Genomic DNA, 136,125 nt, shown 5'->3' on the forward strand with positions numbered 1-136,125 from the left:
TACAGACCCATTTTTCAAAAGAATTCTGCATGCAACAGTTGCCATGTAGGTTTCTATGGCATCGAAACAACATTCTCTCTTTGCCTAACCAAACCCCGGAATTTCACAGTTTTTACTGCTCTTGTATCTCATCAGTGCTGCTTGGAAAGGGCAGATGTCTACTAATAAGTGGAGACTGGGTTCTTTAATCCGCCTGGTTTTTTAAAGTGTTCACCTTTTTGTTCTCAAATGGGTACTATCAGGTGCGAAACTCTTCTCGAAATCTGGCACTGTCATGGGCGTTGAATACTTTTGCATATCAGTCCTGTAGGGTCTTGTTTTAACAATGTCCTTAAGCATGAGTCTAAATTTTAAGAGCAATGGGATTACTCATGTGTCTAAAGTTAGGTATGTACCTTTTTGAACTGGAGCCTTGGTCCCTCTGGCTAATCCTCTGCCTCTGAATGTCTATTGCTGGGCCTAAGTCATGTCTGGGTGACAGTGGGAGTTCTCTTTTCCCCTTTACACCATGCAGGATTGTGTAGGCTGCATGAACGGAAGGAGATTCAAGCAATGATTAGTTGAGGTTTCGTCACTGTGTTTGTACCAATGAAGAGGAAAAATAAATCACCAAGATAAATGAAAAAAAAACACAAAAAACCCTCCTGTGTCAGAAAGCAGCCTCCTTGAGGGGAAACCAAGTGAGTCACTTCCTGGCAGAGGTGTGACATGATAAATGAAAGATGTCACAGCGCAAGGTGACAAATGAACTCTGTTGTGTCCCCAGCCAGGCTGTCTGTGACAGTAGGAAAGCTTTGCTGACCTTGTTCATTTATAGTATTGGTGTTGTCCAATGGCTGCAATCCCGGCCCAGGTGTCAGGCGCTGTACGAACAGTGAAATGACAGTTCTTGTCCCAACAGGTGGACAAAGAGGCAGGGCTGGCTCTAGGCACCAGCAAACCAAGCACGTGCTTGGGGCGGCATTCTGGACACCTTTTTTTTTTTTTGCTTCGGCAGTTGCACTCCCGGAGGTTTTTTTTTTCTTTTTGCTTGGGGCAGCAAAAAACCTAGAGCCGGCCCTGCAAAGAGGGCCATGGCGTAGGAGAGTTGAAGGATGGGGACTAGCGTAGAATAAGCCGATCTCGGCACAGCGAGCAATGATCATGTCTCACCACCTGCCTTGCCGTTGGCAGCGGGCCATGTCTTGCAGGCGTCCCAGCCCGGGAGAGTTTTAAGGCGGGATCTGGCGGTGAATAAGGTGGTAGTTAGATGGATTTTGTCAGGAAGTTCTCCCCACTCATATGGCAGGCAGAGGAGAAAGCGCAAAGGGTTTGAGAGAGAACTCAGGAAGATAGGACATAGACTTGGAAAAAGCCTCCTGGATCATTGAGTCCAGTCCTCTGCTATTGCAGGCAACCTCATCATATCATCCTGTCAATAAATGTATCAAGCTCCATCTAGAAGAGTTTGTTGGTGGGTAGGGAAAGCTGGCAACATGTTGTCATTGCTGCCCTGTCTACACTAGGGCCCAGAGCCTCAAAGGTATTTAGACACCTAACTCCCATTGACTCTCCTCAAGGAGGTTCCAGTGGGAGTTAGGAGCCCATATATCATTGGGAATCTGGCCCTAGGAAGGAAACTGAACTGTTGCTGATAGTGGTTTTCAGTGATGGCTTCTCCTAACCATGTCCCTGGTCCACTGGGTCTCTGCGACCCTCCTTTTATATTGTGTTTTAGGCTAGATCTACACTACAGCGGGGGGTCGACCTAAGATACGCAACTTCAGCTACGTGAATAGCGTAACTGAAGTGGCGTATTTTAGGTCGACTTACCTGGCTGTGAGGACGGCGGCAAGTCGACCGCTGCCGCGCCGCCGTCGACTCCGCTACCGCCTCTTGCCGCGGTGGATTTCCGGAGTCGACGGCAGAGCCATCAGGGATCGATTTTATCGCGTCTTCACTAGACGCGATAAGTCGATCCCCGATAGACCGATTGCTACCCGCCGATCCGGCGGGTAGTGAAGACGTGCCCTAAGTTTTGATCTCTTGTTCTTTTCTCCTTTTGTATCTGACCCAGCTTTTCCTTTGCACTTGGCCCTGGTCTAATCAACATTCAGTAGGATACATGTGATTTTTAAAAGAAGAACCATGTCTGAGCTAAAGCAATAGTGGCCAAGGTCACTTCTGTGCAAGTAAGTGGTGGGTTAGTGCTGAGAGCAGGGAACAGTTCACTGTGCTAACAAGAAGCAGTGCTTTACAAAACTGTACCTATAAGGCCAGCTTCATGAGCCTATTTTGGGGGAACCTTCCCCAGTTTTTGGCCTCAGTCTGAAATCATGCAAACCTCAGCAGCTTCAGATGAGCTTTCCTTTAAGTGTTTGGGTTCATTCAAGCTCCAGACCAAAGGGGAATGAGAGTCCACGAGAAAAATATTTCACAACTCCCTGTGAAACAAAACTGCCGACTTGTGCACAGCTGCCCTGAAAAATGGGTCAAATGGTGATCCCATTGAAGTGTATGGAAATGTTTGAAATTGACGTCAAAGGGACTGGGATGTGACCTAGTGTCTTAATTAGGGTTGTAAACAAATGCATCAAGTATTCATGACTAAACAATGGAGATTAATATTTACAGGACTAACATGCAGGCTGTAAACGTGCCTGGATCTGAATTGTTCCTTTTACACTTGAAACCTGTTGATGCAAGCTACACACCTAAATAGGGCTGCATAGGGATTTATATAACATACCTCAATGGGGAGCATTACAAGACTTATCCTTCACCCCCTCAGGATGCCATCATGAAGTTCTAATCCAGGGAAGACTAGAATCAGGTCCTTGATAAATCTTGGGCTTGTTCTGAGGTCACCTGGAAATTGGAACACACGAAGCAACTTAAATCCACTGTCATTTATCATAACAAACCAGACTGGTCAAATGGTCAAATTGGAATTAGTACCTGATCCAAAGCTCTTTGAAATCAATGGAAGTCTTTCCACTGACATCAGTTTAGCCAACGCTGAGCACGTTTGAAGATCCACACTCGGAGCACAAGTGCTCACAGACCTATCACAGGTTTGCACAGTTCATGCGTTTGAGTTAGTGAACTTCCCTCCAGTAATTTATACCCCTGTTAGTTTCACATTTTTTTTTAAACTAACCTTTCACTCGCTAAAGGGAAGCCTATTCTATGTACTTTAGAAGCTACTAAATAGTCCGTACTTGTCAACTCCTACTTCACTGTTTCCTCGAGAGCTGGACAAATGCTGCCAAAAAGTATTGGTGAATTTTGCTGAGCTCACAGCCATGAATTAGGTTCAGCAGCATGAGTGACCCTTTTTAGTTGCAGAAAGGGTTGCAAATACTCATTCAAAAATGTATTCCCATGGAAATACCCGTGCAAATATATAACTGCATGAGTGTTTGTGCTGAAAGTGTTCACATGCCGTATTGAAAGCTGGGTGCGTTTGGGAGTGACCCAGTCAGTGAGCAGAAAGGAGAGCAAGTTACTGAGGATCTGTCTATACTGCAGTCGTTGGGTGTGATTGGAGCTTGGGAAGACATACCCGAGCTAGCCTTAATCTAGCTGGGTCAGGTACTGGAGCCATGAAGCTGCAGCCCCTCCCAAACCCTGGGTATTAATAATGCTGCTATGGCTTCACGGCTCTAGTACCTGAGCTAGCTAGATTAAAGCAAGCTGGGTATGTCTACCCAAGCTGCAATTGTACCCTGTGACAGCTGGGTAGACATACCCTCAGACAACCAATCATATGGCAAGAATAAGTGAATTACAAACAGGGAATAACAAAAGGACAGCTGTTGCAAAGAGTTTGCAAGGAAGCTAGAAGAGACGTTTTGTATAAACCATTCATTTCATGATGGGCCTTTCCTTTTGTCATTCTGTCCCTGCACATGTGTCTTGGTATTATTTGATGTTCTTTGTGTGTTTAGAGGTTATTTGTTTATAGGCATCACAATTTAACAAGATTACAAAAACACCGAATAAATACATTTAAATGAATCATTGACTGGAGTGACCTTGATGTCAATAACAATCCCCTTTGACTCTGTGCAAACATTTTAGCCTTTGCAAATCTGGTAATTCATTGCATCTGTTGAGGTTACAAGTGAGTTTTTGTTTATTTTAAATGACTGCCTAATAGCTGGAACCGACATTGTGTCTCTCCTGCTGACTCACTGGTTAGTAAAAGCACTATAATGAGCGTGACATCTTTAAACACTATTGAACATACTGTTTCCTTTCAACCAGATATAATTTGCAATCATTCAACTCTCATGTAAAAGAAGCATGTGATAAAGGGTGCAATTGAATATGCCCCTCCCTAGCCATTATAGGAGAGGGTGCAGAAAATGCTGAGAATTATTTACTATGATAATCCCCAGAGAATACATATTAGCTGATTGCCTTTGTTTAAAAAGGCATGTGGCTTTAGCTTCAGCAAAATCTTTTACATTCTTTAACAGGAGCAATCTTGACGCTCACTTCTATCATTAATAGACCATAATAATAGCAGTAGTTTTATTTATATGCCACCCTTTGCCAAATTACTTGGAGCACTAAAAACCAGAATAAAGCCATAGTTTAATATTCTAAAAGGATCATAAAACACAGCCCATTATAGTACATAAGCATTAGTGCTAACTGAAAGCAGAGAGACCTGTGCTGAATTCCTGGCTCTGCCACTGGCTCTCCGTGTGACCTTGGGCAAGTCACTTCATCTCTCTTGAGGTAGCTAGATTAATAGATTCCAAGGCCAGTAGGGATCACTGTGATCATCTAGTCTGACATCCCATATAACACAAGACATAGAACTTCCACGAAATAATTTCTATTTAATCTAGAGCAGCTCTTTTAGAAAAACACCCAATCTTGATTTAAAAATTGCCAGTGATGGAGAATCCACTACAACCCTTGGTAACTGTTGTTATCCTCATTCTATAGATGGGGAGTTGTGGCACAGAGAGACTAAGTGACATGCCTAAGGACGCATAGGAAGTCTGTAGCAGATGGATACTGAATCCAGATCTACTAAGCCCCATTTCAGTGCCTTGCTCATAAGACCACCAATGCTCACAGGGTTAATCTGGCTATGAGTCAGCGTGCTTGAGAATCCAGACTCTTTTCAGGCTCTCCAAAGCGTATGGAATGTATAACAAACTTCAACAGAAAGCAGCAGTACCCAGCGCACCTGCGGCTCAGCCCCTTTGATATCAGTATTCAAAAGGGCCCCAAATGTTTTAGGAACAAAGAATGAAGTCTCCTTTCCACTCCTAAGCCAGAGGGCAAACAAGGGAGGCAGTTGCCTGGTGGCACCCACATATGAAAACGGGATGCAAATGAGTGTATGAGGCCAAAAGGCAGAGTGGGGCTTAGAATATTCTGTCATGAGGGGACCCCCAGGGAAATTTTGATACCGCACACATTGAATCCTTGTTATGTTCAGTCAATTAGCATGGGGGAGATAAAGGCCCAATGATACATAGCCCTGTCAGGAGTGCAGGTACTGGACTAGATGACCTCTCGAGGTCCCTTCCAGGCCTATGGTTCTATGATCTCAGAATATTCTCCCTGCCACAGCAGAGATGAATAGTTATGAGAATAAACAGTCCTGTGGAGGCGGCACCTTTCCCGTCAGCCTCAGAGATTTCAGGGTGAGCACGCGTGCGCATTTGCAGGGACAGGTGTGTCTTCATGTGTATGTGTCTGCAAACCTTACAGAGCCAGCACTTGTGGGATGGCCGCCATCTTGGCTGACACACAGGGGATTCAACTGATGACGTTTAGAGCATGAGGGGTCACAGCTTGAGCTAAAACAAGTGAACATTTTGCAGCTGGGGGCTGTACCTACTCTGACTCTCCATGGATTGGCACAGAAGAGGATCTGCAACACACACACACACACACACACACCACTTTCATTTTTATTTATTGAACTGCCCCTCAAATAGCTCAACATAAAATTTGGAGAAAAAATAATGAAGGAAAAAACCAAACCCCTACGAATTACCCTGGATAATTTCAAAGAACGTCAAAAAGCCACTTTGTACAACCTTCTGTTTCTGAACACTTCACAATTGCCTGGTGCTTTTAAAACCCTCCCTGGACTTATTCCAACCTCTGGCTTATACTCTAGGCCCGATTCTGATCTGATTTACAGAGATGAAAATCAGGAGCTCAACACAGTCACACCAGTGAAAACCCATTGTGCTCCGGTAGTATGGTAATGCTAATGAGATAGAGAGATTCTGAACCCTGCCCTCACAGAGGTCCCAATTCAGCAGGGGACTTAAGCACATGCCTAATTTTAAGCATGTGAATAGTGCCGTTGAAATCAATGAGGCCAAATTTTGTGCTTGGATTTGTACTTCAGAGCCTCTCTCTGGCCCATAATCTGAACACCTCCTGCTTCCAGAGCAAGTCTGAATTTGGATCCCAGTATGAATCCCATGCTTTGTGGCTTGGGCCCATCACTACTCGTCCTACCAGAGCTTTCTCCTCTTCAGCTCCTGCCATCTTGCACCTCACCGCCTCATTGAGTCTCCAGCTCCCTTCGCACATCAGCGGCAAACCTCTCATTTGGATGTGATGTGCCAGCACAGGCTCATCTCTAGCTGTTCCAGACTGTTCATTCTATCAGCCCATATGTCAGCACTAACATAAGTAAAAAAGGCCATTGAGTTTCTTTGCCTTGCCAAAAAGCCACATAGATTTCTGACTGGATTATTGTTTGATTGGCTTCACTGGGTTTTAAAAGGGTTTGTACATGGAGTTGAAAATATTATTTACTTTTAACAAGCTATTTATGTCCTAGCCAGCCTCATCCGCTAATCAATACTGTTCTCCCATCTGTTCTCAGATACTGAGATCAGCACATTTCTAATCTCCACTCTGAATGAAAGGAAAGAAAACATTTGGTCAGAGAGAGAGAGAGAGAGAGAGAGAGAGATGGATCTGAACCAAGTCTCCACATCCACACATCTCCAAACGTTTGGGAACTTTGGATCCAAATCCCTGACCTTTGTAGGTTATGGACATCTTTAGAAGGAGATCCTTGTGTAACTTAGCCCTCAGTCTCTTGGGCTCTGATTAGTGTTATGTTCATGGCATACAAACAGAGAAATTATGTAAAATCATAAAATACTCTTTCTGGAAGGTTGCAACATAACACTTAAAATCCAGCACTCTAACACAGAGGAACCTAAAACAGAGAGAGACAAAGCAGGCTGCTCTGTAAAACAGAGACGCACAACTCATCCCACCTTACTATAAGATGACTCTGCAGACTGACTGCTGCTAGACCCAGATCGCACACTTCCCCACAAAGCCCCTTTGCCTGCAAGGAGGACCAGGAAAATCTCTGAAAATATACAGTGCTAGCTTACAATTTTAACACAGTTTTCAATACAGCACAATTAGAAGAATCATTTTCCTCCTTATCAGTCTCAGCAGTCATCAAAACTGTTTACATCAGGTTCATTTAAATAGAAGCAGTGTGTTGTGACAGCCAGCTGCTCTGTGGAATTACAATGAAAGGTGAGATTCTGTTGATATTATTATTTATTTGTATTGAAGTAGTGCCTCGAGACCCTAATCGTAGACCATGACCCCATTGTGCTAGGGGCTGTACAAACACAGAACAAAAAGACAATTCCTATCCTGAAGAGCTTACAAGTTAAGTATATGACAGGAGACAAAAGGTGGATACAGCAAACAGGCAAGGGAGCACTAGGAAACAATGAGATGAAACTGATCAACATAAAAAGCAGAGGTCACAGCAGACCTGCCACCCAACCACTGTTGAGTCTTCACTAGGCATCACGGCAGAGGATGAAGGAGATGAGGATGAGTGAGAGTAACACCAATGAAATTGTCGGATGAGCCTTGCTTCAGTGTCGTGTTGATGGCTCTTTAATCAGATCCTGCTGGCTCAGGGAGCAAGGCATCGGGACCAGAACTGAAACCTAGATCTCCCACATGGAAGCAGAGAAGTCCCCACTGGGCCATCTACCGCGACAAACCCTTTTTGGGTCAGCATCTGGCTAATAGTTGCTTACTTAAAAACATTAAAGTAGCAGTTATGAGCAAGAGGCTCGGTCTACCATCAAGACCTATATAGGCGTCTGATAGGCCTCTAGGTAAATCCTCATAACAAATGGGATCAATTAATGCTAGCTGCAGCTTGCCTGATGTGGATACGTCTCATCTCTAATCCTTACCATTAAAAGCCACCATCGCTGCTCTCATTCTCACAAACATGGAGGCTCTCATAGATATATTTCAAGCAGGGATGCTGCCGCCTCTCCACCCCCTTCTTCAATGTGGAGAGAAAGTAATCGGTAGCCCACACATCAGAAACTGTGGTATCTGGCTGTGCTCTCACCTGGCAGGTTAAGGAGGACAGAGCTGATCACAACGAGGGTTTCTTTACTGCTGGCAATCTGGGACAATAAGCCGTTTCTATTCATCTACCAAGGAAGAGAGTCGCACAAGGGACTAAGATCTATGTATCTATCTTATAGCCTCATAGATTTTAAGGCCAGAAGGAACCATCATGATCCATCTAATCTGACCTCCTGCACATTGCAGGCCACAGAACCTTGCTCACCCACTCCTGTAATAGGCCCATAACCTCTGGCTGAGTTACTGAAGTCCTCAAATCTTAATTTAAAGAATTCAAATGACAGAGAATTCACCAGTTAGTCTAATTCAAACCAGTAAGTGACCCATGCTTCAGAGGAAGGTGACCCCCTGTGACAATGCGGTTCTGGCGGAACCCAACTGAGAGTGCCAACTCAGGACAAATTGCTCAAATAGGGCAGTTACAGCCCTAGGCTGGGGTTTTTTTCCACCTCTAAGGGAAACCAAACCATCCAGACTAGGAGGACTTCGGTCTCACCCCACTGGCTAACCGCAAGTCTCACAAGCAATCTCCTTAGACGCTCCAGTTTCCCAGTATTACCACCAGTGCCACTCGTTATGGGGACAAATGGTTATGGAAACCAATACCCCAGTAAAAGAAAAAGGTTCTCCTGATCCCAAAGGACCAAGCCCCAGACCTATATAGACAGCATAATTATAACCAGTAAACCATAACCTTGTCTTAGACACCCCATTTGACCCCCTTTATACAAGATTTGGGTGCCACTAGAGGACCTTGGTTGCAACAATGATCTATACGGTCCCAGATTATATCAATAACGTCACACCCCACCCCCCGGGTCTCAGTCCATTTGACATGGGGGAAAATTCCTTCCTGACCCCAAATACAGTGATCACTCTTAGACCCTGAGCATGTTGGTGAGACCCACCAGCCAGAAATCCAAGAAAGAATTCTCTGTAATAACTCAGCCTTCAGCCACCTGCTCCTTTGGTATTGCAAAGGTTGGGCACCCAGGTTTTAACATTCGTCACAAGCCTCCATATGCTAAAGCACAAGGCAGTTTCTAAACCAAGCCTGTTAGATTCAGTGGCATCAGACAGGGTTTCTTTTCCCCCCTCATAAGCGCCATGCTATCTTTTGCAGAACATCAGAACAATCAAGCTTTTCAGAGAACTGATTTGCATTCTGTCTCGCTGCATTGCCAGGGTCACTCCGGGTATGTCTACACTGCAATTAAACAGCCTGGCAGTAATTAACTGTTGGCACGGGACAGCCCACGGGTGTCTAATTGCATAGTAGCCCTTGCCTCTGTGCTGGCTGCCTCAGTGAAAGGAGAAGCCTGGCTTTCATTGGGGGAGGAGGGCTCTTATTTAAGTCACATCAAAGGAAGAGCAAAATCTTTGGGTCCAACTCGCCTTTCAGTTATAAATCAGGAGTCACTCCTTGGAAGCCAATGGAGTTACACCAGCAAGAAACTGGTCAGAGAGAATTAGATCCTTGGAGTGCACCGTCCTTTCTTCTGAAGGCGGTAAGTGCTAGGTTATAGCTTTGCCACAAGCCGTGCTTTTGGGTCAGTGTTTGGTGCTGCACTGGGAAGAAATGTATCTCAGAGAGGTACAAAGAGGGGTAGAAATTGGCTAGTGATCCCTGCCAGAAGCAAGTGTTTATTATTCCTTCTGCAATTTCTCGTTGGAGTCTCATCAACTTCTGCACCCCCCTGCTTGAGGACTGACCAATCACCTTACCTTGCATGTCTCAGGCCAAAATCTGAGTAGAATTTGCACGTGTGTAGGGGCGCAGCCTGCCTCACAGTCTAGTCCTATATGCTTAGTTTCCAGCTGGTTAGATTAGTGATGACTAATGAATAAGAATTATACCCGAGGGCAATTATGCCTAACAAACTTGGAGGGAGCAGTGAGCCTTTGTGATCCGTGCAGTTATATAGGCTCTGATCCATCACCACAGCCAGCCCCAGACAGTGTGATGTAGCTATCTGTTTTTTGTGCACTGCCCCTTTAAAGTTTCCAAGGAATCCACCTGCCTGTCTCCTTTGAAGACAGGGTCTGAAGAGCCAAGCTAGTTCAAGATGGCAGCTGCTACGGAGTGATCGGCATAACCCACACTAGGGGACGTGCGGGTCTTTGTCTTCCCCTGCTCGTCGGAGCATTTAGGCAGTTTGCGTCTGTTATGGCTTCCAGCTAAACAAGCATTTAAGCCTTTAGTTCAAATGATAACAGCTCATATTATTAACTCTGCAGATTCAAACCCAGATTTGGGCCCAAGCAGCGTCAGTTACCATCACACCCATGGCGATCTTTCAGAGAGATTTTACATTTGTTCTTTCTTGTTTTGTCTGGCCGAAATAAGTTACTCGAGACCAAAAGCGTCCAGTTGCATTTTGTGTATGAGGAAAATAAAGCACAGCGCAGCAGCTCATATTCCTCCTCCTCCCAGTCTGAATCCTGGCGCCAGTGAGCTACTACAGAATTAAAATGCATTATTAAGTTTAAACATCTTTTCAGAAAGGTCATTTCCCAGTCTCTGCCGGTTCCTACCTTGCTATCTCAGAAACTCCACGGGGCTGGGATTTATTATCCTGATGATAATGGTGTGCTTCATTTTCTCCATTCTGTCAATTTTTTACTCTTTTCATTATTCCTAGTATGGCTAGAAGTGACTCGAGATGATGAGTTGATTGTTATGCCTTTTGAATGAAAGTCACTATGTGGTCCCTTTTCTCAACTGCCTTCGCCCCATGACATTATTTCTGGGGGGGAGATGAGATGTTACGTCTCAAAGAATTTCACCCTGGTGGAAAATGCCAGCAATTTTAAATAAATACATTCTCTGAGATGTTACATTACCCTGCAGAGCTAGTGCACAGCAGAGATAAAATGGCTTTCCAGAACTGATTTTGCTTCCCCGCAAGCCAAATGGAATATCAAAGCCCACATTTAAAAGGAACCATTAGGAAAAAGGTTATACAGAATGTTATCAACAGAAAGGTGTTGTAAATGAAATGGAAATGATTGCCTGAGAAATCGTTTTCTTTGCTACCGAGAGGCCAACAACAATAAATAATAGAGCTGAAAACTGAGATTCCTGCTCTGATGTCAGGATATTTTCTGTTTACATTATTTTAAAATAAAAGATCAAAGTATAAATCAAATATAACCTCCCACCTAAGTAATATGTTTGCTGTTAAGTCAATCATTAAAACAGTGGGTCTCACCTAAGCCGGTGTACGTTGGCGTTGTTCTCTTAAAGTCAATGAAGCTGCACATGTAACGCTAACAAACCCCGGTCATCGGCAGGCGGGATTGAACCTGGGACTTCTGGAGCTTAGTGCATGAGTCTCTACCACATGTGCTAAAAGCCAACGGGCTGTTAGCTAAGGCTAGAGAGCAAACTCATTAATTTCTCTCTCTAAGTGGTCTCGGTGCCACTAGATGGGACAGAACACCACACCCAGGAGGAGTGTGGGTTAATCACACATTTATACCGGCTGAGAATCTGGCCCCATACGTGTAAAGAGAAATACAGACCTAGGCAAACGTATAGAAACATAATAGAAACCTGCAATGATGATTACACTTTATTTGTATTACGGTAGTGCCTCGGATCCCCAGACAAGATCAGGACCTCATGGTGCTAGGTGCTGTACGGATACAGAGACAGCCCCTGCACTGAAGAGCTTATCTAGTCCTTTTGTAAATATTGGGGCTGCTCAATGCTGGAGTACACCAAACCCCCAGGTGCCAGTAGCATGCCAGGGGCACCAAGCCTTGGAGGCAAGAACTGCAGGTGCTCCTGCATCTAGGCCTCGTCGATGCTCGCCCGGGGAAGTCTCCATAACCACACCGACACACGGCTAAGGGAAAGGGTATTTTGCTAGGGCTGGCGGGAAAGGGGGAGGTTGCAGATACCCTAGGGGCAGAGGCTTACGCAGTTACAGTTCAAGGTGAGCCATAGCAGTAAATGTTCGGGTCCCTGGGGAGTCCAATTGAGAGTCAGGGCTCTTCAGGGCTACTGCTTGGGGTGTCCTCTCCAGCCCAGTCACTATTAGATTGAGCGTTTCCCAGCCCGGCTTAGTCAGGGTCTCTCATTGGGGCCCCTCTGCACTGGCTCCCTGCCCAGCTGCTTCTGCTCCTCCATACGTCTCACACAGAACTGGTCCCATCTGTAATATCCGGCAGCCACAGCATGTTCCACACGCAGCTCTGCACACGGTACCTAGGGAGTCTTCCTCCATCCAGCTTCCTGCAGCTCCGGGCTAGCCATCAGACTGCTTCCTAACAGAGACCAGCCGCTTCCTGGTCCAGGACCTTTCCTCTGGCCTGGCCAGGGAAAGGAGAGGGCAGTGGGGAAGGGACTGATGGCATTTGGGAGTCATAGGCCTCTGCTTAGCAAATCCATCACACTTTTCATCTGAGGTTGGCAGATAACACTATAAATAGGCTTGGAAGAATTAGATTTTTATCAGTAAATATAGATAAACGTTGATTTCACCAGACACATTGTGTAGCAGGAGAACCGGAAGCTCCCTAGAAGTGGGGGTCCACCGTTGCCTGGACCGTGGCCCCACCCCCTGCTGGGCTCCCCAGAAGCCCCACCTGTGCTCCGCCCCTGCTACCGAGACCCTGCTGTCACTTGGCCTCTTCCCCCTGAGGCTCCTCCAACTGCTTGCTCCTCTCTGCCTCTCCCCTGCATTGCTCGCCCTTAAGGCAGGTAAACAGTGATGTGGCCAGGGCCACCTGGCCCCCCGATGTGAGACTTTCTGGGGGTGTCCAGAACTATGGTTGTCCTTGTTAATCCTCTGCTGTAGCCAAAGAGATTTGTTTGGTGTTAAACTGAGTGACAGCTCTCGGTCACCCCTGCTTGCTAGCGCGTCCGACAAGCTCTTTAGGACTGCACCATTCCTTTGTGCCTTGCAGGTAACACTTGATACACCCTGGTCCCCAATCTCCCTGGAAGAGTGTTCATCTGCAGCACCCATCCCTGGTCACAGAAATGACCAAATTTGCTGTGCACACACCAGCCTGTTGGGCCTGCTGAGGTTTCACACATTTATTGGTCCTACAAAACCCGGTAACTCTTGGGCACCATCTACCGGCACGTTATCTATTACCTATTAATGGATATACAGCCGTAGGGCACGCTCAGAACAGTCGGCTGCACCCCCAGCTGTGGTTCTGAGCTATGCAGCGTAGGCTGTGAGCTGGCTGTTTCCTGGAACTTCTTGGGTTAACAGACTTTGTTATTCATACCACTAGACCCACCCAGGGCTGTTACTACAGAAAGGTTAAATGTTTCGACTTAGGTCACACAGTGATTCCATGACCGAGCTAGGAGCTAGTGTAACCTTTGGGGGAGCTAGTGTTCACTAAATTGCCCTTCTCCAGTTCCCATAAAAACCCTCAACTCCCGTAGAAAAGCAACTGGAGACTCAGAATTCAGTCTCTAAGGATTTTCAGCAAGGCTTGCACAGGGTCAACTTCCCCACATTCAAGTCCCAAAAGGAACGAAAATAATGAATTTACTTAAGTAACAACTTTAAAAAATCTTATGATAAAGACTGCTTAGACTGTCGGTCCTTCATCAGTTAAGACTGAGCCGATCACAACACGTCTTCCAATCTTCTCTCGCTCTGGCCATCCTTCGCCATGTTTGTCCATATCTCCTTATTAAGAAATCATCCCACCTCTTTGGAGGCCGACCGCGTGGCCGTTTCAGTTCTCGCGGATACCACTCAGATATAGCTGCAGTCCATCTGTTGTCACTGAGTTGGGCCACATGTCCCGCCCACCGCATTTTGCTGAGCCTGCTTTCGACAACAACATCTCGGACTCCAGACTGCTGCCTAATTATTTCATTGGGGATGCGATCGCGGAGCAAAATGCCCAAAAATGTTCGTTCCATTGCCCTCTGTGTGACAGACAGTTGATGTTCTTCAGTCTTCATCACGACCATGTTTCGCTGCCATATAGCATCGCTGGAAGCACGGTCGAGTTAAAAAGATTCGCACGAGTTGTTTTGCTGATCTTTCCTTGGAGGATGTCCCTGATGTTGTTGAATGTGCACCATCCAGCTTTTTTTCTGCGCGACAGTTCACCTTTCTGATCGTGGCGCATGTTGACTTCCTGGCCCAAATAAACGTATTTGTCGACCTCTTGGATCTGCTCTCCTCCAAGAGTTATTTGGGTTCTTGGCAGAACAGCCGATCTCATATATTTCATTTTCGACGGGTTCATTTTTAATCCGACTGGACTACTTTTCGCGTTCAGTTCTTTAAGCATTCTCTCAAGCTGGACTATGATAAAGAAACGTAATAAATTATAATAATTTAATGTTTACAACATGACATGGCTATTTTATAATCCATAGACATTGTCTTCACAGTTATACATAAACATAAATAAAGAAAACAAATTAAATCTAAACAGGTCAGTCCCCACAGAAACACCATGAGAAGAAACTCAGAGTTCCCCACAGCTCAGGCTGAGTTCACTTGAGTCTCATTTAGAGTCTTTGATCACCCAGTCTACAGTCTGCTGAGTCCCTGATCTACATTACAGAGTTTTGTCAACTAAAGTTATGTCGAACTCAAAAAGCTCTATAATAAAAATCAGCATTGCATGTTCACACTCGCTCCCTCTGTCGGCAGTGTGAGCAACGCACTGTGGGTACCTATCCCACAGTCCAGCTCGACACTTTCTGCCTCTAGGTCTTGTGGGAAGGCAGAGCAGATCGCAGCACATCTTGGCACTGGGTTCAATGTCCCATGATGCATTGCTTTCCGTCCCAGCATTCCATGGGCTTCCGGCTTTCTTTTGCGGCATTTTTCAACGGCCCTCGTTTGCTGTGCACCCCGGCATCTTTGTGTGAAGGGATGCAACATTTCCCCTCCACTTGCTTTTAAGAATCTTCAGTTGGAATCCATGCAGACTCGTCCTTTGCTGAAATCACTGTGAGCACCGATGCAAAGTTGTGTTAACATCACGGTGGTTAACCCAAACTATGTTCCAACCTGGCCCAATGTTCTACTGAAGCCCTGAGAGAGTCGATACAGTTTGCCAACCTTTTGAAGGAACCTGGGATGACTTAAGAGTTTGCACAGTGTGTGCTTTTGCAAGGTTTGATGCAAGAGCCGGGTGGAAAACATTTGAGAATGAGTATTGCTTTGAATTGTTTTACTCCCTCAAACCCCAAAACTCAAAGTGAAACTCAGTATCTCTGGGTGGATCAAAACCAAAGGCAATGCTCAAAGGAAGCATAAAGGAAGAGTTTTGGACAACTCTAGTTAGTGTTATGGTAATACTGGTGGCAGGTGGATGAGCTGAGATGGGAATGAAGTGAAACGGAGTCTCTATAACTCTTTTGAGTATGTGCTAGAAAAAGGGGTGGGCAAACTATGGCCCGGGGGCCGCATCCAGCCCTTCAGACGTTTTAATCCAGCCCTCAAACTCCCGCCACGGAGCGGGGTCTGGGGCTCTCCCTAGTCTGGCGCTCCAGCCGGGGAGAAGTGTCGAGGGCTTATCTCACTCTGTGCGGCTTTCAGACGCAGCGGCATGTCCCCCCTCCAACTCCTACATGTAGCGGCAGCCAGGGGGCTCCGCACGCTGCCCCTGCCCCAAGTGCTGCCCCTGCAGCTCCCATTGGCCAGAAACCGCAGCCAATGGGAGCTGCAGGGGCAGCGCCTGCGGATGGGGCAGTGCGCAGAGGTGACACGCCGCTGCTTCTGGGAGCTGCTTAAGTGCCGCCTGGAGCCTGTACCCCTGAACCCCGCCTGTGCCCCAACCCTCGCCCCAGCCCTGATCCCCCTCCCTCCCTCCCTCCGAACCCCTTTGTCCCAGCCCAGAGCACTTTCCTGCATCCCCAACCCCTCATTCCCAGCCCCACCCAGAGCCCTCACCCCCAGCCGGAGCCCTCACCCCCCCACACCCCAACCCCCAATTTCATGAGCATTCATGGACCGCCATACAATTTCCATACCCAGATGTGGTCCTCGGGCCAAAAAGTTTGCCCACCCCTGTGCTAGAAGGACTGGGAGTTGGATTCCAGAAACTTATCTGGGCCTGACTATAAACAACTTGGAGCCATGTTGGTCCCAGGATATTAGAGAGACAAGGTGGGTGAGGTAATGTCTTTTACTGGACCAACTTCCGTTGGTGAGAGAGACAAGCTTTTGAGCTACACAGAGCTTTTCTTCAGGTCTGGGAAACATATACAGAGTGTCACAGCTAAATACAAGGTGGACCAGATATAGGCAGTTGGCTGATGTATCACTTGTTTAATATCTCTTGCTGCTAGGGACTAGACACAGTAAGATGTCCAAGTTTTAGGTCATGTGGTTTCCAGAAGGTCAGTGCTCAGCAACATTCCCACACCCAGAATGCTACATTTCTGGAAATGGCTGCCCCAGACATGTAAATCAATTCTGTCTGTCTCGGGGCCCATATTCATCATTGGCGGTGATGGATAGTGCAGCATTAGATTTCCTTTAAACAAGTGATTGATAACAAGCATAAATGTGAGAGCTCTCGTTTCTCGTGCCGCTCAGGAAATGAGTCATCACCACTCTGCCGCGCATTTGCCTCACTATCAAGGAGTTGGTGTTTTAGCAATGGATGATATTGAAGGAAAATTTACATGTTGATTTGTGAGAGTCCTGCCATCACAGCTCCCTTTTAATCAACTTCCCCTTGTCATATCAACCTGTTGCATACCTGTCAATACTTTGGGGAGAAAATGAGTCTGCCAAAACTATCCTTAGCTGGTCATCGCTGAGGACAAGTGATGTGTCAACCCTTCCCTGCCAAAGCTGGGAACATTTTCAGTGATTTATTATGGGAGCGGCTAGAGGACTCAACCAAGATCAAACACAGAGACAGTCCCTGCCTCTAAATACTTCCCAACTGAATACACAAAACGTGTGACATCCAACACCGGGGAATTCTCTACACTTTCTACAGGACCTCGTCTTGACAAATAAAGAGGAACTGATCACAGAACTAAAAATTAATGGTAACTTAAGTGCAACATTTATAATGTTCAAACAGAATGAAGTCCAGACCAGTGATATATATACTTGGTGCTTTAAAAAGGGCTAATTTCACAAAGTGGAAAACAATTATGAGACAAATCAGATAATTTGGAATTGTTTAAGAACATTTTACTAGATGCCCCAAAAGCCACAATCCCACAATTGAGGAAGAAGGCCATGTTGGTTAAAAAACTGACCTGGTTTAGAGGAGTCACGAAGGAAGCTATATAACAAATTAAAGAAAGGGGAAATTGATAGTAATGAATATAAATCAGAAGCTAGGAACTATAGGAACTATAGAAAATTGATAAGAGAAGCAAAGAGACACAAGGAAAAATCTATGGCCATTATAGTTAAGAACAATAAGAAGGAGTTTTTTAAGTATATTTGGAACAAAAGAAATCCTAGCAATGGTATTACTAGTGGAAATGGTAGAATTATCAATAATAATGCAGAAAAGGCAGACTCATTCAACAAGTATTTCTGTTCTGTATTTGGGGAAAAATATGATATAGTAATATAATATGATAATACTCTTTCCATTGCACTCATGTCTCAAGAGGATGTTAAGCAGCAGCTAGTAAAGTTAGATATTTTAAAATTGGCAGGTCCAGATAACTTGCATCCAAGAGTTTTAAAAGAGCTGGCTGAGGCACTCAATGGACCATTAATGTTGATTTTCAGTAAGTTTTGGAACACCGGAGAAGTTTTAGAAGATCAGAAGAAAGCTAAAGTTTTGCCAATATTTAAAAAGGGAAAACAGGATGACCTGGTAATTATAGGCCAGTTAGTCTGATATCAATCTCTGGCAAGATAATGAAGCAGCTATTTAACCTTTTTTATTAATGACCTCGAAGGAGATCTAAAATCCTCACTGGGAGTTTTCATATGACATTATTCACCACATGTGGTAAATAATGGAGAGACCTGTCCTCTTCAGTATTCGATTTTTTCCCCTAAAAGATACACTCTAGGAATGCTTTTGGGGACGTTCTCTGGCCTGTGTTATGCAGGAGGTCAGACTAGATCAGGGGCAGGCAACCTATGGCATGCGTGCCAAAGGCGGCACACGAGCTGATTTTCAGTGGCACTCACACTGCCCAGGTCCTGGCCACCGATCCGAGGGGCTCTGCATTTTAATTTAATTTTAAATGAAGCTTCTTAAACATTTTAAAAACCTTATTTACTTTACATACAACAATAGTGCAGTTATATATTATAGACTTATAGAAAGAGACCTTCTAAAAACGTTAAAATGTATTACCGGCATGCGAAACCTTAAATCAGAGTGAATAAATGAAGACTCGGCACATCACTTCTGAAAGGGTGTCGACCTCTGGACTAGACGATCACCATGGTCCCTTCTAGCCTTGGAATCTATGAATCTCTGAAGCTGGAGAAAGGAAGATAGAAAACTGAGGCCCAGAGATGTTAAATGATTTTCCCAAGGTCACACAGAAATTCTGCAGCAGAACTAGGAACTGAACTCACATCTTTTGAGGCCCCAGCCTGTGTCTTAACCAGAAGACTCTCTTTCCTCTCTAAAGATGCTGGTGGCATCTAGGAACAACAATCAGACCATTGATTTAAAGTGTTGTATAAAGACAATGCTGTATAAAAATCATAACAACCTGCATTCCTTTCCTCTTGTCTTCTGTACCTGGTGCAGTTTTTCTTCAGTCTCTCTTTCCTACTATATGGTGTCCTTTTTCTGTGATGCCGGCAAACCAGGTGCTAGCTCTTGCCAAGGCTTTAGCTCTCAACCGAGCACTGACAAATTCATTGCTGGAAATCAGTCTGTTTCACCTGTGTGTTAGTAGGGTTAAGATGGGTATTGAACTTATAACAATGTGTTTAGTATTTAGACTTTATGACATGCTTGTAAATTGCAGCATGCATTAATCTCACTTATACTGTCTTTATTATGTGCTGTAAGGTAATATTTAAGTTCAGGAGGGATTATCTCCTGCTCCTCAAGAAGGCTATCAAAAGGAAAGGGGCCATGGAGAGACATCACAATACAAAGACTTTATTAACTGCTCCTTCACACCCATGAAGAGGCTACAGTGCAAAAGGGCTCATTCCATCAACTTGAATTCTGGAAGAAGGAAATAAAGATAGTGAAGAAGAAAATTTTTCATCTCTTTTGCTGTTTGGACTTTCATAGGGCTGAAGTCATGAAACAGCAGCAGAGATCCCCAGGGTCAACCTGGGTTAGCCCTAAAAGATATGCAGTGCTCACAGATTGCTACAACTCTGTCACCTTTTGGAACCATAGACTGTAACTCATTTGTGTATGTATGTTTGCCAGCTTTAACCTGTGAGTAACTCTCTCATTTCTTTTTCCTAGTTAATAAATCCTTAGTTAGTTTACTATAAGATTGGCTACAAGCATTGTCTTTGGTGTGAGATCTGAGGTACAAGACACTAAGCTGGGGGGAGAGGTAGACACGCTGGAGGGTAGGGATAGGGTCCAGAGTGACCTAGACAAATTGGAGGATTGGGCCAAAAGAAATCTGATGAGATTCCACAAGGACAAGTGCAGAGTCCTGCACTTAGGAAGGAAGAATCCCATGCACTGCTACAGGCTAGGGACCAACTGGCTAAGCAGCAGTTCTGCAGAAAAGGACCTGGGGATTATAGTGGATGAGAAGCTGGATATGAGTCAGCAGTGTGTCCTTGTTGCCAAGAAGGCCAACCACATACTGGGCTGTATTAGTAGGAGCACTGCCAGTAGATCAAGAGAAGTGATTATTCTCCTCTATTTGGCACTGGTGAGGCCACACCTGGAGTATTGTGTCCAGTTTTGGTCTCCCCACTACAGAAGGGATGTGGACAAATTGGAGAGAGTCCAGCGGAGGGCAACGAAAATGATTAGGGGGCTGGGGCACATGACTTACGAGGAGAGGCTGAGGGAACTGGGGTTATTTAGTCTGCAGAAGAGAAGAGTGAGGGGAGATTTGACAGCAGCCTTCAACTACCTGAAGGGGGTTCCAAAGAGGATGGAGCTTGTCTGTTCTCAGTGGTAGCAGACGACAGAATAAGAAGCAATGGTCTCAAGTTGCAGTGGGGGAGGTCTAGGTTGGATATTAGGAAACACTCGTTCACTAGGAGTGTGGTGAAGCACTGGAATGGGTTACCTAGGGAGGTGGTGGAATCTCCATCCTTAGAGGTTTTTAAGGCCTAGTTTGACAAAGCCCTGGCTGGGATGATTTAGTTGGTGTTGGTCCTGCTTTGAGCAGGGGATTGGACTAGATGACCTCCTGAGGTCTCTTCCAACCCTGATATTCTATGATTCTAAGTTGACCTAGGTAAGTGACTGATCTCTTGGGACTGGAAGCAACTGGAATCTTTTGTGATCTTTGGTGTATAGCAACCAACTAAGTCCAGCTTGCCCAGGTGGCAAAACAGAGGGGAATGCCCAAGGGGACTGTCTGTGACTTCGTGGTAAGACTGTTAGAGTGCTTCAGGAGTTGACATTTGTTACCGGGTTGGTGAAATCTAATTGTAGCACATACAACCAGTTTGAGGTCTCCACCCTGCTTCTTGACCCCCTGCCCTGAGGCTGGCACTCACAGTCGTGGGCCACTCCAGACAGCGTGACAATTTCTATTTATTGTTTCTTCCTTATTTTGCCTTTATCCCCATCTAGATTTTGCTGTCAGCATTTCCCTTCTCTCCTCCTTTCCTCTGAGTAGCCCGATCTCTACCCACCATTCCGTCTCCTCTTCTGTTTTCTACTAACCCTTAGTCCTCTTGCTCTCTCCCCACCCCCAAGTACTACCTCCCACCCTTTAGTCCTCTCCCCATCTTCTCTCCTGTCCTTTCAGGCCTGGGACTGGAGAGCAGGATCTGCTCAGAAGGACGCAGGTGGGGAGAACATTTCAGAGGGCGAGTGGGTGAATATGCAGGCATGGGTGAGTTGACCCAGCTTGCGTATCATGACCAAATCCCTTTGCTTTACAGCTCTACCTTCCAGTTGTAGCCAGAAAGTTTCCTTGGGTGGAGATTTCTAATTCACCCCACCCCCAAGCCAATCTGTACTTCATGAATATATAGATGGACACTCCCTGATCAATCAAACCATCCATCTATCAAGCGTCTGTCACCATGGTGTCTAAGGATCATTCAAGGTTTAAAACCAGTGGAGCACCATCCAAAGGGTGGTTTCATGGGGCAGGGGAGGTGGGAGTGAGGCATCTCTTGGGGGGAGGGATAGCTCAGTGGTTTGAGCATTGGCCTGCTAAACCCAGGGTTGTGAGTTCAATTCTTGAGGGGGCCATCTGGGGCATAAATCAGTACTTGGTCCTGCTAGTGAAGGCAGGGGGCTGGACTTGATGACCTTTCAAGGTCCCTTCCAGTTCTAGGAGATGGGATGGGATATATCTCATTTTCTGTCCTACTCTAGGTGCCTCCAGGGGTCCTAATTTGAGTGCAATGTTAGCTCTCCATCCTGCTTGAAGGTATAGTCCTAATTCCTTCTATTGTGCGTGGGCCTCATTTTTTCTGCTTGATCCCCTCCCCTTAAAGTGAGCAGCCATCATCAGTGCCTAGATAGGACAACAGTTGCTCTATAGCCACTTACATTAAATAGAGGCGTGCTGCTTTCAGTGGGGAGGGTGAACAGTGTTGGAGACCCTCAGAGTTGGGCTGGATGACCTGGTCCTTTTCTCCCTACATTATTTGCGGTGTTATTGCCTGCCAGGTTACTGCTACGGAACCACAAATAAACTGGTGGGGATGTTTTATATTGAACTCCCAGCATCCATTAGTCTGCAGTGATTTTACACACATGCCCATTGATCCTGCAAACCCCATCCTTGTGCGGTAAAGAAAACAGCCCCCTCACTAGCCGATCCCAGAGTGAGTTTTCAGCACATTCCTGAATCAAGCTACCCTGCTTTTCTTGTCTTTTCTGGCCTGGCCTCTCCCCTCTTTGAATTTCCCCATCAGTCTGACTGAGGAGGAAATGTCCAGATTTAAAGGATCTCTGACCCCACCCCTCACAACCTCCACCAATCACAGTGCTTAGTCTGCTTCCTACAAGCTCCCGTTGGCCCTGGGAAAGTGATCAGGCCTTTCTCCAGGTGCCTAGGATCAGGGTCCCTGATACACATAATGAGCATGTAGGTTCATTACTGAAGTGATTTAAAGGACGAAGCGTGAAGATTCCTGTCCAGATTCTGTCTCAGGTATTTCTAAGGTGCCTATGCAACTTGGGACAGAAGTGCCTTGATATGTGCCTAGCCATGTCACACCAGTGCGTACTTTGGCCTATCCACAGACTGACCCATGGCCTCCGTTCTGTGAATATCAGATTCAAAGTAGGATTCAAATCTTGCCCTTGCTGAAGGGAGAGAGGGCCAGGTAGTGCAGTCTCTGTGGCCCGGATCCACAAAGGAACTTGGGTGCTGTGACCCTGAGCATTGCAATGCCTAACTTTTTAGGCACCTAGAAAATCACAGGAACAACACTGTGACCCACTAAGCCCGTGCTAGGCGCCCAGACTCTCTATACAATGCATGGGGAGAAAGAGAGGTGCCTGAGAATGTGACCCACAAAAGACAGCACGATAGGAAGGGAACTGCCTAAGCTAGCCAACTGGAGAAGCCAAAGAGAGGGGTTTGTCCTAAGCCCTGCCCCACTCTCAGAGATAGGTGCTGAAGTCTGGGCTATGGGGATGTGCCTATCTCTGCTTATGATCCATGCATGGGAACCCCTCCTGCAGTCCGGTGGCTTAGGCACCTAGGCCGTGTCCATGAAAATGAATTAGGCACCTGCCTCACGCCCCACAGAACAGCTGGAGGGGGTCGCCTTGCAGCCTTTAGCCCAGTGGTTAGCGCAATCACCGGGGAGGTGGGAGAGCTGGGTTTAATTCCTCCCTCTGCCTGAGCGGGGAGAAAGGATTCAGACCCGGGTCTGCCACTTTTCAGGAGCGTGCTCTAACCACTGGGCTATGGGCACCCGGCCAGCAGCCACTGCTCTCCACTCTGCCTTCAGAGCTGGGTGGCAGTATATGTACTTGTGGGTGTGGGTGTAAATGACTACGGACACAAAGAATTGGGGTCCGATCAAATAAGTTTGAGAATCACTGCCTTAGAAGCTCTGGGCCCAAGTACCTGGCATCAGTGAACTGAACACCAGCTAAGGGTGCTATGAAAGTCACGCAGCCAGCAGCAGCTCTGCCTCAGACACATCTGCATGGCCGATCTCTTTCGGATGAGAAATGCTCTCGAGAGCGGCTCTAACCCCACCCCTGGGGCTGCCGCTCCACTTGCTGATGCTGCTGAGTGAGTCTGGCTCAAGAAAGCGGCAAAGCGACATTTTCTGTGTGTCTCCTGCCAGTGCAAGCAGCAAGAAAGAGCAGGGAGAGAGAGTGAGCGTGAAAGAGAGCTTTTTGAAAAGCTAATATACAGGCACAGCGCGAAGCAAAGTATTGTCTCTATCGCTGACACCAGTTTAGTTTCAGGAAAAGTGGCTTTTTGTCCAAATGGAGTTTGGGCCACAACATTTTCCATTTTTGTCAAAATAAATCCAAACTCAGACGTCTGTTGACTTTCAGTTGCTGTTAATAAAACCAAAACCAAACAAACAAATGTGCGTTTTATGTTTGATTTTTTTTTTTGGCTGAAAAATGCCAGGAAAAACATAGGAAAAAATGTAATGTTTTCTCATATTATTATATATTTTGCAGAATATAAAATACATTTTCCAACCAGCACTTGTGATCATGTAAAATCCCTGGGGCAACTACCCCAATTGCTTCTATGGAATAGTAACATTAGTTAGGAGAGTATTTAATGTCTTTCTGACTGTCTTCTGACGTGATGTAGTAGCTGAAAACCAAGAGGATCAGCCAGCACCATATGACCAGCAAGTCCTCCTCGGAACACCAGCAGATATGCTCCATGGCCCATAGCTGGGACCACTGATCCAGCATGATGTACACCACAAACTAATTTAGCCCACTCTGGATGTGCTGAAGGGGAGTCAGGGCCCCCGCACGCCAAAGCACCTGTGTAGAAGCTGTCCATGGTTTGGTTGTTAATACATCTGCAATTGATTTTGGTCCTGATTCTACCACCCTTACTCTCATTGAGCAGTACCTTAACTCAATGAGACAACTGACACAGGGCTAGGCTGTGAACCTCCTTCCTCCTCTTACTCATGTTGGTGAGCAATTACTCCCGTGAGTAGCTCCATTGACAAGAATGGGGCTGCTCATGTGAGTAACTGAGTGGGGGAATCACATTTTGGCCCCACTCAGCAGGGGTAAGATTAGTAGAATCTAGCTCCAAATCAATTGTGGGTGCAAATCTGGGTTCCTGCCCCTCTCACGACCTGAGCTGAGACCATAGTTGAATTGCGGGTGCAAAAACGTGGCTTACATTTAGACCTGACGCCTGGGAGGCCATCATTGTGGATATACACACGCCACTCCTTTCACCTGGAGCCAAAGGCAGGATTCGGCCCCCTAATGAAAGACCAACCAAGCCCTTGTAAGACCTGGATGAAACCGTTTGCAATAAAACATGCCCCTCTCCGAAGAAGATTTTGCACCTGCTTTGGAGGAGTTAGGTTTAGCTGAAAACATCAGCAAGGGGCTGAGTTTTTGTCAGCTTCCACACAGACGCTTCGCGTTCAGCCCAAGTTGGCTCCTATCTCACAGCAGATTTCACCACAGGAAAGCGAGTGTCGCTTCCCACGTCACTCTCTGTGCACCACAGACACCTCCTGGCAAGGAGAGACCAGCATTTCAGCCCATCGCTCTGGCGAGATGTGCAGCGTTCATGTTCTCGCAGCGTAGAGGGCCCCCATGCTTCGGGCCTTTGGTTTTCAAAATGATGACACTTGGGGCCAGACGCAGACCCCTCTTCTTGCAGTCAGAGTCAAAAGCACAGTGTGCAGTAAGTGAAATGGGGGGGGTGTTTTGGCAGTTATTCAAACGTATTTCCCTTGCGAATCACCCACCTCCTCTGCAGCTTGGCAGTCTGGGATGATGTCTAGGAGCAGTTCTGGCCAGCGGGGTGTTAAAAGCTTGTGGTGCTCAGCCACCAAACCACAGAGGATGATTCAGCAACTCAAATTATCTCACTTCCTTAGGCTGCTCCCTTTGGCTATGCTTGCGAGAGGGTGACACATGAACCTATGTCCTTGTATGGACGATAACCCAGCTGGATGTTAACAGATACTTAATTTAGCCTGCATTAATTACAGACAAATCCAGCCTGAGTAACTGGGCTGGACGTTGGGGATCTCTCCCTCCAGGCTGTGGAATGGGAACAAAACCATTCGAGGGGCATTACTGCAGCATCTCAGCTGGAGTAACCCCCCGCAGGCCTTGTGCACACCGCTGGGTAAGAGTTGCACTGTCAAAGATGGCCTGGCTGGACGAGCTGTCAGAACTTTTCAATTTGTATCTGCTACACCGGGCTTGATTCTGCTCTCACTTACGCCAGTGAAAACAGGGGGAATGCCACTGGAAACAAGGCGGTTACACTAGTGTAACTGGTTACGCTGGTGGAAGAACCAGGCTCTGTGATTTGTTGACTCTTTCCCTCAGATTAACGACAACGGAGCAGTGACCAGATCAGTCAGCTGGATGGGGGTAAATCTTCGGCCGTTTGCTCATTTCTCAGGACAAGTGGAAGGATATGTTTTTGGCCTCTGGCACCCCTTACCACTGACCTGGTTCCATTAGTACCATTGTCTATTGTGGGCTAACGTCGTAACAAAAGCCTCCAAAACGTCAGTGGCCCCCTGAAGGAAACTGGTTTCATCTCATATGTTTTGACTTCCTGCATTTTCTTGGTGAGCTTCTCGAGGAGGCCACCATATTACAACTTACCTAGGTATGCAGGATCCCTGGGTCTTCCCTCCCTTTGTGGTTCAGGAATCAGAGCTGGTGCACATCTCTTACATGTTTGGACATTTTCTCCTTTGTGAAAAATGTTTGCTATGTTTTGACCGGCTCTATCAGGGATTCCCGTTTGGCAAACAAAGGGCGGGCTCATGACATCAGTTCACAAAAGAGTGGAAAAGCTGGTTAGGCAGCGTCCATCCCATCCCAACTTTGGTTATAACCTCAGCCCCAGTGAACATGGCACTACTCTAGGGGCAAAGTGTCATCCGAATACCCAGCAACCCGGCTGGGGAAATCCATGCTTTGTGTTTGCCTCTCAGATCTCAACTCCAATATATTGCTCTTCTTCCCTACCTGGTTTCCCATGATGTCAGTCCAACTGTGCATGTAGGGAGAGCAGAACTAAAAATCTGAGCTGAATGGAGAAGAGTGATCACATTATAGCATGTCTAGCTATGTTTCTTACATAGGTGTCTGGCCCCTATTACTGTAGTATTTGAGCACCTCATAATCTTTCATATTTTTATCCTTGCAACATCCCTGTGCAGTAGAGACATGCTCTAATCCCCATTTTACAGATGGGGAACTCAGGCATGGCGGCCCAGATTCGTAAATGTATTTTAGGACCTAAAGATTCAGAGAGGCACCTAGAGGGGTTTCGAGAAGTGTCTGTGCAGGTGAGGCACCTAACTCCTCTGGGAGTTGGGCAACTGGGTCCCACATAGGCATAGGTCCCACATAGGCATAACATTGACTCCGTGGGGGAAAAAATAGTGGGGGCTCAGCACCCACCAGCCACAGCTGGGGCCCCGCTGATTAGCTCTTTGGCACCTCTTAGGGAGGGCAGAGAGTGGGCAGGGGCCTCAGTGGTGGAGCTGGGTCAAGAAGAGGTGGACTGAGGGCGGGGCCTCGGAGGAGAGGCCGGAGCGGGGGCAGGAAGGGGTGGAGTCAGCGTTTAAGCACCTATCTGCACTTTTAGGTGCCTGAATGTCTGTGAAACTCTGGCCTTAGGTACCTAAATCCTTTGCAAATCTGTCCCAGAGAGACTAGTCTAAGGTCATACAGGAAGCACATGGTGGAGCATGACCTTGAATCCAGGTCTCCCAAGTTCTAGGGAGGTGCCCAACAACTAAACCATCTGTCTTCTGTATGTAGTAATTGTTTGTGTTTGATCAGAGCTTCTGCACCAAAAGCTAAGGAAATACAGTACTTCCTCTGGCGTTCCGCTGAACCAGCTTAAAAATGTCAGTAGATAGTGTTACAGATGGGGAGAGGGAGTTTCTATATCTAGTGAGTGAAGATATTAGAGACACAAGGTGGGTGAGGTAATATCTTTTATTGGACCAGTTTCCGTTGGTGAGAGAGACAAGTGAGTCAGGATGGCTATTTGGGGATGGTTTGTGTGGGTTGGGGGAAGGAGAAATGGGAACCATTTAGGCAACAGTTCAGAACAATACCGTTCAGATTAGACTTTTCAAACCCAGCTCTGAATTTCTTGAAAGTCTTGGCTCTCAAAGGTTTTGTTCATCCCATTGGAGACAGGGGCTGAGCACAACGTTTAGATCCAAAGCTTCCTATAAGGTAGGCGTGTTGGTAAATCAGGTTTTGATTTGGGTTCATTTCTAATTTGGATGACAATGTTAATAATGAAACTTGTCTTAGTTCCTCAGTGTGGAACACCAGACAGGATTAGGTAATAGTAAGAAACCTCAGAGCCAAAATTCAGAAGAAAATCAAAGCAGGAGACAAGGAGCCAGTTCAGATATTAAATGTGATATGCCTTTAAAAGGCAATCCGTGATGTATCTATTTGGCAGTATTTCCACTTGATGGGGGGGGGGGGGCGCAAGTGAAATGGCAGAAATTGTATGTCTGCAATGCCAATCCACAGTACTATGAAGCTGAACCTGAGCCAAAAGACAGCTCAGTTCAACAGTTATTCTGGTATAACCCTGAGCATACTGTTGGTGCTCACTAAGGGATAGTGCTGAAATCGGGGACCTTGGGGACTTTACTGTACATGTGTGTGTCTGTATTGTTACAGACATACTTGCTGACAGGTATTTTGAAATAAATTACCAAAATAATTGAAACTGGCATGATTATATAGTGTTATTTTGACAAATAAAATTTGCAAAATTTTAAAATATCCTGTGCAGAATTTTTAATTTTTTTGGCACAGAATTTTTAATTTTTTAGCACAGAATTCCCCCAGAAGTAGAATAGGCTTGGCTGGAATTCAACAAGCAGGAAGTGACATGATTTAATTTCTATTGATGTAGATCTTTTTTTAAAACGTGCCCATCCATCACTCTAGGTTTAAGTACAGAAAGACCCACCCTTTCAAAGTTAGATGCCTACAAATGGGCTCCTAACTCCGAATGTAAGAATCTAATGGGAAGTTGCCTTATCATCAGCAGTGCTGAGCACTCCCAGCTCCCACTGACTTCACTGCAAGTGAGAACCAGGCCATCCTCTTTTACATGCCCAATTAAGGATTTAGGTGTGGGATTTTCAAAAGCACACCACATTGGCCTAACTCTGCTCCTGCTGGAGTCAATGGGAGTTTAACCATTGACTTCAATGGGAGCTAAGTTTAAGCCAGCGTTGAGTGCTTTTTAAAACAACACACTGGGTGCCTAAATCTAGGCCTTGTAAGCATATTTGGAACACTATGGTGGATGTTATACCTCTCTGTTATTCCCATGCAACTCCCTTTGTCACTAAGAGGAGAATTTGGCTCTTTACTTTGATCCCTTTTACCTTGTTATAATATGAATTTTTTCTCTTAGATACAAAAGGCCTGATTCTCAGCTGGTATAAACTGGCATAGCTCCGTTGACTTCAATGGAGCGAAACTGAGATACACCTGCTGAGAATCTGGCCCCACAATGCACAAGCAAATCCCGTTATTGACATTAGCAGGAGGGGCATGCTCCTACGTAAGGGCACAATTTGGTTTTACACTTGCTGTCATGCAGAAATAGACATTAGTCCATAGCACAGTTTTTAATATCCAAATGCGTCCTGACTTTGGTTCCTTACCACCTGGTTGAAATGCCCCTGAAGAACGCACAGCAACGCGACCATCACAATTTTAATGGCTTTTTGGAGCGGCTCCTTTCTTTGTTCCCCTTTAATCACATTTACACTGACTCACCAATCGTACGCAACGTTTTATTAAACTGTACAAACAGCACTGACATTTTAAAAATTCATGTTAACGGTTCTAATTAAACATGATGACTAGCGGCAAACAGTGTGCACAGATTTCGCCTACATTTCATACAGCACAAACAACGACTTCACAAGAGGCAGGAGACTCACATTACTGGGATATTCTTTTAACAGCACGGTGGTTTTCTTTTTTGTTTTAGATTTTCATACTGCTGCCCATCACCGTATTACGCTGAGTGCCCATTCCCTCACATGGGACCATGGCCACTGACACTGATATCCACAATGTGGTTGCACAGGTAGAAAGCCTAAGACAGTTTTAATTGTAATGAGTCACTAACATTACATTGCCCTTGGAAATCTCTAAATAGTCATACAGATCCTCAGCTGGAATAAACCAACATAGCTCCACTGAAGTCAACAGAGCTACACAGAGCAGAGAATCTGGCTCTTTATTTCTGCTTTGACATGATAACCAGGCTAAATATTTCCATAAGACTATCAGTGAAAAGCAGTAACTTAGAGGCATTAGATCTTTCCGTTTCTATCTCTTGAATGGCAACTGAATAAATAGGAGGATAGTTTTGCAAATCTCAGAAGACAGCGTACATTTATTGTAAAGGATTTCCACTACAATCTCATTACTGCTACGATATTTTTTGCCCGAAACAGAACATAATAGGTCAGCAACTTGTTGTCAACAGTTGAGAGAAAATAATTACCGTACCGTGCAATGTACTGTCTCATCTTTAGAGTGTTGTGTGCAGTTTTGTACCTTGATTCAGGTCCCTGCTGAAGACCAAAGAGCAGGGGCAGCATCATTTGTAGCAGTATTAAGTTGTTCAGGCTTTGAAAGTACTGAATACTATCTTTCAAGTTAATACCTGCAGGGCAATGACTGGAGGCCCAATCTTGAAATCCCTAAATAATGTTTTGGGGAGAGTCTCTCCATAATCCTGACCAGGTGTTAGGCAGGGGGAGGGATAGCTCAGTGAGTATTGACCTGCTAAACCCAGGCTTGTGAGTTCAATCCTTGAGGGGGCCATTTGGGGATCTGGGGCAAAAATCTGTCTGGGGATTGGTCCTGCTTTGAGCAGGGGGTTGGACTAGATGACCTCCTGAGGTCCCTTCCAACCCTGATGTTCTACGATTCTAAGAAGAGACTCAGCCCAGATCTTACCCTGATGCTGGGACAGGAGTTTAGAGCAGCATTTCCCAAACTTGGCCACCAGGGGCTTTTCTTGTGGCCACAGCCCCTGGGCTCTGTGTGTGGGGAGTAACAGCCCCTTCCTCTCCCTGTTGCTCCTGGATGCACCACCTTGGTCTTGGTTGCTGGGGCTGTCAGCAGGGGTTGGGCCCTGCCCCCCTTTGGAGACACCTGGGGCACAATGCTGGAGGAGCAGGCAGCCGGTGAGTTCCCCACCTTCCCAAGGGTGGTGGGGCTCAGGCTTTGGACTTCAGTCCTGGGGTGGTGGGCTGGCAGGCTCTGGCAGCAGGGTTTCAGGCTCTACCCCCCCTGCCTCTCCCTAGCCCCTCATCCAGGCCTTAATTTGTCCCCAGGCTTGGCAGGGCTGAGTAAGTCTGCTGTGAAAAGAGATATTTGTAGGTTAATATCACTTTTCACAACGGACTTACTAGCTAGCAATAAATAAATTATAACGATATGGACCTGCATATGTGCATATTTAATTGCTTTTCTTAAAGCTAATTAAGCATTTTAGGAAAAAGTGTGAGAGCGGCCACCAGCAAGAGTTGGTGGCCGCACTCTGAGGCCACCAAAAAATTTGTCCTGAGAAGCCCTGATTTAGAGAGTCCTGTGTGAACGAACACCCATAGGGTACGTCTACCTTTGGAGTTGGGGGTGTGATTCGCAGCTCAAGGAGACCCAGCCACACTAGCTTTGATGGAGCTGGCGGGCTAAAAATAGAGTGTAGATGCAGTGCTGTGAGCGACTGGAGGGGGGCTGGCCTACCTGAGTATGTACATGGCTGAGATGCTAGGCATGAACTTGGGGCAGCTTGATCCTCGCGCTGCTTGCGGTGCCACAGCCATGCTCTACGTTGAGCGCACTAGCTCAAGCAGAGCTAGCGTGGGTACGTCTCCTCGAGCTGCCAATCACACCCCCAGGTTGAAGCACAGCCACGCCCATACAATGCAAAGGCGATGAATAAAGCTCAGAGGTGAGCCTCAGTGCATTGACCTAGGGCGTGATGTTTAGTCTGTGGTTTGAAGATCACGTCTACATGTCCCCAGCCTGCGCAAGTGTAAATCCCTGCCTGCGCACCTAGGCAAATCTAACATTTCTGTGCATGCAAGGATTGGAATTTGCACCCGTAAAGCCCGTCTGTCCCAAGGCTATTTTGTGAGGGCAAATTCTAACTCTTGCCTAGATCAAGGCGTTTTTAAAGAATGCAGGGTTCGTCTTCGCCAAGTGCACGGAGGTGTACGTACAATTTTACAGGTGCACAGGTGGGGGCTGAAAAGAGACCTACCTGGAAAGGTAGCCTTCTAGGAGATCCAATTCTTGAACACACAACCCTTTACTCAATGGAAGTTTTGCCTCAATAAGAACGTCAGGACTGGACATTGGAGGAGCAAATCTGAGACGCACCGCTAGGGCCGAAATGCGGTTGTCTTACTCACACGAGGAGTCCCACCGGCTATGTGTGTGAATAAGGTGACAGTATTTTGTACCTACTCCTTTTCTATAGCCTTCAAATTCAAGAGCATCCAGAAAAGAGAGAGAGACCAGAAAGAGAGTTGGTCATTAGTGAAGTACGTTTGGCATCTGCTACAGGATACAACCAGGTGGAAACCCACAAACACGGTATCAGGTTTCACTGGTGAGTGCTTCTGTTCAGGTCCTCGTCCAAATGAACCATTCTTGGTTTTCAGTTGATAGAAGTGTTACTCAAATCAATTCACAGAATTCCTTTAGCAAGGAAAGTGCTGGGGAGGGCAGATCTCAGGATAACATCCTCTCCATTTTAGGGTTCACAAAGGAAAAGTTGCTGAACATATTCTGGTCCATGCTGTTAATCAGCGCTCTGTCTGCACACGACAGTCTAGGTTTTTCATTGAGAAACTCCTTGTCAAAGTTGCTACAGTCACTTGCGGATTTCTTCAAGAAGGAAGAAGAAAAGAACGAAAAAATCAGTTGTTTCATTTCACAGCATCTACCATTTATCCAAATCTAATCTAATGCTATATTTAAGGCACCCATATCTTTGGTATCTAAGGGCATGTCTACACTGTAGCACTGTAGTGTAGACACTTCTTACATTGATGGAAGGGTTTTTGCGTAGATGTAGTTAATCCACCACTCCAAGAGGTGGTAGTTAGCTCAACAGAAGAATCCTTCCCTTGATCTAGCCACGTCTACATTAGGGGTTAGGTCGACCTAACTATGGTGCTCAGGGTGCAAAATTTTTCACAGTCCTGAGCAATGTAGTTAGTTCGATCTATTTTTAAGCGTAGACCAGGCCTAAGTATCCATCATCCTGGGATTGGTTACCTTGGTATCAGTGTGGTATCAAAGTATCCAGTACCTTGGTGTCAATCACCTATCTATCACCGTGCTATCTAAGTACTGTAAATGGGAGTACAGATTATATGGGCAACAGTGTGACCCCGGTGAATTCTACCATGTAGGGATATTAGAAAATTGGTTTCTCTTTCTGTAAAACAGGGATAATTATGCTTATGTGTCAGTCTGTGAAGGCTAATTAACCTGTGTTTGGAAGGGACTTTGAAGGTAAAAGGCTCTACATAAATGCTGTGTTGTAAGTACTATATAAACGCTCTTGCTATTTTTGACAACATCAATGTTCTCCAGATTTCACAGAGAAGCTGATAGCTTGATTTGGTTTTGTACCTTAATTCTGTGTGTCCTAATGAAGGAAAATCCCATGGGACCAGTGCTTTATTTGTAATGAAAGATGTGCCGGGGCTCAAGCGATTAGGTGCTGGGCCTCAAACCATTTTTTTACATTCATAACTGATGCAGCAAGCCCAGAGGTGCCAAGGCTATGAACTGCCAAGCCTACAGGTGCCCTTGGCAAGCCCTGGCAGAAATTAAGCACTGCATGGGGTACCAGAAGTTAGGTTCAGCATTTTCACATTTGGATGTCTATGATTAGGTGCTTTGGTGTATACTAAGGCACTTAACCAAAGGCCAACATTGTCCACCCTGTGTGTCCAAAGTCAATCCACGTGGAGGGATCAGGGACTGATTTGCAGAAGCGAACTCCACACAACTCCGCATGAAGTCAATGGGTGCTGCAGGTGGGAAATCAGCACAACTAAAAACAAGGCCCTAGGTGCCTAAATGTGGGTTGAGGTCGCTGACATTACACCCCGGAGCTTGAAAATGTTGCCCAGTATGTCTGACCAGAGGAGACTACATTTGAAAGTGTTGGTCTGAATCCCGCTGGTGCTCTCCAGGCAGGCTGTTCTGATTGGCTGTTGGTGCCTGCTTCAGTGCTGGTACGGAGAACCAGTGGCATAGCTACAGGTGGGCCTGGGTGGGACATGGCCCACCCACTTAGCATCCAGGCCCACCCCCCAGCCCGGGCTCTGCTCTGGTCCCAGCGCTTGCCCTGCTCCGCCTGCCCGATGCTCCAGCCGGGGAGTGGGGTCAGGGTGCGGGGACTTGCTCCACTCTGCCTGCCTGGCGCTCCTGCTGGGGCCTGGCGGGTGGGAGCAGGAAAAGCCCCCGTGCCCCGGGCCCATTTCCCGGCTGGAGCACTGGTGGGGCGGGTGGAGTGGAGCAAGCCCCTGCGCAACCACCCCGATTTCCGGCAGGAGCACCGGGCAGGTAGAGTGGGTGGGGATGTGGGAGCACCCATTTTTCCGGGGCCCTGGGTTGGCCCAATGGCTAATCCACCATTGAGAGAAGGGCGAGCAAGTGGGTAGCCGGTGGCGGTAGAGGAGATCTTCAAAAAAGGTAGGCCCGCTGCCTGGGGGAGCCGGGCCCCTGCGTGGGGGAGTGGCACCTGGAAGAGAGCCGGGAGCCATGCGTGCTGGAGAGCAGCATCTCCTCCCAGAGCTTGGTGCATGCCCAGGGCCCCGGGGAGCCCCTGGGCAGAGGGTCCATCCGTTGCCCCCCCGCAAGGCTGGCTGCATGGGGTGGGGAGAGGCAGGCCCCCCATTCCTGCTGCCCTCCCAGCCCCCTCATAATTGCCCACCCACCCGAGGTCGGGGCCCACCCAAATATTCTATGCTGGTTATGCCACTGGGGCGAACGCACAGTTCAGGAACAAAAGAATGTGGTAAGAAAAGCGTTTTGATCTGAGGGACCTAAGAATAGTCCTTACCACTCTGGGTTTGAATGGTGGCTCCATCGCCCGCTCTTCTAGAACCTCCCAGTTTATCTCCTGGAAAAAGGCATGCTGGCGGATGTTCCCCTTTGCTCCGAGCCGCCTCTCAGGTTCTCTCACGAAAAGCTGGAAGTTAGCAGAGAGCAGAGCACCTTACTCTTCTGTGGATAGCACCGTCTGACTAGCACACACGTAGCCAGAGTACGTGTCACCCACGGTACCTCTTTACTCAGTGAAAACGTGAATCTTGCAGGCAAAGTGGTGCTGATTCCTAGGTTCACATGCCAAGCGGGAAGCTGAATCATCTTGTCCTGTCCTCATTATTTCAGTTTGATATTTGAGGCCAATGTTTCAATGTCAGCCATTAAGCTGTGCCCTCAAAACATGCTGGTGCACAAGCAAATGGTGAATTGTGTGAACAAAATAGGTGCTTAGATGCACAATTACTGCACCTGTTTGCCTGCACAAATGCCTTCACAATTACATGTGGTCCTGCTTTGAGCAGGGGGTTGGACTAGATACCTCCTGAGGTCCCTTCCAACCCTGATATTCTATGAATTACCTGTGTGAGGATGAATAGTTTGTAGATAAATCTGAGGCATCAGTGTTGGAAAAATTAGGCCTTGACGGCTGGAATATTCATAAGGAAAGTGTTGCCCACCTTCATTTTTACCAAGCATTCCAGTCATCTGGTCTTGCATTTTGTGGGGTTCTCTGAATCAGAAAGGCTGCTAAGATGTGGCAAAGCTACTTAAAAGTCACTCCTTGCACCCTGTGTGTTGTCTTCCCTTCTGTCGGCACTTTTACCATGACACCTTGGCCCAGAGGCACCGGAACAACGGGGGCTATGCCCTCTCACTTTTTACCGGCCTTAAGGATGAGCAACGGGGGAAAGGGATGGGGCCTCAGGGGAAGGGGCAGTGTGGGGGCGGGGCTTCAGGGGAAGGGGCGGCACGGGGGAGAGGGCTCAGGGGGAAGGGACAGCACAGGGGTGGGGCCACGGTTTGGGCGCCCAGGGCCCCCTACTGTTAGGAAGCTTCCACCATCCCTGCCACGGCCACAGGTTCCCTTGTTTATCATGATCAACTGAAAAGATAGAAGACTTTTCTAGCCCTAGAAGAAGACGGTTGTCTATGACACAGATTTTCAAAAGAGTTGAGCTCTCCTGCAGGCCCCTAAATGAAATGGCATGTAGAGTGGGTCAGGGATGTTTTGACAAAATGCGTTTTCACTAGAAAATGCCATTTGGACAAAAATGAGACTTTCTGTAGGTGAGCAATGTTGTAGTAGGCGTGCTGGACCCAAGGTATTAGAGAGACAAGGACATATCAGGTTTAATGAAAGTTTCATGGGGAAAGGTTGCTTAGGTCCAGGATGGAATTTCTGGATAGAGAGAGAGGGAGAAAGATTGTCCCCTCCCAACATCCAAAAAGACCAGTGACTACAGAATCTGTTGAGATGTTGGTAACCTAAGTTCAAGACCCATCTCTCCCTGACTCAGACCCGGGTCTCTCCACCTTAGCTAACCACCTTGGCTACAATGGCATGGGTCTCTGTGTGTGTGTTTTCATGAAAATCTTTCCAAGGTCTCTGTTCTCGTCCCAATACAGAACAGGACAATTTCTTTTTAAATCTCAGAAACTTTTGCGCGACAGGAAAACCATTTCCTGCCCAGCGCTAGTGGCCACATTTTCCAAAGTGCTCAGCGCCCAACAGCTCCCATTGTTCTCGACACAAGAAGCTGGCTGCTGAGCGCTTTGGGCAACCTGGCCCCCCAGTTGTAGGTACTGAGGTCTGCTGAAAATCTGGCCTTTTATCTGGGGCAGGACCATGTCTTTTATGTGCATGCTCCTTAGCAAGCAAACACACAGCTGCTGCTCAACAACTAATAAGCAATAAGATCTAGGGCCAAAGGTAGCCGCTGAAGAATCAGATGGAAGGAAATCCCAGCTACTCTTATTTGAAAAGAATGGAGTCTTCGGTTGTGTGCCAGCAAATCATAACCTGGCCGCAGTGTTGAAATAGACCAAAGGAGATTGATTGCGCAGCTATAATTCAGCTATGCAGAGTTCCCTCTGCTAAATTAAGTGCTTATGGTAATGGAGCTAAATATTGCAACATGTATAACTATATAAATTCAGTGCTAATGGGAAGTGGCCAATAACCAGGCTAATTGTCTCTTTCTCAGCAAGGGAGTTTAGTGTTTAGCAATAAGGATGATTTTTATTTCTGATACTACATTAAATAAAACTCACAAAGGCTCAGTCTGCTTGTGCAGAAAGATGGCATCGTATTCACCAAAGAGACACCTAGTCAGGCCTCCATAATCTCTGTCTCACACGTTGTGCTTTGTTTGAGCAAGCATGTTTGTACTTCATTATTGTTTATTATGCTTATTATGGTGGTTCCTAGAAGCCTGAGTCCTGCTGGCCTAGGTGCTGTTCATACATAGAACAGAGAATCCTTTTTCTCCATTATTATTATTGATGGAGCATTTATTGACACATAAATAACATGGTCCTTCCCCCGAGTCCAAACCAGAAAGACTAATATGAGACATGAGAGAACAAGGTGGGGGATGAAGACGATGTGGAGATCAATGTAGGCGTTAAGACTCAGGGGGCCTGGGATCAGGCCCATTGTGCTCTGAGATCCTCAGACAAACCACTGTATATAATTGTGTGTCCAGGTTTGGTCCCCCCACTACAGAAGGGATGTGGACAAATTGGTGAGAGTCCAGTGGAGGGCAACGAAAATGATTAGGGGGCTGGGGCACATGACTTACGAGGAGAGGCTGAGGGAACTGGGCTTATTTAGTCTGCAGAAGAGAAGAGTGAGGGAGGATTTGATAGCAGCCTTCAACTACCTGAAGGGGGGTTCCAAAGAGGATGGAACTCGGCTGTTCTCAGTGGTGGCAGATGACAGAACAAGAAGCATTGGTCTCAAGTTGCAGTGGAGGAGGTCTAGGTTGGATATTAGGAAACACTATTTCACTAGGAGGGTGGTGTAGCACTGGTGTGGGTTACCTAAGGAGGTGGTGGAATCTCCATCCTTAGAGGTTTTTAAGGTCAGGCTTGACAAAGCCCTGGCTGGGATGATTTAGTTGATGTTGGTCCTGCTTTGAGCAGGGGGTTGGACTAGATGACCTCCTGAGGTCTCTTCCAAGCTTAATATTCTATGATTCTATGTGATTATTTCTCACCATAGTACTAAGCCCATTTCTCTGCACACCAGTGAGAAGATGCAAATATCAAAGAGAGATGTTAGCATTTGGCAAAAAGTATTTGACCTGTAACAGTGGAAGTGCTGTGTCTTCTTACCTTCACTAGGATGTCTTTTGCATCCTTATTGAGCCAGCGAGGGTAGAATGGATTATCCATGCGGATGGACTGGAAAAGCTCCTCTTCATCTTGGCCATGGAAAGGAGACTGGCCAATGAGCATCTCATACAGAAGGACACCAAAGGACCACCAGTCAACTGCAGTGTTGTATTTCTGTCCCAGCAAAATCTATGTCAGAGGGAGATTGGCAGGGAGTGAGAAAGGCAGACACAAAATATTTGACATTAATAGTCTATTCTCTAGATGGTGTCCATTAGTGGACCCCTCTACAGCTGCTTTGTGCTGCTTAGGCAGAGCAAAACAGGCATGATGCTATTTTAAACAGCCATTGGACGATTTTCCTCAGCAACCTCCGGATGGCATAGACTTACCGGAGAACGCTGCCTCACAGTTGCCAGTGTGGGGTGTGTGTGGTCAGGGCAGCTCTAAATCACAGCAACCCCAGGCTTCCTGAACCCTCCCTTTGGGCCATAGACTGCTGGGTATAAGTCAGGGACCTCCCTGAGGCTTCTTTAACTGGTCCGTGGCCACTAATGGAATCAGGGACAGAAAGGTGATGTAAAGACCCTTTGGCCCCATGTCTTTTCCACAAGTTGCACCCAGAGCTGGGATGCAGCTGAGGATTTGGACCAAGGATTTGGAGAAAGCAATTAATTGGCATCGTCATCGGCATCATCAAGTGGATGGGGAACCAGCCTGTGGGTCAGAAGACCTGGGTTTGCCAACAAGCTACTGTGTGACCTTGGGCAAATCACTTAATCTATCTGTGCCTCAATTTCCTTAGTTACCAAAAACAGAGATAATAACAATATGTACCCACCTCTGAAATCTATGCCTGAAAAGCTGTCTATAGCAAGTATAATTTTACTACGCAGTTCGCTTTCCTGCAACAGTAGAAGACTAGTGCAATTTGCTGCAGCAAAAATAGACACATGGCTAGCAGTTAAAGGTGTGCTAAAGTTACGTTATAAACCCTGCTGTTTTTCTGCTTACAAACACGGAGCTAAACTGTTGCGCTGCAACATGGGAAGTAGTGCCAGACCCAGATTCTTTTGCAAAATTCATCAGAAAAAGAAAAATCAATTCAGACTTGTGAGTTCCGTCGTTTAAAGAAAAACCCAGTTTGTGAGGTGCATTGTGGGGCTTATTTAATTAATCAGAGCTGCATTTTAAAGAACTGAATTTGGAACTGATTAGTAGTCTATACCAGTGTTCCTCAGACTGTGGTCTGTGAATCACTTTCTGGTAGCCCACAGAGAGCAGGTCATATGATGTTAGTTACTAGCTTCTTCTACAGGCATCCATGCTCTTCATTATAAAGAAAAGCCCTGAGGCCTGGGGAAGCAGCTGAAGGTAAGAAGGAAGGAGCCAGCCTAGCTGCATGTAATGTAATTGCTGTAATTCCCACAGGGATGTTGTGCAATTGTGAATAGGATCTTTATTAGGAGGGGTGGCAGTCTGCTAATCACACATTGTTTGTGGGGGAGAGGTAACCAATAGATTATGGACCTACTTCTCTGTTACATCCAGTTAATAGTGGGTGAAGCAAAATGTATGTGTGTGTTGGCTAGTAGGGAACTTGTTATTCTGTTCCAATAGCCTGAGTCTTTGCCCTTGAATTGGACCAGTTTAGAGCAGCCATGGGGCTGCTCTAAAATGCACCAGTGTGTTATTCCCTAAGGACCATATGCCAGCTGACTTTGTGCTCTGCCAGTCCTCTTGCCCATCCTGACATCCCCCTCCCCAGCACTAGGGTCTGCAGGGAAGGAGTAACAGGTAGCAACTCTGCTGGCTCTATGCTGGGTGGGGATTCCCCCATGTTAGGAAATATCAATGCAAAGGTGGTGCAATAGGTCAGAGAAACTAGTCTGGCCTGGTTGTTAGGATGTGGTTCACTATGTGAACAAGTTTAAACCTCTGGTCTTCAACATGGTCCAATAGCATCTGACATTTTGAGAAATCAAAATCAAAACCACCAGAATAAAGTTTAAAAATAAAATAATGTGCTCAAGTGTCCACAATCATCCAGTCGTTTTTACAGAGTTTTGTTAGGTTTCTTGTTCTTTTCTCTTTTACCACTGACATCGCTTTTTCTAATTACGTTAATGTGCAACTGGCCAGAAAGTTGCCTATCCATGCACTATCTGTACTTCAGCCCTACACCAATGCATAAAGACTCTGTCAGCTGCACCTTAATGAACAAGGGTTTCATTTCACTCCACGGTTTATCGCTGTACTGGATAGATTTTTGATTCACAGAAGAGAATGCCTCTGACAGCTTGTTTGCAACGATGACTCAAAAACTTCTTGGTTCCCAAATCCCTGTTCAAACAGTGTTCAATTTCCACAGCAGGAGGTGCAAACATCATCGCGTAATAGTCGAGTGCGGTGTCTTGTAAGGTTTGCTGTAAGCAGCTACATGGGATCTTTAATGTGTTCACTAGACCCCAGTTGTAATTTTACAAGCTATCCTCTGGTGTGGTGAAATCACTCTAAGTCAGGGATTCTCAAACTGGGGGTCGGGACCCCTCAGGGGATCGCGAGGTTATTACATGGGGGGTCGCGAGCTGTCAGCCTCCACCTCAAACCCCGCTTTGCCTCCAGCATTTATAATGGTGTTAAATATATTAAAAAGTGTTTTTAATTTATAAGGGGGGCTGCACTCAGAGGCTTGCTGTGTGAAAGGGATCACCAGTACAAAAGTTTGAGAGCCACTGCTCTAAGTTACCCAGGAAAGGAATGGGACAGCACAGAGGGAATTTCACTCAGCTACTAATAGTGCATAAACTAAGCTTCATGTTACTGGCAATCACATGGCCATATTGAAGGCAATGAGTTTACAACGATGGAACTGAGAGCAGAATTTGGCCCGGCAAACCTACTGTGATTGGTCCAGATCTGCTCTCATTTACATCTGGAGTAACTCCCCTGTAGCCAGAATCTGGGTGATTGCATGGAGCCCAGAAATGACACTTTTCTAGAGATGAGCCAGAGCAAGAAGAATATAACCCCATGCCCAGTTGTGAGTGAGCAAGGCCAAGTTAGAATGCCCTTGAGTGTGAGCAATTTGGCAGGTGGCAAAAGACACAGGTGTGGGCTTGCCGGCATTCATTGTTTGAATTGTAAGGGCTCTATCCTGTAGACTTTACGAAGGTAAATCTCCCATTGAGGCCAGTGAGATAGGGCAACATGACAGCATTCCAATGCCAGAAGTGGGAGTCAGATTGCTGGGTTGAGCCTCAAATGCAATTGCACCGATATAGCATGGGCTACATTCAGTCTGCAGCGGCCATCCCGGAGCTGCCCCCTGCAAGGAACTCTGGGAGAGTCAGCCAGAATTCTTCCTGGGGGCTCTGAGGAAACGACATCACCTTTCAGGGGGTTCCCTCTAGGGCCCTAGTCCAGCCCTCACCTCTCCCCTTTCCACCGTTTTTCAGACAGCTACTGCCCACTGTAACTTGCCCATATTAAGGGGCTCAAAAATGGAGGGGAAGTTCATTGCGGCTCCTCCCCTATGCTCTTCAGCACAGGGGCTGATTACAATCTGACCCCGTATGTTAGAGTTGCTGTAGCTATAAACAGCTAACTGTGGAGATGATTAACACCACAGAAGACAATTATTCTTATAAGTGCAGACAGAGCCGCTGATGGCTGAAGCAGTGTGGTCCGGGGAACAGGGCACTGGTGTGGGAGTCAGGATACCTGGGCTCTATTCCTGGCTCTGCTACTGACCTGCTATGTGACCTTGGGCATGTCACTTTACCTTTGTGTCTGTTTCCCTTCCCACCCTCCATCTGTCTTTTCTACTTAGCTTGTAAGCTCTTTAGGACTAGGTAAGTACAGCACATAGAACAATGTGGCCCCAGTCTCAGTTAGAAACTCCAGGCACTACTGCAATACAAATAATAATAACTGGAATAGGCAGCTGTGCTGAAATGCTGGAAAAAGTCTGTTACTTGGCTTGAAAGATGATTAATCAACTCCACCAGCTCTTTCAGTTTGTAGGGAAAAGGTTTTTCTATGCACTGGCTGAAGTTCTAAAGTAAATGATGGTGCCGAGATAAAAGCTCCTGGCCTCTCCAGCTTGCATTAAGTGAAATCGCAGATAATGGATTATCTCTTGGAGACCGTGGCTCTGGTTTAGGATCAGAAAATTTTTTTTAAAAGAATGCTGAAGCTGAATAAAAGCCACTGGGGACTTGATTGTGATCTCATGCCCGCCGGCGTCGTTCCAATGACTTCAACAGCGCGGCTCCTGAATTGCACGGCTACCGCTGAGATCAGAATCAGGTCCCCGGAGTGCAGTAAAAGATTGACGAAATACAGCGTGGGGGAAAACAAAGCCTTTAAAAGCCATCTGGCAAGCACCGATATCCATCACGAAAACACTAAACTCGGGGAACGGGATCTTGAAAGGCAAAGAAATGGATTTCAGAGCGATGCCAGGCATGATGCATTGAGGGCTCTTGGGTTCTCTTCCTTCCTGAGAAACATTTGGCTTGCTGGTAAATTAGTCAAAGTCTCTCCCCAGTAAGATCTGTGTCTGCTTTCAGCTGGAGGCTGCACCCACTCAGATCAACCACAAGGCCAGGCGTGCTGGAACAGGGTGAGGGCAGGAGGAAGAGGCATTGTGGGGGCAGGGCCTGGGGAGAAGAGATGGAATAAGGACAGGGCCTCAGGGGAAGGGGCGGAGTGAGGGTGGGGCCTCAGAGGAAGGGGTGGAGCATGGCCTCAGGGGGAAGAGGCAGAGCGGGGTGGGGCCTCAGGGGAAGAGGCGGAGCAGGGGGCAGGGCCATGGTTTGGGCACCGGTGGGCCCCCCCCCCCCACTTCTAGAGAGCTTCCGGCACTCCTGTACCAGGCTACATCAGTCAGGGCACACTAAGACCAGATTCTGGTCTCTATACACAGCTCATTAGCTGATGCATCCTGGTGAAGGAGAAGAGGACAAGGAGGCGTGCAGGAACAGAGGGGACTTTAAGCCACCTTTGTGTCTCCCTTTATCCCAGCCCAATACACTTTAGAGCAGCCTCGGGGTAAATAATGTTACGTTTTCCCCAGTCCCATCTAGGAACCAAAGGCAACTGAAAACAGTGAAAGCACAGTGACCACTCCCCTGATATCCCCTCACTGCCCATGTCGTGCACCATACATAGAACAAGGTGGCTACTTATACTGGGGTATTTCCCAGGGGCTGTTTCTGCCCCCTTGGGACTATAAGGGAGAACTGGGCACACTGACTTCAGATTGACCCTGGTATAAGTGAGAGTCCCTATATATTTATATGAAAAAACAGTTGTGATTCATAAGCTTGTACTGTGCCTTATTTAGGGCCCTGTCACGTTAACACTACTACTCAGCAAAGACCCTGATTCAGGAAGCACTAAAGCATGTGTTAGTCCATCCCTATTTCGGAAAGCCCTTTCAATCCATGTTTAACTTTAAGCATGGGCTTAAATCCCGTTGAAATTAGGGAGTATTCAGTCAACTATTCAGGATTTTCTATTGAGTTTCGCGACCGGTCACTTTAGTCGCATGGCATTTCTGTCGCCTGATTGGATGACCTGCCTTTATAAACAGCTACTGCCTGAAATGAATTTCATTTAATCACAGATCAAATCTCATTTCTTGATTCAGCCACCCATGGAGTCAGCGCCTACGTTCACAGAGAGCAATAAAGGGACCAACAAGCCAAACTGAAATGCAGTTTCTAACTAGGGGAACCATTCGCAAGAACCTTATATACCAGGGGTGGCCAACCTGTGACTCCGGAGCCACATGCGGCTCTTCAGAAGTTAATATGAGGCTCCTTGTATAGTAGATGACCAGATGTCCCGATTTTATAGGGACAGTCCTGATTTTTGGGTCTTTTTCTTATATAGGCTCCTATTACCCCCCATCCCCTGTCTCAATTTTTCACATTTGCTGTCTGGTCATCCTATTGTATAGGCACCAACTCCGGGGCTGGAGCTACAGGTGCCAACTTTCCAATGTGCCGGGGGGTGCTCACTGCGCAACCCCTGGCTCTGCCACAGGCCCTGCCGCCACTCCAATCCTTGCCCTCCCCTGAGCTTGCCGTGCCCTCGCTCCTCCCCCCCAGCCTCCTGCATGCCACAAAACAGCTGATCAGGAGGTGCGGGAAGGGAGGGAGAGGCACTGACTGGCAGGGCTGCCGGTGGGTGGGAGGCGCTGGGAGCAGGGTGGGGGGAGCTGATGGGGGGCTTCTGATGTATTACTGTGTCTCTTTGGCAATGTACATTGGTAAATTCTGGCTCCTTCTCTGGCTCAGGTTGGCCACCCCTTTTTATATACTTTTCATGCAGCCCTGCAAGTGATTAAACATTGTCTGTTTCCTCAAAGAAAATGATGCAACCCCTGGGCTAAATTATGCTTTCAGTAACAACCGCGCAACCTCATTGACATTGGTGGGCTTCGTGCAGGTCGGACAGAGAACAGATTTGACCTAAGTTCAGGTCATACCTACCTCGGGAGCAATGTAATCAGGGGTTCCACAGAAAGTGCTTGTCTTTGCATCTTCAAACATGTTCTCCTTACACATCCCAAAGTCAGCGATTTTGATATGCCCGTCCTTGTCTAACAGAACGTTATCCAGCTTCAAATCTCTGCAAGAGATGAGCAAAGTAAACATCTCCTATGGAAATGTTATCCAGCGGCATAAGCGCATATATAATAGTACATAACATATGTTCTTGCAATAGGACAGTGGCAAGATTTGGTGAGTTGAGAACACAAGAGGGAGGTCAAGGTCTCCATCCTGACCCCAGCAATCTCTACAGCCAACTCAGTGAGTTCACCCTGTCTACTCTACTCCCATTTCCTCACCTGTCATATGGGCTTATAAATAGTTACTGTACCTACCGTGCCTTGGAAGGGGGTTGTGGAGATTAACGGGGAGCAGCATGGAGCTGTCCTGCCTGCTCAGCAGCTCCAAGAATGAAATTGCCTGTGTAGGAGGGGCAAGAACACAGCCTCACCCCGCCCCCTTTGGGCTGCGTTCACCCCCAGGGCCAGGGGCGGCTCTATGTATTTTGCCGCCCCAAGCACGGCAGCCAGGCGGCTTTTGGCGGCGGGAGGTCTGCTGGTAATGCGGATTCGGCGGCGCGCCTGCGGGAGGTCCGCCGGTCCCGTGGCTTCGGCATACCTGCTGCCGAATTGCCACCGAAGCTGCGGGACCGGCGGACCTCCTGCAGGCACGCCGCCAAAGGCTCCCTGACTGCCACCCCCACAGCGACCGGCAGGCCGCCCCCCGCGGCCTGCCGCCCCAGGCACGCGCTTGGTGCGCTGGTGCCTGGAGCCGCCCCTGCCCAGGGCACACAAGGAAGATGCACACCTTGCACTCAGGGAAGCACACGGGCTGCAGTTTTTACCTGGCTGCGGAGCCAGGGTACAAGGAGGAGGGGTTTTTTTACACCTTCTTTCTCATTTGGCAGCCCTGCAACATCCATGTTAAATAGCAGTATAAGCAGCTCTGCTCCTGGGGACAGGGAGGGACATTAGGAATTCATGGAGACTGAGACAAAGGCCAAAATATACTTCCACACAAGTCCTGTCCCCAAAATCGAATTCCGGTGCTAGCCTCAACGGGTATGTCTACACTGCAGTTAGAGATGCACATGTGCTGCCGCACATGGAGCTATACCAGAGCTCGCTTTGATCTAGCTAGCCCCAAAAACAATTGCAGGGAAGCTGCAGCCGGGCTGGCTTTGCAATGGCTGGGAGCACCCCAGAACATAAGTAGAACATCCATCATCTTTTCCCTCCCCGGGCTGCACTGGCTGAAGCTGAAGTATTTACATAAGTCCTTCACACACTACTGCAAAGCTCGCCTCTGAGGTTGCAGACTCTGCAGGCAGCTGTGGGAAGCCGAGAGCTTGGAGAGAAAAAAATGTGTATGGGGGAAATAAAAAGCCAGCCAGCCAATGAATCACACACATCAACACAGAACAAAGAGGTGCCCACACAGGAACGAGCCCTGAAAGGAGAAATGGGGTGATGGCTTCTTCTGGGTTAGTCTCCAGAGCTGACCTAAACTTCAAGTTACGGCTGATAAAATAGTGATTAAGTCACAGGGACCAATTTTCAACGTGGTTTTCTAAAGAGCACATTCTTCTGCACTCACATGCGCCAGCAGGCCCTTAAGCAAGTGATTTAGCCACTTTACCTTGAATGGTCCCTTGAAATATGTGCTTACTTATGCAATCTATTCCACCTGACTATTTAGCTGTGACACTCCGAGTACATTTCCCAGACCTGAAGAAGAGCTCTGGAGAAGCATGAAAGTTTGTCTCTCCCACCAACAGAAGTTGGTCCAATAAAAGATGTTACCTCACCCACCTTGTCTCCGTAATATCATGGGACCGACACAGCTACAACAACACTGCATACAGAAGTGACTTGTAATTTTGGGCACCCCATCTGAGGCACCTTGAAAGGGGCCTGACTTCCAATGGGTGGCTACTCAGAGCCTTCTGAAAATCAGAACATGTTTCAAATTGAGCAGCCCAAAAATAAAGGCAACCAAAGTTACTTAGGCTATGTCTACACTAGAGACCGTACAGCGGCACACCTGTACCGATTCAGCTGTGCCACTGTAAGGTCTCTCGTGTAGCTGCTCGATGCTGACGGGAGAGAGCTCTCCCATCAACATAATTAAACCACTCCCAGCAAGTGGTGGTAGCTATATCAGTGGGAGAAGCTCTCCTGCTAACATAGCACTTGTGCACACTACCACTTATGCCGGCAACATTGATGTCACTCAGGGATGTGTTTTTTTCACACCCCTGAGTGACATCAATTTTGCCGACATAAGTGTTAGTGTAGACATGGCCTTAGTTGCTTTTGAAAATTTAGAGCACTCTCTCTGAGTAGTCAAACATGAGCCTCCTTGGACTCCTATTAAAGACTGGGATTTATCGAAGGAAAGAAAAGGGAGTTAGGCATTCAAATCCCATTCAGTTGAGGCGCCATTGAAAATCCCAGACAAAGCACGTATATTTAAAAATAGGGACCATAATATCAAGAGAAGAAAACATTGTCACAGGATAATAGTCTCCTGCTGCCAGGATAAAAGGCGAGACATTGATCAACAAGAAATATAGAGGCAACAGTTGCGTTCACTCTCCAAGCGGCAGATATTCATGTTGTCATCATTCCCAACGTCACTGACTTTATGTCTGTTACACAAAAGAGATTAATTCCATTCTGTGATGTTGTTTTGTCTGACAGATGGAAACAAAGAACAGTATCGCTTGCCCCCCCCTCCATTATTGATCAGCCACAGTTTTATTGGCTCAAGGGACAAACGTTGAACATGCTTCAGCCAATTAAAACCCAGGCTGTTTATTAAAATTCAGAGGGGAGATGTAGTCAGATCCGGGGAAATGCCTGTAGAGGAGAATGGCAGCATGTGCTACCTGAACTACAACTCACATGAGTCATCAGGACAGCATTTCCAAATCAAAATATTTTGTATTTCAGCAAAAATATTTTGCTTTTTGGCCAACATTTTTTGGTATTGAAATTTCTGCCAAAAACTATTAATATTCTGCAAACGCACATCCTCCTCCCCCATGTTTTTCATCCAGCTCTACTAAGAACTTTCAGGAAAATTCTCAAAAGCACCAAAGGGCTGGAATAAAAATAAGACACATTCAGATGCCGGATAGCATCTTCTTAGCTTAATGCCAGTGTTATTGCTCTCGTATTGAAGTAATCACCGTCATTGGTCAATAGAGATTATATAAACTGCTCCCACATGAATACTAATAATGAATAAGAAGAATTATGTGAGTCAAATCTTTTGTTTTAATGGGCAAGTTGTTTGTAAACAAGTCATTCAATTGTAATTTCTGTTACCATGTTTACACTTCATGACTAACCTTGAAATAAACTGATTTTGGTTTCAGTAAACATTGTTGCTTCTGAGAATTTTCTAATTTTCTTTCAATGATCTGCTTGCGTCCTCATTTTATAAGGTGATAATTTAACAACTAATTTTTACCAGAGCACTGGAAGGTCAATTGGCCTGTAAAGAACTAGTTCAGTCTAGTTCCCACACGTTCAGTCATTACTCCGAAGGCCAGCTATTGTCGTCATAGGGAACACGAGCCACAAGACTGATTTTAATAGCCCTTTCCACTCCCCATTGTTCCCATGCCCTTTTATTTAGGAATTAAATGTAATCCCTGTTTGTTATATACACACAAAACTGGCAGCCTGATTCCCCATACCCATAGTCATTTACAACTGTGCTAAGAGAAGGCAAATCAGACTGATAGGATTTGACATCCATTTGGCAGAGGGGTATTTGGCTACACAAGGTGCAAAGGAGTAGGGAATCAGGCCCTGGATATTTACTGGAGCTGGGCAAAAAACCTTTCATCGTAACTCTTCTCCATCAGAAAACACTGTTTACAGAAAACCGACTTTTTTGTGTGTTAAATTATATCCAGTTTGATTCAATTTTGTTTAGAAAAAATGGGGGAAAACATTTAGAAAATGTTGAATCCTCTCCTCTGGATAGTTTCTGAAGGAAAAGCTTTGGTTTTTCATTTTGAAACGTGACTTTATAAAAATAAATAAATGCAAAGGGTCAAAATCAAAACAAAGTGTTTCAAATTCGTTGAAACAAAATGAAACAATGAAAAATGTAAAAGTTTGGCTTTTGGTCCCGTCCCAATTTTGAACAATTTTTTCCCCCAAAGCTCACAATTTTTCACAGGACAGAAAATTTGTTTTCCAACCAGCTCAAGTATTTACTGATTGCTGGCAAGGTTAGTTTACATTAATGAAACCCTGGTGTTGGGTCTGATCCTCATTTAGCCTTAGGCTACTTTACGCTTCTCTAGGGTATGTCTACAGAACCAAGGTTAAAGTGTTGCTGTGGCTGTGTAGTCACGGCTCCAGCGCTGGGAGAGAGTTCTGTAATAAAACCACCTCCACAAGGGGAGTAGCTCCCAGCGCTGGAGCACTTTACAGCGCTGAAACTTGCATCGCTCCGGGGGGTATTTTTTCACACCCCTGAGCGAAGAAAGTTTCAGTGCTGTAAGTGGCAGTGTAGACAAGGCCTGAGTCATGTAAAGGGACTTTTAAAAGGGTATAAATATAAAGTCACTGTAAAGTGACCTTAATGTAAAAGAGAATCAGACCCATTACATCTGTCGGTAAACAGGCTGGGCCTGAGGCACTTTGCACTGCTCTCAGAATGTGAAGTGGCATTTAAAGGCCCTTTTACACTGCTAGAGTGGTGTGCAGTAGCCTTTGTGTCGTTGAGAATTAGGCCCATAGTTTGTGCATTAGGCCCATAGTTTTAGGCCCATAGTTTGTCCATTGTAAATCCAGTTTTGTGTCCTTGGTGTTTGCATCCCAATATTTCCTTAAAATGTGTCAGATCTTGGAAATTAAGAGGGATCCAGACATTCTTAATAATAATGACATAAATTCAGATTAAAAAATGAATAAATAACTTATTCATTAGACTACTTTTGAAAAATAATTCCGAAAACACCCAACGACACCTTCAAAATTCGTACATATCTCCTGAATAGAACTGATGGAAAAGAAGAATTCCATTTTGCGAAACATTTTGAGGTTCCAGTGTGGAACAAGCCCATGATGTCTGGCAGGGTTTTTTGTGTGAAAACAAAACGAAACAGAAAGATCTGAGTTGACTGCCAATTAGCTAGCGAATACCCTGGTGATCAGGGCACTCACTAGGGTTGTAAGAGACCCAAGTTCAAGTCATTAGTCCCTGTCAGGAGGAGCAGGGGTTTCAAACTAGGTCTCCCACATCCCAGTTGGGTGTCCTGACTACTGACTGTCCTAGCATGGTTCGCTCTCATTTTGACCAGCAATTTCATCCTGGACCTCAGAAACCTGCCTGATGAATGTTTTGTCAACATGTCGGTCTTAACAAATTGGCATTTTCCAACAACAACAACAGAAAGTTTTGTCGAAAAGTCCCCAGTCAGCTCTAATCACAGCAGATTGGTGTGCAGCGAGCGATCCAGTGGGGATTGATTTATCGTGTCTAGTCTAGATGTGATAAATCGACCCCTGAGCGCTCTCCCGTCGACTCCTGTACTCCAGCGCCGCGAGAGGCACAGGCAGAGTCGACGGGGGAGGGGCAGCAGTCGACTCACCGCGGTGAAGACACCACGGTAAGTCAATCTAAGTATGTCAACTTCAGCTACATTATTCACGTAGCTGAAGTTGCGTAACTTAGATCGATCCCCGCCCCCCCAGTGTAGACCAGGGCTCAGACTATCATGTTGGTCATGGGGAGGGGAGGGATAGCTCAGTGGTTTGAGCATTGGCCTGCTAAACCCAGAATTGTGAGCTCAATCCTTGAGGGGGCCATTTAGGGAACTGGGGTAAAAATATCTGTCTGGGGATTGGTCCTGCTTTGAGCAGGGGGTTGGATTAGATGATCTCCTGAGGTCCCTTCCAACCCTGATATTCTATGATTCTACCATTGTGGAGGCAACACTTATACAGAAAATGTAACGTCATCAGCTAAAGTGGTAGGGCTTCAAAATCTCTACATTAGCTAACGGCAGGCAGCTGAACATCCCCTTTCCCAGAAGCCAATTCCCTATATCAAGAGCTGGTTAAAAGTTAGAAGATTTTCAATTTTTCAATATAATTTTTGTGCAGAAATTTTAAATGTTGTTCTCCTGAATATCTTCCATCTGATTTTTGCTGGTTTTCCAACCAGCTTACAGGGTGATCAATATATTTTTTTTTAATTGAATTTTGAGGAAAAATTCCTGAACAATTCTATTCATTTCCTCATTTCTTCTGAATGAGTTTTCAGCATAGAGGGGCAACTCTCATCTTGCTCCAACACATCCCTATATTAAATAAAACTGAGCTCAGTCCATATTTAGCATTGTAGTATCCTTCTGAAAAACTTTCCAATATGCAACACTGTCCATATTGTACACGAAGGATGTGAAAACCCTATTGACACAGTAAAAAGAAGGCTGAATGGTATTTTTTCTCTGCAAGGATGTAATTCCATTTAGCTACACTTGGAGTTATAGATGCAAATTAAGGGGAGACGATTCCCCTTAATTTAGAAGGTGTGGCACTGGTGATTAATTAGAGGGCACTTCCATCTGATTCAGTACTGAACCAATGGGGTTAGGGAGCCTTGCTTTAGTGGAGTTGCTATCTTTTGAGCTACTTTGGGTCATTAAAGATCCCATGTCATTTTCCCATCAACTAGGATCATTGTTAACTTTGGTGACCTGGATAAATTCCTAGTAGGTAAGAACATTTTGTTTATTTAAAATCCCTTTGCAGTTCTATTGGAACAGTTCAGTAGTACTGTAATTTCCCCCCCTTTTAATATAAACTGCTGTCTTCCAATCTAGAAGTGGCTACATTGCAGTGGCAGGGCAAAGTGACCCTTCCATATATAAGGTCTAAGCATGCATTCCTGGTGCACTCAAAACTCCTAACGAAGTCAGTGGGAGTTCTGAATGGACATGTAATGGAGGGAGTGGGCCCATGTTTTGCAATCATGTCTTTGGGATTTTTCAGTGCAAGGCACTTTGTAAATGTCAATAACATCTCAAACTGGCTTTGGAATACACAATGGGCATTGACCTCAATGGAAGTAGGATGGGATCCCCAAAAGGGTGCATAAGACTGACTCTTTTCCAAGCTCTCTTTCCCAAAATAAAACAGGCGAATGGGATGAAAAACAAACCGGGTTGTAAATTCAATATTCGTAAGAAGAACAAAGTACAAACTAGCAGGTAAAATCAATATGTTGAAGAAAAAGTCTAACTGTGCCGTATATTAAATTCCAAAGTGTAAAACTACCTGTATATTATTCCCTTAGAATGAAGAAATTGCAGACCACAAATGATTTCAGCAGCATAGAACCTGGAAAAAAAAAGACCATGCATCAGAACTGATGTCTCCCCACAATAATTCTCCATTTGGGGCCAGATCCGCAGCTAGTGTAAATTGGCATCACTCCAGTGCAGTCAAAGGAGTACAAGCAACGTCTTCAAAAGCAGCTGAGTGATTTTAGGACCCCAACTCCCTTTTTCAAACATGACTTAGGCACTTAAGAGCCCAAGTTCCATTGACTTTTGATTCTGGCTTCTAAGGGACAGATTATTTAGGCACTTAAAGATGCTGATAGGTTCCAAGCGGGATATTCTAAAGGGTTTGGTTCTAATTGCCATTTAAATCACTTGGGAAATAAATGAGAGTTGGCCCCTTACCTGCTTAAGCACTTTTTAAAATCCTCTTACGTGCCTAGTGTGCATCTTTAGGCATCTTTGAAAATCTGCCCCTACGTGCTTAAGTCACTTTTGAAAATGGGACTTAGGCTCCTAAATCGCTTAGGTGCTTTTGGAAATTTTACCCCACATCAGTTTACACCAGCTACAGATCTGGCTACTTGTGTCCTTTGTAGAGTCATTTTTTACCAAGTTTCTTTAGAGACCCTTGTTCACAGCACATTTCTGCATTGGGGTGAAACTTCACCCCAATACGCAGGCCCAGTGTAGGACCAATACGCCACTTAAGTTTCACTTCAGCCCTCAAAATAGGACTCCTCTGCCCAGAGGTGAATGTAACCCTAGGACCATATTTCCACTGGATTTGACTGCATCCTCTCATCAGACCTTGAATGTCCTAGGCTGGGGGCACAGTCCTCAACATTCAGGGTTTTTTTTTTTAAAAAAAACCAACAAATCAAACTTTTATTTAAATTAGGCTCTGTTATTTAAATAGAAATTAATTTCTAAGGTGTTTCAATATTGACTTTTACAATATCTTTTGCTGGCATAAGGACTTAGAAAAAACTTTTATTTATTTCAATTCCTCTGTTTCAATCGTGGCTAAATACATTTTTAATTCTCCCTTGGCGTATTTACTTTTTATATAAATTTACCTTTTTGCCATTCGATTTGACAGGATTCATGTCCCCGTCCTGCATTTTTGCTGCTCGGTGACGAAAACAAGAGACTCCCTTTTCTTTTGTAAAACACTATTTTTGTCCAAAGTAGGTGGTCTCAGGATCTCTGTGTAAAGGGGCATGTGGCTTACACAGTCATCCTAAAGCTAAAGAGCTTCAACTTCTGGGAATGGCTGAAGATTATGGGATTCTTTTGTAGTCCTTTTGCTCAATGGCTTTTTCTAAGGGTACGTCTACACTGCAACTAGAGGTGTAACTCCCAGCTCAGGTAGATGTACACATGCTAAATTTGATTGAGCAACAGTGTAAAAGGAGCAGAGTAGCTGCAGCAGTTCAGGAGGTGGGAGAGTCTAGCTGCCCAGAGTACATCCCCATCTCCATCCCCATCCAGTTTTTAGGCTAGGGCATGTATGTCTACCTGAGCTGGAAATTACACCCCCCAACTGTAGTGTAGACACACCCTAAGAGTTTGGAGAGAGTCTTCTCCTGCCTGCAAAGACTTTCAGCAATCAAACTGGGAAATCCTGGCTATTTTATTTCCCCTACAGTGGGAGTTTGTTCATTTACATCAGGGCTGAACATGGCTCAGTGTGAGCTGCCCACATGCGTACAAGGCCAGAAGATGTCCCCAGACATTTGACACTGAGCATCAGAGGCCTGATTAGCCTCTCGTTTACTCCAGTTTTACACTGCTGTAACTCCACTAACTTCAGGGGTTTTACTCCTGATTTCCATCAGTGGCAGTGAGATCGGAACCAGGTCCCAGATCTGAAATTCAAAGTGCGGCACAATTGGGGGAGGGGGGGGAAGCTTTAAGCCACCTTTGTGCTCTCAAAATTGTGGTCTAACCAGGGCCTACCCAGATCCCAGTGCAATTTAGGGCAGCCCGGGGGCTGCTCTAATTTTCAACAGCCACCTATGGGCTGCTGCACAGCCCAGAGTGTTCCAGCAATGGCACTGTCCTCCCCCAATTCTCGTCCTGCCCCAAGATGTGTCTTGCCAGAGACAGGGAAGGAAGGTGGCTTATGCCACCCCTGCAGAGCCAAGGGAACCCTTCCTTTCTGGATAAATCCCCAGCAGCTGTTCTGTGCCCTTTTGTGGCTGGAGCCAAACAGAGGGGCCAAAACAAGGCACAGAATCAGGGCCCTGGTGTATTGTCAAAAGCTCTGCTATTGTCTTACAGTCTTCTTCTCTGTAGATTACCTGGAGATGTGGATCAATGTAACCCTACCATCTTAGTTCTTTATTGAATGATTCAGACTTTGTATGAAAAGGCCCAGGTACCTACTTCAGCAGCCAGACTGGATCCGCTGATCCATGACTGGAAAAATCAGCTGAATGAAAGGCTACGCATGACTGGAAGATCTTGAAATGGAACGTACACTTTGTGCTTTTGTTATGGTTGTACCTAGACCCCTCAACTGCGATTGGGGCTGCATGGTGCTAGGTGCTGTACATACGCAGTATAAGAGAAAGTCTCTGTCCTGAAGAGTTTACAAGCTACATTGACAAGACAGAGAAATGGTGGGAGGGGAAACAGAGGCACAGGGAGAGGAAATGACATGCCCAAAGTCAGTGGCTGAGGCCAGATGACAGTAATCATACCAAGCCCTAATATAGTCATTTTCACCTATAGGTCCAAAAGCTTTACAAAGGAGATTCAGTATCATTACTCCTATTTTACAGATGAGGAAACAGAGGCACAGAGATGAGAACTGGCTTGCCCAAGCCAACACAGCAGGCCATTGGCAGAGCCAGAAACAAAACCCGTCTCCTGAGGCCCCATGCTTTACCCATTAGGTCACGCTGCCTCCCTATTACACTAAGTATATGACCTATAAAGTAAAAGGCAATTAAACCATCTTACGTTGCTCTGGCGGTGTCAAACTTGTGACAGCTTTGGATATGAAACATTAAGTCTCCTCCATTTAGATATTCCATTACAAAAAAGAGGTTTTCCTAGAAACACAATAAAAGACTAGAATTAGGCACGAAAAGGAAAAATACCATGGAGAAGGAGGGGGAGGAGAAAGGGGAAGGAAAGAAGGGTACAATACAAAGTTGGATTTCTGAAGCCAGCAACTTATTTCACCGGTATTTCCTTTCCACGTTTTTTGCGTTGACCCCCTACCGAGCTCCCACTGCCCAGATTTGTATAATCACTGTTCAAAAACATAATAATAAACAATCCCTAACTCACACATAACATTTTTCATCAGCAGATCTCAAAGTGCATTACAAAGGAGAGCAGTTTCATTATCCCCCTTTCAGAAATGGGGAAACTGAGGCAAGGAGCAGTGAAGTGACTTGCCCAAGGCCAGCCAGCAGAGTGACAGAGCTGCGACTAGAGCCCAGGGCTTTTGAGTCTCAGTCCAGTGCATTGCTCACTAGGCCACACTGCCTGCCAGGGGCCCCAGTCTGAGAGACACTTGCTCATGTGAGCAACTTTAGGTATGGGAATAGTCCAATAGAGAGCTTGATCCTGCAATGTGCTGAGCACATTGGCCCTGATCCAGCAAAGCACTTAAGCAAGTGAATAGTTCTATTGATGGGGCAGTACTTAAACAATTATTGCGAAGGTTTAAGCGAATAATAATTCTTGTAGTATGCCCCAAATGTGCCAACAGTCCACAGAAGCTTTAGAAAGACACAGTTCCTACTTCCAAACTGGATACAGACAAGTGTCCTAATACTGCAATTGGAAGACCCTGAGGCTAGTACGGTGCCCCATTATATAAATGGGGTCCTGCACGGATGCAAGGATCTGTCTGCAGGGAATCAATAGCAGGACTGGATTCCTAAGCTTCAGTTTCAGTTCTTTGCGTATGGCCATTGCATATGGTTTTGATAGTGCAATTACATTAGGGACAGCCCTGTCACTTAAGCCTGCACGAATCTGAGTGGATGCCCTGGTCTAGTGGTGTCAGAACGCCACGGAGAATTATGCCAGGCTGGGTTCTTGCCCTTGCCCTGGCTCTGATACAAACTTCCTCTGGAGTCTTAGAAAAATCCTTTGACCTCAATGTCTGATTCTATCAGACTCCGCGGGACAGCCAGTGACATCAACCCCCACTGTGGTCCTCAAGAATTTAGGGTGCTGAGTACCTTTCAGGAGGTGAGCAGGACTGTAGCCTGTGCATATGCAGAACTTGGATATTAATTACTGACCCAAAATCCTGTTGTAAACATTAATAAAACAATAACTTAGATGATGAATTTAGGCAAAGTCTTAAACGAGTGTTGCTGCATAAACTGCATCATGCCAGGAAGCACTGTGCCTCAGAGATACCCTGGGAGTTACAATTTCTCCCTTGCTGCTTTCTTGATCCTGAAGGGTAGTGATTTGCTGCTGACCTGTATCAGCAGTAAATTATTCTTCCAACCCTGCCAGCTCAGCTTCTCTGGCCAGCCAGTTTCCCCCCTCTCCCTGTTGCCATGCTCCAGGGCGGGAGTAAATAAATAAATATATGGAGATATACCTATTTCATAGAACTGGAAGGGACCCTAAAAGTCATTAAGTCCAGCCCCCTGCCTTCACTAACAGGACCAAGTACTGATTTTGCCCCAGAACCCTAATTGGCCCCCTCAAGGATTGAACTCATACCCTGGGGTTTAAGCAAGCCAATACTCAAACCACTGAGCTATCCCTCCCCCTTGTCAGCTAGCCAAGAGTCCTGCTAATGCCCATGTTCCTGGACCTGGATAGGCTCATAAGGGGGATTCTTCCTCCCATTCTTGGGCATATATTCTGGGTCAGAGGATAGCCCGATGTTTGCAGTGTCCCGTGAACATGAAAAACGCTATATACAGTGGGCACCTTTCAAAGCTGGACATTCCCCACCTGTTGGAGTCAATCTTACAATGGCCTTTCCCATTCTAAGTACAGAGAAGACTATAAATACCACCATGCTGTAATAAGCACCCTTTTTTAATGGCGCCTACTGAGTGTGCTATGTGTTATCATCATGGCACAGGGAATTGTGTTGCTCCGTGCTGTGCAATACACAACATTAAAGACATGCTCTGCCTTGAGGAACTGGTAATTGAAAAAGCAAACCCACATAAGACAGTGTGCAATGGGAAACCATCATAAAATGATGCCAGCCTTCCTGGGTGCTGAGCACTCTGGTAAGGGGTTGACTGATTTCAGTGGGAGATGCGTTACATGATCAAACTCTCAGTGCTTTGAGAAATAGAATGTACATTCTACCAAAGCACGCTGTATCACTTGGCTCATTGTCTACCTTCTCAGGGTGTGGCATGCATGGAGTTAAATCAACATGCTCCCGCTTTACATGCAACTACTGTGAAAATGAATAGTTGCTGGCAGTAGTGATTTTGCCTTTAGGAAGTATGAAACGGCAGCATTTAAATGAATCTTGTGAAGGTATGGTCTAACTAATCCTGTGACCAGCTGGAAACACTCCACAGCACTTTCCCTGGGGTATGTTTATTTTTTAAGCACTGCATACATACAAATATATATAATGTCAGACCAGTTACTGAAGAGGAAGAAATATCTTCCCATGGCTTTAACAGTCACAAATATTTGACCCGTTCATGTGATAGGCATGCATACCACGTACACCTGCTGTTGGCTTCCTTTGTTATCCTAGCAAATGTGTGCCATTCTAGGGCCAAATTCCCAGATAGTGTAAATTCACATAACTCCACTGAGGTCAATGGAAATAGGCCGATTTACACTAGCAAAGGATCTGGCCCTCCAAGCCCACCTATATCAGTAGGTATAGTCCTGCCTTGGGTCCGACCCTGTCCATCCTTAGACGCATTGACTTCAGTGGGACTACTTAGGTGATGAATGGCTTGTGCAGGATCCCACCTCTGTCAATTTGTGGTTCTAGGAAGTACAGAAGATACTACTTGCAATGGAAGCTTTTGGGGACAATCAAAGCTTAGCTGCTAAAGACAAAATGACTGAGGGTTTAATTTTGTTCTTCAGGGCTAAAGAATGTTTCCCCTTGTGCAATATCAGCCTATTCGCTAGAGATGGCAGCATTTCCTACAGCTGCCAGCCAATTCAATTCAGTCCTCATCTCACACAATTAGCTTTTTATTCTGATTCTTGCACTTGCAGCATCTTTTACTGCATGTTAAATAACCTGATTCAGGAGGCTCTGCTTTGCAAGTCCATCTGCTTCATTTAAAGCAGCAAACACATCTGAATATATAGACAAAGATGCAGGTGTAGATTACGGTATCTCCACATACTAAAGGCCTCCCGGCATAATTCCGCAAACATCAGCAAAAGGCTAATTCCACCACTTAAGTCTCACTTAGGACTTCAAAACAAGAGTTCTCTGCGGTGCTTAAGTGCTAACCTACCCCTCCTACAAGGTGATAGAACTGCCCCTATTGCTGGTTTCAGGACTGGCTGAACATTTCCAAAAATTCTTTTCGGATGGAAAAATGGGTTTTTGACTAAGCAAAAATTGCCTTTTGCTCAAAAAATTTCAGTCTTTTGTTGGAAAACCTACAAATGCTCTAATTTTCAGCTGAAAACTGAAACGTTTTTGGCCAAAACACTTTGGTTTTAAATCTGTGATAAAAAGGCAAAATTTTCTGCAATGGAAAAAAAAAATTCTGACCAGCTCTTCTTAAAAACCCCAGCCTATCGACCAGATGTTTATCTGGGATAAATGGAGCTGATTGTCAGTAGAGCAATGGATAGTCAATGGAGCTAGGCAGATTTACTCCAGCTGAGACTATGTCTCTTTGTCACTTTAATAATCACTGACATCTGCTTTCCACTTTTCCTTGCCTACCTGCTGTGCAGGGGGCAAAACTCTGCCCCCATCATGTACTGACATCATCTGAGTACTGTAAAGTCTTTTCAATACAGACTTTATATTTTTGATGTGACAACGATCCATTGTGAACTTGAACGTGGGGGACAATTGTGTTTTTACCACTTTTTGGAAAGCTAGTCTTTTGAACTGTGCTGGCTTAAATGTGTATGATGCGGATATAGCAGCACAGTGACAGGCACAGAAAACCTAGCCAGGAATTTCAAACTCAAAGAAAAATCTAATAATTCAACATTTTTTTTGTCCTGAATTAGGATTATTGAAATTTTTCATGGATCAAAATATCCTGAAAAATTTTGATTCAGAAATGGATAAGCATTTCATCACAATGAAATTTGTCAACGTGCCCATACTGAAATGTTTTATTTTGGTTTGTTGAACTGACCCAAAATGTTTCATTTAGAATAAGTTCAAAATTAAACTCCATTTCCTTATGATGCCACATTGCCCCATGGGAATTTTAGATTGAGAGCCTGAAGGTCCCATTGGGGCCAGGGTCCCTGACTGGACTACAGGTTTCAGAGGGGTAGCCATGTTAGTCTGTATCAGCAAAAACAACGAGGAGTCCTTGTGGCACCTTAGAGACTAACAAATTTATTTGGGCATAAGCTTTCGTGGGCTATAACCCACTTCATCTGATGCATCCGGACTACATTTCCCATAATACACCTGCAATCACGTGTGTCCTTTGATGCACCACACAGCTTGGTCAGAGGGGGAGTCCATGTTGCCCATAGGAGAGCATGGGGCTCCGAAGTACAACTGCCATTAGCCAATGCAGCACAATACGGAAATGAAGTTTAATGTTGAACTGACTCAAAATGTTCGACAAACTGAAATATTCTGATTCAGATTGATGGAAAATTAAAAAAACAAAACAAAACAAAAAATCAGCAAAATTGAAATGTTCCCATGGAAAATTCAATTTTCCAGAAACAACATTCTCTACATTCAATGTCATTTTGATAGGGAATTCCTGACCAGCTCTAATCAAGATGTAGGTTTGATATGTTGATAAGAGGATGACGGGAGTGCTTGTATATATTAATGGCCTAATGCTGCAAGGTACTGAGCAGGGCCGGCTCCAGGGTTTTTGCCGCCCCAAGCGGCGGAGGAAAAAAAAAAAAAAGAAGCCGCGATCGCGATCGGCGGCATTTCGGCGGCAGCTCCACTGCGTCGCTTTCTTCTTTGGCGGCACTTCAGCGGCAGGTCCTTCCCTCCGAGAAGGACCGAGGGACCTGCCGCCGAATTGCCGCCGAAGAGCCCGATGTGCCGCCCCTTCCCCTTGGCCGCCCCAAGCACCTGCTTGCTCAGCGGGTGCCTGGAGCCGGCCCTGGTACTGAGCGTTCGCCATGACATCCTGAGTGCGCTCCACACCCACTGAAGCTTTTTGAAAACTCTCAGCTCACCACAGAATTGTCTCCTAAGATTTTTTTTTAATGGAAGTTACAGGGTCTGATTCTCCTTTACCCTAAGGCCCTTTACATTATTCTGTCAGTGAACAGGAGTCTTAAAGTGTTAAATCCCATATGTTAACGTGACATGTTATGTCAAATTTGGCTCAGCCTTTAGGTGTTGTATAAATGGGCTGTTACAAAAGATAAGGCTAACAGCACAGAAATGCTTCCGTAACATTTGTTTTTAAACTACAATAAATATGGTTTCTATTTTACTGTGAGAGGGGCCTTAATGTAAATTAGAATCTGGGGTATGAAGTGAAACAAGCTGTAAACAAAAATGAACCTGACTTTCAAAAATAGAAAGTCTATTTTTATTGTTCAAGCTCAGTGAAATGCAAAAATCAATCAATCAATAAAAAGAAGCAGCATAAATGGTGAAGAGTTAATTCAGAGATTAACCCTGTATCGGTGTCAATAATTTCAGGATTAGTAGCATAGGAATTATAAAACAGTTTTTACAGTGTCCCTTTAAATCACATAAAATAAAAGGTTTTGAACACAGTATATAATTAGCCTGTTGAACTCACTGCTGAGATCATTGTGGCAAAAAAAAAAAGGTAAATATCAAAAACATCTGAAAAAAAGGGCATCTTCATTTATTCTAAGGAGGCTAAAAATGACAAGTGGCCTGATTTTCACGAGTGCTGCATCTTCTATGGAAGTCAGTGAGAGCTGTAGGTGCTCAGCATCTTTGAAATTCAGGCCAAAGGACTATCAATTCTCACGCTTCATAGCATGCATTGATCATCACTGGCTGGGATCAAGCAGAACCTACCCCCCTGTAATGGATAATGCTGTCCAAACGAGGTACATTAGGGAGATATTTTATTCCTTTGAAGACATGTGGCAGATATTGATGTTGATGAAGAACACTGGACTGAAAGGACTACTGGTCTGTCTCAGGATGGAGATGCCTATGTTCCTGTTTCTACTATTCTTTGTAGATGCATTCAGTACATAAAGGAACTCAGAAACTTCGCAGTGCCAACAAATCAATATTTCAGAAAGGTTTCTGACGCACGCTTTTCTGTCTGAAGCCACTTATCAAAAGCCATTCCAGTGAAGCCTTCAAAAAGAGATTCCAATAATAACTCCTAGGCATGGCTTCTACACACCAGTGCATCTGCTATGAAATGCTTACTCTGAGCATATTATGATTAAAACATGCCTCCATCGAGTGGTGAGAGAATGTCTGCGGCTTGTTACAGCTCTCTCATTCAGAATGACTTTCATGAGTTGAATGATCACTGCTTGACTCGGAAAGGTCAGAGGAGAAAAACGTAAGTCAGAAATCAATCACAGTCTACGGGCGATTTGGATTAAAAAGACATGCGCTAACTCCTACAGCTATAGTGTGAAATGAAGAGGCCAAACTGCTTTAAAATGTTGAAAAGTTGACTTGGGTAAGACCGAAGAAGATGCTTAACGTACGTCAAGAGGGCAATATAGCATCATGCAGTAGAGAGGGGGGCTTGAAGTGATCACTCATTTGACCTCGTTGCATTTTTCAGAACTATTCACTATACAGATCCTTGTGCTTCAGGGTATAAGCCAACCGCTGACTCTAGGAGCCTAGGAAAAGTTTGTCCTGGAGGCAGGTTACCCCATAACTGCCTACTGTAGGGTTTCTTGCACTTCCTCTGAAGCAGCTGGTGTTGGCCACTGTTGATGACAGGATCTTGGACTATATAAACCAACGCTCTATTCTAGCAACGTATACATTGCTATACATCATTCCCACTGGTGTCTCACCCAACCTACCCTTGAATATCAACCACCCCCACTGGGAGTATATTCCACTTCCCAGTTGGTATTATTGTCAAGAATACTTTTCCTATTATCTAGTCTCGGTTTTCTTTCCTTAGTTTCAGGTCATTTATCTTTCCCCCACCATCAGCTGAAACTATACATAATTTCCTTACTGTATGTTATGGGTATCCCTTTGCTCATCGTCCTGAAAGGATTAAAATAGATGCCAGGATTCAAAATTTCATGATCTACTGACACAGGAGTTCACCAACTTTTCCACAGTAAATTTCATCCACTGTCCTTAAACACGTGTTGTTTGGGAAGCTAACTGTATACGTAGCAGAGGTACTATTTATTTCCTATGACACTGGCTGCTCTGTTGTTAACCTAGCACTGAGCAACATCTAGCATTGCTAAATTAGGGTATACGAATGAGCATGGAAGCCTCTTGAGATGAATCCAGACCTTCCAGGGCTGCCTGAGTGAACAGAGTGGTCATTGGGATATCATTCCAGATTTTATCCCCAGTTAAACTTGTCGTAATGCCAGTTTAAAATGTTACTATATAGAGCAGTGGTCCGCAAACTGCTTTAGGGAGTGCAAAGGAACATTGGGGGGGGGGCGAGGCCCGGGCCAGCTCCCATGGAGGGCGGGGAGGGAGCACCACCCAGCCCCACTCCACCCCCAGCTCTGCCACGGCCCCGCCTCCCAGCTGCTGCTCCGCTCCCGGCTCCAGCCTTGGCCCCCAACCGTGGCTCCGCTCCCGGCCCGGCCTCAGCCCTCAACCCCTGGCTGCAGCTCCGTTCCCGTCCCCAGGTGTGGCCCCAGCCTCATCCCCCTTATCCCTGTCCGTGCGCCCCCCCGGGAGCCGCAACCCCGGCTCTGGAGCGGGGGTGCGGACAGGGGTAAGGGTGTGTGTGACCCTGACAAGTTTGGGGACCACTGATATAAAGGGAAGGAAACAAACTAGTTCTTTGTTATTTGCCTGGTATGGTGCTTGAAAGGCTGGTCAGGGACACAGAGACAAACGCTGGAAGCTACTTTTTGCATTAGGGTCAGGGCCGGCTCCAGGCATCAGCTGAGCAAGCTGATGCTTGGGGCGGCAGATTGTTCGAGGCGGCATTCTGCCCAATCCTAGGGTGACACGGCCGCTTTTTTTTTGTTTTGTTTTTGTTCCGCTCCGGCCGCCCTGTAGGGGGCGGCGGCGCGGAGAACCAGAGTGCCCTGCAGGGCAGTCCTCTTCCTTCCCTCCCCGCCGACCGGAGTGGAGCCCTCGCGGCAGGCGGCAGGAGGCAGTGCAGCGGGAGGGGCCGCGTGACAGCGCCCCTGCTGTAGCCCTGGCCGCCCCCTTCTCTCTCTCTCTCCTGCCCGCTCCCTCCCCCCCCCCCCCCCCCCGGGGCCGGCCCCCCCGCCCCCCCCCCCCGGCCCCCCCGGCGGTTTTTTTTTTTTTTTTTGCTTGGGGCGGCCAAAAAGCCAGAGCCCGCCCTGATTAGGGTGCACAAGGCTCATGCACTATTAAAGTCCCACTTAAGCCTTGGTTTGAGAGCTTAAATAGTGATATGCCTTGTGCTGTCCCTCTGCACAGGACTGAATTTCACCCTTAGTACATACTGCACCACGGTGACTCTCTGCACTGCCAGTCTTAGGTGGGGAAAGAAGCATGAATCTACAGGGGCCCAAGTCCAAGCATGCTCCCTGGAACAGATCAGCTGGCCAAGTGTCCTACCCACCCCTACACCCAGCACGCGTCGGATGAAAGCAGGGGATGAGGTCAAAGTTTCTGAGGCACATGCTGAGACTGAAGATTCCTTCCTTTAGCCCTATTTTGTTTGAGAGAACTTTCCTCAGAGTAAACAGGCTCAGGCTTTTGCCCAGTAACGGGAGTAAAGCAGAGTGTCCCCAGCACGTTCCGGCACAAATGGAAAGCACGTATTTACCTTGGTTTGGAATGTACAATACACATGGGTTAGAAACGGGTGCTCCCAAGCTAAGGAGAGGACTCTCTTTTCCACCATGGTGCATTCGACGTCATCATCCATCAAAACCACATCCTTCTTCAGAGCCTTCACAGCGAAAAACTGATCCGTGTTCTTTAACTCAGCAAGGAAGACCTAGAAGGGGAAGGCCAACTCATATAAGACGTGCATTTTCTCAAATCATGTTCAGACCCATTTAAAGAAGTGAATTGAGAATAACTGGCTCAACACAAGGTTGATCAGACAACTTAGAGTGGAAGGATGATCTAGTGCAGGGGGTTGGCAACCTTTCAGAAGTGGTGTGCCGAGTCTTCATTTATTCACTCTAATTCAGGGGTTCTCAAACTGGGGGTCGGGACCTCTGAAGGGGTCGCGAGGGTATTACATGAGGGGGTCGCGAGCTATCAGCCTCCACCCCAAACCCCGTCTGCCGCCAGCATTTATAATGGTGTTAAATATGTAAAAAAGTGTTTTTAATTTATAAGGGGGGGTCGCACTCAGAGGCTTGCTATGTGAAAGGGGTCACCAGTACAAAAGTTTGAGAACCACTGCTCTAATTTAAGGTTTCGCGTGTCTGTAATACATTTTAACGTTTTTAGAAGGTCTCTTTCTCTAAGTCTATAATATATAACTAAACTATTGTTGTATGTAAAGTAAATAAGGTTTTTAAAATGTTTAAGAAACTTCATTTAAAATTAAATTAAAATGCAGAGTCCCCCGGAGCGGTGGCCAGGACCCGGGCAGTGTGAGTGCCACTGAAAATCAGTTTGTGTGCCGCCTTTGGCACATGTGCCATAGGTTGCCTACCCCGATCTAGTGGCTAAGTCGCCCGACTAGGACTCAGGTAGTCTGAATTCAGGTCCTGATTCTGCCCCAAAGGTATGAGGCTTTGGGAAAGTCACTCAATCTACCTTATGCCTTAGTTTCCATTTGTAAAATATGGATAACACTTTCCTACCTCCTAGGGGTGTTGTGGGGATAAATCCACTAATGACTTGGTTACTACAGTGATGCGGGCCATGTAAGTAGATGGAACACTTCTCACATGTGAAAACTTTGATGACTGAAACCAGTTTTATGCACATTTTCATAAATAATGGTTTCCATTTTCTGGCCACTCTGCTAACCACTACAATACTCTAAAAGACATATGGGGGAATATTATTTTGTCAGTAATATATAAAGGGAACATTTGGGGTCAGATCCTCAGCTGGGATAAATCAATGTAGCTCCACTGATTGACGGATTTACAAGAGTGCGATATGAATAGAGAGGTTGCACTTCTACAGAATTTCTCGTCTGAGGATCTCAAAGCGCTTAGGAAATACTAATGAACTGAGTCTCAGAAAAATAGGCAAGCTTTATTATACCTCTCTTACTGATGGGGAAACTGAGGCACTCAGAGGCAAAATGACCGAATGAGCCAGTAGCAGTGTTGGAAGTAGACTGATTTCTAGGCCCACAGGCTAATTACAGTACTAGGCAACCATGTGGCTTAGTGGACAGCACTGTACTGGGCCTCAGAGGACCTGGCCTCACTTCTTAACTCTGTTATAAATTTTCCAGATGATCTTGGGCAAGTCACTTCCCGCTCTGTGTCTCAGTTTCCCCATCCCTGACATGGGGATACTGACATCCTTTATAAAGTGCTTTGAGATCGACGGATAAAAAACACTATATAAAAGTTGGGTCTGATTATTAACATGCCCCTTGGTTAGCTAAACGTTCAAGAATAATCAATAAAGCTTCCTCAGTACTGTTTACTGAACCGTAGATATGGAAAAGTGCAGGGGATCTGCAACCCCCTGGCAAGTTTTATTTACTCTTTTGGTTATTTGTATGTTTAACTTATCAGTGTGCTGTGTATCGCCTCTCCCATGCGATATGGGGAATAATCAGTAATATTAATGCTGATGCTACAACAACTCTCTCACAGTGCCCTCTCCATGCTATAGAATATTCTTTAAGAGAGGGGCTCAAGGGATAGTAACCAGAGTGCAACTGTCTGACTGGAAGGCAGGAGAGGGTAGGAGACAGTAGGGTCAATGCAGCGGCAATGGGCTTCTACACAGATGGCCCAGTACCATCGAAACCCATACAGATCTCTGGAGACTGGCAGGGTATGAAGGCTGAAGACCCTGCATCTTCTCCAAAGGAGGACACACCCCACTCCAACCAATGGAAGAATTTGGAGAGAATTTTGTGGAGGAAGCTTGTAGTATTTTCTACTCCCAACCGGTTTTCTGTGGAAGGGCCTGATTTGTCCTAAGCTTGTTCAACTATGGAAAGCAAAATGGAAAAAAAATAAATCAGATGTTTCATTAACAATTTAAGATGTGGCCACTGCAATTGCATCAGTCCATAAAATATGCAAGACTCAGCCATACACCCAGGGGAGGTTCCATCTCTGATGTCTTTGGGCAACACGTTATCTAATACGTGCCCACTCATTAGTTGATGCTAAATTGCAATGAAGAGTGCCTTCCGAATTGCCTCTCAGAACTGCATTAGCGCCAAATGAGTTCATCACGGTTAATGTTATCATAGAGGATGCTTCTACGAATTAATAATGATCAGCCGCACGATGTAAAGTGAGACGAATGAATCCGCTGAAGGTAGAAGATTCATGTTTCAGATCCAAGGCACAGATCCCCCGCTGATTTAAACTGGTAGAGCTCCATTGACTCAGTGGAGCTATACGGATTTACATCAGCTGGAGATCTGGCCCCAAACATCTAAGGGATGTAGCTGAATCCAGCCTGAGTAAGGGGCAGAGCATAGTTGCCCCAAGAACAGGGGGCTTCATAATCTGGTCCCTGCTTCCTCTTTGCCCCGGACGGGGAAGTAATCTACTCCAGATGCAGCTTACTTCCTCCTCTGAGCTAGCTCAGCTGTGCTGGCTGCTAGCAGTGCCAGGACTCCACCCAGTCTGCTCTCTGCCCACCTTCTCCCCACCTGTTGGGGTTACTAGGCCTGCCTGAGCCAAAGTTCTTCCATGTTTAAACTCTGTCCTTCCATGTTTAACTCTAATCGGTCTCAAAAGCCAAGGACAGAAATTGGAATGTGTAAATAGCCAGTTATCAATTACGACCTTGCTCATACCAGGTACCAAGCGATAATGATGAGGTTTGCATGTTTCTAGCTGGAGAAGGGGTAATAAACTAAGGGTAAACAGGACCAAATAACTGTTTAGAGGAATGTTACTAACAAGCTAGATTTATAGCCCTAGAATGATTTAACGGCTTAAATGTATAAACATGCCTTCGGTAGAGAGGGGAGGGGGAGTAGAGGGAGAGGTGGGGGGGTGGTAGAGAGGGGGAGAGAGGGGGGGCTTAGTTGTAAAATGTATAAGAAGAGAGAAACTGTTTTTTGCTAGTGTGCTTGATTTGAGACTTGCCTGTCTCCTTGCACCACTTTGAGATCTCAAATAAACTTTGATTGTTTCTCCACCCCGGTATGTTTATTGACACGAAGCACGCCGGGCAACAAATCCCGCTGTTGCTGTCCTTGGGCTTCTGTGCTGGCAACACACCCACATGCATAAAAGGGGAAGTAGCAGCCTGGCTGCTGCTTTCCCTTTTACACAGTGATGTGGGTAGCCGGTGCAGGGGAGTAAGAGGGCCACTACAGTATATTTACTCTCCTATGCAGAGGTGGGGCTGGGTTTATGATTGAGCCCTGGGAGAATTAGGTTGCTATGCAATGCAACAGTTGGGTACCCTTGGCGATGTTTAAATCTTATTTATTATTAAGGACGTTTGAGTCAGGTTTGACCTCTTCCGAGGTTTGAAAACAGAGAGTCATGCCTTCTGCCCCTGGCAATGCAACATCCACGTAGGCATTGAAAAGCTGTTTATATTCTCCAGCAGTGCACTGCCTGGTTTTGCTTAGCACACGTCAGCCCCATCTCACTTACCTTGCCAAAGCTTCCCTTTCCCAACATTTTGTGTAAGACAAAATCGTCGATTGTTAATTTCAGCTGCTCAGACTTCTGGTCTTTCCCTGGTTCTGATTCTATGAGAGACTCGGGGCTTGTCACGTCTTCCACCGGCGTCTCCCAGGAGATTCCCTGTGGCTCTGAAATGAACCCCAAAGCAAAATAAACACCCAGAAACAAAACAAAAAAATCCACATCCTAGTTTTCCATATTTCAAAGACACCCAGTTCCAATTAAAATCAATGGCAATCAGGTGTCCACATTCAATAGGTGGATTTGAAAACCGCAGGCATTGTACCTTAATCTCCTTCTAGTTACATCAGTTTTTGCAGTGGTGTAACTCCACTGACTTAAGGAGAGTGACTCCTGATGTGATGTGGGTGTAAATGAGAAGAGAAAGACACCCTTTAACTGCCATGTTGCTTTCATAGCCGAAGAACAGGGCCAAGCCCTTAGATTCCGTGAAGCTTTTACTTGACATTGCTTCTTGCTGGCTGTCACACTGTGCCATGACATCTTACCCTGGGGCCTCTTGCAAGTCCATTGCCAAGGTTGCTGTGTGAAACAGATGAGACACTGTTTATACTTCATGCTCCGATCCCAGACGTTCAGATCAGGTTGGCTGCCTTTGCTGTCAGTTCCTGGAGTGGGACTTTCAAGAGTTTCCTGGGTATTCTATTTATTTAGATTTATCAAAACCTGTATAGGAATCTATTCCTTACTGAACCTATCCCACAAACTCAAACACGCAATACCATATAGAGGATTGCTCAGCCCACCTTGACAGATAAAATAAATATCCACCGGGGAAGAAATGGTGCCTTAGGTAATCCGGTCCCAAACCCGGTCCCAAACTCCACCTAGAAACTAACTGCAAGCCACTGCAGATGTAATCCTCTGATCAGCCTATGTCAGACATCCTCCTCTGGGGCCAATTCACAAAGGATGCAAGTCTGGCTCTTTAGAGTCAGAGCATCACAGACATGTTGGGCTGGACGAGACCTCAAGAGGTCACCCAGCCCAGTTCCCTGCGCGGAGGCAGGACCAAATATACCTAGACAAGGCGTTCTCACGACAAATGATTTGGTGGCCTCAGAGTGCGGCGACCAACTCTTGCTGGTGGCCACTTTCACCTAAAATACTTAATTAGCTTTAGGAAAAACAAATACATTTGCACATATACACATCCAATTCACTGTAATTTATTTATGGCTAGCTAGTAAGTCTGCTGTGAAAAGTGATATTAACAAACATATAAGTATCATTTTTCACAGCAGACTTACTCAGCCCCGGCAAGCCTGGAGACAAATTAAGCCCTGGATGAGAGGTTGGGGGAGGCAATAGCAGGGGCTGGGGTGGGGGAGGGTTGGCTGGGGGAGGCAGCAGGGGGCTGGAGCCTGAAGCCCCGCGGCTAGGGGATGGAAACCAAAGCTACAGAGCTGGAGCCCGGGGCTGGAGCCTGAACCCTTGTGGCCAGAGCCTACTTCCACACCACCCCCGGGCTGAAGCCCAAAGCCTGATCCCCACCACTCCTGAGAAGGTGGGGAACTCACCGGCTGCTCCTCCAGTGTTGTGCCCCAGGCATCTCCAGAGGGGGGCAGGGCCCAACCCTGGCTGGAAGCCCCAGCAACCAACACCAAGGCATCCAGGAGCACCAGGGAAGGGGAGGAGCCGCTGCTCCCCCTGCCCCCCGCCCCATCACAGCCCAGAAGGTTGTGGCCGCAAGAAAAGCCCCTTGTAGCTGCATTTGGCCACGGTGGCCGCATTTGAGAAACGCTGTCCTAGACCACCCTGGACAGGTGTTTGTCCAACTCATTCTTAAAAACCTGCAATGATAGGGATTCCACAATCTCCATTGGTAACCAGCACTTCACTATCCTTAACGTTAGAAAGTTTTTCCTAATATCGGACCTAAATTTCCCTTGTTGCAAACGAAGCCAATTACTTCTTGTCCAACTCTGAGTGGACATGGAGAAGAATTGCTCACGGTTTTCTTCCTTTTACTTATTACTCAAGCTGTAGAGATTCATGCTTCTGGTGTGAGAGGCCTCTGGTGTTGACCAAGATGGTAGTCATCACAAAGACTCCAGAGCATTGGTATAACATGCTTCTGATTGGCAACTCTGCTTTCATAAGCGGGCTGCAGCATTCTGCACAAGCTTCATTTTCCCAGTGGTCTCCATGTGCAGCCCTCGTGCAGAGCAATGCGATCTTAAGGCGACAGGGCCATGGATAATTATAGCAAGGTTGGAAAGGAAACGTTGTGCTCTTCCCACCGTTCCACTGGAATCCAAGCTGGGAGCCCAATGTTGAGGCCTTTATTGGGTTTAAGCTTTGGTTTAGTTTTGCTTTTGTTCCTAACACATGTATTTTAAAGCTTGCAGGAGAGGTGGTTTCTGTGCTACCCATTCTATAAGCTGTATTTCATATGTTGTGCTACAGCCCTTGGATGCCAAGGTAATAATAGGAACTATGGACCAAAGGTGGGATTTTCCAACAGGTCGATGTGAGTTAGGAGTGTAGTGAAAGTCATTGGGACTTGTGCACTGAACTACCATTGGGCAAATTCCCAACTCAAAGGCTAGAAGACAATGTGCAAGGGTTCCCCACATTGTTCAACTGGGGAGGGGAACAGAATCCTCTTTCCAGGTCACTGGGCTCCAGCCCAGATCCACAGGCCTATGCTCTTACCCTACCCTGGTACCCTGCCCTGCCCACCTGAACCTTCTCTCCGGTAACATAGAGCATGCTGTCATGGAACATTGCTTCACAGCAGGAAGGACAAGGGGAGCTTCCTTGTATGGCCTCCTGTTGGCTATTTTCAAATGCAGTTCTTTCACGTCAAGGTGCACATTAGCACTGCAGATTAGCATGTATGCACCCTGATCTCAATTATCCAGTCACAATCATACTTGAATTTGGTAGGCATAGCATATACTGTAATTCGTAAATTTACCGTGCAACTCATAGAATCATAGAATATCAGGGTTGGAAGGGACCTCAGGAGGTCATCTAGTCCAACCTCCTGCTCAAAGCAGGACCAATCCCCAACTAAATCACCCCAGCCAGGGCTTTGTCAAGCCAAAACTCAATCATTTTATTAATAGATCCTCAGCTGGTGTAATTCAGTGTCACACCGTTCACATCAATGCAGCTACAGTGATTTACACCACTAAGAATCTGGGCCAATTTGCTCTGATTTCTTTTGAATTTGAAATCTTCGCTGCTAATACTGAAAGGAATAAAAGCTATTGTGGTTCACAGGGGGAGGTAATTTCCAAATGTGGGAGCTGAAAGATTCCACTTAAAACCTACATTTTGATGTTTAGGTCAGCTCTTGGGTGAGTAAGGTGGAGATTTTCCATTGACTTTCTATGGCATGGCTACATGGGGACATCCAGGAAAATTAATCCAAATTAACTAAAGGTGTGAACTTGAAGCACACTTTGGAAGTGAATTAAGACACATCAAATTAAGGCCACTTTAATTCTGAATTATACTGTCCGTGCCGGGATTTAATGTGGTTTAACTAATCCACTTTAAACATTAATTTGGATTCACCTTCTCGAGTGTCCCAGTGTAGACAAGCTCTTCAGCACCTAATTGCCATTTGTGTCTTTGAAAGATTTCCCCCCAAATGGTCATTTTTTGTACACGAGTGCAGATTTTTATGAAATGTGCGATTTGGCCATGCTATGAAGGTGGGCCACACTCACAAAGAAGGCTCATAGCATCAATGGTCATTACCTGCAGGGATATTCACAAAGCTAAGTACAAATATCATCCAAGAGAGGAGAGAAAAGAGTAAAGTGAAACAAAATTAATTAAGCCAGTTCTTGGAACAAGTACACATGTCAACAGCAGAGTGTAGCTTGCCAACCGCGTGGCAGGGTACACAGGTAAAGATAAACACAACACTGAAACGCTTGCAGCAGTTTCTGTAATCAGCATAATTAGTTAAGACTATAACAACATGCCTGCAGTACTAAAACAATAAATAAATAAATAAAAATTTAAATTATTATGAAGCTGCTACCTGTCGAGAGCATTGCTCTTTCATTAGCTGTAAGCCGTAACACAGAGAAAATAATAAAACCGGGATATGAATTTTCAGTGGTGAGCAGATAGTTCGAACTAAACAGTGGGTGACGTTTCTTCTTGAGGTTCTGATGAATATGGTTGTGGGTGGGGGAAGTGGTGGGTATTGGGATACCTGACCTAAAGGAGGATTTGGGGAAGATTTTGCCAGCAGTGTGTGTGGTGCTTTGTGGTTCCTATCACTGGAGGACAGAAATGGAGAGGTTAGGGCACATGTCTACGGAGAGGTAGAAGGGAATTGCACTGGGACCAGAGGGATTAGTTGCCCTATATGGAGTGGCTGGGAATAGTTTGAGGGTAGGTATGACAGAGTGTGGATGAGAGGGATATGTTTTGGTAGAGGCGTGACTCTAGAAGCGACAGATGTTGCTTTGTATTGACTAATGAACACATCACCCGGAGTGAGTTATTTTGTGGAAACTCCACTATTGGGAGCATGCACTGGAATTGTTGCTGACTAGGTCTAAGCCATAAATCATGTCCGTGCTACTATGTCAGAATCATGACATCACGTGAGGCTTGGAAGGAACCTCTTGTAAGTGTAAGTCACACCCACTCGGTGCGACTCTCTGTCTCCTTCTGGTGGCGGCTAGGCCTTGGCTCAGAGAGGTGGGTCTTTCAGCTCAAGTAATAGAGGCTCATTTATGGATTTCCCAGGTTTGATCCCTGCTGTCAACAACCCATCCAGGGACATCAGCATTACAAGTGATGGTCCATACTTGGAATCTAGCTGGGAAGCCTCTGAGGCTTGGGAAGTGCTTCCTGGTCAGGGGGAGATGAAAGCCACCACCAGAGGGGGACAGAGCACGGAGTGGGCGTGGCTTATATACGTAATACATAGGATGTCTGTTTCCCTGTACTATGAATGGACTAAGTTCATTATTATCATTGTCTCCGGCTAACAGTTTAAATAATTGGCACCGTGAATACACATAATTGGAGAGCTACCTCTTTTCCCAGTTGCAGGTGCTGGCACAGTGTGAAGCAGAGTTACTTCTTTCATAGGAACGGGAAGGCCAATTTCAATAGGTCCTTCTCTGAAGATCTGTTCAGTGTCACGCAAACAGCGAGCCTGGGTCACAAGCAAAAAAGGAGCGATGTTTTGGCTGAAAATGCCTACGAGCACAGGTATCTTATTAAACCTGCTTAATCCGCACAGTCATAATTACAGAAAGACAAGGAGGTGGCTACTAACGAAAGGCATCGATTGAATGCATGAGGTAGCTCATGTTTTTGGAGTCTTTGTTTCTTTAAAGCAACACACTGTGGAAGAGTTTGAGTCTCCGTGTTGTTATATATATATATTACAGCCATGCCTAGAGGCCCCAACCAAGATCTGGGTCCCATTGTGTTGCATGCTGTTCACACAAAGAGTCAGAGACAGTCTCTGCCCCGAAGAGTTTACAATCCAAATAGACAAGACAGAGTGGAAGGGGAAACAGAGGGTGAAATGATTTGCCCCAGCTCACACAGCGTGTCAGTAGACTAGCTCCCAGGTCTCTTGAATGCCACACCAGCACCCTATCCACTATACCATGCCGTTTCAGCCCACGAGCTGTTGTACCTGCTGGGTGCTCTCTATCATTGCCAGTGCTTCGGCCATTAGTTTCTGGTTAACTCCACAAAGGTTTGCCACTTTTGTCTGGCACTTGTGATGGACGTTCATGCCACATGCTGAAAGGAAGAAGTTTATGAGGTGATCAGAGCCTGGGGAGGTTTGCATTATAAACAGCATTTGTTTGACACGAGGCAGAGCACTTCTATTGGCCTGAGCCAACAGCTGAGGGTGAAATTCGCCCCTGTGAAGCCCTCTGTAGCTCAGGGCCTAAGCACCAGTTAAATCCTATTGGTGCATAGTCACTGTGCTGGTCCAACCTGAATAAGCCACAGGCTGGAGAGATGCATGCGGGCTTTTTCCTCCCTAAGCCTGTGGACAGATGTGGATCCACTCTTCAGCCCTATGGATCATGCATCCTTGTGTATCCCCCCAAAATGATCTTGTTGTGTGTGTGGGGGGAGATCCTCGGGCTCTGCCCTCAGCATGTCCCCATGCCCCCAACTACTAAGGAGGTATTTGCATGTGTAACGTAAACAGGATTTGGCCCTTAGACTGCAGCTCCTCAGGAGAGCAGCCTTGTAAAGGCCCATTCCGTCTACATTTGCAGAGCAGCGGGACTCACCGTCACACTTTAACCCTTGCCTCGCCAGGCCCCAAAGAAGCGTGCCACAGTGCTCGCAGAATGTCGGGCTCTTATAGTTGTAGACCTTAAACCGGTGAGGCATATCTATCTTAAACCTCTCCTTGTGGAACTGCAAGAAAAAAAGACAGCTGTGAAAATACTGCCCACTCTACATCAGCGCTGAATTAAAAAAATGTAGTACTCCTCATCCATATTATTCTATCTATTTTAGGGGATTAGACTGCTGCCCATCACTGTGGTCTTTGGCAGCCTTATTATTAGTTGCTAGGGTTTTTAATTTATAGAGATATCCTATCTCCTAGAACTGGAAGGGACCTTAAAAGGTCATCAAGTCCAGCCCCCTGCCTTCACTAGCAGGACCAAATACTGATTCTGCCCCAGATCCTTAAGTGGCCCCCTCAAGGATTGAACTCACAACCCTGGGTTTAGCTGGCCAATGCTCAAACAACTGAGCTATCCCCATGCCCAGGGGGGGGGAAAATCCTTGGGAATAAGCAATATATTGTACATAGAAAACAAGGTAGGAAAAAAAGTGACATCCATGCCAATGCTGCATCTTTGTTATTGGGATTGACCAAAAAGAGGAAATTGTCTATAGATTTACAAAGCCAAGTAGGGGATTTTGCCACAAAGCTCCCATCTTTGTCAATGGGAATTGTGTGGCTAAACCCACTAGTTAGCTTTGAGAATAACAGCCTAAAGTGTTTGAAGGGTGTAAACACCATGGAGGGATCAGAGCTGATGAAGGGAAATGCTACATGGGTATAAATAGGAGCTGTGGGATGAAATTAACTAAGAAAAATGTAGTTTTAACAACAAGGCGGAAATGGCAGCTTACTCTCCTTTTTGCACAGGATAGGGGAATGCTCCCTGGAACAATGATGGGGGAAGGATAGCTCAGTGGTTTGAGCATTGGCCTGCTAAACCCAGCATTGTGAGTTCAATTCTTGAGGGGGCCATTTAGGGATCTGTGGCAAAAATCTGTCTCAGGATTGGCCCTGCTTTAAGCAGCAGGTTGGACTAGATGACCTTCTAACCCTGTGATTCTATGATAAAATAAAAATATAATAAAGGGGAACTTGTCAATATACACATCTCCTATTAACAATCTGCAAAGTTTGGATAATATATACACTCTTGAAATGGTAAATTCCTCAATTTTAAGGCCGGAAGGGACCATTATGATCATTGAGTCTGACCTCCTGCATCATAAAGGCCAACGAATTTCACCCAATAATATCTCCCTCGTGCCCATAACTTCTATCTGAGGTATAGCATCTCTTTTAGAATCATAGAATATTAGGATTGGAAGGGACCTCAGGAGGTCATCGAGTCCAACCCCCTGCTCAAAGCAGGACCAATGGAAGACATCCAGTCTTCATCTAAATATTGCAAATTCAGTTATTAAATTTGAGTGCATCACGAATAAGAGATTGTGTGACCGATTAGGAAGGTGCAAGCAATCTGATCCATTACACCCATTCTACATCAGTAACTTTAGTGACTTTGCTGGAGTTACTCCTGATTTACATCAGCATGAGAAAGATCAGAATGAAATCCCTATGTCGAAATGTGACACATACCATTGTTTCTCTGCTATTGATTGCTGATCCTGTGCACTTAGCTATTACTTTATCAATACACTTCTTATGAATGGCAGCATTGCATTCTGAAAGAACAGATAAGTCACAATATTAGGAAAAAATGCCATTTAAAAAAACAACGGAATAAATAATGATAGTAATAAAATAAAGCTTCTTACGCCTGCACTGGTAGCCTTGTTTGTTAAGACCCCTGGAATAAACACAAAACTGGTTACTTTTGAATTTTCAGAGCGCTAATGTCAGCAGTATTTATGCAATGAAAATTGAATAAAACCACATTGATTTTTATTAGCTCCTGTAGGGCTTATCTAGATTAAGTATCTTTATTCACTTCAGCTAGGAGTTAGAATGACTGCCTGCGGCCCTCACAGCAGTTTTTGTGCACTTTACAACTTTTAATTTTGCACCAGTTAATGGGAAACTGTTTATTAGAAACTTATGTGTCTTTTAGTCACTGCATAAAAAGTAAAAGATAGGAGTGAATGTTCACACTGGTGCAAATGCAATTAGAAACATGACAATTGTGTGTGTCATATCCCGGGAATGAAACATGTAACCCCTACATGTAACGGATAAAGGGCCTGATACCGTGACACTTACTCACACGAGGAGTCTTTACTCCTTCAAACAGTTCCAATGCCCCAAATCCGGAGGCCTTTTCTCAGTTTCCAGTCCTAACGGCCTGATCCCACTCCCATTAAAGTCAATGGAAAGATTCTCAGGCCCAGATCTTCAGAGGTAGTTAGGCACCTAACTCCAATTGATTTCAAAGGAAGCTGAGAGGCTAAATACCTTTGGGGATTTGTGCCGGACTGACTTAAATAGGAGCTGGATTGGGCCCTGCTCAGACAAACTCTCACTGAAAAGGCCCATTGGAGTCAAGTATGGGAGTGAGAGTTGTGGGGTCAGGCGTCTTAATGGTGAGCAGTAATAATGTTTTTTCACTGATGTTTGGAGGAATAGGTTCTCCGGAGATGATGATTAGTGTCTAGTGTATAACAGACGTGCCTGGGGACATCTGTATACACACGTACATGCTGAATTGCACTGGGCTGTGATCCAGGGAAGACTTGAAAGCACCTCACTTGCACCAACTGTGACGGTACCTCCCGTAAGGCTTTATGGAAATATGCTTAGAATGTGTTTTATGCTACATATGCCATGTAACATATCTCAAAGTTTATGATCTACTGAATGTATTAATCCTATTGGTATGCATGTATAATTTTTGTATTCGAAGTTATGAATGTTATGAATGTTGGCTGGGGACTGGCTTGATTTCTAAATAACCTTAGTAGAGCATTTGGTCAGTTCCTGGAGAAAGGAATGTTGAAATTAAGTACCTAATCAAGAAACACTTAAAGGACAATGGATCTTGGAATGCTCCAATCTACATAAGAAGTCTACTTGAGGATGTTCAAGGTGGCATGTAAACAATGGATGCTACCTGTAAAAACTGTGAGTCATGCATGGACATGTGACTTGCCCAGGTGACTCCTAAACTCCATCTTGGAGCTGGACTTTGCATAGGAGTGAGGAGGGGGTCTCCACCCACAAGAGAAAGTCTATTTAAACCCCTGGGAGACCCCTCCATTTGGTCTTCAGCTGGCTAAAGAGAGAGCCTCCCCCCCACCCCCCCAGGATACTTGAAAGAAACTGCAACAAAGGACAGTGTGCAAGGGGTGTGAGTGATTGCTGGACCCAGGCTAAAAGGAGATTAGTCTGTAAAAGGGAGCATTCTGGAACTGGTGAGGATCTTATCTGTATTCAGTTTGATTAGGCATAGATTTGCGCATTTTATTTTATTTTGCTTGGTGACTTACTTTGTTCTATCTGTTACTACTTGCAACCACTTAAATCCTACTTTCTGTATTTAATAAAATCACTTTTTACTTATTAATTAACTCAGGAGTATGTATTAATACCTGGGGGAGCAAACAGCTGTGCATATCTCTCTATCAGTGTTATAGAGGGTGAACAATTTATGAATTTACCCTGTATAAGCTTTATACAGGGTAAAACGGATTTATTTGGGTTTAGACCCCATTGGGAGTTGGACATCTGAGTGTTAAAGACAGGAACACTTCTGTTAGCTGCTTTCAGGTAAACCTGCAGCTTTGGGGCAAGTAATTCAGACCCTGGGTCTGTGTTGGAGCAGACGGGCGTGTCTGGCTCAGCAAGACAGGGTGCTGGGGTCCCGAGCTGGCAGGGAAAGCAGGAGCAGAGGTAGTCTTGGCACATCAGGTGGCAGCTCCCAAGGGGGGTTCTGTGATCCAACCCATCACACCAACTCTCATTCATTCGTAGCCACAGAGTGCTTATGGAAGGGCAGCCGGTTAACACAACGGACAATGAGTTTCAGAATGAAAGGTGGAGGAAACACTGAATCATTGTACGTACCAGACGAACTCATGGCAGACAGAGCAGAATGTGGGTTGCGGGAAAAAGGTAGCAGTGAACTCATGACATTTGACGTTGTGAATTTTGGCTTGCTTGATAGCTCCCCGGCGCTGATGCAAGGAGAAAAACCCCTCTGTCTCGCAGTCAATCAGCTCTTTAGCATCTGGGAAGAAAGGAGACATAAAAGTTCATTACAAAATTCAGTTATTATGTATGTGTGTGGATATATACAGTATAAGTATATACAGTGTAAGTTCAGTATAACTACAGTGTGTGTATACACTCACTATATTATAATGTATTTATACTCTGTGTTCTGAGCTGTCTTTTACTGGAGAATCTCAGAGTGCTTTACAAGCATTAATAAATGAAGCCACACACCACCCTGGCGAGGCAGGTATTACACTCATTTGACTGATGGGGAACTGGGACACAGAGAAGTTAAATGACTTGCCTAAGGACAGAGGCTGTATAGTTGAGAATAGAATCCAGCAGTCCTGAGTCCCAGCCCTACCCTCTAGCGTCCTCTCTGTAACTATGCTCATGGAAGCAACTAATGTGAGACCAAACTCGCTAACATAGATACTTAGTATAAAACTTATAAGAGATTACACATGAATCCTCTGGTTAGAAATGAAGCAGACAGAGTGCCCATGTCTGTTTCATGAGGGCTTTCATTCTACCACCTTAAAGCAGAAAGGGAAAGTCCTCCAAATAAGCAGTTAATCAGTTTAAATACCAATTTGCTGCTCTGAAACTACTGGTAGAGGATCCTTTCAGCATTGACAATGTGAACATATGATGGGGGGCATGACCTAGGAGAGGAAAAAGGGGGGGGAAACAGCTGGCAAAATTCACAATGATAATCCAAGCTGGGTGGAAAAAGGTCATTCCGTTTCAGGGAGGATTTTTATATTTTGTTCCAACTGGGAACGAAACCCCAACATGTCAAAATTCTCATTGAAAAAGATCCCCAACTCTGGGGCAGTCTGCTGGTGGGCTGTCCGGAAGTTGTGCACCCTGGAAACCGTGGGGTCCCCAGCAGCCCACCAGGTGGCCCCTGAATCTCTGGAGTCTCTGACTCTGAACCAGTCTGCCTAGTATGCGACGCTGGAGCCGTGGACCATGGAAGCCCTGAGGTCCCCAGCAGCCCATCGGACAGGCTTTCCAAGGAGCCCGGTGGGTGAGCTGGCAGAAAACACTGCCTGCGTGCCATTGGAACTTTGGTGAAATTGAACCATCTCTGTGAAACATTTTATTTTTGATGAATTGGCAAATTCTGACAAAATACTGTTGCATTGGAATTTTCCTGACCAACTCTAATGATAAAGTGGACTGAACTGTTTGCTACCATGACAGTGTAGGTGTGCTTCATGGTGCATCCCCAGTGTAACTCAGCCCTGATCCGAATAGCTGGTAGAGCACATCTACAGGCAAGAAAACAGTTCAGTTTCCATGTCTGTTCCATCAATGTTCAGTCTTGTTAGCTATTGTTAATAATGAGGTCAATTGTGCCAGTAGAACTATCCACTAGGAAATGGACTGAGACCACCTTATTTCACCTGGGACCCCTGAATTTTGGTTTCTACTGACTTGAACTAGCGCTGAGCTGATGACTTAAGGGAGAAAATTCTAGATCCTATAGCCAATGCCTTGAGCCCTCCTATCTGACTTTCCTCCCACCTCTACCCATATTTTAAATAGTGTGTTTGTTTCCCATATATGTTTACATTTAAATTCTAAAATCTTGGGTGATGCTATTTATTATTAGAAAAAGGCTATTTCATTCTGTGGCAAGCAACATTACATGATAATTCCCCCAAAACTACAGCCCCATGCTTCTAAATATATGTTTCCAAAGGTTGGAATTGGCTTAACATGCTGAATTACAAGACAACAGGGACCAATGAATTGTTGCTAATGCTAATTCATAATATGCAGAGTATAGGGATTATTTAATGTATTGTTTCCAGCAAATAATTTTCTTAAAATAAAAAGACATTGAACCCTTTCTGATCTCTATAACCCGCAGAAGCAGAATGTGTTAATACAGACAAGCTCTTGTCTTCTCCTCTTGTTGGCTTTCACCAACGAAGCAGGGCTGGGTCTGGTTAGTATTTGGGTGGGAGATTTCCAAGGAAACCCTAGGCTTTGAAGGAAGTGGTTTGTGTGGTTCAGTAAGTCGTGCACATCCCTCTATTCAGAATTAAACTAATGTCCCAGCAGTATGGAAGTGCTGGCATTGGATTAAATGTAAAGGAAAGAATGTGCCTGGAAAACAGTCACAAGTATCTCTTTGGGATGTTGTTGACCTCACTGATGGTACCTTGATCTAAATCAAGATCTTAAGAGAAACGAACAGTTAAAATACTAAATGATGAAAAGTGTTGCATAAACAAGAGGAAGTATTTTTGAGGCCTGTTTTTTTTAAAACTCACTGGGTGCTCTTTCAGATGCAGTTTCTTTGCAGTTCAAACTACAATCTGTAATACTACAAAAATTTAGGGCTTGATCCAACTATGGGAGTTAGATCAGGGCCATGAGGTAAATATTAATGAAGCTGTTTTCAAAAATATAGACCTTTCAACTCTTGACATGAGTGCTCAGGTGTAAGATTTTCAATTTACACAGAATTATGCCCTGAAAAAAGTGGTTAGAATTATATATAATTTGCTGAAAGATTCTTTTTGCATATTACTTGTCATTCTAGGCCAGTACTGCTTTCCTATATGCTGTATTCATGAAAATATTCACAGTTAGCGTAATTCTGCAAGCTTTGCGAGGAAGAAAAACCCAACCCTTGCTAAATAATATAATAATAGCCACATAGTGGATTGTGCAACAATTCACCTAAGTATTCTGTAGGAAGTAGCCTGCACTGAAGTATTGATTCTGACCTTGCTACGTGCAATTCAGAGATGTACTATACACTTAACTTCCCTAAAGGTTAGCCCCTATGATGGGTTAAGACTTTTGTTTCAATGCTGACCTGATACAGCGTGACAGCAAAAGCCTTACTACCCATCAGAGGTAGGAGTTGATGAGGAAAAGTACCAACATACACACGCTTCCTAATGAATTACTTTCATTTTCTCATTGGAAGATCTTTCTAAGTTCAGGTTGTTACCTCTCCATCTAGTCCTCCCATCCTGCAGCCATCAAAGTCAATGGGAGTTTTGTCATTAAGGTCAAAAGATGAAAATGTGTTTTACATGGCCATTTATGCATGTTGCCATCCCTTTATGTTGAGATTGTTCCAAACCAATATATTCTTAATGTATACATTTTTCAGCTAGGAGCTCTATATGGGGCTAGTCCAAACCTTTGACATCAGTGGGAGTCTTTCCACTGTCCTGGATGGGAGCTGGATCTGGAATTAGGTCCTTTTTTCTTCTGGGTTTACCCTAGTTGGCTTAAGGGAATGCATATGTAGGGCTGGCAGTTAGAGAATCCACTTTTTTACTGGTAAAGCTAGCAGATTTGAATGCAAATAACTGAGGGACAGCAAGCATGGAACCCCGCAATGCTATATGAATTGCTCTTCATAGTGGAGCCGCATTCAACCCATTGCAATAATCTCAATACAAGTCTATAGGTGAATCACCAGTATTGAAGTGAGCATTATTTTAAATGGTAGGTGTTTATCTGAAAATGACTTGTCTGCCCCACATAACCAGAAATCAAATCAATTAATCAATAAATAGTGTCACTTGCCACTCATTTCCAGGAAGTATCTTGCATTCATTAGCATTCTCCCTTGAGGTTTCAATTCTAGCTGGTTGAGACAAGGAGAAAGAAAAAAAGGTGTAGATGTTAGACAGCAATACTACTTAATGGCAATCACGTCAGATGCTTGAGCGAACTCAAAGCTAAAGTCTAGCAATAATCTCAGCTGGCAAGAAAAAAATGAATTTCCACCCGGAGTTCAATAACTGTCAATAAATGCTTGGTTTTGGTTTGTTCATTATTAGACACAGTAATTACTGGACAACAAAGTGCACTGGAGAACAAAGTGTATAGAAGGGCTGTGGGAGGAGAGACAGACAATATGGTTATAGGACTATGTTGCTTCTCATCAGAGGCTTGGGAACAGCATGCTAGAACATACGTAAGTATGGATAAAATAATAAATAAGACTGAGATTTTCCAAAGGAACTCGGTATCCACCAGCTTCCATCAAGAAAACATATTCCCAGTGGCAGCTGCTGAGTGCTAAGCACTTTTGCAAATTTGGCGGTAAGTGCCTAACTCCCATAGGCTTTCATGGGCGTTAGGTGCCTAGCGCTATTTTTGGTTTGCTGGCTGAATCAAAACTTTTTTTTTTTTAATTGTTTCAGGTTGACCCAAAATGAAATTTTTCGGCATTTAGAAAAAGTAAAAAAAACCTCAAGGAAAGTTTGATTCGACCCAACATGAAATGTTTCATTTTGTTTTTGAAGGATGTCTGCTGAAAAAACAACAACCCGAGAAGTCTACACAGCAATGAATCAGCCCCACTGTCTGAGCCTCGCGAGCCCGAGTTGGCTGGCATGGGCCAGCTGCAGGTTTTTCTTTGCTGTGCAGACATACTCGTAGGCTCTATATACCCGTAGGCTCTGAAGTACCCAAACTGTTTTTAAAATAGAAATTAGGTGCTTTTGAAAATGTCTCCCTATGGGTAAAGCTTACAAGTTAGCATAGGTGCCAACTCTGTGGGTGCTCTGGGGATGGAGCACCCACATAAAAAAAATAGTGGGTGCTCAACACCCACTGGCGGGTCCCGCCAATCAGCTCCTCCCCCTCTCCCCAGTGCCTCCCACCAGCCAAGGATCAGCTGTTCAGCAGCGGGCAGGAGGAGCTGCGGGGGGAGGAGGAGCAGGGGCATGAAGAGGCAGAGTGAGGGTGGGGTGCACTCAGGGGAGGGGATGGAACAAGGTAGGAAGGGGTAGGGCCTGGGGGGGGGGGGGGGGTGGGGGCAGGGCCTGGGGCAGAGTGGGGGTGAGCACCCTCCGGGAACTCAGAAAGTCGGTGCCTCTGCAAGTTAGCCTGAAAACTGACAGGAAAAACTACCTGCGATTCAAGTAATTTAACATTTGGAGAAATGTTATGTCCCTATTAAGAGCACGGCAATCACAAAAATACTATTGGCTGAACAGTATTACCTGCAGCCTGCCTGCTGGGATTATCATGCCATGTCATTAATACTTCGAGCCTGTTTCATCACTGCGTTACTTCAGATTTACACCGCTGATGCTTAATGGAGTCACAGTGATACAACCCTGAAGTGATGCAGCGGGGAATCAGTCCATTGATATTAGAAAGATTAAATGTTAAGAGCATTTCTCTAGGGCACCTCAGATAATTCATATGTAGTCACTCATATTACTATCTGCCCCCAAAGGATTGTCTAAGCAAAGCTATTTTGTCTGCATGACTCATAGGAGCCAGAATCCTTGCTAATATAAGGTATAAGTTTTAATATAGCAGCGACAGTTAATATAAGAGCATTAGGTTGCTCTTTCTGATGTTCATGGATTGCTTTCCATCAAGCAATACACAAGATGACTCCACATGTGTTCCTTGGACGGCAGACAATTTTTTTTGGCATATCACTTACATTTGCAATCTGGTATGCACCTAGCGCCTCCCCTTATTCCATAACAGTTATCTCTAACAAGCCATCAGTGGTGTTAAGAACCCAAAGCGCTTACCCATATTTCTGTCTTCCCATTGGTCTTCTTGCACCTGTCCGCCAGTACGTTGAGTTCGACTGTGGTTTCTGAAACCATTTCCGCGCTTTTGTCCTTCACAACGATGTGCATGACCCTACCCTTGTTGATATGGGCATCGAACGTGCTGTTCCAGGGTGGGTACATGGTGGGCTTCTTTTGGACGTACACCTGGCCATTCTCTGTTAATGGAAAAGATATTTAGACGTATCGGGATGTCCACCTGAGAGGATGCGACAGAATGGGCCTGATTCTCATTTATGCCAAGGCCACCATGCAAGCGAGAAGGGGCCCTTGAACTAGATTTAAATGTAATTTGTGCCCACTTAAAGACCTCTTTATTCTGCCACAGTGATGTAAAGTGACTTTGTGTAAATAAGAATCAAGTCCATTAAAAATCAGTGGAGTTACACTGGCGTTAATCTGCAGTAATGCAGTTATGCATCAGGCCCTAATATTGTCTCGGTCAAAATTATTTTTCCAACATTCCTGCCTCTAAACTTCTTTGTCTTCCACGATGAAACCAAAACAAGTAAAGCAATTCCATGGTTATTCACTCTGAACCCAAACAAGAAACCGGCGGCTAGATCATTTCTGTGCAGGAAACGAGACCGGAGTCAGAGCACCTAGGCTTCTGTGGGAGGATAATCGCTCGTTTCCCTCACAATTACTCCATCAAAGCCAGAAACACTGAAGAAAATAGGGGCAGGAAAATGTGACATGGGAGACACAGGGGCTGACTTCTATTTTTCCCGGTGGGTGCTCCATCCCCACTCCGCCACAGTCGCCAACTTTCACGTGTTAAATAAGCACCCCGACTTTCACAATAAGCCAGAAACCAAGCGAATCCCAAAACAAGGCCAAAACAAGCCAATCCCTAAGAACCCCAGCACTCTATGTGACTAGATCCCCCCGGTGTGCAGTCTGGGACTGTGGTGGGCCCGCTGTGCACCCCTGACTCTCTCCCACCCTTGCCCCTGCTTGCACACACACCCCCCTTGCCCCTGCTTGCCGGGAGCTGATCAAAGAAAAGGAGCAACAAGCTACAACAAGCTACAAGCCAAACAAGTTACCAGCCAAAAACTTGCCAACAAGCAACTCACAAGCCAATTAAGCCAAAAAACAAGGGCAATTTCTGCATTTTTTCACAGGTCTGGCATGTCTGCACTCTGCCCTGAGGTCTTGCCCCTACTCTGCCCCCCTCCCCAGAGGCCCTGCACTCACTCCACTTCTTCCCGCCCCCTGCTCCACTCCCTTCCCTGAGGCCCCGGCCTGCCTGCTGCTCACTGCTCTCTGCCCTCCCCCGAGCGCCTCCTGCCAGCTGCTGAACAGCTGTGGCTGGTGGGTGCTGAGCACCCCTATTTTTTTTTCCTTGGGCGCTTGAGCCCTGGAGCACCTATGGAGTCAACGCTTATGATAGGAGACACATCTTACTAGGAGGTGAGGTATCTTTGAGGCCTACCATAAAACTGCCCAGCCAGTCCCAATCATACTTCCCCCACTCTTTAGTCCAAGTCTCGCCAGCCTCTTTGTCCCAATCTACTCCTGTCCTTAGATCCGGCTTTAGCCCTCTCCGCATTTGAATCAGACAGTTTCCTCCTCCACACGGCCTGGGTGCCAGCAGAAGGGTGACCGAGAGGACAGGAGAAAGGCTGCCTGTCTTCAGTTCCAGTGCCCAAACCCACACGGACTTGGAGCAGCTGGGAGAAGCCATTATGGGGAAAGCTTTATCCCCATGGTGACCATAAAAATGGAAAAGAACCTCACCTATCTTTCTTAGTCTTATAACTATCAGTTTATACACCACGTCAACTTGGACTCTTTACTCAAGGTGAGCTTTGTTTAACAATAACCATCCTTAACTTTTCCTCTTATAAAATGTTAATTTAATGGAATAAGAAAATTAAAAATAGAAAGCATGTTTAAGTGCATTGTGGGATAATAATATTGCCCCTCTGCCAAGCGTTAGCAGAGGTCAGGACCCTCCAGGTTGGTTTCCTGTTGAAGGAAAAATCAATGACGCAGAGTGAGGGGGTGTATCCTTACTGTAACTCGTTTATTTACACAATATACACGAATCCATGAACAGAGGTAGTCACAAACGGCATGCAGGAAAACCCCCACTTTCTGAAATCTCCACCCAAAAGCCAATACCTGGTTCCCAGGAAGCAACTCTGCACCAAGTATGGATTGGAATTAGAGAAATAAAGGCAGAGAACAAACTCGCTTGCTGTTTGCAACAGCTTCCTTTAAAAGAAGCTATGTCAAAAAAACTAACACAATACAGCATTTCTTCAAAGAATATACACTGCTTGCATGCTGTGTGTAATGGTACCATCTGGTGACTCCCTCCATAACAATAATACTTTACACTTCCATAGCCTCTTACTTCAGACAATCTACAAATGCTTTACAAATATTCATAAAAATACTTCCATGACTTCTTTATACATCACACAGAAGCAATAGAAACCACAGCACGGGACTGGGATTTAGGAGACCTGGGCTCTATTCCTGGGTTAGCCACTGACCTGACAAGTGATCTTGGGTAAGTCACTTCAGTGCTCTGTGCCTCGGTTTCCCCATCTGTGAAATGGGGATAATGATCCTGATCTCCTTTGTAAAGTGTTTTGAGATCTACTGATGAAAAGCGCTATGTAAGAGCTCGGTATTATTATTAATTAGCATCATCCTCATCTTCATCATTCATCATCAGGTCAACTATAAATACTTGGGTGTGTGCAACCAACTGGAACCAGTTTAACTAAAGGTGGTTTTATAAACCAATTAGGTGACATTGGTATGAGTTTTGGTTTAGCCACTTATTTTGGTTTAAAAGTAGTTCATTTTGATTTTTCTTAATCCAGTTTTAAAAAAATGGATTAATAGGCAGTGAACCACTCTTAAACTGAATTAAGTGTGTCTTCACGCAGACTTGCACCAGTTTAACTAAATCAGTTTGCAAACTGATTTAAGGTAAACCACTGCAAATTCTGTATTCAGACTAGGTTTTGAAGGAGCAGCATTTTAAGAGAGCCCATACTCCCAGGTAAAAGAAGCCCCCTACCCCCCTGTCTTTTCTCTAAGGGTCCAGAGTGGGTAGAGGCAATATAAGGAGACAGCAACCTACTGTTGATTGGGGCTTGGGGGAGAACCAGCCGTCGGCCACCTGCTGCTGCTGGAAGGGAGGAGCAGGAACCAGAGGGGAGGGAACAGAGAATGGGGAGCACATGGAAAGCTTTTAAACTCCATTCCCTGTCCGGCTCACCCAATGACAACAGAAAGCTGCCTTTATTGCTCCTTTCCATCTCCCTCACCTTAGGAGGCCACGCCCTCCCCTCCCTTCCAGCAGCTGGACCACTGGAGAAAAAGGCAGAGAAGAGATGTCTCTTACTGTACCTGGTGCTGCGTCCCAGTGTGACCTCTGCTAGGATGCTGCCTCTCAGCTCCCTGGATCTGTCCTATTTGCATATCACCACAGCAGTGATCCCCACCCCTGCTTTCACTAAGGAAGTAGAGACAAGGGCTGGGAAAAGAAATATACAGTCTTGAAGGAAAGATCTGGGATCCAGTCCCAGCTCCCTGTATGTGTCGAGGTTTTATATGGTAAGGACCAGATCGTGAACCCTTTACTCATACTGGCTTATTTACACCATATACACCAATCCTTGAACAGAGATGGTCACAAATGGTATGTTGGCAAACCCTGCTTCCTGAAATCTCAGCCCAAACTCTGATGTGTTGTTCCCCGGAGCAATTTTGCACCAAGCCGTTAGAGAAATAAAGGCAGAGAACAAGCTTCTTACGGCTTGCCACAGCTTCTGCAAAAAGAACCTGTAGCACAAAACTAACCACACAGCGTTTCCTCATGTGAATTGGGACTTCTCGTATAAGGGTCTCACAATATGAGTAGAGGCTGCACCACTCAGTCCAAAGTTTAAATCTGTACATGGACTTTCCCAAAGTTCAGGGGAATTTGGGTCTAGATCAGGCCCATCTCTACGATTAAGGACCATCACATATTTAGTAAGTGTGTGATTGGGCATATTTTACTCACACTTGAACACTGTATGTATGTAGATTTTTGCAATTAATATACTTAGATAGCCTGTGGGCCTAATTCATCCCTGGTGTAATTCCTGGCTTTGATGGAGTTTCATCAGGGATGACTATGGCTCTGTATGTCAAATACCAGAGGCTTGCTTCAAGGCACAAGCTCATAAATATACATTCAGTATCTTTTGATAAAAAGTTGCACAAAAAGAAAAGCAGCCGAGTGCAACATAAACTTCCAGATGTCACTGAGAACAAAAATATTACCAGGAAGAGCCATGACGTCCTCACTGCATCAGCTACCCAGCCACCCGACATAGAGAAATCAATTTATCCAAGAGACACAATCATTTGCAAAATAAATATCTCAGTTTTCAGTGCCCTGGAAAATATACGGCTAAAATAAACAAACACTGGGATGGTAATGAATTGGCCAATGCATAAGGGCAAAATTCTCTCTGATGTAACTCCACTGAAGTGAATAGAGTTATATCAGGGATTAATTTACCTCCATGCTCCTGGAAGATGAAACAGCAGCTGTCTTTCCTGTAGTGCAAGGCTTTCTCCTTAGCTGACAGTGTCTCTTGATCAGTTGGACTGCGAATAAAGTTCAAATACAGTGCAGAATCTCTCATGAGACAAATGTCATCAAGACAGGTGTTAAAAGGGCATGGATCCAGGTGGCCCATTAAGTCCAGAGCAGCTTTTAAAGGGCAGATTTTTTTATGCCTCAAAGGCTCCTATGATATCTGAAAAGGTTTCTCTTCTGTAGTGAGCTGCAGTAGCACTTCCAACCACTTGACTTTTATTTCGGAGAATGGCAATGGCCTTGGATTAAATACGGCGATTCCTTTGTTTAAAACAAACAACCCGAAAACCTTGCCTAAAATTACAAAGTGCAGAAAAAACAGCATTCAACAGACACAGCAGTGAAAGATGACACCAATGCACATTGCAAAGTATCGAGGCAGAATCTTCTACCAAAACGGCGCCAGCATAGAGGGCCTGATCTAAAATCCGTTGAAATCAATGGGAGTTTTAAGGGGCTTTGAATCAGACATAATGTAGCTGCATATCTGGGATAAGGCTCTGTGAGATACCAGAGTGGAACCCAGACCAGTGGGGGGCTGTCACCCCTGCCCTATAACTTTGGGTGCCTTGCAGTGCCTTGCTGCTGTAGCCTCTGACCTGGATTGCTCACAAACAGCCACCAGCATGCAGGTCACTCCCAGATGTGTTTGTGTAAATGCACATCAACAGCCTTGGTTATACTACAGGGTGACCTCAATACACTCCCAGTCCTGGATTTTCCCCCTGAAATGTATGTCTTATACTGCCCAGCCCTCTCCTGGACAGTCCAAATATCTGAAGTCTGTTATTCCGTTAAGAGAATAATACACAACAGTTATTACCTGAAGCAGTTACCCAGACACTTTAACTAACAATGCTGGCTTCGATAAAACAATAAAACAAGTTTATTAACTACAAAGAGAGAGATTTTAAGTGAGTACAAGCAATGAGGCATAAGAGTCAGAAATGGTTACAAGAAGAACAAAGATAAAATGCTTTTTAGTGCCTAACTTAACAAACTAGATAAGATTCAAGCAAAGTTTCTCACCGCATGCTTCTAACAAGGTTAAAACGCTTCAGGTCAGGACCCCTCCCCACAAAGTCCAATGGCTGTTTTCCTTTGTTTTCTTAGGTGTGATGCCAGAGACAGACAGGGAGAGACAGGGATGTCTTGGGGTGTTTGCCCCTCCTTTTTATAGTTTTTAACCCCTCTTTGAAAAGCATTTCCAGCTGGGAACCAGGAGACAGGCAGTCTGCTGGAGGAAAGCGACTCCAGGCTGTTTTTCGCTGAGATGCAGATCTCTTTGTCCCTGTCCCATTTCTTGCCAAAGAATGGTCACTTGGTAGGTAAGGGCCCATCAACTTTGTTAAGACCTGGCTGGGGCATCAGCTTGCTCTTTGTCTTTGGGAAACTGGTATAATCACTCTCTAGACTTATCTGGGAAACCTATTTCAGTCATGATTTCAGCTTATGTTCTTCACTTTACATATAATGTGGCTATATGGACTTTACCATGCTATTACTGATCAGCAAGTGGTGAGTTTTCAAATTATACCTCACAAGGCGTACCTTGTACAAAGACTATTACAATAGCGTATAGGGTGTGAACACAGGGGTGTATTCCATCACAAGCTCATTCCATCCTGATATATCATTGGCCCCAACTAACAAAAACAAATCCATTTAAATAATTTACGTTTATAAAAGACACCAACAATAGCCAAAAGTTCATTGAGCATTCCCTGTCCTATAGTGGGAATTTAGCGTCTTTTCCCCATAAAAGCCTTGGCGGTAGCATGGTCAGAGCATAAGGCTCAGAGCCAGGATTCCTGGATTCTTTTACCAACTTCGCAACTAATTAACTGAATCTCCTTGAGCATTTCATCGAGCCCAATATTTTCATGCTTGGGTATCATGTTTGGGCACCTAAATAAAAACAGCCTGATCTTCACAGGTGTTGAGCAGGATCTCAAGTATTGAGTGGATCTAATTTACCTCGATTTCAGTACGGCATTTGATACGGTTCCACATGGGGAATTATTAGTTACATTAGAAAAGATGGGGATCAATGTGAAAATTGAAAGGTGGATAAGGAACTAGCTAAAGGGGAGACTACAACGGGTCATACTGAAAGGTGAACTGTCAGGCTGGAGCGAGGTTACTCGTGGAGTTCCTCAGGGAACAGTTTTGGGACCAAACTTATTTAATCTTTTTATTACTGACCTTGGCACAAAAAGTGGGAGTGTGCTAATAAAAGTTTGCGGAAGACACAAAGCTGGGAGGTATTGCCAATACAGAGAAGGACTGGGATATCATACAGGAAGATCTGGATGACCTTGTAAACTGGAGTAATAATAATAGGTTGAAATTTAATAGTGAAAAGTGCAAGGTCATGCATTTAGGGATTAATAACAAAATTTTTTGTTATAAGCTGGGGACTCATCAGTTGGAAGTAACAGAGGGGGAGAAGGACCTCGGAGTATTGGTTGATCACAGGATGACTATGAGCCGCCAGTGTGATATGGCCGTGAAAAAAGCTAATGCGGTCTTGGGATGCATCAAGCGAGGTATTTCCAGTAGAGATAAGGAGGTGTTAGTAGCGTTATACAAGGCACTGGTGAGATCTCATCTGGAATACTGTGTGCAGTTCTCGTCTCCCATGTTTAAGAAGGATGAATTCAAACTGGAACAGGTACAGAGAAGGGCTACTAGGATGATCCGAGGAATGGAAAACTTGTCTTATGAAAGGAGACTCAAAGAGCTTGGCTTGTTTAGCCTAACCAAAAGAAGGCTGAGGGGAGATATGATTACTCTCTATAAATATATCAGAGGGATAAATACCAGGAAGGGAGAGGAATTATTTAAGCTCAGTACCAATGTGGACACTAGAACAAATGGATATAAACTGGCCATCAGGAAGTTTAGACTTGAAATTAGACGAAGGTTTCTAACCATCAGAGGAGTGAAGTTCTGGAACAGCCTTCCAAGGGGAGTAGTGGGGGCAAAAGACAAATCTGGCTTCAAGACTAAGCTTGATAAGTTTATGGAGGGGATGGTATGATGGGATAGGCTAATTTTGGCAATTAATTGATCTTTGACTATTAGCGGTAAATATGCCCAATAGTCTGTGATGGGATGTTAGATGGGGTGGGATCTGAGTTACTACAGAGAATTCTTTCCTGGGTGTCTGGCTGGTGAGTCTTGTCCACATGCTCAGGGGTTAGCTGATCACCATATTTGGGGTGGGGAAGGAATTTTCCTCCAGGGCAGATTAGCAGAGGCCCTGGGGGTTTTTCGCCTTCCTCTGCAGCATGGAGCACGGGTCACTTGCTGGAGGATTCTCTGCACCTTGAAGTCTTTAAACCGTGATTTGAGGACTTCAATAGCTCAGACATAGGTTAGGGGTTTATTACAGGAGCGGGTGGGTGAGATTCCGTGGCCTGCGTTGTGCAGGAGGTCAGACTAGATGATCATAATGGTCCCTTCTGACCTTAAAGTCTATGAGTCTATGAGCAACAGCAGCAGCTCCATGAAACTTTCAGGAGGGAATTGAGTCTAAACTGCATCAGAAGATATCCAGGGCTCAGAAATCTACCAGGTCAAAGGAAATGGGAACCTAAGATTTTGTTTGTTTGTTTCCCATTCCAACATGTATATGCTTGAAGGGCCTGTACAACTTTACTCCTGCTTACATCTCAGGTCTTGCCTCTTATCATGTCTTCTCTTGCCTCCTTTGCTCTGCCAGTGATGCTGTCTAACCTTAATGCCCCTTTATTTCCTTCGCCTACTCCTGGCTTGATTCCTTCTTCCATGCTGCCAGGTCACAGGACATCAGACCCCCCACCGTCTTCTCCTTCTTCATGTCTCTCCTAAAACCCCATATCTTCAGCAAGGATCAGAGACACTAGCCAACTAACAGATGCCCTAACATTTTGGAAGAGAGGTTGTATAGGAAATATACAAACTGAGATTTTCAAAGGGGCCTAAGGGAGTACTGTGCCCAAATCCCACTGAAATTCAATGGGAATTGGAGCCCAGCTCCTCAAAGATATTTAGGAACTAACTCCCATTGAAATCAGTGAAAGTTAGTTGTCTAAATACCTTTAGGGATCTGGGCCTGGGTCCTTAACTCCATTAAATAAACACCTTCCATCAAGTCACCCAGTGCATTTTGCCTTATCTGTGCCTATTTTTGGATTGCAAGCTCTTCTGGGCAGGGTCTGTGTGACATTTCCCCGGGTACCCAGGGCTGTGAGGCACCTGCTTCCGCCTGCTCTTAGTGTGAGGAAGTCTTGTCTGTGCCCGCTGGGGGGTCAGCTCCCCAGCCCCACCAGCCACGGGCAACACAAGTGCTCCCTTCTAGGCCTACACAGACCCTACTGTCACTCTGCAGACTAGTGAAAGGTACACTCAGGTCCTGGAGCCCTCCGAGCATCCCCCTGTTCTACTGGACGCTCGCAGGGTTCACAGATCCGCTGCATCCAAAGGAACAATTTGCCTCAGTTTACCAGTTCCACCTCAGATTACTGCACCACTTAACACACAGCACTTAGGTATGTTTGCAGTGAAATTAAGTGTAAGTTTATTTAACAAAGGCAGAGAGAGTCAAGTAACAGCAGTATTGGAAACAAATGGTTACAGAAAAGTAAAATCATAGCACGCATTCTAGGACCTAGACTTCGTTAACTAGATACGCGCCTGCCTTGTAGATCAATGCTCACCCCAAGTCCTTTCAGTGTTTGCCAGCCAGGCTGATGGTGACCCCACTTTCCTACAACAAACATGGTGTCAGCTTGCCTCCGTGAACAATCCTGTGTGCTTCCTTGTATCCCTAGCAGCGCTTTGTCTTTAGTCAGAATCAGGACATATCCTGCTGTTGTTTTTTCCCCTGTACATTTTCTTTCTTGTAGATTTCACAATCTTTCCACTGCGATCTGGGTTATGTGCAAATAGGCATCCATTGTAAGACATACAATATACATATGGCCAGACACAGAGATGAGCGTCTGTTTCTGCCTGCCTGCAAGGAACATGTCCAAGGTTTATCATCTCCTGGTGACCTACCTTATAATATATGGAGATGTACCTATCTCATAGAACTGGAAGGGACCCTAAAAGGTCATTGAGTCCAGGCCCCTGCCTTCACTAGCGGGACCAAGTACTGATTTTGCCCCAGATCCCTAAGTGTCCCCCTCAAGGATTGAGCTCACAACGCTGGGTTTAGGAGGCCAATGCTCAAACCACTGAGCTATCCCTCCCTGTCCCCAATACCTTAACTCCCAGATCTTCAGAACATAATTTTCAGTATGGATATATACCTTCGTCAATACTGTCCGTGTATACATTTTGCAATGATTATGCCGACCAGTGGTCTGCTGCCTTTTAGTTGAGACTTCACGTGCCACTCTTTGGTAAACAATAATGCACATATTTGACCCAGGGAAAGCCCTGGGCACCCCTCTGCCAGCTGGCACCAAGTGATCCCTCAATCACAGTCTGTCACTATTTGTGTCCGGAACAGAGCTGAGAACATTGTCGGGACTTAATGAACAATAATCTGTTAAGCGAGGGACATAACTTCAGAGTCTTCTCTAATGGAATAAACCAAGATTCCCCAAATTTATTTTGTTCCCTTCTCAACTAACAGAGGCATCAGTCTGAGTTGTGGCTCCTTTAAAGGATTCACTGAAGAAGACACCCCGGCTACAAATAAAGCGTAATGAGAAAGTATTGCTTTCAGTCAAGGCTGTGAGTTTTAAGATCCTGAGGATCTGGTGGCATCCATTGTTTTCCACTTACATGGATTGATATCCCTACGTTTTCCAAAATCGTTTAAAATATATTATGAAAGGGTCAATTTTAATACTATATAAACAAACATAGTCCACATTTTCTTAAAAAAAACCCAACCCACAGTCAACTGTTGAATTAATTGTTTTAAACGTATAAAAATCTTCTTTTACTAACTGCTGTAACACCCTGCAGGGCTTGTGATATAAAGAGACTCCTCAGGCAGGTTGATTTCTAAGACAGCCACCTGAATTATTATTATTTATTATTGTAGCATCTCAGAGCCCGTGTCGTGGACCAGGATCCCATTGTGCTAGGTGCTGTACAAACAGAACTCAAAAAGATGGTTCCTACCCCCAGAAGCTTGCAATCTAAGTATAAGGCAAGAGACCACAGATGGATACAGGCAGATGGGGGAATGCAAGGAAATAATGAGACAATGGTCAGCATGGTAGGCAGTGGCCAGCAATTAGTCTAATGATTAAAATAAATAATGGTCAAATGCAACAGTAAATACAAGAAATTCTTGAACAATAATTATGACCTGATTTTGCAAATACTTATGGATGCGAATAACTTTACACATGTGAGTAATCTCATTAGGATTGTTCTCATGCTTAAATACGTGTGAAAATGGTTTCAGCACTATGGCCTATATAAATCATAGAATCATAGAATATTAGGATTGGAAGAGACCTCAGGAGGTCATCTAGTCCAATCCCCTGCTCAAAGCAGGACCAACCCCAACTAAATCATCCCAGCCAGGGCTTTGTCAAGCCGGGCCTTAAAAACCTCTAAGGATGGAGATTCCACCACATCCCTAGGTAACCCATTCCAGTGCTTCACCACCCTCCTAGTGAAACAGTTTTTCCTAGTATCCAACCTAGACCTCCCCCACTGCAACTTGAGACCATTGCTTCTTGTTCTGTCATCTGCCACCACTTAGAACAGCCGAGCTCCATCCTCCATTCCCCCCTCACTCTTCTCTTCTGCAGACTAAATAACCCCAGTTCCCTCAGCCTCGCCACATAAGTCATGTGCCCCAGCACCCTGATCATTTTCATTGCCCTCCGCTGGACTCTCTCCAATTAGTCATTCCACTATCAAAACTGTAACAATGCATGCATTTGGAGCTGGAAAACCGGCTACTCTAGTGTTTTCTCTTCATACCTAAGTGTAAAATCCCCTCAAAAATATATCTTATACAGGGCAGTGATTATGCTAAACAGTTCATTCAGTTTTGAACGATTCTGCCTGTTTGAGAGAGATTTCCCAGGCTTCTTCAAACAGAGAAATGGTTGCACCTGGCTGTATCTCTAAAAACGAAATGAACGTTTTAAGTTATACCGCTGTATCTCAGAGACACCCAGGCAATTTGCACCTAACTTGAATCAAAATGAAATGTGAGTTGGCTCAGCTAATTCTGGAGCAATGCATGCTGGGATTGATAGCCTCAGCACCCATGAGCCCACAGTAAAGATGAGGACTTTTCTAGGCTACATTTTAAAAACATCCTGGTCTTGAAGGCCCCAGTGAGCCCAGCCAAGCCGTGCATGATGGAGGAATTATTCTACGGAATACTATCGTTTTTAAAATTTGTTATTAAAAGATGCTATAAGGATCTCAGCACACGTTTTACGCACAAGTAGCAATGCAGAGAGGCACACATCTATAACAGCCACATAACATGTATATCTTAGCATGTATATGCTTACCCGATTCCTCTGCTTCTTTGACCATCACCGCACAATAAGGATTAATCACCTCCCCTTGTGATGGCAGATAGGGGCCGCTGTCATAGTTTGATAAGCCAATCCGAAGAAAGGGTGACATGACAGATCCTGTGTCGAGGAAAAGAGAAATGATATTTGGGGGAGTCTAAAAATTCCCTTTGTTTTAACTAGCATCACTGGTAGTCGGGGGGCAAACTAGCAGCTACTTATCCATCTGAAAAGGGGCTCTATGATTTCCTCTTCTGCCTAGCAAGTTGCTTGACTAGCACAAAACAGTCATGAGACTACGCATGAGTGAGGTAACGTAACCAGATGTGTTGATTTCAAGGTGTGACTTAACCGGTCACAAGGCATTTGCTGGAAATGCACTCAGCTGGCTTCAGAGTACCACTGATTCAACACCAGCTCACATATAACCACACATTGGAACTACAGCAATAGTGAAACCAAGTCATATTCATGGGATAACCTCTCCTGTAGTTCATGTGCAGTCACACGCTCACAAAACAGAACATTGTGGGGAAACACTGAGTTTTGGGAACACCAGTCTATTGGAAACCTGAAAGTGAAACATGACGCTGTGAAAAATTGAAGCACTATTTATATGCAACGTAGAAATGATGCCAGGCATCACTGGGTAGCTGACACTTATTTATTGGCAATTTATTAACCTTTAAAGCGAAAATTCTGCTCATTGGACCCAGATCTTTTTGGAGGGCCAGGGAGGAGAACACTTATGGAATCACAGATTCACAGAAATGTAGGGCTGGAAGGAACCTCTAATCCACCCCCTGCACTGAGGCAGGGCCAAGCAAACCTAGACCTGACATATGTTTGTCTAATTTGTTCTTAAAAATCCTCCAGTGATGGGGATTTCACAAGCTCCCTTGGAAACCTATTCCAATGCTTAATTATCCGTATAGTTAGAAAGATTTTCCTAATATCTAACCTAAATCTCCTTTGCTGCACATCAAGTCATTATTTCTTTCCCTACTTTCAGTGAACATGGAGAACAATTGATCACCGTCCTCTTTATAACAGCCCCTAACATATTCAAAGACTGGTATCAAGCCCCCCTCTTGGACTTCTTTTTTCAAGATTAAACATGGCCAGTTTTTTTAACCTTTCCTTATAGGTCAGGTTTTCTAAATCATTTATCATTGTTGTTGCTCTCCTCTGGATTCTCTTCAGTTTGTCCACATCTTTCATAACATGTGGTGCCCAGAATTGGACACAATACTACAGCTGAGGCCTCACCAGTGCCAAGCAGAGCAGGACAATTACCTCCTATGTCTTGCATATAATACTCCTGTTAATACATCTGAGAATGATATTAGCCTTTGTTGGAACTGCATCATACTGTTGACTCATATTGAATTTGTGATCCACTATAACCCCCCAGATCCTTTTCAGCAGTACTAACCAGTTATTCCCCATTTCGTAGCTGTGCATTTGATTTTGCTCCCTAAATGTAGTACTTTGCATGTGTCTTTACTGAATTGAGTTTTGTTGATTTCAGAACAATTCTCCAATGTGTCAAGGTCTTTTTGAATTTCAATCCTATCCTTCAAAGTGCTAGCAATCCCTCCCAGCTTGGTGCCATCTACACATTTTATAAGCACACTCTCCACTCAGTTATCCAGAGTAATTAATGAAGACATCAAATATTACCAGATCCGGGACAGACCCCTGCAGATCCCCGCTAGTTATGACCTCTCAGTTTGACAGCAAGCCATGGATAACTATTCTTTGAATACGGTCTTCGGGAACAAGCTGCAGCCCTCTATACCGATATTCCAGTCATGAGATTTATCCCACCAATTGATGCCAATTAAATCAGAATTTAGCTTACGTACAATACTTCCAGTTCTTCCTGTTTATTCCCCATGCTCCTTCCATTTGTGCATAGACATCTAAAGCCTGGTCTACACTACAGAGTTAGGTTGATGCAAGGCAGCTTACGCCAACCTAACTACATTTAAATTTCACCTCCACTGATGTAACCGCCCTGCTATGCCGACGTAATACTCCACCTCCAAAGGCGGCGTAGAGTCAAAGCCAATGTAGGTAGGTTATGTCCACTGTTACTGGCTTTCAGGAGCCGTCCCACAATGCCCCAGTACAATCAATACAAGTGCTCCTGGTGAGGATGTACACTGACACAAGGAGCCAAGTGTAGACACGCACAAGCAACGCAGTTACTGAGGCGGCTGCATGCTGATGTAAGTTAGGTTGTGTAGATGTGGCCTAAGATACGTTAAGCCACTAAGAAATGCTATACAGCCGAAGAGCAACTTATCTGTTCTCCTCTTGTAGCTCTTCTACAGCTTGCAGTGAAAAGATATCGCAAAGTGATAATCGTGTCAACAGAATAACTCTTTATTTACAGATTATTGGGTGCCCACCATAGTCATATCTAGGTCCCATCAAGACTCTGGTCTGGCCCCTCCAATGTCTCCCAGTCCACTACAGCTGCCAGTTTAAGACCTTGCATCTAGTTGTCAGAGCCATTAATGCATAGGCGCTGACTCCGTGGGTGCTCTGGGACTAGAGCACCCATGGGGAAAAAATGGTGGGTGCTGAGCACCCACCAGCAGCCCCCCTATCAGGACCTCCCCCAGCGCCTCCAGCACGCTGGTGGGCCCCACGGATCAGCACCTCCTCCTCCCTCCCCACACCTCCCGCCCGCAGCAATCAGCTGTTTTGTGGCATGCAGGGAGGCTGGGAGGGAGCGGGAAGAAGCGAGGGTGTGGCACACTCAGGGGAGTGGGTAGAACTGGCTGGAAAGAGGCGGGGCAGGGGTGGGGGCTTGGGGGAAGGGGTGGAGTGGAGGAGGGGCCTGGGGCACCCCCCGGCAGTTTGAAAAGTCGGCACCTGTGCATTTATGGCTCAGGTCCTACCAACATAAGAGAGTGAATTTCCATCTAAGAACCACCTAAAACAGTGTGATTCTCTGGGACAATGAAGGTCACAAAGCCCAGAAATAAGTGTGAGAGAGCTGGAGGCAAAGCATTCCCAGTTAAGGGGATTTGAACTTCCAGAAGCGTTTAGCTGAATCCAGAGTCTGACCAATTTTAGAAAACACTGAAAAACTTTCTCACGTTAGAAAGTTTTCCCCACCCTAACCAGAACAACATTCACAAGAACAACCACCACATCTCACTTATACACACAAACACCCTCTCCCGAGCAGAGCATTTTATACGCTGAAAAGTAAGAAGTGACAGAGACTGTATGAAATTCACTGGGAGGGATTTTGGTATTGCTAATCTATTTTTGCACAGAAAGTGCCCCGATATGGTCATGGGCAGCAGTACAAAAGCCTAAAATAAACAGAATTGACACATGCGCACGGACCACAAATGGCAAACCCTGTCTGTAACCTCCTGCTGCTTTTTGAACTGCTTAGTTCCAGCATCAGTCAACAGGTTGATTAAAAGGATACACCTTGCACTGCGCTCTGAAAGCCAAACCTGGCCTTTCATGGACTATGAGTGGAAATAAATCTCACAGTCCAGAACAGACAGCTGAGACCACCCAGCCACCAGTGCTCCTATGGGCTGACAGCAAAAACAACCCAGCTGACCTCAAAGGTCACGCGAAGGAGGTTAGGGTAAAATAAAGCCATTTTTCTTACCTGTAAATGGAATTTTACTGATAGACAAGGTCAGTCTCTAACTAGATGGGTTTTCCTTTTCATCACATCTGTAGAAAACATGGAGCAATGTCACGGCTGTCTCTCATTGTCACTGCTCCTGGGGCTGGGCTGCCTTTAAAACTCTGGACTCTCTGTTTAAGGAGGTGGAAGAAAGGAGAATGAATGGGGGGAGTCGGAGCAAAACCATGCCGCAGCCAATTGCCAGAATGGCGACCGTCTTACCAGGCAATTTGGAGAGACGAGAGTCCATCCCCCCGCGCTGTGCAGAAGTAGTGGGTGACTGCAACAGTCAGAAGGAGTCTCTGTAAATGCATGACTGTCCCCCACAACCCTAGCCTCTGGCAGATCCTCTTGCCATCTAAATATGGTAAAACCCGCTTCTTCCTGGTTTGGAAAATAAAGACAAACATCTACAATTAAGATTGGGATTGAAACAAGATTTGGAGGCAAACACTTCGGGCCTGATTTTTCAAAGGCGCTTAACACGCATGGCTCAGCACCTTCGAAGGCTGGGACACCTGCTCTTTTCTTGCGCAGGCAATAGGGCGTGTTTATTCGCTGCTAGATCTTTTAAGGGGTTCGTCAAGGGATTTCTCAGATAAGTTGCACCAGTATAGGGACGATCCACAAGCTTGGCATTATTGTGAAGGTTCTCCTCCCAATTTTAGCTGAAGTACCCTGTGATCGGCAGCTTGTGTAGCTGCTAATCTGGCTGAGACACAGATTGAACTCTATGAGGAATCACACAGGCACTTAAATACTATGTTTAAGAAAGTGGAAAGCCTTTGGATACCTTGAGAGGGGCCTTATGCCTAGGAGAAAGAAAACTCCATGAGTTCTTCATAAAACCCCAGGCAGTGCACCGATGATGGTCAGACTGTGCCAGGTGAAAATCTGAAAGCTTCTAGGGTCACTTCAAAAGACTACCCACATGCTTCTCTATAAGATCTCAGTGTGTGATGTTGCCCGCAAGTAGGAGAAAATATTTTCGGAAGCATCTGTGATTTGTAGCTTTCCCAGGAATTGCTGGGGAGGGTAAATCACAGGCGGGAGTATCTGAAATTAGTTTCTGTTCTGCAGGATAATGCAGGGAATTAGCACCATCCATCTCTCCTCAGGTCTTGGGCGATATATCTCTGGAGTTAGCTTCAGCAGCTTGGAGATACATCAGTATTAGAAAGATAGGTCCTTGAGGGAAGCCGGTGAGGCCATCCTCATTATCGACCCAGGTTTGGATAGGTTTGCATGGCAACAAACAGGATGGGAACAGATATGGAGCAGCACCAAGAGCCCGGTGAGTAGAAACCCCCTCCAAAGTTACTTATTAGGGGAGGGGTCCATGATATTAAAGCAGGTGGGCAACAGGAAGAGGACTTAGCCTGGATTGATGGAAAAACCCAATCCAAATAGATAGTCTCCCCACAAGAAACAAATGCATTGTTCTTCTTTCTTTGTCTTCAACTATTCGAACATTTCCTACCCCCCTGAAATAAGAGGCCTAGCTAAACTGGGAGGGGAAAAAAATAACCTGAGGAATTCTGGCAGCAAGATGTAAATATAAATGCCTGTGCCAAGTAATGGGCATCAGGGCAAGCTAACAGGACCCTGAAGACAGCCTGGGGCTGACACTCAAAACGGCTGCAATCTTCCGCTCATGCCTGTTCAAATATGAAGTAAGTAGAAACCCGTCTCCTTAGAGGCTGACCCTGCCCACTTGGAGTGAGGAGATGAGTCTGTTGTATAAATAGCACAGCAGGAGTTTGGTTCCACTTTGCATTTGTTTATACCATCAGTTCTCCATGTTTTTCATTCTGCTAATGACCTGGCAAGAGAAAGATCCCTTAATGGATACATGTCCCAACACCCTAATTCCCAACTGTTTGGCTCTCAAAACAATCCACTCTGTGGACCCTCAGGAAGGGCTGTGATCACCATTAAGTGGTCCACTGACCCCATGCTGAGCAGCCCTGGCTTACAGGGGATGGATCACTTGATGATGACCTGTTCTGTTCATTCCCTCTGAAGCACCAGGCATTGGCCACTGTCAGAAGACAGGATACTGGGCTAGATGGACCTTTGATCTGACCCAGTATGGCCGTTCTTATGATTAAAAAGTATAATACAGCACTTTGGGAATCTTTGAGCATGAAAATCAACAAAGCAATCTAAATATTGTTCTATATCTTCTTGGCACAGAAATACCCCAAATGCAACTAAATCATTTTCTCAAATATTTAGAAAAACTTCACTTAGGTGAAAAGTATTGGGCTAAATTCATCACTAGTGTAATCCACTGAAGTGATGCAATTACTTTAGCAATGAACATGGTCCAACATGTTGACAGCAAAGGTCAAAGTTTAAAGAAAAAATCAGTTTTGAAGAGTTATCAGATCTCAAATCAGTACCAGACTTAGGGCCCACCCCTCATACACCATCAGCGTTAGGAGCACGGTCTGTATTCCACTAGAGAGTCGAAAACCCTCCGTTCCAATGGAAAATAGCATTTATTGTAGCCCTGGTTGGCTGCGCAGTGACTGACCTCAACAGCATGTGACTATGTTCTATTTATGATCAATTTTAGAGACTCTTACCACACATTAGTTATAAAGAACTGGAGCCCTGTATTGGGGATATTCAAGGAACTTCCCATAAGCTGATCTATCACTCAGAGGTTCTAGAAATTGAAATGTCATGGCAATCAAGCAGTCATCAGCAAAGGAGAGAGGATATTTGACATGGCTGTGTGGGCCCTTTGCAGCTGAAGGAAACAGATCGTATCTGGGGGAGAGTTCATCAGGGATCTGCGTGAGTCTTTTGTGTTGTGTGCACTAACTTTCTATTCCATTTCTTTACAAAGAACAATAACTGCAGGCTCACTTTTCCTCCCCAGTAAGACTTATAGAAACATGTGAAGTCCCCACAGAAGCGTGTGGGGGGAGACAGAGAGTGGGCGACTGATTACTTGATGAAAGCAGAGGGCATATAGTACATACCCAGTCCTGGCGTAGGGGAGGGCTGGATGATCTAATCCTTTGCTTCATCTCCAACTTCTAACATCCTCCTATTTTCTGTAGCTAAATGCCTATATAAAAATACTTCTTTATTAACTACTCGGAAAGCTTGAAGCTGGACGGGACTGGACCTCTGGCAGATATCATGGCGTGGTGCAGGAGAGCAGTAGCTATGACAGATGACAGGTGCACCTAATGGCCCCCGTTGCGATATTAAGATGCAGCTCCTGCCCCTGAAGAGCTTACCCTCTAAGCTAACAAGGAAGACAGAGGGAAGGAAGCACCATAGTCTCCATTTCACAGATGGGGAACTAAGCACAAAGGGATTCAGTGACTCACCCAACATTACACAGGAAGTCTGTGGTAGAGTTGGGATTTAAACCCAGGTCTCACAGTGAGACGACGTGTCTAAGACACTTATATGGCGCCTATCAACATGCTATCTGAGCACCTCACAACCTTTAACAAATGTATCTTCCCAGCCCCCTGGTGAACTAGGGCAGTGCTATTACCCCCATTTTAAAGAAGGGGATTGAGGCACAGAGAGACTAAGGGCCAGATCCACAAAGGAACTTTGGCATCTAAGTCCCAGTTTTAGGGATGGCTGCAATCCACAAACCCCCGTCAGCTGCTGCCTAACCCGATGGGTGCCAAAACTCACTGGGCACCTAAAGTTTTGCTGTAAAAGTTGCATTGGTGCCTAAGTTTCTGCTTCTGGGCATATGCACTGCTGCTTGAGGCAGGCGCCCTGGCCCCTGTCTCCTACCGCAACCCCTCACACCTGGGAGAATAGGAAGGGCAACTCTTTCTTGACTATATTAGGAAGCAATACACGTAATAGTCTTAAGCAAATGAACTCGAACAGCGTGGAATGTACAGACTAAGGCCTGGTCCACACTAACCCCCCACTTCGGACTAAGGTACGCAAATTCAGCTACGTTAATAACGTAGCTGAATTCGAAGTACCTTAGTTCGAACTTACCGCGGGTCCAGACGCTGCAGGTAGGCTCCCCCCGTCGATGCCGCGTACTCCTCTCGCTGAGCTGGAGTACCGGCGTCGACGGCGAACACTTCCGGGATCGATCCGGGATTGATTTATCGTGTCTAGACAAGACGCGATAAATCGATCCCAGAAGATCGATCGCTTACATCCGGACCAGTGGGTAAGTATAGACGTACCCTTAGGCCCTTATTCAGCAAAGCACGTAATCACACACTGAGCATGGTTGACTTCAGAGGGGTTTAAGCATGTGCTGAAGTGTTTTGCTGAATCAAGGTCTACCCGAGGGGAGATTTTAAACAGGTCGGCTCTTTTTTCAGTAACTAAACTCACAGTTTGTGGAGAGGATGGGATCTATTTCCCAGCCATATTGATGTGGCATAAATGAGCTCCCTTTTGCTGGCAAAACGACAGCTGCAAAAAACGGAGTATTTGTGCCTTTAGCTTTCTCATCTGTGACCACAAACAGACAGAGGAGCCCGTATTGTAGGTGAAAAATGTAACTCTCAAAGGGATGCTTCCCAGCTGAAAGACACTTGGACACATGCATAACTTTACAGACCAGGAGTATTCCCGTGACTTCTGGGCTCCCAAACTGAGTTCAACGGGATTACTTCCAGTGAATAAAGATGAGCACATGAGCATAGATGCGGACTCCATAGGTGCTCCGGGACTGGAGCACCCATGCGGAAAAAATAGTGGGTGCTGAGCACCCACTGGCAGCCCCCCTATCAGCTCCCCCCCACCCCCAGCGCCTCCCACCTGCTAGCAGGTCGTGCCGATCAGCATCTCCCCTTCCCTTCCCGCGCCTCCCGCCCATCGCAATCAGCTATTTTGCAGTGTGCAAGGAGGCTGGGAGGGAGGGGGGAGGAGCAAGGGGCAGGGGAGGGGTCTTGGGGAAAGGGGTGGAGTGGGAGCCTTTGAAAAGTCGGAGCCTATGAGCACATGCATAAATCCTTGCAGGATCAGGGCCAAATTTTCTGTCTCTCTGTCCTGAAATTCAGGAGAGAACATCTGTAAATAATTCCTTTCTGTCATTTTCACTGTAGGGGTATACATCGACTGGTAGTGCAAAAGAGCTAAAAACAATATTTTTATAAAGAGAACATCTGAAAGCATTTTGGGTGGGACAGTCCCTTTTTCAGACTGCCTTTGGCAGTGGGAGGAGGGCCGAAAGAGAATTGGAATAGCTATCTAATTTCCCCTTTCTCCACAGCCAGCCATAGAATTTGCAGCCAGTGGCTTAGAGGGGTGGAGCAGGGCCGGCTTTAAGCCGATTCCCTGGAATCAGGACCTGCGCCTAAGAGGGCCCCGCTCCGGAGGTCTTCAGCGGCATTTTGGCGGCGGGGGGTCCTTCGCTACCGCGGAAGACCCAGAGCGGACCCCCCCGCCGCCGAAGTGTCGCCGAAGCCCCGGACCGCTGCCGGGTATTGGAATCGGGCCCCGCGGGTCATAAAGCCGGCCCTGTGGTGGAGGAGGAGTGAGAGGGAGTGGAGGGGAGCCAGTTGTCACTTATGGGAATGTTACAGAATGAGACTCTATGAGGTGAAGACCTCCAAAAAGCTTACCATCAAATTTGATTCCCACACCTAGGGGATTCCTAACTCAGCACCAGGCCAACACCCCCACTGATCTGTATACAGTTCAGCCAGACAATGCATTGAATGCTTCTGCCATGTGGAAAAGATGGTACAGGGTTCAGAGCAGCCCATTGGAGCATTCAGGGGATGGGTAATTTCCCTTTAAATAATTTGTGGACGGGGCAGCTCTAGCTTTTTTGCTGCCCCAAGCACGGCAGGCAGGCTGCCTTCGGTGGCATGCCTGCGGGAGGTCCCCAGTCCCGCGGATTCGGCGGCATGCCTGCGGGAGGTCCCCCGGTCCCGCGGCTTCGGCGTACCCGCTGCCGAATTGCCACCCAATCCGCGGGACCGGCAGACCTCCTGCAGGCAAGCCACCAAAGGCTGCCTGACTGCCGCCCTTGCAGAGACTGGCAGGGTGCCCCCCGCTTGGAGCGCTGGTGCCTGGAGCCGCCGCTGTTTGTGGAGCATCTAGTGATGGTCTCTGTGTTCTATGTTTAGAGATCTGCCAGAGCAGCAGGGTATGAAGGTAGCTAGGCCTTGCATGCTATATAAGGCCAGTAGACTGGGTTATTTGGACTCCACCATGCTCATGTGACGTCATAGAGTTTAAGGCCAGAAGGTTCGTTAGATCACCCAGTGCGACGTCCTGTATATTACATTCATCTTATGCTTGTTGTGTGACAAAGAAAAGACACAGCACCTAGACTGAGCCAAATCCCCAGCTGGTTTAAATTAGGTCCAGTGATGTTAATGTAACTAGGCAGATACTGCAGATACCTCCTTCCTACAGGTGAAGGAGAGACAGAGCTCAGGGGTTTAACAATGGACAGCTGGAGACATGTCTAATGGTGTTTGGCAGCCTTAAAGAGACACTGAAATGTTAAGGGAAGGATTAATACTCTTCATCCCCAAGAGATGGACTTCCTGCAAGATAAGGATTATTCCGTGCAAAAGGGATCTTTCCTAGATGCTGGGTACTTGCCTTGTTCCCGAATAGGCAATGGGAACATCTCTAGCAATTAATCTACCTTTAGAGACCAGTAATTTTTACAGGCTGGTTTGAATCCTCTGCTACTTCTGCAAACACCAGGGAGAGGCAAACCAGGAACACCAATAGGGGAATTGCAAAGATATTCAGTGACTAAAACCTTGCCGAATTCCCTGTCTATTAAGCAATTGTATAACCACTTCTCTTGCCATCATTCCATGCACTGCCACCTCTGATGCCCTAAACACAAACACAGCCTTACCTATTCAAACAGAAAGATGTACAAACACTAGATTTACTTTCCTCCATTTCTGCTGCTTGTTTACTTTTTGCCTTTTTCTCAGCTATGCATAACGAAAATTGACTGGTCATTTCATGTCCTGCATTACCCCAGTGCTGCAACATCTGGGTGGCAAAAACCACAGGGGAATATTTAATTGTCTAAAAACAACTATTTCCACGGCATTTTTTTTTTATTTCATGAAAATATTTCTCATGGTCTTAGTTTTCTTCTAAGAAAATTTGACTGGATGGTGGATCTTTTCATAAGGCTTTTTAACAGCAGTTGCATTCCATATAGTGATGAGGGAAATCTCTTACGCTGAGATACAACTGTAGTACCTTTCGCCCTTTTGTTGTCTTGTTCGTTAACCTGGTGGTTCCTGTATTTCTATAAGATTTTGGTATTGGTTAACAGACTTCCTGCTGTGTTTACTTTTAAAAAAAATGACACAGCTGGAGTTTTGCCTGAACCAATATCTAACCACCTTAAGCCAGAGTGGCATCTATTTCATAGCACTTCCTGCCCACACCGGCTTCTGTATTTTTTTTTTCACTCTCAATCAAAAGCAAAAGAAAATGCAAGAGGGGGGGGAAAATAAGATGGGCTTGATGTTTAAAAGTCCTCCATTTTGCAGGCCCAGTTTTGAACCCACACTTAATTCTGGACAGAAATATGGACCTCTAGCTCCCTGATCTCACCCACAAATCAGGCACAGTAGTTAGATAATGGACATGCTTAGGGTGACCATGTATTCCTGAAAAGTGGGACCAAGATTATCACACAGAGGAGCTGAAATCCATATTTTAGTACTCAAGTATGCTTATTTAGGAGCCTAAACTAGGATTAAAGAGCCTAATTTTAGGCCCTGTTTTAGTCTGGGAATGTCCCTGTTTTCACGACCTGCCCCAGTGTTTTGTCCCAGTTTTTGTAATGCCCCTGCAAAATGGACACCTCAAGGTGCTGCCGGCCAGCTAGCTGATCAAATTGAAGGCAGACTGACAGAACACAGGGTCACCTCAAGAACATCCCCTGGGACTGTCATGTTCTACCCTTTCCCCATCTCACACCTTCCAGGAAACCTGTATCCTCTGAACAAGAGTCCTTGAACCAGCTGAGCATCTAGCCCAGGATTACTGAATACTTTTGCATTGCTGAGACTCAATTATTCTATCATTTGGTACCTTCAGTCATTCATCCTTGTCCACTTTCACTTGACCAGGTACCTTGTGGTTTCATCTCTACTCCCTTCAGCTAATTATCTTAAAGGCAGATGCATTTCTCTTGGGCAAGAGGAGCATCCCTTCGCAGAACTCCACACCCTCTATCTCCATCCTCAGCTAAGGTCTCCCATAGGTCTCTATTGCCCATAGCCTTGACTTTGAGCTCTCCTCCTATATCTACAAATCACCTCCACAAAGTTTCCTGGCTGCATCGCTGCCATGACGTTGAGGTCCTGCTGAGGTCCTCGCCTGTATCTGCATCTTCTCTTGTCATTACTATTGCAATGCCCTTCTCTCTGGCTTTCCAGCTCCCAAGCTCTTCAGACTCTAGAATTCTGTCTGCTTTCTTACATTCTTAACACATCAGTCCCATCCACCAACAACTCCATCGGCTCCCCACTCATTCCAGGGTCCGGTTAAAAATGGCATTCATTGTTTATGAAACCCTTTTGTAGCCCGATTCACAGCTCCCTGTCTAGTTAACACTGGCCTCCTTTCTTTCCCCTCGCACAGTCTCACATCTGACCATGGCAGATCCTTCTGAACAACCTCCCTGTAGCTCTCTGCTTTGCCCATTTTCCAGCTCATGTCAGCTGAAGAGATATCTCTTCTCCTTTATCCATACCCACAAATGTCTCTCTCTCTCTCTCTTTCTGCCCTTATTTTCCTCTGTGACCTGAACTGAGTATGGTGGGATACAGACTGGATAAGAGAATCCAATATAAAATTAAGTTCTAGGGTATTACATTCAGTCCGGGATGGCGAGAATTAGGCACTTTGTCACATTCCCTCCTAAAAGTGTGAGCTTTCCGCAGGTGAGTTTCATCCTCTGTGAAGAACTAAGCAAAGATCAAGCAGCTACGACCTACTGCCAACTCGTAGGGGGGTCACTGCATGGCTGTGTCAGTCCATGGGCTAGAACAGCTTCCACTGCCCTTCTGTGTCCCTTGGAGGCACCGGATCCAGGCTGTCACACATGCAGTGGCTTCTCTTCTGGCCTTCTTCCTGCACCCCCCTCTATGTTGGCCTATGTAGGGCACATCCACCCCACCCCTACACAGCATATCTCAGGATTTTGTGATATGAAAGGCCTTGCCCAGGATCTTCAGGATTCATCACGGGGTGAATTTCACCTTAGCAGCACAAACTTTTACTTTACTTGTATAGTATGATCCCATTCTTACTGTACAATGAATTGTCCAAATACCATCTGTGGTTACTCACAGGTGATGGTGATGCACTCAGGCAATCCAGAAAGCGTGAGTAGCTTCAGGGTGCATTGCTTCTCTTCCAGCTCCACACATCACTTATTTATTTATTCATTTATTATTACAGTACAAATAAGCGATGGTCACATAAACACCACCCTATACCGGAAACCTACTGACCGCTATACTTAGCTACATGCCTCCAGCTTTCATCCAGATCACATCACATGATCCATTGTCTACAGCCAAGCCCTCAGATACAACCGCATTTGCTCCAATCCCTCAGACAGAGACAAACACCTACAGGATCTCTATCAAGCGTTCTTAAAACTACAACACCCACCTGGTGAAGTGAAGAAATATGTTGACAGAGCCAGAAGTCACCTACTACAGGACAGGCCCAACAAAGAAAGTAACAGAAGGCCACTAGCTGTCACCTACAGTCCCCAACTAAAACCTCTCCAGCGCATCATCAAGGATCTACAACCTATCCTGAAGGACAACCCCTCACTCTCACAGACCTTGGGAGACAGGCCAGTCCTCGCTTACAGATAGCCCCCCAACCTGAAGCAAATACTCACCAGCAACTACACACCACACAACAAAAACAGTAACCCAGGAACCAATCCCTGCAACAAACCCCTTGCCAACATTGTCCACATATCTATTCAAGGGACACCATCATAGGGACCTAACCACATCAGCCACACCATCAAGCGCTCATTCACCTGCACATCTACCGATGTGATATATGCCATCATGTGCCAGCAATGCCCCTCTGCTATGAACATTGGCCAAACTGGGCAGTCTCTACGCAAAAGAATAAATGAACATAAATCAGACATCAAGAATTGTAACATTAAAAACCAGTAGGAGAGCACTTCAATCTCCCTGGTCACTCAGTAACAGACTTAAAAGTGGCAATTCTTCAACAAATAAACGTCAAAAACAGACTTCAATGAGAAACTGCAAAACTGGAATTAATTTGCAAACTGGACACCATCAAATTAGGCCTGAATAAAGACTGTGAGTGGCTGGGTCACTACAAAAAGTAATTTCCCCTCTACGGATACTCACACCTTCTTATCAACTGTTGAGAATAGGCCACTTCCACCTTAATTGGTTAGCACTGACCCCCCCACTTGGTAAGGCAACTCCCATTTTTTCACGTGCTGTATATATATATATACTGCTTACTGTATTTTTCACTCCATGCATCTGACGAAGTGGGTTTTAGCCCACGAAAGCTTATGCCCAAATAAATTTGTTAGTCTCTAAGGTGCCACAAGGACTCCTCATTGTTTCTGTTTATTTCAGATTCTTAAACACCAAGGAAGTGTAAGAACACATAGGAGGTTATAAATGGGAAACAGAAAATTTAGGCTGACTCTAAGAATGAATTTCCTGACAGTCAGATCTATTAGAGTGACGGAAGCACCAACACATTTAAATACAGATGGGTCAATACACTAGAAAAATACTCTGTAGGGAACAATTCTGCTTAGGCAGGAGCGTGGGGTAAATCACTGAATGGGTCTTTTTCGCCTCTCGGACTTTGAGGATTCTAAGCATATTGGCTTAAGTGGTGTCTTTACTAATTGTTACAGTTTTCACTCCGAGGGCCAGCACTTTTTTTTCTTTCCCTTTCTGTATTTCTAAACACAGGGGAAAAAATGAGGGAGATGGGTGGGTGGAAGTGGCTGAAAAAGGAAGCTAAAGGGTGGGTGTTCGCTAGTTTACTAATGTGATAGATCTAAAGAGAAACAGTGCTCTTTAGTGCAGGAGGGGAAGGAAAGGGAAAACCTAGGCCTGGCTAAATTCCAGCCCTGGCTCTTTTTCACCCTTTTGGGCAAATAATGGTGTTTCCCATAGTAGTACTTGGGCCTTTATTTGATTTTTACAGGCAGCCACGGTATGGCCTTGCTTAAATTCCATTCACACACCAATACAAATCTGCATACGCCTCAACCTGTTCTTTTTGCACTAAAAATATTGTACCTGACTCTCCTCCGACTGGCCCCAATGCGTCCCCATCATTGACTTCAACAGAGTGATTCCTGATTTACATTGGTGTAAATGGGCCTGATTCTCCTCTGATGTAAATCAGAGGAGAATCAGGCCCATTGGTGCACGGAAGAGCCAAAGCAGCATCATGCTAATGCAGCATGTTAAAAAAACCCGCAAACCCACCGAATGTATATCTTAAAATCTTGGGATGAAATTCTGGCCCCATTGAAGTCAACAGGAGTTTTGCCATTGACTTTAACAGCCCCAGATTTCACCCTTGATTGTTATGCATTGTTTCATCACATGTGGTGCTCTTTAAAGGAAGAGGCCAAATTCTGAGTTCTGTCACAGCTGTATAAATTCAGAGCAAGTCGGTTCATTTCAGTGGAGTCCCTACAGATTTACACCAGGGAAACTGTTAGCAAAATTTGGCCTGGTACCATTTATATTTTTAATAGGTTAAAAATGAAAAACGTCTTGCTGGGCAGGCTATTTAGAAACCAGTCTAAGGGCCAAATTTGGCTTCGCAGCTATGGACGCACAGCTTTCCATTGAGGTTGATGGGAGTTACTTGTGTGTTTCTGACAGCAGAATTTGACCCTACATTTGGATTAGGGCAAAAGTCACACTGCATGTTGGGCTTCACTGTGATCTTTCTTACACCAGTCTAAGTTGGGAGCAACTCCACCAAAGCCAACAAGTCATTCTGAGCCCAAAATCAGGCCCATTGGGCCTTAAATCTATCTGCATAGCTGAGTAAAGGTTACATGATCCACCCACATGTGCAATTCTCTGTGAGCCAAAGCCTGGTCCCATTGAATCGGTGGGAGGTTTAATATTCTATTCTGTTCTACACAGGTTCTTATACTGTGCTCATCACTGTAGTATCTGAGCATAGGATCTGGGAGACTTCAGTGGGACCATGAGTTGACATTAGAAAGAGCTGCACTGGGGATAGGTCAGGGGCAGGCAACCTATGGCACGCGTGCCAAAGGCGGCACACGAGCTGATTTTCAGTGGCACTCACACTGCCCAGGCGTTGGCCACCGGTCCAGGGGGCTCTGGATTTTAATTTAATTTTAAATGAAGCTTCTTAAACATTTTGAAAACCTTATTTACTTTACATACAATAATAGTTTAGTTATATATTATAGACTTATAGAAAGAGACCTTCTAAAAACGTTAAAATGTATTCCTGGCACGCAAAACCTTAAATTAGCGTGAATAAATGAAGACTCGGCACATCACTTCTGAAAAGTTGCCGACCCCTGGGATAGGTTTTGATATATGGTTATAATTAATAAAGAGACTAAATCCTGTGGTCATTATTCAGGAAGGAAACCACTGGAAGTTTGCTTGTGTGACCCACACACCTCCTGGGTGTGGTGTTCTGTCCCATCTAGTGGCACTGAGACCACTTAGAGAGAGAGATAAAATGAGTCTGCTCTACAGCATTCACTAATGGCCAGTTGGCTTTTAGCTCATGTAGTAGAGGCTCATGCACTCAGCTCCAGAGATCCCCGGTTCAATCCTGCCTGCGGACAGTCAGCGTTACACTTGAATAAGGAGTGAGTAAAATCTGAGGAAGGATTTTAGGATCTGGCCTAAACTTTGAGCAAGTTTCTTAGCTGGTTTATATTTCCCCATAAATCATCAGACTACTTTATTACCTGACCCTTAAAAAACCGCAGGTGTCCTAAGCAGGCATCAGCAATTCAATGAAGGTGTTGTGATCTGTATACGCACACATTAAACTGCCCCGGCTCCCCATGGTGGAGAAGTACAACATTACATACGCGCTCTGAGCTAACGGGCATGCTGAGAATGACGCAGAAATGGTCAAAATAATCAAATGCCATATAGGTCTTGCACTTACTGGCTGAGAGGCTTATGTCGACTGGACTTGGTTTATTTTTCTTTACAGACAGTGCCTGGTGCTATCACACAAACATGGAAAGAACTGAGCTTCATGGCCTGAAAAAGCACATTCTGCTCCACCTCCATGTTAGTTTACTCTGGAACGGAATAGCTAGGCTATGGGTGGTCTTTTACCTTTCAGCACAAAGAAGATATACCATCTATGTAGGTACTTGGATGGTCCTCAATACCAGAGTATCCATTGACAATATACTTATCCAATCGCTAATCTCACTGCATTATGACCAGCTGTGACCCAAGAACCTGTTAATGTCCACTGGCAAGGGAGTGCAATGGGCAGTGCAGGGATCTCCTGGGTCGGATATGTTTGCATGTGAGGTCTCAAATAAAAGCCGGCATCACACTGGTCATCAGTATCATTGTGAAATTTATGTACAGAAACTGTTTAAGGAGTTATGTATAGACACTTAAAATACGTTCTTAAAGTCTGTCTCAAGGCACGGGTCCACTGGCAAAGGAAAAATAACAGGTTTCCTGTCAGACAAGAGATCTAGCTCTACCTATGCGTTTACATGTAAACTGAGTATTGTCTCTTTCACAATGGGTTTCCCATCAGCAGTCTGAACTAAAGGCAAATGAAAGATTGTGGAAAGACTCTAAGGGCTAGTCTACCCTAGAATCACTACAGCGGCATAATTACTCCACCACCCCGAATGGTGGTAGCTATGTCAGCGGGAGAGCATCTCCCACCGACACAGCGTTGTCCACACCGGCACTTAGGTTGGTGTAAGTTATGTCATAAGTTATATCAAAATAAGCATTAGTGTAGACCTGCCCTCTCTCAGGAAGAGTAGCACAGCAGAGGGGAGGGAACCCTGTCTGGAGATGCACATCAAAGGTTTTCTTGACTATATTTGGGGTGCAGAGAAGACACATGGGCACCCTTGACTGGGGACTAAAAGGACAGCAGTTTTCTTCATGAAAAAGAGGTCTCAATCAGGCTTGGTCAAACACGCTGAAGAGAACTTTGGAAGCGATAGACTTCTTTAGACAGAATGTTAACCTGTTAGTTAAATGTAGTCTTTAGAAAGGGTGGTACGATTTCATTTTATATGTAACCATTTGTTTCCAATATTCTTATCCACTTTCACTTGAATCGCTGTTCTTTGATAAAAAACTTATTCTTGTTTTCACTACAAATATACCTCAGTGCTGTGGTGTTAAGCAAAGTGATGATCCTGAGTTGAATCTTACAAGCTGGTGTGTGCTATTCCTTTGGGAACAACAGACCGGGTAATTCTGTGAGTGTTCAGTGAAAAGGGGGCTAGACACTGCAGGCAATGCTCCGAGGACTTGGGGGCTGGTGAGTGCCTTTTAATACCTGCCCGGAGAGAGTGAGGCCTGTGGACGCAGGGAAGGCAGTGCTTGTGCTGCCAAAAGCTGTTGGTTTTAGGGAGCTGATGCACAGCAGGCATAGACACAAGCCCTTCACAAGGGCAGGTGGTGGTGAGATGCCTCAGAACCCTGGGGGAGCATTACACCAGTTCTCCCCCGACTCCCTCTTCTCTCTCTCTGGGTTTAATACTGCCACCCATCACCATAGTAATGACTTGTTGATCGTACTCAATTATGGCAGCCTCTTTCACCCATTTCTCCCATGAACATTCTCACACCTCCCATGCTGCCCCATATGCTTGGATCATATGGCCTCCCATGGCTATTGCCCTGTCCTTCAAATCCCTTTCTGAGACCCAACTCTACACATTTTTTCCCTGAAAAGTGCCTTTCTTCTATGGAAAATTTACATTTTTCATTGAAAAAACAAATGCCTGGAAATCAAAATATTTCAAGATATCCCATCATGGTGCCTCATGGGAGTTGTAGATCAGCTTCCTCATTTCCCCATTCTCCTTTTTGGGACAGGATCTCCAGTTGGACTACATCTTCCAGGATGCACTACAGCCTGGGACTTCCATGATGCAACTGCATCCCCTCACGTAGGGAGCCCGTTTTATAGAGGAGAATGGTAGCATGAGGCAGCGAACTACAACTACCATGAGGCACTGTGGCAGCATTTCAGAATCAAAATATTTCAGTTTTTGATTTTTTTTTTTTGCCGACTCAAAATTTTCCATTCTGAAAATCCCACTTTCCACTTCGCTCTATTATTTAGTGTCTCTTATTCACTCATCTTATTAAAAACAAATAAACAAACGACATTTGTACACTTAGGTCCTGATCATGTGTCATCTTACATCTGAGCAGACTGCTATGTCCATGTGGAGTCACAGCCTACCCACGCACAAGGAGTTGCAGGGTCAAATTAGTTAAAAATATATGCAGCCTTGCATTCCTACTGCTGTCATCCTCCTTTTTCTTCTTTTCCCTTTTCCATCCCAATTATCAGAGGGTTAGCTGTGTTAGTCTGGACCTGTAAAAAGCGACAAAGAGTCCTGTGGCACCTTATAGACTAACAGACGTATCGGAGCATACGCTTTCGTGGGTGAACGCGTCTGACGAAGTGGGTATTCACCCACGAAAGCTTATGCTCCGATACGTCTGTTAGTCTATAAGGTGCCACAGGACTCTTCGTTGCTTTTTACATCCCAGTTATGTTTTTCATCCCTCTGAGCCACCTGGCACCTCTTTACATTGTAAGTTTTTTGGGTCAGGGAGTGTCTTTTATTGCATAGTTGCACAACACTAGATCTAGCTCTAATCCGGATTAGGGCCTATGGGTGCTCCTGGAATAATAATAATTAACAGTTCATTTCATTATCACAATCTCTGAGGTTTACAATAGGTTAAGTATAGAAGGGTCGTTCTGGTGGAATGAACATTAAAGGACCAATACGTTATTGGTAAATTAATGTATTTTTCATGAATCATTACAAAGATGACACATTTTATAAGTGTTCATTTTAGGATGAAATAATCTGTGGCAGAATAGGACATTGGTCTTTTATGAGCAGGGTCTCAAACAACATTAGGGATGTGACCTAGCAAAGATCATGTTAACAATTATACAAGACAGTTTCTTCATTAAGAGTCTCTTTCCCCCTTTGCTCTCCATCTCTCCTGATGTAAGGGCTCAATCATGCAAGGAACACGCAAGGTTCATTCTGGCCCTGATACAGCAAAACGCTTACATCCAGACTTCACTTTAAATTCATGAGCAGTCCCACTGAGACTCCTTCGTAAAAGTGATGGCCTTAATTCTCAGGTTTCCGAAGGCTGTTTGAAACCAGAAGGCTCACTTGGCCTTCTTTCCTTCACCAAAGTATCCAAGCACCTTACAAACTTTCATAGCTTTCCTGTAAGATAAGGAAATATCCCCATTTTGCAGCTATGGGATGACTGAATGATTTGTTTAAGACCACACAGGAAGTCTGTAACTGAGGGGGAAATTGAACCCACTGAGCCTAGTGCCAATGTGCTATCCACTAGACCATCCTTCCTCCCTGCTTTAGCAGTGTTAAGGTGTCTTAAAGCAGGTAGAAATATTAAGGCTCTTTCTCTCTCCCTTTACTATACTGCTTGAGTTGCAAAAAGGTGCTTTATTAGGCCTGATTCTCAGTTAACCTCTGTGCTAATTATAGAGCAGGCTGCAATGATTAAGGATTCATAATGATTTCCCCTCTTACCCTCTAGTCATTTGGAAACTTTCATCTCTTGGACTAAAATTTTCCATGCTTGGGGGCTCTCTCCAATGGTAGATTTGTTCTGAAGGCTTGAAGAAAAAGGGGGTCAGTTGTTCTTAAGCATAAGGAGCGTAGGGAAAAAAAGATACACTTTTCCCATTGCAAAATAAAATAAAAATAAAATAAAAATTCATGCATTCATTTATTTGAACACCTGTATGGTCAAAAAGGAGTTGCAATGTGACTTAGAAATAACCCTTCCTGAAAATAATAAAAATACTACCTAGCTCTTTTCATCTGTAGATTCAAAGCACTTTACAAAGAAGGTATCAATAATTTCAGTTTACAGACAAGGACACTGAAAACAGAAGCCATTTGCCTAAAGTAACCCAGTGGGTTTGAACTAGAAGCCAAATCTCCTAAGATCTAGTCCAGTGTATTACCCACTGGACCACACTGACTAATTACCCTGGAGAAAAGTGGCAGCTTCGTGGTATACATGGGTATTCCCTTCACCCTGTCCCTGCACAGGTATTCCATACCCTTAACACTTCCTGTATGCAGCCTTTCAGGCCACATGTGCCCTGATGAGCCAGCACTAGGATATGGGCCAAAATGCATGGCTGTGTTTTAATATATATGATACCAAAAGAGTCGAGTAATGTGACAGCACAATTCTGTACTAACCAGCTGCTTGAAAACAATAGCTCTAATATCTGACAACACTAAAACAGGAGAGGTTATCCACTGCTGGGACAGCTGCGTGTAATTTCAAGAGCAACCTGGTCTCATTCTAAATGTACCAAAAAACCAATAAACTTTTTCTCTGCTGCTGGATGTAGCATGGTCTGTGTCAAATTAAAAATCTCCAACAGGCCAGGAAAATTACAAAAATTAACCTCAACTGACAATAATATGGATAATCACTTGAAGCCAGCTACCAATAAGAATCTGCAGTTATTCTGCTAGTGTTTTCTTTCCAAAAAGCCCTATGATCAGAAATCAGACATTCTGGTCAGGATGTGAGTATAGGCTACAGGAGAACAAATACACTAGAATTGAAATAAGTGGTCATGGTTTCTGCTAAACTCAGGCCACTTCCTGATTTGAATCAAGGACCAGATCCTACAAACCCTTACACACATGAGTAACTGTAAGGCAGGAAGTCCCTCATGTTCAATGGTACTAATCACAGGCAGAAAGTTACTCATGTGTGATTGTAGGACCAAGGTCCTAGTTAGCACTATGCAGTACATGCACAGGTGTAGTTTTTAGATCTTCATACAAATGTGTTTCCTTTCTTTTTATTTTATGTTTTTCAAAATCAATCTTCAAAGCCAGCACAAAAAACTGCAGTCCACTTTCACAAATTCTTTCTTTAACAGGTTTGCAGAAACGTCAACAACAGCAGAATCTGGAGCAGAGCTTTTAAACTGATACAAACTTAAATCCATAAAAATGAACACAAAAAGCCAACAACAACAAAGCAGATAAAATTATGGGGGATGGTTAATACGACATCATATAATACTCTGCCAGGAATATAGCTTTTTCTGATCAATATCCAACCAACAAGAGAAGAAATTAAAAAGCACTCATCAAAGGTTAAAACCTACTTTTGACATAAGGGTAAATGTGGAAAATATCTCTTTTAACCTGCCAATGTGCAGATGTGATATATGACAAAGACCCAAAATGAGGAAAACTAAAAATGTTTCATGATGGGAAGCTAAAATGCTGGAGATTCCTTTCTTTAATGTTGATGACTTTTTCCATAGCTGCAGTTTCATGGTTCTTTATTTCTGATTTAAATATTCTCAACAACAGCAGAACAGAGGAGACTAAATGTGTGTGGACCATAGAACTTTGGGAATAGGCGACTTTCCTTGAAAGGAAGTACTCTTGAGGGTGGGAAATAGAGTTAACCCCATAGAAAATGTTATTAGGGCAGCCTCCTGTTTTAAGGGACCATTCAAATTACCACCATATGTAGTGAGTACAAGTCTGATCCACATTTATCAGATTAGATGGTCAACTCCATTGAGCAATCAATTTTTGTTAGTGTCTTGATTGGTATTTTAGGACACATCCCACTGTTAACGGGAATGTGCAGAAAACATACCATTGTCTTGGGGGAGACTTAAGAGGATTTTTCTGAAATAAGAAATGTCATGATACTAATACAGGAACCCAAGTTTGGCAATTCAACAAGATGGAAGTCAAAATACAACCCCCCTGAACTGCAAACATTTCTATTTCTCATTTTTAAAATAGCAATTCAGTGAAACTTTATCTCTTTCTGCCCTAGTAACCTTATTAAGTACTCTTTTATTAGCATGACTCAGTTGGGTGGCTGTCAGCTGGTCAAGTTATTTTTACTGCAATGAGCATTTCACTGGTGGAAAAAGAATGTAACTCTCTCCCTGCAAAGCATGTCAGTAGCTCTGTAAGGAAGGAAAGTATCATTGAAAAGTTCCTGTATTGTATCCACCAATCAAAAGCAATGACCAAAAGGATCTGACTATGTCCAGGAGTCTAACTGTACTTCATTAGCATTCAACACTCTAAGGTTACAGTATAACCAAGGTCACATGATTGAGTGGACAGAGGCTGAGTTTTCAAATCCCACCCCCTGAGAAAGGAAATGCAGCTCACTACACTAAGCCTGCAGGCAGGAGTTGGTTAGTTTCTCTAGGCCTCTCAAATAAACTTTCAAATCTATCACAATATCATTTTGTAGTGCCTCTCCTTACACGCTGGATGCCAACATGATTTACAGAGATACACCATCAACTTCAAAACCCCACTTTCTGCCTGAAAATCTGTTGCCTGCCATTGTCACAAAGAGGCACTCAAATGACTATATATGAAAGAGGTTAGAAGGGGGAAAGTGTTTTCTCTATTTTTTCCAGTTTGTTTACTTTGGACATTCCATAGCACTCTGTTTATAGCCCTTTTCTCTGTTCCCCATGTACAGCCAGTCATTTCCCCCTATTCTATGTATTGCATACAGCAACAGGGGAGAGAAAAACAATTTTTAAAGACAGGAAAATGTGATTATGAAACCACAGAAACTTGTGGGGAGCCTCAGATGTAGGACTTGAAACTAATTTAAGCTCTTTTTTTAAAAAAAATGAGTAGGTTTCGGGTTGAGCAGGGCACTTTAAAATGAGAACAAAATGAGAGAGAAATTAAGGTAGAAACGGCATGTTTAATGTCACCCAAGTTTAATAAAATGACAACAAAAACACTCAGACAGTCTCAAAACTTTCTTTTTTTCAGTTCCTGCTCATTCAAACACTAAAATTTCCTGGAACTTCAGATTTCCTTTTCTCATGCACATTTTACAGGCACAAACACTCTAGGTCACACAAACACACACACATATATATATACACACTCTGGCACTTATACACACAGCCGCACGCTTTCACATATCAACACACGGTCGCATACATACAACATCACCCTTCAACATTCTGTCATGTACATGGATGCCCATTCTCATGTGTCACACTCTCACTTGCACGCACACATATATGCTCCCTCACACACAAATGTGTTCTCCGACACACACTCCCTCCAACATCACATCGTTTGTACATACACATAATCGCTCCCACTGTTACACATCCGTGTCTCTCTGTCAGATGCTTCCACTCTCCTCTGATGTTCACACTCACACCTTCAGCCATCTTTCACAATCACACACATCCTCTTTCTCTCTCACACACCGCTCTACGCTTCTCTCACAATAACACACTGAGACCCCTTCACACAATTGCATTCACTCTCACCTACACAAACTCTCTCACTCTTGCCTGTGTGGATCTCTCACCATAACACACACAAACACCCCGGGTGTATCTCTGACCTTACACCCACACACGACCCTGTGTGTGTCTCTCTCACACACCCCTGTGTGTAGTTCTCACCATTATCCACACACCCATCCCTATGGGTGTGTATCGCTCACAATTGCACACACCTGTGTGTGTGTGTCTCTCTCACACACCCCCCATGTGTATCTCTGACTATTGTACATACACACACCCCTGTGTGTCTCTCTCACCATTACACCCCTGTGTGTCTCTCTCACAGGTACACCCCCATGTGTACCTCTCATCATTACACACGCATGTGTGTAACTCACAATTACACCCCCCGTGTTTCTCTCTTTCTCACACACATCCAGTGTGTATCTCTCACAATCACACACACACCCCTCCCTGCGTGTCTCTCACCACTACATATACACACGTTTGTAACTCAGTTACACACCCCGTGTGTCTCTCTCACCATTACACACACAGACACACACCTCCTCCCTGAGTGTCTCTCACTGTCACCTCTACACAGACACACGTTTGTAACTCACAGTTACACACCCCGTGTGTCTCTCTCACGATTACACACACACACACACACACACACACACACACACACAGCCGCCACTCCCGGCTCAGCGCCAGCCCCTGCCGCGCATCTCACTCTGTTCCGCGCTCCGGACCCCAGCCCGGGACCCCCCCAAGCCCCGCAACGCGCCGCGGACCCACCTGTTCTCAGCCGCCTGGAGCGGGGCCGCAGCGGGGCTCAGCGATCCCAGCGGCTGCCCCGTCCGAGCTCCGCGCCGTGCCCCAGCTGCTGCATCCACCCACCGCCTCCGCTGCCGGGGGGAAGTGAGTGGGGAGCTCAGCCTGGCTGGCTGCCACCCTGGGTCTCCCCTCACCTCCCCGCCCCTCTCGCAGATCCCTCCTCCCCCTGGGCAAGGAATCCCCCGCCCCACCCCTCTTCTGGAGACTCAGTAACCTCCCAGCCCCGGGGCACAGTCCCCACTCTGTGGATTTCCTGCGCCTGGCAGCATCATACGCTAAGTGTGTGACTAGAGATTCACAGATCCGGAGGAGGCTAGGAAGCAGGGGACGTTGTGACCCTCGAGGGGACTTCCTATATAGCAAAGACAACTTCCCCATGGGAATTCCGAGAGCAGATCGTCCAGCGAAACAGCCAGTCTTGATTTAAAAATGATCAGTGGTGGAGACTCCTTCAGGACTCTTGGTAAATTGTTCCCGTGCTTAATTACCGTCTAGGTTAAAAATGGACCCTTTACATTTGAGTTTGTCTGACTTCAACTTCCAGCCCTTGGATCCTGATCTCCCTGTCTCTGCTAGAATGAAGAGCCAGTTATTCAATATTTGTTTCCCATACAGATATTTATAGACTATAATCAACTCACCCCTTAACTGTCTCTTTGTTAAGCTAAATTAGGATGACCAGATGGCCTGATTTTATAGGGACAGTCCCGATTTTTGGGTCTTTTTCTTATATAGGCTCCTATTACCCACCACCCCGTCCTGATTTTTCACATTTGCTGTCTGGTCACCCTAAGCTAAATAGAGCAAGCTTCTTGTGTCTATCAGCGTAAGGCAGTGGTTCTCAAACTTTTGTACTGGTGACCCCTTTCACACAGCAAGCCGCTGAGTGCGACCCCCCTTATAAATTAAAAACATATTTTTATATATTGAACACCACTATAAACGCTGGAGGCAAAGCAGGGTTTGGGGTGGAGGCTGACAGCTCGCGACCCCCCATGTAATAACCTCATGACCCCATGAGGGGTTCCCAACCCCCAGTTTGAGAACCCCTGGCATAAGGCATGTTGTCTATTCCTTTAATCATTCTGGTGGCTCTTCTCTGAACCCTCTCCAATTTATCAACATCATCCTTGACTTGTGGACACCAGAACTAGACACAGTATTCCAGCAGCAGTCGCACCAGTGCCAAATACAGAGGTAAAATAACGAGGGCTGTCGATTAATCGCAGTTAGCTCACGCGATTAACTAAAAAAAAACATTAATCGCACTAAAAAAAATTAATCGTGATTAACCACAGTTTTAATCTCACTGTTAAATAATAGAATACGAACTGAAAGTTATTAAAACTTTTGGATGTTTTTCTACTTTTTCACATATATTGTATTCTTTGGTGTAATTGAAATCAAAGTGTATATTATTTTTGATTACAAATATTTGCACTGTAAAAATGATAAGCAAAAGAAATTGTATTTTTCAATTCACCTCATACAAGTACTGTAGTGCAATCTCTTTATCATGAAAGTGCAATTTACAAATGTAGATTTTTTTTGTTAAAACAAAACAATGTAAAACTTCAGCGTCTACAAGTCCACTCAGTCCTACTTCTTGTTCAGCCAATCGCTAAGACAAACAAGTTTGTTTACATTTACAGGAGATAATGCTGCCTGCTTCTTATTACAATGTCACCAGAAAGTGAGAACAGGCATTTGCATGGCACTTTTGTAGCTGGCATTGCAAGGTATTTATGTGCCGGATATGCTAACCATTCGTATGCGCCTTCATGCTTCGGCCACCATTCCAGAGGACATGCTTCCATGCTGATGACACTTGTTAAAAAAAAATGCGTTAATTAAATTTGTGACTGAACTCCTTGGGGGGAGAATTGTATGTTCCCTGCTCTATTTTACCAGCATTTTGCCATATATTTCATGTTATAGCAGTCTTGGATGATGACCCAGCACATGTTCATTTTAAGAACACTTTCACTGCAGATTTGATAAAACACAAAGACTTGTGAGATTTCTAAAGATAGCTACAGCACTCAACCCAAAGTTTAAGAATCTGAAGTGCCTTCCAAAATCTGAGAGGGACGAGGTGTAGATCATGCTTTCAGAAGTCTTAAAAGAGCAACACTCCTATGCGGAAACTACGGAACCACCAAAAAAGAAAATCAATCTTCTGCTGGTGGCATCTGACTCAGATAATGAAAATGAACATGTGTCGGTCTGCACTGGTTTGGATAGTTATCAAGCAGAACCCATCATCAGCATGGACGCATGTCCCCTGGAATGGTGGCCGAAGCATGAAGGCGCATACGAATGGTTAGCATATCCGGCACATAAATACCTTGCAATGCTAGCTACAAAAGTGCCATGCAAATGCCTGTTCTCACTTTCTGGTGACATTGTAATAAGAAGCAGGCAGCATTATCTCCTGCAAATGTAAACAAACGTGTTTGTCTGAGCGATTGGCTGAACAAGAAATAGGACTGAGTGGACTTGCAGGCTCTAAAATTTTACATTATTTTTTAATGCAGATTTTTGGACATAATTCTATATTTGTAAGTTCAACTTTCATGATAAAGAGATTGCACTACAGTACTTGTATTAGGTAAATTGAAAAATACTATTTCTTTTGTTTTTTTTTACAGAGCAAATACTTGTAATCAAAAATAAATATAAAGGGAGCACTGTACACTTTGTATTCTGTGTTGTACTTGAAATCAATATATTTGAAAATGCAGCAAACATTCAAAATTTTTTAAATAAATGGTATTCTATTATTGTTTAACAGTGCAATTAATCACGATTAATTATTTTAATCATGTGATTAATCACGATTAATTTTTTTAATCGCTTGACAGCCCTAAAAATAACCTCTCTACTCCTACTCAAGATTCCCCTGTTTATGCATTCCAGGATCACATTAGCACTTTTGGCCACAGCAGTGGAGTGGGAGCTCACCTTCAGCTGATTATCCCAAATCTTTTTCAATCATTAAAAGGATAAAGCCCCCCCATCCTGTAAGCTAATACATGCATTAGCTGTATGAAAATGCCTATTGTTTGCTTGCACCCAGCATACCAAGCAATCCATATCACTCTATTTCAGTGAGCAGTTCTTCTCATCACCACTCCCCCAATTTTTGTGTCATCTGCAAACTTTATCAGTGACAATTTTATGTTTCCTTCCAGGTCATTAATAAAAATATTAAATAAGGTATGGCCAAGCACTGATTCCTGAAGGACTCCACTAGAAGCACAGCCATTTGATGATGATTCTCTGGTTACAATTACATTTTGAGGCCAATCAGCAAGCCAGCTGTTAATCCATGTAATATGTGCCATGTTCATTTTAGATCTTTCTGTTTTTTTAATCAAAATGGTGTGCAGTACAAAGTCAAATGCCTTACGAAAGTCTAAATCAATGACATCAACACCATTCCTTTGTCAACCAAATTTATAATCTCATAAAAATATCAAATTAGTTTGCCAGCATCTATTTTTCATAAACCCATGTTGATTGGCATTAATTATATTATCTTCCCACAGTTCTTTATTCATGAAGTCCCTTATCAGCTGCTCCATTATCTTGCCAAAACCCAAACAATAGCAACAAAACAAAGAACAAACAAACACCCCCCCCGCCGCAAGAATAAAAATAATTCAGGCAGAAGTCCATAAGCAGAGGGGAGGCTGCCCAGTTTATTTCACTGAATGCCGCATGTAGGATTACCTACCTTGTGGGCAGGCAGTGTATGTGTGAATTTAGTGCAAGCAACTCATGGGCCTCAGAGACTGAATATGGGCTCTTGAGATCAGAGTGCCTGAACTGGAGGTGCTAAGAGAGAAAGAGATGTACACAGATGAGACTTTCAGGACACCGGTCCCGTCCCCAGTCTGATGGTCTCTGTGCTCTTGAGGAGGACGGAAGTTTCAGAGAAGGAGAATAGCAAACTGGAGTGGAAAGAAACCATCCCATGATTGGAACCTTCCTTCCAAATGATGTCATGGTGTACTTTCGCACTGAAGAGATCCCTCTGGGGGAGGGAACCTTTGTTATTAAGAAGAGAGAGGCAGGGCCGCTGAGAGCTGGTTCGGGCCCCGGTGAAAAAATTTTTTCAGGCCCCCCAGCAAGGGCAGACAGGCTAAACAGGGCCGACGAAACCGGGGAAGCCAGGCCTTGGGCCCCCTTCCGGACTGCCGGGCCCCAGTAATTTGTACCAGCTTCCCCCCACTCTCATCGGCCCTGGAGAGAGGTAATTATAATGGGGGATTCCATTATTAAAAATATACATAGTTGGGTTTGTGATGACCGGGAGAACTGCGTGGTGAATTGCCTGCTGGGGGGTGAAGGTTGTGGACCTCTCAAAACCTGTAGATAGACTTATGTGCAGTTCTGGGAAGGAGCCAATGGTCATGGTATCTAGGTAGGGAAAGGTAGGAGAGAGATCCTGGAGGCCAAATTTAGGCTATTAGGCCAGAGATTAAACTCCAGTCCATTCATGGTAGCATTCTCCAAAATGCTTCCAGTTCCCTGTGCAGGGACTGTGAGACAGGCAGAACTGCAGGGTTTCAATGAGTGGATGAGACAATGGTGTTTGGAGGAGGGATTTCAATGTATTGGGAACTGGGGAATCTGTTGGGAAGACTACACAGGAAGGATAGGCTCCACCTAAACCAAAATAGAACCAGATTGCTGCTGTGCAAAATTAAAAAGGTTGTAGAGACGTTTTTAAACTGGGGGAAAGTCAACTGATGCGGAGGAGCACACAATTCAGACAGAGACATTACTTAGGGGAGGATTTATTAAAGGGGATATTCTATATCCTAGTAAAGAGGAGAGGATAGAAGTTGATAAAGGTACAGGTAGGAGCTGAAGAGAAACAGTCAAATGAAAAAAGAGTCTCATTCAGTTACATCACATGAAGGCAGACAATCAAATATTGACAAATTTGATAAATGCTTGTATGCAAATGCTTGAAGTCTAAAAACTAAGATGGGTGAACTTGAGTGCCTGGTATTAAATGAAGATACTGATATTGTGGGCATCACAGAACATCAGAAGGCAGAAAGTTGTTTGAATGATGATAATCAATGGAACATAGTACTACCAGGGTACAAAATATATAGGAATGACAGCGTAGATCGTGCTGGTGAGGGATTGGCAATATATATGTGAAAGCAAACACAGAGTCAAATATAATAAAAATCTTAAATGAATCAAATGGTACCACAGAATCTCTGTGTACAAAAATGTCATGCTTGAATAATAAAAGTATAACAGTAGGAATATATTACCGACCACTTGACTAGGATGATGACAGCGGTTATGAAGTGCTCAGGGACATTAGAGAGGCTACCAAAACAGAAACCCCAATAATATTGGGGGATTTCTACTATACCCATATTGACTGGCTACATGTCATCTCAGGACAGGATGCAAAAACAAAATTTCTAGACACCATTAATAACTGCTTTTTGGAGCAGGTACTCCTGGAACCCACAAGGGGAGAGGCAATTCTTGATTTAGTCCTAAATGGCACAAAGCATCTGGTCCAAGAGGTGAATATAGCTGAACCTCTCAGTAATAGGGACCATAATGCAATTAAATTTAACATCCTTATAGGAGGGCAAACACCAAATAAACCCACCATAGAAGCATTTAACTTCAAAAAGAGGAACTATACAAAAATGAGGAAACTAGCTCAATGAAATGGAATAGCCACAAGAGTGAAATGCCTGAAAGCTGCATGGAAACTTTTTTTAAAACACCATAATATAGGCTCAAACTAAATATATGTCCCTAATAATAATAATAATAATAGTAATAATAATAATAAAATGAAGAGGACCAAAAAGAAATGCCACCATGGCTAAACAACAGAGTAAACGAAGCAGAGACAAAAAGCCATTCTCTAAAATTTGGAAGACAAATTCTGACGAGGAAAATAGAAAGGAGCGTAAACTCTCACAAGTCCAGTGTAAAAGTATAATTAGACAGGCCAAAAGAAAATTTGAAGAGCAACTAGCAAAAGATAGAAAATCTAACAGCAATTTTTTTTAAGTACATCAGAAGCAGAAGCCTACCAAAACAATCAGTGGGGATACTGGACGATCAAGGTGCTAAAGGAGCACTCAAGGAAGACAAAAGGCTGTTGAGGAGAAACTAAATGAATTCTTTGCATCAGTCTTCACTGGAGAGGATATAAGGGAGATTCCCACATCTGAGCCATTCTTTTTACTTGACAGATCTGAAGAACTGTCCCAGACTGAGATGTCAACAGAGGAAGTGTTGCAACAAACTGATAAATTAAATAGTAATAAGTCACCAGGATCAGATGGTATTCACACAAGAATTCTGAAGAAACTCTGATATGAAACTGCAGAACTACTGACTGTGATAAGTAATCTATCACTTAAATCAGCATCTGTACTAGATGACTGGAGGATAGCTAATGTAATGCCGATTTTTAAAAAAAGCTCCAGAGATGATCCTGGCAATTACAGGCCAGTAAACCTAACTTCAGTGCCAGGCCAATTGGGTGTAACTATAGTAAAGAACACAATTATCAGACACATAGATGAACACAATATGTTGGGGAAGAGTCAACATGGCTTCTGTAAGGGGAAATCATGCCTCACCAATCTATTAGAATTCTTTGAGAGGGTCAGCAAACATGTGGACAAGGGTGATCCAGTGGATATTGTATACTGGAACTTTTAGAAGGCCTTTGACAAGGTCTGCCACAAAAGGCTCTTATGCAAAGTAAGCAGTCATGGTATAAGAGGGAAGATCTTCTCACTGTTTAAAAGATAGGAAACACAGGGTAGGAATAAATGGTCAGTTTTCACAGTGAAGAGAGATAAATAGCAGTGTCCCCCAAAGATCTGAACCTGGATGAATGCTGTTCAACATACTCATAAACGATCTGGAAAAAGGGGTAAACAGTGAGGTAGTAGTTTGCAGATGATTCAAAATTACTTAGGATAGTTAAGTCCAAAGCAGATTGCAAAGAGTTACAAAGGGATTACGCAAAACTGGGTGAGTGGGCAACAAAATGGTAAATGAAATTCAATGCTTATAAATACAAAGTAATGCACATTGGAAAACATAATCCTAACTATACAGACAAAATGCTGGGGTCAAAATTAGCTGTTACCACTCAAGAAAGAAATCTTGGAGTCATCACGGATAGTTCTCTGAAAATATCTGCTCAATGTCTAGCATCAGTCAAAAAAGCAAACAGCATATGAGGAATCATTAGGAAAGGGATAGATGATAAGACAATAAATATCATAATGCCACTATATAAATCCATGGTACACCCACGCCTTAAATACTGTGTGCAGTTGTGGTTGCCCCATCCCAGAAAAGATCCATTAGAATTGTGAAAGACACAGAGAAGGGCAACATAAACAATTAAGAAAACAGCTTCCATAAAAGGAGAGATTAAAAAGACTGAGACTGTTGAGATTAGAAAAGAAACAACTAAGGGGGAATATGATAGAGGTCTATAAAAGCATGAATAGTGTGAAGAAAGTGAATACGGAAGAATGATTTACCCCTTCACATAACAAAAGAACCAGGGGTCACCTGATGAAATTGATAGGCATCAGGTTTAAAACAAACAAAAGGAAGGACTTCTTCACACTATGCATGGTCAACTTGTGGAACGAGTTACCAAGGGATGTTGAAAAGACCAAACGTATAACTGGGTTCAAAAAGGAATTAGATAAGTTCATGGAGGCTAGGTCCATCAGTGGCTATTAGCCAAAATGGTCAGGGACGCAACTCATGCTCTGGGTGTCCCTAAACCTCTGACTGCCAGAAGCTGGGACTGGACCCCAGGGGATGCATCCCTCTGGCCCATCCATCAGATGTTGGAACTCCAGATTAATGGGAATTGGGTGCCTAAATATATCCCAGGGGTGGGGTTTAGACCCTGCCCCTTTCCTCTGCATTTCACTCCCGGGTAGCTTAGGCAGTTCTTCACTCAGTTTACTGGCTTCTGAGAACACCTTCCTTAGGCATCTGTATCTCCTGATGCATATTACAGGGAGCCAGGGCACCGAGGATTCCACTAGCTGACAGGGTGTCTAAGGGTGAGGTGCTGCAAGACCTAAATCCCCTTGCCCTTTTGCTGGGGCGAATCATTGACATTTGACGTAAGGAGCAATTGTCTGTCAGATCTCCCAAATCCGGCCTTAGAAGGGGCAATGTGCTCTTCAGCATTTTCAAAATGAATCATTCGGCAGCTTTAGTTCTGAGTTTAAAGCACTCCGGGATGGTTGTCTGAATGCTGCTGTAGCAAAGCAAGATGCTATTGTATCACCCTAACTGAGGTTTCCTAAAATATCATCCCGGCAAGCCCAAAAGGGAGCTCGAGGAAAAGAAAAGACTATTTGGCTTTTGGAAGTCAGGGAGTAAATAAATGTACAACCTTCCAACTGCCCCCCTCCTCTGACATACACTAGACCAATTTCAATCAAGTACAATACATTTTCTTGTTATTGAAACAAAGATCAACTCGGGGAACGCAAATGGCATTTCATGAGACTGACAATCTCGCATTTTAGCTGCGCTCATTCCATTAAGTTACGTATTCCGCCTTCTTGTCCACATCAGGGTGTATTATATTTGCTTTTGGTATCATAAGCGGTCAGGACATAAAGGTTTCCTTGGCATCCAAAACCCAAGGAGAGCTGCAGAAAACCAAATTTTGAGTTTTATATAGCGCTGGACACGTGCCCGGTGCTTTATACAACGCTGTCCCGGCCCTGAAGTGTTTGCAGTCTAATCAGTGGTTGATATCATTATTACCATTTTATTATTTCTTTTCAATAGCACCCACACTGTCACTGATCTGCCCCTGGCACCCCACACAGAATAAGCCAGGGGGACTCAGCCTTCTAAATCTGAAGATCATTCCTGATCTGGAAATGGAAGGGATCACAGAGCCGTCACTATTTAGCTGAAAGGAAAGACCCTAAACTGACCTTACATCAGCAGGTGCTGCGGTGGAGGTGAGAGTTGGCAGCAGACTTCTTCAGGCCCAAAGCTACATTTTATATTAGGGCAAAACTCACAATGGGGTCAATGGGAGATTTCAATGCGCAAGTCTAACTCGCTTGTCCGTGTGTGTTGTGGGTCCCCCTCTGTGCCTGACCCACTGAGGCAGTGAGTCTGCTACTGCTACCAGCCTCGGGATGTAGTTCTCCAGCTCAATCTGTACATGCTCCTGGCTTTAGCTCTAGAGATCCCTGGTCATGGTCAAGAGGAGGGTGGGTGTTACAGAAAGAAAGGACCCGTGGGCTCTGTGTCTATGAATTGGAGGAGTAATGCAGGTTGCATGGTTTCTCATCAGAGCGGATCACATTGGGCTGCATGACGCTGAAGCTTTGGTGGCAGCTGATGCAGAGCTTCCATTGCAATATGTGTGACTGGTGTGTCTTACTGCTGCCACTTCACTCTACATGCACAGGAGGCCCTTCAAAGTAGGTGTAGGCATTTGGAAACCAAAAGCCCTGAAAGCTGCATCTTTCTGGTGGAAAATATCACCACAAGTCGTTGTGTTTTCTTTCCTGTATTTGAAAACCACCCACATTTTTTAGTAAAAAATGCAACCGATCAAGCATTTTTACCCAAGCAAAGGGCCTCTTTGCAGTATCTCACCTCAAAATATTTGTCAGTGTTATTTTTTTTCTTTTCTTTTAATGACTGGTTATGTACAGCTATTTATTAGCCATAAGGGGATATTAAATGGCCATGAGACCCAAATCCAATAGATGCCATGGAAGAAGGCTAAAAAATGCTCTCCCTCTCTGTGTTCAGTTCGTTGGATTTAAGCATTAAGTAGCCAGTGCACTTGCCATAAAAAAAGGAACACGCGTCATTACTGTGGGTACTTTTCAAAGCTAATGCTTTTCTTATAGTAGGAATATTGGAGATGCAATACTAGCCCATACCATTTGCCCATCTAGCCTGCGACAATGCCCAATAACAGAGGCTGCAAGTGAATTGGGAAAAGCCCCATAGTGGCCAATTATGGAATAACCAACCCACAGGGAAAGTTCCTTCCTAGCCTCCATGAGTTACAGGTTGGATTATACCCTGAGGCATGTGGATTTATATCCCTTCCAAACTTGAAACAGAAATTCTATCAGTATAGCGGTGGTTATTATCATTATTAATTATGACACTAACAGCTAAGAGCCCCAGTCATGGACCAGTATCTCATTGTGCGAGATGCTGGACAAACACAGAGCAAAAAACAATGGTCCCTGTCCCAGAGAGCTTAACAAATCGTTTTCATTTGAAGTGTTCAGTACCTTTTCTAAATCCTGCTAAGCTCTTGGCCTCAGTGATCATTGTGGCAATGAGTGCCACAGGCCAAGTGTGCTTAAAACGCTTGACCCATTTAAATAAGGAAATGAGAAATGTAGACCATGCCTGACCGGGCTGGGTAGGGGTGTTTTTTAATATATATTTGAAAATGTTGGAAAATGAATGTGGTGCTAGTGGACGGTCCTGAACTACTGGAGATTAACATCTACTGTTGACACATAGAAGAGTGTACTCATGCTACCTTGCCAGCGTGCCTCAGCCCCTTTTACATATGTGATGTATACCCCAAGGGAAGTAGGCAACAAAAAACCAAATAATGTTGGGTTCTTTTATTTAACGCGTGTTATGTCCATATCTATTCTCTACCCAATTCAATGAGGTTTAGTCTAAGTTTCTTATGAACCACACAATTTTAGCCTGTGGAAGTCATTGCCACCAGAAATCAAGAAGGCCAAGAACTTAGTAGGGTTTTTAATGTTGATATTTATTTTTTGTAACCTAATGCTTGTATAACATGGTTCTCTGTCCCCTCCTAGTGACTGGACTGCATAGATGTTAATGAGTTTGCTATTGCCTTTGAGATAACAGGGCTGGGGCTTTAGCTGAGAGGGTAAAGGTTTATCGACTGTAGATGCAGAAGGTCTGGGTTTGAGTCCTACTAGTGACAATCCACCTACGAGTATTGTGTTATCGACGTGGTGGCCTGTACCAGGATCTGAGCTGCAGTGGAACTCGGAATGTCAGGATGACTTTCCCTTGCAGGGGGAGTGTGCATCTCAGGCTTATACAGTGTGGCTCTCTGTCCCCCTCTAGTGGCTGGCCTGCATGGAGTTGTATGAGGCTGTACAGCTTTTGAGCAAAGAACTGCCTGGGTCTTTTAGCTCAGACAGAAGAGACTCCTGGCTGTTGATCCAGAGATCTCAGGTTCATTCTGGGTTTGATCCCTGCTCCCAACACCCCAGCCAGGGGTGTTGCATTACGTTTGCACTTCCGATAGCCTCATATTCAAGATTTAATATTTCTGATGTAAAACAACTGACAGGAAAAAGCCGTAAGATAACACCAGGGAAGAGGGAAATTTGTGTCTGAAACAAATGATGTCTCATGTACTAAAGAAGAGTTGAGAGGCTGTGACAGGATCCCTGGGGTGCAACCTGGGACTGTGGGACTTCTGTGCCCCCTTTTCTCACTATACTGGGTTGTCGCTCACACTGCCTTACTGGTGGCAAGCAGCAAACCCTTCCAGGTGCTGTTACCATTCAGTACAACCGCATATGGTGCCCCACACCCAGCTGGATTGCATGAATGCTCCCAGAGCCACTCATGTATCACACAGAGAAAGACACTAGCCAAATCTCCCCAGCTCCCAGCCTTGTACTTTAGGAATCTACTGTCTTGCACTGCTTTCTGCTTACTGAGACAGCAAATGAAGATGCTGCTTAAGGCCAAATGTGGTGGTGGTTTTGTGCTGCGGACACTGGCCAGCTGTCTCCTGGAATCTGGGCAGGGATCGTGGACTCATTTCAACAGCCAGCGGTCAGTGGAAGACCATTCGGGGCTGAGTTCCAATCTCATGTCGGTTTGACGCCAAAGTAACTCACATAGTTTTGTTACTTGTATGATGGTAGTGCTGAGGGGCCCCAACCCAAACAGGGCCCCATTGTGCGAGGTGCGAGCCAAGCCCTCCCGTGGCAGGACACCCTCTGCTCCCATTCTCTCTGCATGACACTCGTCAGGGTATGGTACTGCTGCATAGCTGTGTCTCTTCAGTTCTCCAACCTGGGCTGCCTTTTACACTGCTTTACCAGTGACCTGCCACTCCTGGCCAGGTAACACAGCCTCCAGCATGTAACCTGCTCCCAGCTACCCCGTATTGAGGGCTACTAGCTAGCTACTCATGAATTATGCTGCAGAAGAACACCAGCAGATTCTCTAGTCCAAGACTTTCCCCCAGAAATGTGTGTCTTATACTGCCCAGCAAACTACTGGACAAAACAAGCTCATCTGAAGTCCATCATCTCATCAATGGAAAATGATATGCACTAGTCTTCTTATCCCAGATGGAGTTTCCCCACACACTTTAATCCAAACACACTGGTGAGATAAAGCAGTGAAACAAGTTTATTAACTACAGAAAGAAAAGAAAGATTTTAAGTGACTATAGGTAATGAGGCATAGAAGTCAGGATTGGTTATAAAATAAATAAAATGCAAGCTAAATGCCTAACTAACAAGCCAATTGAACTTAAAAGCAAAAGTTTTTTTTGTTCTCACCATAAGCTTACAGCAGTCCATACTGGCTGAAAAGTCTTCCAGCCAGGACTCACCCCTCCACCCCCCAAGTTCAATACTTCAAGAGCCGTTGATGGCCTGAGCAGAGATGAAGGAGACTGAAGTCAAGTGTTTTTCTCCCCTCTTTATAATTCAATTTCTTGTGCTAGAAACATCCTTGCTGAGTCTTGGTGACAAACAGTCACTTCTGTGGACGTGAGGTTTGAACCGTCCTTGTGATGAAATGCAAATTTCTTGTTCATGCCTCCCCCCTGCCAGAGAATGGTCGCTCATCTACGTGATAGCTATCAACAAAGTCAAGAGAACTGTCTGGGACGCCACTGTAATTTTGTTGCTGAAAAACTGCTTTGAGCCTGTTTTTCTAACTTGGAATATATTACAGCAGTGTCATACAGTAAAATCTTATAACTTTACACACGATGTTGGTATGCACCCTGTACCAGGACAAAAACGTTAAGCAGATGATGAGTTTTCAAATGATCTCTCACAAGGCATACTTTGTACAAAATGTGTCATAATTCTGTAAAAGTGGTGAACATATCGGTATAGACTGTCACACTTTGCTTTTCCCAGACGGCTCAGAGACCTCTTGTGTAGCTACCAGGGTGCAGTTAACAGTGCTTCACGCCACCACCTTCTGCCTACTGATGCAATCACAGCTTTTACAATGTCCTCCAATGGTACTACCCCTTCTCCAAAGGTGGGGGAAGAAAAGGTGTCTCTTCCCGGACAACGTGCTTTTGTCAGGCCCTACTAGCCAGTCTCTCTCTTCCTCTTCTTCCTCTTGCACTCCCTCCCTGTGTTCTTTTAGTCAGTCTCCTTTAGTCAGTAGCTGCCCAGCCCCAAGCTGATTGGGAACTCTTCTCCTTAATCAGGCCCTTCCTGGGACCCCAATTGGTTAAACAGTGACCAGTGAGCTGGGTCAGTGGCTGAGTCCCTGCACTTTGCCACGCCCTCACTCTCTGCTGGCCTCAAATTGAGTCCGCCTCTCTAGCTAAGATCATTAGTAGAGTGCCCTGTGCTCAGCTGCTATAACATATTTAGCGTCACGACACCCCTGTGAGGCAGAGCAGTGCTATTCTCCCCTTTGGGGGAACTGACACGCTCAAGCCCAGATCCACAAAGGCACTTTTGGTTGCTAAACTCCAGACGTAGGCCTCTAAGAGTACATCTACCCTGCAAGTAACCCCATGCGGTGTTGAATCACTGAACCTGGTCAACTGACTTGGGCTTGCAGGGCTCGTGCTGTGATGATAAAAGTATCAGGGTGGATGTGCCATCTCGGGCTCTGAAATCCGGCAAGGCGGGTGGGTCTCAGAGCCTGGGCTCCAGCCTGGGTGGGAATGTCTACACTGCTAGTTTTAGTCCCATAGCATGAGCCTCATGAGCCCAAGCCAGTTGACCCAGACTCTGAGATTTGCTGCTGCGGGTTTTTTTGATTTGCAGTGTAGATGCTCCACAAAACTGCTGCCAAACCCTGTAAGCACCTAAACTCACTCAGTGCCTGAGTTTTTAGGGTATAAGCTTCCTAGGTGCTATGTTTCAGGCTCTGAGCATGCACACTGCTGCTTCCTGACAAGCCCTGGCTGAGATGATTTAGTTGGGGTTGGTCCTGCTTTGACCAGAGGGTTGGAATAAATGACCTCCTGAGGTCTCTTCTAACCCTAATCTTCTATGATTCTATGATTCCCTCCAGATGTCTGTATGCCTATCACCTACTTAAGCCCCAGAATGATCCACAAACTGAGGAAGACAGGCGTTTGGCCACCTCACTCACATGGGGGGCCCAATCCAGTAGGCGGCCCCTGAGCATGCTTGCTGGACTGGGTTCCATTCAAAATCCAGCCAGAGGAGGTAGTGGTGCCCACTTTATACCCTTTAGCCCAGTGGTTAGAGCACTCACCCAGAATGTGGGCAAGCCAGGTTCAATTTCCCATTCTCTACAAAAGCAGGAGAGAGGATTTGAACAGGAATCGCCCATCTCTCAGGTGATTGAACTATGGGCGTGGGCTGCTCTATCTTGCACTGGAGGCTCAGCTGCTGTCCTCTGGTAACAGGGCCAGCTCCAGGCACCAGCCCACCAAGCTTATGCTTGGGGCGGCACCTGGAGGGAGGCGGCGCGGCACTCCGGCCCCCGGGGAGAGCGGGGCCATGGCCGGGCTCGCCGCCCTCCCCCCGGCGCTCTGGCCGCCCTCCCCCCGGCCGGGACTCGCCGCTCTGCCCCCTGCGCTCTGG

The 136,125-nt window shown here is 45.1% G+C and overlaps 1 protein-coding gene across 2 annotated transcripts; it reads right to left on the minus strand.

The window, feature by feature from the left end:
- Positions 1 to 31,880: 31,880 nt before the first annotated feature.
- On the minus strand, positions 31,881 to 121,315 carry PRKCQ (protein kinase C theta). Of its 2 annotated transcripts, XM_026648615.2 has the most exons (20): positions 121,214 to 121,315; positions 100,064 to 100,225; positions 99,821 to 99,972; positions 96,166 to 96,291; positions 84,019 to 84,218; positions 82,043 to 82,103; positions 78,329 to 78,491; positions 76,087 to 76,118; positions 75,908 to 75,993; positions 74,304 to 74,433; positions 73,688 to 73,797; positions 73,072 to 73,195; positions 68,005 to 68,165; positions 64,050 to 64,223; positions 54,946 to 55,037; positions 51,971 to 52,033; positions 44,604 to 44,742; positions 38,101 to 38,289; positions 34,778 to 34,906; positions 31,881 to 32,583 (listed from the first exon to the last, which is right to left on the minus strand). In XM_026648615.2, the coding sequence occupies exons 4-20, from the start codon at positions 96,281 to 96,283 to the stop codon at positions 32,428 to 32,430; spliced, it is 2,127 nt and encodes a 708-aa protein (XP_026504400.1). In that variant the 5' UTR covers positions 96,284 to 96,291; positions 99,821 to 99,972; positions 100,064 to 100,225; positions 121,214 to 121,315; the 3' UTR covers positions 31,881 to 32,427. The 2 variants fall into 2 exon arrangements, with proteins under 2 accessions (XP_026504400.1, XP_026504401.1); XM_026648616.2 differs by lacking the exons at positions 99,821 to 99,972; positions 100,064 to 100,225.
- Between the last annotated feature and the right edge of the window lie 14,810 nt (positions 121,316 to 136,125).

Source organism: Terrapene carolina, unplaced genomic scaffold (assembly GCF_002925995.2).
Source record: "Terrapene carolina triunguis isolate 2854851 unplaced genomic scaffold, T_m_triunguis-2.0 Scaffold68, whole genome shotgun sequence".
NCBI classification, from domain to species: Eukaryota; Metazoa; Chordata; order Testudines; family Emydidae; genus Terrapene; species Terrapene triunguis.

Bases quoted from the DNA above. Each gene is read 5' to 3' on its own strand.
- PRKCQ (XM_026648616.2), bottom strand. From the start codon at position 96,283: ATGTCACCCTTTCTTCGGATTGGCTTATCAAACTATGACAGCGGCCCC. The intron at 64,224-68,004 runs GTAAGTGAGATG...TTCCCCTTCTAG, and splicing joins GAAAGGGAAGCTTTGGCAAG to GTCTTCCTTGCTGAGTTAAA. The intron at 55,038-64,049 runs GTAAATACGTGC...TTGTGTTTCTAG, and splicing joins ATTGTACATTCCAAACCAAG to GAAAACCTCTTTTTTGTAAT.